The sequence below is a fragment of the Pipistrellus kuhlii genome, unplaced genomic scaffold (genome assembly GCF_014108245.1).
Source record: "Pipistrellus kuhlii isolate mPipKuh1 unplaced genomic scaffold, mPipKuh1.p scaffold_m20_p_12, whole genome shotgun sequence".
NCBI lineage: Eukaryota > Metazoa > Chordata > Mammalia > Chiroptera > Vespertilionidae > Pipistrellus > Pipistrellus kuhlii.
In genome coordinates, this window is record NW_023425427.1 from 28,678,569 (window position 1) to 28,822,747 (window position 144,179).

General features: G+C 40.2%; 1 protein-coding gene and 1 long non-coding RNA gene across 3 annotated transcripts; one reads left to right on the top strand and one right to left on the bottom strand.

Moving 5' to 3' along the window:
* Positions 1 to 28,681: 28,681 nt before the first annotated feature.
* On the top strand, positions 28,682 to 45,282 carry LOC118716491. Its single transcript, XR_004987169.2, has 2 exons — positions 28,682 to 28,950; positions 45,154 to 45,282. It is a non-coding gene; the product is annotated as an uncharacterized LOC118716491 (long non-coding RNA).
* On the bottom strand, positions 43,120 to 118,116 carry GDA (guanine deaminase). 2 transcript variants are annotated; one of them, XM_036433802.2, is made up of 14 exons: positions 117,928 to 118,116; positions 88,824 to 88,912; positions 76,414 to 76,585; positions 70,452 to 70,539; positions 67,959 to 68,064; positions 66,355 to 66,382; positions 65,081 to 65,188; positions 62,391 to 62,498; positions 60,575 to 60,672; positions 58,173 to 58,240; positions 51,887 to 52,033; positions 49,406 to 49,522; positions 48,228 to 48,257; positions 43,120 to 46,973 (listed from the first exon to the last, which is right to left on the bottom strand). In XM_036433802.2, exons 1-14 carry the CDS (start codon positions 118,051 to 118,053, stop codon positions 46,903 to 46,905), a joined length of 1,356 nt encoding a protein of 451 aa, XP_036289695.1. In that variant the 5' UTR covers positions 118,054 to 118,116; the 3' UTR covers positions 43,120 to 46,902. The 2 variants fall into 2 exon arrangements, with proteins under 2 accessions (XP_036289695.1, XP_036289694.1); XM_036433801.2 differs by having other exon boundaries at positions 48,228 to 48,255; positions 49,395 to 49,522.
* Positions 118,117 to 144,179: the final 26,063 nt, after the last annotated feature.

Consider the following 144,179-nt stretch of genomic DNA (forward strand, 5'->3'; position numbering starts at 1 on the left):
CTTCCCTCTGTCATAGCACATTTGTCATTGGATCTGAGGCCCGCTTGGGTAATCCAGGATTATCTCATCTCAAGATCCTTAATTACATTTGCAAAGATCCTTTTCCCATATAAGGCCACATTCACAGGCTCTGGGTATTAGAAGGTGGACACATCATTTTCGGGGCCACCATTCAATCCACTACAGGTGTTAAGCATGCCCTGTCACGTCTCTTTCAACTTTAACCTTATTCCACGTGAGTCTGCTACCTTGTGTTCCTATCCTGTTTCCTAAATACTGATGGTCCTGCCTTAACTCAAGAAACAGTCATGAGTGCTAACCCAGAGTCAGGCTCAGTGCCATGAGGTCCTACGAATAAACCATCCTGGACCTCAGAGTAATGCAAATCATTAATATTAATAGATCAAGGCCATCAGAGAGGATGGCGCTTAGAGGAGGTGCTTTGGGAGGGAGACAGTAGTTGAACCAGGGGAGGGCACAATATGGAAGTACAGGGGAGGGATGGAAATAACATTCTAAGTAGGTGAAATTAGAGCACATGTAGAGAGGTGGGGCAGCGGAGATATAGTATATTTAAAGTAACAAATGGATTTGGATTTAGAACAAGGATTTGTAAACTATGACCCACCTATCTTGCCATCTGTTTTTCGTCTAGTAATAATTAATGTCGTTTTCTAATACTTTTTTAAATCGAATTTATTTAAACAATACAACAAAATTTAATCAACAATATAGTTGCCGTTGTTTTCTACTACTTGTGCCCAACACTCAGGAAGCATTTTAATCCCTCTGTTGTAAAATTCTTGTGATTTTGATGCAAAAAATTCAGTCAATGCATTTTTGAGGCATTCTTCATTATTAAATTTTTTTCCAAGAAGAAAGTTGCAAAGAACGAAACAAATGGTAATCGGAAGGGGCAATATCAGGAGAATATGCAGGTTAAGGGAGAACTTCCCATTCCAACTGGCGCAGTTTTTCAGCAGTGATTCTTGCAGTATGCGGTCGGGCGTTATCGTGGTGAAGAATTACGCCCTTCTGATTAATCAGCGCGGGTTCTTTTTCTCTTAAAGCTTGGGCTAACCTTTCCAATTGGGCACTATACACTGCACTTGAAATGGTTTGGTTAGATGGTAAAAGTTCATAATGAAGAATTCCTTTAAAATTCCACCAAACACACAACATCACCTTTTTCGCATGCAAGTCAGGTTTTGGCGTGGGCTGCGGAGCCTCATTTTTGTCCAACCATTGAGGCCGCCTTTTCAAATTAACATACAGCACCCATTTTTCATCTCCGGTAACAATTTGCTCTAAAACGGCAAACGGTTTTGACGAGAGAGGAGCGAACGGCAAATTGTGACTCTTTGATTACGGTTGTTGTCAGTCAACTCATGAGGAACCCATTTTCCAAACTTTTGGACTTTGCCAAGTGCACGCAATTGATTGGAAATTGTTTTTGTGAACAATTTAAAGTTGTCGCAAGCTCTTGTTGGGTAATTTGAGGATTTTGCACCAAAAGAGCTTGAAGAGCTTCTTGATCAAAATTGGACACATGGCCTCGACCACTCTTGTCATCTAACGAAAAATTTCCCTCGCGAAATTTCTCAAACCAACACTGGCATTTTCTGGCGCTAACTGCATCTTGACCAAGAGCACTACAGATGTTTTTTGCAGCCTCACTTGCTTTTCTTCCTAATTGGAACTCGTAAAGCATGCAGTGCCGAATATGCTCTTCATCCGCCATCTTCTTAGCCCTAGTTTTGCAACAAAAACCAAACCAAACACAAACTTTTTCAAGCAAAACTTGTTAATTGCACTTCACACGTTCTGTAAATACCACGTGTTTGAAGGTTATGTCAATACAAGTCAACGCCAAGCAAGATTTTAAACGAATGTTTACAAACGACATTAATTATTACTAGACCCAATATATTTTTAAATAGTTGGGAGGAAATCCAAAAAGATGATGAATAATTTGTCACATGTAAAAATTATATAAAATTCAAATTTCTGAGTTATAACTACAGCTGTATTGAACACACAGCTACACTCATTCATTTACAGACTGTCTATGGCTGTTTTTACATTAAACTGGCAGTACCTCAGAGACCCTATAACTCAAGAGCCTCAAATATTTACTATCCGAGCCTTTACAGAAAAAGCATACTCACTCAGCTTTTTGCAATAGCCATGTTCTTGACTTTACCTAGTCTTTTACCACCCATCTAAACATCTGTTTTCATCATAATGTGTTAATGTATAACTTATTACTCCTTCTAGGTAACATGTTTGGAATTTGGGGAGAACCCAAACCACAGATTTGTCCCCTTAAGCAGACTGGTGGGACCACGATATTTCTAGAGATGAGCCTTTCTTCAGCTTTCATGGCGTACAACATAGATAGCCAATTCTTCTAACCCCAAACAAAGTTTGATTGGCTGTTATTTTTTATAAATTAGTTAATTGGAAAAAAAGTTAATAGTGAACCACTTGATGCTAAATTGCTTCCATGGGGAGGTGAAATGGCTGGCATCACCTTGCCAAACATTGAGAGTTGAGTCTCTATGCTCCTGTTGGTTAATAAAGCAGCCATGAGCAGCTATCATCGTGATGGTGATTATCCCATGAAGAGGGAAACAGCTCCCGCACGAATTGGAACCAAGATTAGAAGTATTAGAAGCAGTGTTCTCAGACATTAGCAAAGGAGGGGGGAAATTGCCAAGGGAACCTATTTAAAATGCAGATTCTCTTGCTTGGCTGGTGTAGGTCAGTGATTGAGCATTAACCTATGAACCAAGAGGTCACTGGTTCAATTCTCAGTCAGGTCACACGTCCAGGTTGCAGGCTCAATCCCCAGTAGGGAGTGTGTGGGAGGCAGCCAATCCATAGTTCTCTCTTATCACTGATGTTTCTTTCTCTCTCTCTCTCTCTCTCTCTCTCTCTCTCTCTCTCTCTCTCTCTCTCTCTCTCTCTCATCAATGAAAAAAATTTAAAAAGAGCCATTGCAGATAAGATTAAGGATTTTGAGACTAGGAGATTAACCTAGATTATCCAGATTGCCTCATATAATCACAAGAGTCCTTATTAAAGTGGAGGAGAAGGTGATGGGATAACAGAAGCAAGATGGAAATGATGTGCTTTAAAGTTGGAAGAAGAGGTCACTAATCAAGGAATACAGATAGCCACTAGAAATAAACACAAAAGGGCAAGACAATGAATTCTTCCCTCAAAGGCCCCAAAATATACCAGCCCTGTCAACACCGTGATTTTAGCCCCATAAAAACTCATTTTGGAGTTCTATTTTCCAGAACCTTGGAATAAATTTGGATCTTTTAAGACCCCAATTTTACTGTAATCTGTTACAGCAGCAGTAGAAGACTAATACAGTCTCCCAGGGGACATTTTTTTCTGTAGTAACTCAACTGGACAGTAGCTATTGGGTAAAGGCCAAGGATGCTGCTAGACGTCCTACAATGCACAGGGTAGCCCCACAACAAAGAATCCTCCAGCCCAAATGTCACTGGTGCCAAGGTTGAGAAACCCTGCTCCAGAGTGCCGCAACTGGCCAGTCTGCGTGGGATGCCAAACGCTTGTGATCTTCCTTTTGCCTCTGTGCTGTATCACTCAGGCTGATGTTTAGCATCTCACAAATGTGGACATGGTGTTTGTCTGGTTTATTGTTAACCCATTCAAGTCAATTACAGTATCATAGGACATATTTTATCTCTAGGTTATAATTCAGGTTCCTCCTTCGGGTTTTGAAGGCTCACCACAGTTGACCCCCCAACCTATTTTTTCTCAATATTATTGCTTATTAGTCCCCTTTCCAAATCAAGCAAGCTTGGGAAAAGGGAAACTTCATGTAGCTAAGTGGCTGAAACCAATAAACTATCTCCTTAGTGAAATAATTCCAGGCTCTTCCAGCCACAGAATTAGATTCAAATTCCACAGGAAGAATCTGCCTGTTCTTATTAGTGACATGCTCTCCCCTAAACCAATTGCTTTGACTGGGGACAGGATTCTATTCTCACTTTATTTGGAGAGAAACACTTCAGACTTACACGATGCTGTTTGTGTCTGTTTCATCCTGGAATTCTCCTCAGCACTGTCTGTCTCGTGCCTTGCACACAGCTTGCATGAAAACATTGGTGGAATAAATGACAAAATTGAACACCAGCTCTTTGGGCTTAAATCCCGACTCTTATCTCTGTCCCTTATTTTTGTAGTTACAGCATGTGATGGTCATTTTTGTGACAGATATAACCTAAGCATTATGTAGCAAAAACTTTTTTTAAAGGTAAAGTTTAGTTTCAGGAAAATGCTACTAGGACACTAATATTTAGAGCTTCATTTTTTTTATGCCTTTAAAACAATTATCTTTATTGTTGTAAGTATTACAGATGCCTACCCTTTGTCCTCCATTGACCCACTCCTCCCTATTCCAGCCCCTTCCCCTTCACAGCACCATTGTCTGTGTCCATAAGTTATGCATATATGAATATAAGTTATTTGGTTAATCTCATCCCCCAGCTTCATTTTTATAATAAAAATAGAGAGTACTGAGAGGGACCAGACTATGATTCACTTTCATAAATACATAATTTATTAAATAAATCAACAAAGAGATGACTACATTCCATAGTTGATCAGTCCTGGCTCACTACAGAAGCTCACCCTAGTATATACATTCACTTTTTTAACTATGGCAAATTACAGCCCATAAATTAAAACTGGTTCATCACCTATTTTTTTTCACCACTTATTTTGTAAATAAAATTTTATTGGGACACAATGATGCCCTTTTTACAAAACTGTTCTGTCTGTGGCTGCTTTAGAGCCAATAATGACAGAGTTGTGCAGTCACTACAGCAATTCCGTGGCCCAAATGCTCAAATATCTACTATCTAGCTTTTTTTGCCTTTTATATATATATATATTTTTTTATTTATTTTTTTACAGAGAGGAAGAGAGAGGGATAGAGAGTTAGAAATGTCGATAAGAGAGAATCATCGACCAGCTGCCTTTTGCACACCCCCTACTGGGGATGTGCCCGCAACCAAGGTACATGCCCTTGACCGGAATCGAAACCAGGACCTTTCAGTCCGCAGGCTGACGCTCTATCCACTGAACCAAACCAGTGCCGGCTACTATCTAGCTTTTGACAGAAAAGTTTGCTGGCTCCTGATTCAGACCTATAAATCTCTCCCCATTTTTTTTTTTTTTTTTTTTTTTACAGAGTGGAAGGGAGAGGGATAGTTAGAAACATCGATGAGAGAGAAACATCAATTCAGCTGCCTCCATCACACCTCCTACTGGGGATGTGCCTGCAACCAAGGTACATGCCCTTGACCGGAATCGAACCTGGGACCCTTCAGTCCGCAGGCCGACACTCTGTTCACTGAGCCAAACCGGTCAGGGCAGACCTATAAATCTCTTTATTGGTGATGTACTCTAACATTATGAAAAAGCTCACACCCTTTTTCCACTGTAAGAGTAAAAGATTTTGATCTGAATCAAGGACAGCTGAAGGATGCACAGAGGTTACTGTGGAATTTTTGTTGGGAGGGGGAAGAAGCCACACTCCTTCCTGTCCATGCTTTGTTTTCTTCCCGCTCCTGCTGCTGCCTTTGAAGGCAGCTTGCAGAAGCAACATGGGGCCTGGGTGGGTGCTGGAATAGAGCCAGGCAGTTGTTTAAAGCAGATTCACATTTAAGTTTCCAAAGAGAAAGGTCACAGCAGGGTCTATGCAGGTTGCATGTGACCCAGCCCAGCAGACCAGGCCAGGCATGAGGGCAGTGCTGGAAAGAGTGAGTCTATAACCAGCATAACCATTGTGTTCACTTTCTAGCTCTGTTCTGTTATGGGAAATGTTGAAATATTACCAAGTTTCCTTCTCATAATGAACATAAATGCTCCTCATTGGTTGGTATTGATTCAGAGCATGGGTGGGGAACCATTTTCTGCTAAGGGCCATTTGGATATATTTATAATATCATTCGTTTAATATAATTCACTTAACATAAATTTATGTTGCTATAAAAGCTCCTAGATTTATTGAATTTTGAGTCCCACCTGTGGTTGCTTTGGCAGGGTCAGGCCAAATGATTTCATGGGCCTTACACAGCCCTTGGGTAGACATTCCCCACCCCTGCTCTAGAACTTTCTTTTCCATGTGCTGTGGGCTGAGTTGGGTCTCCCCTAAATTTATATGTCCTAATCTGCAGCGTGTGGTAACTCCTTTAAAGAAAGGGTATTTAAAATGTAATTAAGTTAAAATGAGGTCATTATGGTGGGCCCTAATCCAAACTGTCTGATGTCCTTATAAGATGATGAAATTGGGAACACAGACATATACAGAGGAAAGGCCATGTGAAGACAGGAAGAAGACCATCTATAAATAAAGGAGAGCCCCCAGGAGGAGCCAACGCTGCACCATCTTTGTTGTGGGCAGTGGGAATGGCACCAGGTGTCCGACCAGTGAGGTCAGACCAAACCTGGGTTTATTTATTTGTTTATTTTTTTTAAATGACATACATGTTATTTTCAAAACGAATGTTAAGAGCAAAACTCTGGCTATTAAATAATAACAACAATGCCAATGCAAAACAACAAAATGAGAAATCAGAATTATGGACATATTAATATTTTTAGCTACTAAATGAGTCTCTTTTGTTGCTGGTGTAGATTTACTCAGAGTCCTTGGACTTGCTGCACAAGACTTTGCAGAAGACTGGAAGCTAACACATGCTAGCATGAACAGGAGCATGCTTAAAGAAGTAGCTTCCACTTCAGTCTTTAATTTCTTCAAATGACTCCATGTTGGCACCTCAGTCCCTTGCGTAGCCTTCAGTTTTCTTCTCCCACTTTGCTGTCGTCTGGGCAACTCTCTGTCCTTTTGGGTGAAGGGACACAGGAGCTTCTCTGAGTCCATTGTGATGACAGACATAACACTCTGGCACCCGAATTGGCTGCATTGCTCCTTCTTTCCTTTCATTTTGAACCCAGGGTTTGACCCCACAACACTCGGGGCCTGGCTGCTGCTGCTCCGGGTCTGGCTGCTGCTGTTTTGGGCCTGGCTGCTCCGGGCCTGGCTGCTGCTGCTCCAGGACTGCAAACCTGGGATTTGCAACCTCGGTACAAAGACCCTTTTGATGACATTGGACCCATCCAGAAAACACAAGGTAATCTTCATTTAATCTCATCAGTGAAATTCCTTTTCCATGTTAGGTAACATTCTATTTTACCATTTCACTTTACAGGTAATTTCATAGGTTCTAGAAATTAGAAGGCAGACATCCTCAAGGAGCTATTGTTCTATCTTCCACACCTGAAAACACCACCTTGTTAGCAAGATGTGCTTCAGTCTCGCCGGGACCGGTTTGGCTCAATGGATAGAGCGTCGGCTTGGGGACTGAAAGGTCCCGGGTTCGATTCCGGTCAAGGGCATGTACCTTGGTTGCGGGCATATCCCTGGTAGGGGGTGTGCAAGAGGCAGCTGATCGATGACTCTCTCTCATTGATGTTTCTAACTCTCTATCTCTCCCTTCCTCTCTGTACAAAATCAATAAAATATATTAAAAAAAAAAAAAAAAGATGTGCCTCAGTCTTGACATCTATTAAGAGAGGAGAGAGACGTCCTTACTTGTAAGATTGGTATGAGAATTTATCGAATTTTTTCATGGGAATGGTTCCTGGAACATAGTATATGCTCGGTAGTATCAGCTTTTATATAACTATATTGTTATCTATTGATATTTATCTTCTCTGCCGCACACTAGATTGCTAGTTCCTTGAAGAAAAGAACAGTATTACTAAGTTCCAGCATAGAATCTGAAACATATTACGTGCTTAATAAATGTGTGTTAAACTGAATTGCTCCACCTAAGAGATTAACTTATAGCCAATAAAAATGATAAAGAATTTGAAATATTATGAAAAATATCATCCTATTATGTTGTCATATTAAGTGACAAAAGCAAAATAAAATATGCATAGGCAATTACAGGTGTTTTAAATGTGCAGAACTAAAAAGTATGCATAAAAATAGACTGAAAAAATATGCTCAATAACAGTTGGTGGTCTTGGAAGGGTAAAATGATGGATGACTTTTTTCTCCCTATTTTTGCTTTCAGATATGCTCTATTGAGCATAATTATTTTTTTAAGATGTATAAATAATTTATATCTTATTTATACACACACATTTTTTAAGATGTATAAATAATTTATGTCTGATTTACACACACACACACCTCTTGCTCATTAAGCATTTGAGGTGACATTGTACACTGAGTCAGAATTCAGGCTTTGAGTTGCCTAGGTTACAGTTCTGGTCCCTCATTTACCAGCACGGGGCACACTGAGGCAAGCTGCTGTTGGGGATGTTGTTATTGCTGGGTTCACTGTCCCCACCTGGGAGCTAAGAATGACTGTCCATCCCAGAGCTGCAGGGGGTCCAGTGGGATAATGCACTTGAACACCCAGCACATCTCATGACACACCATAGGCCCTGAGTAAACAGAAGCTGCTCTTCTCGTGGTTATTATGACAGAGAGGAAAACCCTGATCCAAACATACATTTGTTCAGTGAAGAGAAGCAGAGGAAACTGAGAATAAAGCCAGCTTGCTGGATCTCAGGATCTGTGAGTTGTAGTCTCTTTCAGTCCCTCTCAGGTAAGAATGTGTTAAATCTGATATTACAAGAGTGCTTTTTCAAACATTCTGTTTTTAGCAACAGGACTCTCCTCCCCCACCTGAAAACACTTATGGCTGATCCCCCAGATAGAAACCAGCTGCTCTGGCAAAACGGGGGGTCAGGCACGTGTTCTGAGCTCTCCGTCACCCTCACGGACCTGAGCTGCCCGGAGAATCATTCAGAAAATGCTCTTCCAACAGCATCCCAACTGGTTCACAAACTGTAAACTTTGCAAACGTCTGTTCTCAGGGACACGGTGTTACCGACACTCTGCCGTGGTCTGAGAGGGTGCCGGGGGTCAAAGGGTGCGTTAGCAACAGCTGTGCCCAGGCTCCCGCACGAATTGTCACGGCCTCGGGACATGTCTCAGGCGCGTTCCTTAGGAGCTGTGCCCTTATTTCAGCCAGAAGGACACAAAGGCATTGTCCTCAGACACTGGCCCTGCATTCCTGACCGGCCCTTGTTTACCCGTTCGGGAGCAGGTGGCAGCTGAAACGCTCCCCTTTGATTTCGCGGCTCCGGAGCAGCAGACTAAGGCCCGAGCTGGATAAACATCGTATCAGTTGGCACTGGCAGGATTCCTGGGAGCCTGGGTCAGGCAAGGTTTAAGGAGGATTAAGTTTAGATTAGGAGAGGGGTTGAGTTATTTTTTGCCCCCTGTGGTCTTTCTTAAGTGCCTCGGGGTTTTGTAAGAGGAAAGTGGGCTGGCAGCCTGGGCTCAGTTGCTTCAGAAATAAAAGTGGTGAGTTGGTGTTCTTTTCTGGAGGATCAGAATGCGTGTTTCTCCTGAACGTGGCTACTCGCACGAAGCCCTTGAGCTCTTGGGAATTTGCTGAAAGACCTTTTCTCTAGAAAACTGTGGGCATGTGTATACAGATACAGTTTTACTTATTTACAGCAGATCCTGGAACATCCAGGCTGGAGGATTTAAAATATATATATATATATATTTTATATATATATATATATGTATATATATATATATATACACACACACACACACACACACACACACACACACACATACTATTTTAGAGAGGAAGAAGAAAGTGAGAAATAGAAACATCAATGATAAGAGAGAATCATTCATCGGCTGCCTCCTGCATGCCCCCACTGGGGAGTGAGCCCCCAGCCTGGGGATATGCTCTGAATGGGAATGAACTGTGATTTCCTGGTTCAGAATTTGACATTCACCCACTAAGCCACCCAGCCAAGCCAGGCTGGGGGATGTAAGAGCCTTACAACACCTCCCTAGTAGGAGGATGCACTGTTCTGCTAGGTGAGCCTTGGGGGAGCCCCACCTCGCAGTCCTCCCCAGAGTCGCTCCTCAGTGAGTACTGGCTGTGCTGAGTGGACCTTGCGGTCGCCACACCAGGTTTCCTTGGCAGTCTGGCCTCGGAGAGGCTGGCCAGGCGCTCTGGCACTCGCTCTTGTTTATGACAAGTCTTGCTCCACTCCCTGGAGACAGCGTGCCGACCGAAACTATCTCACTTCCCAGTGACAAAGGTTGGAAGGGAGGGGGAAGCACGAGGCTTGCACCTTCTGAAAGCACAGCTTCTCCTTACATTCCCTGGAAGGTTGTCTTTTCACCCCAGCAGCTGCCAGCTCTGGCTTTGCTTCTGGGCAGGGATGGTTGATTCTGCCTCTGAGGGAAAAATGTCCTGGCTGAACTTTTCCTCTTTGTCCTTCTCTCCCTCAGTGGGTCTATTTCCCCCCCACCATTTTTTAATAGGGTGAGGCTAACATGTTTTTACCCCCCCCCCCCAAAAAAAAAATAAATGGATGTTCCCACTTATGGTTAGACCCTGGAGTGCCCAGTTTACCGTTTACTCATTGTGTGAGGAAGGTGTTATTAACTTCTCTGAGCCTCAGTTGTCTCCAGAGATTAAAACAGTAGCTGCTGCCTAGGGTGGTGGTGAGAAATCAATGTGGGACAAGTTGTTAACAACTCTCTCCTCCTGACAAACATTTGGAAAATTCACCATTAATACACACAGATTCTCATCCTCCAATAGAACACAATTCTCCCTCTAGGTAGTCCTGCTAGCACCTTAAACACAAACACTGGCTCCCTCTAATTTTGTACAAGGAAATTGTACAAAACTTGTCACCTGTGGGATAAGCAATTCTTTCTTTATTTAAAATATATTTGTATTGATTTCAGAGAGGATGGGAGAGGGAGAGGAAGATAGGAACATCAATGATGAAAATCACTGATCAGCCTCCTACACACCCCTACTGGAGATCGAGCCCACAACCCAGGCAGGTGCATTGACTAGGAATTGAACCGTGACTCCTGATTGATAGCTTGATGCTCAACCACTATGCCGTGCAAGCCAGGCTAGGATAAGCAACTATTTAGATGGCATCATTTTAGGGCCCAGGTGGTTGAAGGCTGTAATACCAAATAAAACTCTAAGCTTGAAGGTAAGGGGACTTCGTGTGTCCAAACTAGTCTACAGTGTAACAAATATATCTCAAAACATTCAGACACTGCTCTGCATTTTAGAAGCACTGTCATACAAGTGGAGAAGACCACCCAGATTTCTATGAAAGTCAGCATTTATTTGAGCACTTTCCATGGGCTTGTAGATGTTCCATAAGCAGTTTGCCTTGTTTATTCTTTTCATTAACCCTCCGAATGGGTTCTATTATTATCATTGCCATTTCATAAATAGAAACAGATTCAGAGAGGTAAAGAAAATGGCTCAAGGTAACAGAGCTTGTACACTAAAGTTCGTGGTAAATCTAGAGCCTCCTGTATTAGGCTGCTTTGATCTCCCCAAATATTTATGAGGTTGTGTTGCTTCTCTTAACATTCCTGAAAATAATAATTTTCTGTTCCGACGTTCATCTTTGCTTCCTTTGATAAGCCTGACAGTCTCCCTGTAGCAAAAGTCTCTGCTGGTCTAACAATGTCCAGAGCAAACTCAGCTTCGGATTTATTTCAAATAGTCTTCACATTGTTTGCAAAGCTGCTAGATAATTTATTTTTTTAACCTCCATGCAGAAGAAAATTATGTAAGTGCACACATCCTACAGGAAGGGGGGAAGAAGTAATAGTGTCCTTTTACCACATTCAGAGTGTTTGTTACTTGAAATTCAATAATAAAAATAATAGTTATTTTTAAAAATTGTTTATCTTTATTGTTGAAAGCATTACAGATGTATCCTTTTATTCCCCCATTGACCCTCTTCACCTCGCTCCTGCTCCACCACCCAGGCCTTCACTGCACTATTGTCTGTGTCCATGGCTTATGCATATGTGCATTAATTTCTTTGTTCTTAAAGCCATAGACAGACTTGGTGCTTGTAGAGCTTAGGTAATGATCACTAGCCTCGCCTCTTATTTCTATTGGTCCTGAGCAAGTATTGGATCTGAACTAAACTTCTTTTTGTGATTTTTTAAATATACAATTTTATTGATTTCGGAGAGGGAGAGAGAGATAAAAACATCGATGAGAGAGAATCATTGATTGGTTGCCTCCTGCATGCCTCACACTGGGGATTGAGCCCACAACCCAGCCATGTGCCCTTGACCAGAATCAAACCCAGGATCCTTTAGTCTGCAGGCCAATGCTCTGTCTACTGAGCCAAATCAGTTAGGGCTTTATGTAATGTTTTTTATTATAAAAGCAGTATATATCCAATGTAGGAAATTCAGAAAATACAGAAGGGTATAAATATGCCTATAAAACAGAGCCAAATTTCTCAGTGCCTGATTTGGGCCAACATCCAACACTCATTTGGGTTTGAATAATATCATTGCAGTTATTTTTATGAAGAGCTACAAAGGAAACCCTTTTGTCTGTAGGGTAGTCAAATGAGAAAAAAAGAAAAGTCCCCCTGCTCGTAGAGAATTATTGAAAGGGGAAAGTAATTTTATGATAATCCCAAGTGGTTTGTAGTGTATGACAAACTGGATTCTTGCCTTAATCTTTTTTTTTTTTCTTTCCATGTGCTAACTGCATGGGAACATAGAGAAAGATCATACCTTTTAGTTGTTCTTAAATCAATTCTATTGAACTGACACTGTGCAGAAGGTCTACCGTGGTATATAAAAAAAATGAGGTCTATTAGAACCTTGATTTCTTCTTTCTGTTATACTTGGCCTCAAAGTCAAATCATAGAGGAGTTGATTTCATTATAAACAACATCACTTTCCATGTTGTCTGTGAGCCTAGGTTCTGTGAAGCAATTCGTGGGTTTTTTTTTCTTCACACTTATAGTCCACAATTTAAGAGGCATTAATTGCTTGTGTAATTACTTATTTATGTAATATTTATTTACTGGCTTATCACTTCTCTTCATCTGTGATTCATAAATATTAATGTATTATAATTATGCTTCATCACAAGAAAAATATGATGTACAGTCATTAGTGGTTTTAAACCATTATTAGATTTGTAGTTGACCAAGAAAGCTGGCATTTAGATTTGTGGTTGTGGCTAATCTCTATCTTAGAATAAATCATTCTTCTTTGTGTGTTAGTGATTGCTACCATATATTGAAAGAAATCTGGATTATATTTTAGCATGGCTAAATGATACCAGAAGAATGTGATATATATTTACTCTTGCTACTTAAAGATTTTCAGTATTCACCTCTAAGATATTAGGAGTATCTTTCATTGAGTACATGAGATTTTATTCTTAGGGTCCTCTAAATCACTGATATCACACTTCCTAGAGTGACCTTCAGGAACCAAGCAAACAAACAAACAAAAAGCTTAAGGATTATAATGATAGCATTTGCCAGGATGACAAACAACAAGCAAACAAACATTATTATGATACCTAGTTAGTCTGTCTAGGTTTGTGACCTTTTCCTCTGAACCCTCTGAACATTCTGGCCTTTTTCTTCTAAACCTCAGATCCCTGAACTATGCTGGCTGTTGTCATCATCTTTACTGTTGTTGCTTTATGGTTCTCTTAGGATGGTGGAGCTCCATGTTCTGAATTATGATTTATTATCTCTTGTCTTGTATTTATGACATTCTGCTTCTTTGCAACATGATTTATTGCTGACCTTGCTTTTAACATTTGAACACAATGTCTTTATATTTCAAAGCTGACCTCTGATCGTTGTGTGTTATATTTTGTTAATCTTGAGTGATGGATCTGGGGAGTCACAGGTGAAAGGGGATAAAAAAGGTCTCAGAAATGTGGTGGTAGCTGCTTTGATTCAATAGCAGCGATGTGAAAGCTGATGCTCACAGCCACTCAGAATAGGAACTTGTTTGGACTGTAAATCTGAGTCATTCCCTGACCTACTAATACTCTATTGGGGCCTCTGAGTCTAGGAAAAGGATCTTCTCTAACTTTATAGTGAATAATATTGTCTGCTTTTCCAAAAGAATAAACACAGAGGGGAGGCCCTCTTGCCTACTTTTAATTATACATTTTTCTTAGTGATATGCTAATTTAATAAATAAATACCAGTGTATATCTTAGCATGTCAATAATATTAGTCATGTTCACATTAGCATGTTTAAGTGTTTACAACTGTGTCATTATAGCTGTTTGGTTTTCTAAACTTGTAAAGTATATGTGTCCCCATGAGAATATACTTACTAGTAGATTGTCTTCTCAAAGTTTTTAATTTGACTGTACTTAAATTAATATTAAATAATTAATCACATTATAAAAGTATAGTTTTCCAAAAGGCTTTTGAATCCAGATCCCTAATGTCCTAAAAGTTGGCAATTATTCATCTTAAGTAGACACCATAATTAAGATAATTTTATTATTGGTTGGTGGTCCATACTTACGTTGAATAACCCACTTTCTGTGTATCATTTATTAAAAGTAATAGACATTCCTATTAAAGCAATGTAAGACTGATATTATAAATTTATTTGTTGGTTACAGGTGACAAATAATATTGTATTAATTTCATGGGTACAACATTATGATTAGACATTTATATAACCTACAAAGCGATCACTCCAATGAGTCTAGTAAGGACTGGTATTTTTTAAACTATCATTATTCTTGAGCAGTCCTCAGTAGAAGCAGGAAAAAAAGTGATCATTTTCTTCTTTTGTTCCTTCATTTCTGATTTACACTCTAGTTAAAAGGACATATATGAATCCTGGACATAAGCCATGTGGCTAGCAAATCAGTATTCTATTACCAAAGCTTATCTCTTATCTTTACCTGGTTGGAGATCCACCAAACTCTACCAGATGAGGACCACTGAAAAACATCTTTTGGGAAAAGCACTGGCTTTGGATTTAGTTGCATCTCTTACTCGAATATGTATCTTCCATGCGACATTGTCAAACTAACCCCAGTTTTAACATGTGTTAAAGGGAGAAAACAATGGCAAAATTGTAGAATGGTGATGAGGATTAAAGTAGATAAAAGATATAAAGTACCTTCTACTTACTAGAGTCCTGGTGCATGAATTAGTGCACAGATGTGGTCCGGCCAGCCCGCCCATGAATCAGGGCCAATTGAGCCAGGCCGGCTAGGGGGAGGGGATTTGGGAGGTTGGCCGCTGGCCCCACCCCCAATTGGGCTGGTTGGCTGGCCACAGTGTGCTTCATAGCAACTGGTCATTCCAGTCTTGCTGGTCTATTGGCTTATATGTATATAGACCTAAGATAATTAGCTAACCTCTCAAATTTACACATAGACCTAAGATAATTAGCTAATCTCTCAAATTTTCTTATAACTCTGATAAAAGCCTCCTCTCTCATCATTCCCTCGAGAAGCTTATGAAAAACAGTTAAGAAAAACACCACCTTTCAAAAGAAAATATTTCACTTTCTTGGTACCAGTTATTCCTTATTCATCTTACTTGTATAGCCAAAAAAGTATTCAATCACTGAAACATGAAGAGAAATCAAGAAACTCTGCCTTAGCTCAGGTTGGCCAGAGCTCATAATGAGATTTCAAAGAAGAGTAATACTGTAAGCAAAGTGAATTAGCATATTTAACTGCAAAAGATTCTGAAAGACAAGAAGAAGCTATATAGAGAGAGGATCTAAAAAAATGTAAGATAAAATTCTGATGCTCTGATGCATTGGCAAAATGGAAGGGGTTGCTGAACCAACTACTGAGAATCACTTAGTCTTAGAGGGAATTATGAAGAAAAAAGTCTATTCATTAGAGTGTTTAAAAAGATCCAAAAAGGCCGAAACTGGTTTGGCTCAGTGAATAGAGCATCGGCTTGCGGACTGAAAGATCCCGGGTTCGATTCCGGTCAGGGGCACGTACCTTGGTTGCGGGCACATCCCCAGTGGGAGGTGTGCAAGAGGCAGCTGGTCGATGTTTCTCTCTCATCGACGTTTCTAACTCTCTATCCCTCTCAATTCCTCTCTGTGTAAAATCAATAAAATATATTTTAAAATAAATAAATAAATAAATAAAAAGATAAAAAAAAAGACATTGAAAAAAATACCCCAAGCATAATAAATCTTATCAAAGGCAGTGGAAATGGTAACTAAATTGTACCATTTTAAAAAGACCTTTGTGTATGCCATCTCTATTACTCAGAGAATCCCTAAAAGAGAGGAACCTCACTCATTATCATTATTTTATTTCATAGAGGTGGAACTGAAGCTAAGGCACAGTTGAGTGACTTTCCCAAAGTCACACACTAGTAAAGCGTGAGGTAGGAATAGCACATGGATCTTTCAATTCTAAGTCCATTATACTCTGCACTAAAGGAACATCGGGTGTGATTGTTTCACTGAGGACTACTGACTTTGATTAGTTCTATTTATGATAGAAGGCAAACTATCATCCTGCCTTGAATACGTTCATCTGAATGATTTAGGGAGATGTTTAGAAGCCTACATTATAGACATCATCTTTCAGGCTGTCCTCAGTCTCTAAATGTTTATGTCAATATGCTAAATTTCTGAAGGATATATATGTCTCAGAAGAGATTTCAGGCAAATAAACCCATATTAATGCCAACTAGGACTTGGCCCCAAACACATATTGGGTTTCCTACCCTGGGGACCTCAGCGAGGCCGCCTTCACCTCTGGGTGAATAAGTCTTAGCATTCAGGCAGACCAAATTAGTAGGCTTGACTATTGCACTCAAGATCACACTGACATTTGTTGGTCATATTGCAGGAAGTTGAAATTAACTAAAGCATAATAACACTTCCATGTAAAGTAGAAACCCCCAAAGTATACAGATTGGTAGTATTTTACATGCGTATATGCCCATGTAGTCATTTGCATAAAGATATAGAACATTACTGGCACCTGCAGGCCACTGCTGAGTATCTATAAAAATAAACATTCCCACTCTAAACTGTCATTGGGTAGGAGGATGGCCTTTGTCAACAGACTTGATTGGGCAGGCGTGCATATGTAATCGTTTTAGAACTTTAGGGTGTCTTTAGATATTCAAAGTGAGGCCCTAAGCTGATTACAGGGTGTGGATCCAGCATGTACCAGATATTGTTGTTTTGGGCTGTTGCTCTGTGACGTGTCATCTTTCTGTGGTACTCACAGCTGCTTACAGCTTCTACATGGTTTGAGTGAAGCTAATCCCACCCCAGAGCTCCAGAGAGGGATGATGGGAACTAAACCTAAGCCAGTAGGCACGCTCACAATGATAGGCCAAGGGATAGGCATGTGACTCACTCACAGCCAATCAAATGAGACTGAGACTTTTGGGCAGAGGCAACTCTTCCAGTTGGTGCTGAATGCTAGCTGATGTAAAGAGTTAGCGCAGTCATGTTGCAGCAGAGAACAAAAGGCATCTGAGAGGGAGCCAGTATCAGGGAGAAGGAGCCAACAGACCGAGAGAAGGAAAGCTGATCTGCTGACATGGCAGAGCTCCCATATCCACCCATGCCCTAAATAAGATCTAGTCCCGGACTTTTCAGTTATAAGATGTAATTGCTTCTCTTGCGTGAACCAGTTTGAATTGGGATGTCTGTCACTTGTAGTCAAAGTGACCTAATAAGTTTCTGATAGGGCTAATTTATTACCTATAATAAAATGAGGAAATTTTTAAATTCTCTTAAAAGACAGTGGACACATAAGAGAGGGGTGAATGAAGAAAGGGAGACCGGTGTATGTATTGTTACAGAAAAAGACAAAATATTTGTTTTTTAAAGACAAGGATTGCCCTCAGGCGTCCTCAAACTTTTTAAAGTGGGGGCCAGATCACGGTCCCTCAGAGAGCTGGAGGGCCGGACTATATGAACTACTAATTCCTACTGCAACACCTCGGCTGCGCTCACTGCCCAAAAAACCTGGCGGGCCGGATCAGACTCAATGGACCGAGCATCAGCCTGTGGACTGAAGGGTCCCAGGTTCTATCAGGCCAAGGGCACATGCCTGGGTTGTGGCCATGGTCCCCAGTAGGGGGCATGAAGGAGACAGCCAATCAAGGATTCTCTCTCATCATTGATGTTTCTATCTCTATTTCTCTCTCCCTCTTCCTTCTTCTCTAAAATCAAAATATTTTTTAAAAAGAAATAAATACAAGGATGATGAGTATTGTATTCATATTTTTGCATTCTATGTAAAATAACTTGTACCTTCCCCAGCCTCTAGTAAAGTTAGCTACAAATAAGAATGCCTTAGCAGGGAGGGAGGAGGTGGGCAATGGGGGAATAAGGACACATATGTAATACCTTAATCAATAAAGAAAAAAAAAAAGAAGAATGCTTCTGTGAATGGTGTGTGTATATGTATGTGGGGAGTTCTAAAGGCTGAGCTTGACATTGTATTGACATAGTACAGAATAAGGAAAACAAGAGGTGATAGAGATATCATCCTTAAACTCAACAAATTCAGCAGAACAGGAGCTGGGAGTCAGCGCCGATCTGGACAGAATTGTTGAGGAGTCTCTTGGGCTTTCCACACATCATGGGAGGAAGGGCTGAGCTCATCTCCTCTGGATCTTAAGGGTCAGGGAGGCCCAGCGAACTGTGACACAGTATTCCTAAATCTACTTGTTTGACAATAACATTACTTTCTAGCAATCGTTTTCTCAACTGATTCTAACTTTGGATCTGTTGGACAGGAACCAAAAAGGTTCTACATCTCCATGCAGAATAGCAGACGATGGCAAGACCTTTTCCAAAAGATGTCTTGAAATAAGAAACTTGAAAATCAACAAACTATTCCATGTTTTGCTTTGCAAGAAATCAGTTTCTCCATCCTCTAATGCACTCTGTGGAGGCCAAAATGTATGCACTTTCCAGTGTTTCAAGTAACTGCCTGTGCATAATGCTAGGCCCAGATTAACTCAATCACTTGCAGTTTCCTAAAGTTACTGGTTAGCCCTAAATAAGCTATTTACTGCTTATTGTGAGCTATAATACTCCCACCCCATCCCACCTGAGAGCTTCTTCTGCTCAGTGAACATTTATTCAATTCTAACTAAACCACATGTTCAGTGGGTATAGACTATAAAGTAGTCAGGATCTACATCCCCAGAAATTCTGCTAGAAAAAAACATACATATCAATACATTCTTAATGGGCCAATTCCAGTGGCCAGAAAGCATGGATGTATATAAGCTAAGGAAAAGGGGAAGCCAGCTATTGCAAAATGGGTTCCCCAGGAAAGCAACTCTAAGATGGAAACTAGCCGAAACTGGTTTGGCTCAGTGGATTGAGTGTCGGCCTGCAGACTGAAAGTCCCAGATTCGATTCCAGTCAAGGGCATGTACTTTGGTTGTGGGCACATCCCCAGTGGGGGGTGTGCAGGAGGCAGCTGATTGTTGTTTCTCTCTCATCGATGTTTCTAATTCTCTATCCTTCTCCCTTCCTCTCTGTAAAAAATCAATAAAATATATATTTTTTAAAAAAATAAGATGGAAATTAGTAGTTTACTGGGGAGGGCCCTCAGGATCCCTGTGGAAGGGAGAGGAAGGACAGGACCAGAAGCAGGATTGGGAAGGGAAAGAAGACGTGCTGCGATGAGCCTAAGTCAGGGCCTGAGGTAACCCCACAGGGAATGGTGGAGCCGGCATGGCCTTTCAGAGTTGCTCTGAGTTGGGAGGAAGAAACTCTGTTGGATGCTGGATGTCCCGGGAAGGGATGTGATAGGGGTGGAGCAGCTGAGAGGGCTGTCAGCTGACATCCTTCTCAGAAACAGCTGGAGAAATAAATCCTGTAGTCCTGAGAGGAGGATGGATGGCACACAGCATCCACACCACCAGAAATGACGTAAGACTTTGGACTTTAATCCAGTGATGCTCTAAACCAGTGGTCGGCAAACCGCAGCTTGCGAGCCACATGCGGCTCGAGAGCCGCGGTTTGCTGCTCTGTTGACTAATGAGTTTGCTGACCACTGGACTAGACTAAATGTTACTGTGTAGTTGGAAGCTGTGAGGATTAGGCAATGGTGGCATACTGTGTGCAAAGAGGTAAAGGGTAGTATACGACAGTGGCCGGCAAACTCACTAGTCAACAGAGCGGCAAACTGTGGCTCGAGAGCCGCTTGTGGGTCGCAAGCCGCAGTTTGCCAACCACTGCTCTAAACAAATGAACGCCCAAGGCTTTCGGGAGTTTGGAGTGACTCTCCTGACAGATCGTCCTTGGGTGGGAAGCCACTTTATTCTTAGTGACCTACTAACCAATCTGATAAAAAATGTTTTCCCAGAGGGGGAATAACCACTGTCACCTTGCTTGGGATAATGAAGAATAACGAAGACATTATTGGCATTAGAGCAAATGGCTCGGAGTTGGTTCTGAAGTCAGGCAGAATTAGCCCTTTCCCCGGAGTGGCCTAAGTGCTTTGTATATTATTAACTCACCTAGACCTTAGGTGAGCACCAAATGATTGACAGTGTCTGTCATGGAAAGGCAGCTGAGATGCTGTTCCATTCCTACTATGTGCAACTTAAACATCTGCTGTCAGTGAAGAGAGCACGCAAGAAACTAAACTTGTGGAGATAACCTGTGTTTGGACCTCACAACATATTTTCAAATGCATCAATAATGTTTGGTTAGCTATGTGTGGACTCTCCAGAAACAGGGACATAACTGCTGCAATGACTGGTTGGGCAGACACGGCTGGAATGTGCCCCATTTCAGGATAATAGGAGTGGGCTCTCTGCATTACTGCTCAATTAACTCATTAATATGTTGGTCCCAACCACAGTATAAAGGCCAGCACTTCACAAAGGATAGGCTTTGTGTAGCAGATGCAAGTGAAAAAACCCAGGAGAGATCATTGTGGGTAGGCCCTGTGCTAATGTGATTCATGATTCCCTAAAGAATAAGAAACATCAGATGCTCTTAATTGGAAATTTTCTTTTCATTAGAGAAATATGTCTTTTGCCATATTTTGATCTGTGAACCAGTATGGAGTTTGAGGAAGCTTGGGGAGAGCTCTGTGCAAAGTTAATCATAGCCTGCTCGGTTGATTATAGTACGTATTCTGTTGGCTTGTCACGTGAGTAGAGAGAGCTTCAACTGCACGACATAAAAGGACTGGACGTGCCAGAGAGTTATATATTGTGTTATTTGTTAAAACTGAGAGATGAGACTGGTGCTTAATGCTGAAAGCCTCTAATCAGCATTGTGTTGTTCAGACTCAGAGCTGTGTTTATAATAATAGCCGATAGTAGGATGGAGGTATCGCCGCCCATTTGCAAGTTAAGTTGAAACATTGTAATTGAAAGCCCACTAAAATTTTCTCAGATAGAATTAGAAATTAATAACTTGATGCATTTATTTTTATTATTATTTTAAATATATTTTTATTTATTTCAGAGAGGAAGGGAGAGGGAGAGATAGAAACAACAATGATGAAAGAGAATCATTGATCAGCTGCCTCCTGCAGGCCCCCTACTGGGGATCAAGACTGCAACCCAGGCATGTGCCCTGACCAAGGAATCAAATCATGACCTCCTGATTCAGAGGTTGACACTCAACCACTAAGCCATCCTGGCTGGGCTTGATGCTTTTATTTTTTAAAGGAAAAGTATTTGTTAAAATTATCCTGTTATTAGAACTATCTTTGTCTCCAAGGAACACTGGGGAAATAGCAACACGAAGTAACTGTCTCTTGCTTCAACAATTTTTGGACTGAACAGAGCCAGGGACGCCCCTTCTCCCAGCCTCAGGCCACTCTCCTGCGTCTCATCCAGTCCCCGCTGAGAACCACCTCCGGGACCAGCCAGCACACCGTGTTTTTCTACCTTAACTCCTCATTGCCGAACAGCCATGAGCTACCAAATCCGTCAGAATTATTCCACCCGGTGGAGGCTGCGGTCTGGCCACCTGCATCTGCGGCCCCAGCACCTACCTCTCTGGGCTGCTGTGTCCGCCAGGAAGACGTCGCTCTGGGGGGCGAGTTGGTGGAGAAGAAGCGGGAGGGCGCTGAGCTTCTCTTACAGCTGCAAACCCAGTGTGGCAGCCACATCCTCTCTATGTGCTGAAGCCCCCTTTCGCCCCAGGAAGAGTGGGCAGAACTCAGGACACCATGAAGCCGCAGGCCCTGGTTCTACCCGCGGACCCTCAGCTCTGTGGCTCCTGGAGAACCACTTCCGGGGTGAGGAGGGGAAACTCATCAAGAAGATGGGCCACACCTGGCTCACCCCCGCAGGTGGTGGCCCCCAGGCTGGGCTGGGCGGTATCTCTTCGAAAGGCTCCCCCTCAAGCGGACTAGGAGCCTGTGGAGCCCAGAGGCCTTTGAGGGCCCCTCTGCACCCCCCTGTGTCTGGCTTTTACCTGCGCCTCTCCCCGAAACTACCAGCCATTCTTTTAGCCACCCTGGAGCCCTCTTCCATGCATGGGGCCAAATGAAACAATAAAGCTTTTGCAGCAAAAAACAACCCAACAACAAACAAAAACACACACACAAACAAAACAAAACAAAACAAACAAACAAACAAAAAACACACACACACAAGCAGAGTGGCTTAAACAATAGACATTTATTTTCTTAGAGTTTTGGGTGCTGGCTGTTTAAGATCCAGGTGCCAGCAGGTTTGTTTCCTCAGAGGCTTCGCTCCTTGGCTCGCAGACTAATGCGCACTTGACTCTCCCTGTGGCTGTCCTGTGCATGTGCTCCCCTGGTGTCTTCTTGTAAGGCCACCAGTCATGTGGGATTAGGGCCCAGCCTAACAGCCTTATTTTAAATTAATCACTCTTTACAGGTCTCATCTCCAAAGTCTGAGGTATACTGGGAGTTTGACACATGAGCTCAGAGGACACAATGCAGTCCAAGAGAGATAGCAACCCAGCTTTCACTGTCCGCATTCATTTGCAGGAGGCAGGACCGAGGCTCAATATGATCCTGGAAGGTGTCCATAGGCGCTCAGGACTTTCAAGTTCAACTCTTGCTCCTCCCAGAAAGCCACTCTGGGGTCCCTCTCCACCACTGCTCCTGCTTGCACCCAGCGTGCCCTGTCTAGCGCCCAGGATGCCCAGGTGGCACGGCTCCCGTTGCAGCATGCACCGTCACACAGCCAAGCCTGTGCGGTGGGGAGCACACCCCACTCTGTGTCACAACCTGTCACTGAGCCTCCAGCCGGCTGCTCATACTTTTGTGACTCATTGTCCCTCCAAGAAACAGCTGCTTCATTATCTGTCTGTGGCCTCTTGTCCTAGAGCAGTGGTTGGCAAACTCATTAGTCAACAGAGCCAACTATCACCAGTACAACAACTAAAATTTCTTTTGAGAGCCAAATTTTTTAAACTTAAACTTCTTCTAATGCAACTTCTTCAAAATAGTCTCCCTCAGGCCGTGGTATTTTGTGGAAGAGCCACACTCAAGAGGCCAAAAAGCCACATGTGGCTCGCGAGCTGCAGTTTGCCAACCACAGCTCTAGAGCAGTGTTTCCCAAACTTTTGACATATGTGTACCCCTTCTATAATTTTTGTAACGCTGAGTACCCCTTGTACTCATGAGAAAGTAGAATTAGGCGCAGCTAAGCACGGTGCAGTGCATATCCCCACAAAATTCCGGTGCAACGCGTACCCCCACCAAACTCTTCCCGTACCCCTGGGGGTACGCGTACCACACTTTGGGAAACACTGCCCTAGAGGGTTTGCATATTATGGAACCAAAAGCCACACCCTATTTCCTACCCTCATCTCTCCACATCAGGCACCAGGGCGCACCACCCCTCCCACTGCAGATTCAGCCGAAAATCTCATTGCCTTTGACTTCTGCCAACCTCTCCATCTGCCACATCTGACTCTCCATTCCAGTTTAGGAATCCTTTATGTATAAACTTCTGTCCTTTCCAACATGTTTCTTCAACAAGTGACCTGAAGGAACAATGCCACTAGATCCTGATACTCTTGTCTTTGCCACTGGTGTCCTGCAGTGAGTGAGAAGGTTGGCTGCAATCAGATTGCCTGGTTTGTGTCCTACTTAGCTTCTTTGAGCCTTGGGTTGCCTGTTTGTAAGACAAGTATAATACCTGTTCTTCCTCTCTCTGTAGGAGTTAGGTCGATAATACAGTATGTAAAGAATGTATCCCCAAGCCTGGACCATGGTGGTTATTATCATTCCTTCTACCATTCTCTGTATGCCAACTCTTCTCAGTATTTCTTTCAGGTGTTATCTCATTTAGTTCTCAAATAACCCCATGAGGCAGCAGCCATATATATATATTATTTTATTATTTTATTTTTTTAAGAGAGAATAGGAATGAAATGCACTGTGAGTACTGAAGAGGGAGAGGGAGAGCCCATGGCCAGCCAGATGGTTAAGGAAGGCTTCAGGACGATGGTGGGCATGACACGTGGAAATAGGAGCTTTGTATCTGTTTGATGATTGAATAACTCAGGCAGGTATTGAAGGATAAATAGAACCAGGGGACACTGAGATGAGGGGGAAGGAAAAGCATTTCAGAAAATTGAGGTGAGCAAATGAACTTCTAAACTAGAGGCAATGGCCTATCTCATTTAGATTAATAACTCAGAGTAAATTAATAAGTGCATCTATTCTCAGATGCATTCAGAGCGAAACTACTTTTGTAAAGCCCCTAACCTCTTTAACTTCAGAGCACATTTAGAAAATGGTAAAGTTTTACATTGGGGTAAAGAAGAGGCCTCTGGAAAATAGAAGCCACTGGCCTCAGAGCTCCAGCCAGCCAAGGCCTTGTCAGCCACGCAGGGGCCGATGGGAATGAGTATCTTGGCTCTAAGTGCTACTCCAGAAAGCTTTAAAGAATACTCAAGAACAAGAGAAATGTACTGCTGTTCCTCGATGTGTTTTTATGTAATTATAACCCGAACGCTTCTAAAACGATAAGCTACACGTTACCAAAGCAAATAGAGAAACTGTACAATTAATTTTACATTAACCCAAATGATGAAACTAGTCCAAAGGTTTTTAAGTGAGCCAGGAGGAAGCAAGCCAGTCATGATGGATAAAAACAAATTAGACTTAGTGGTTTCTTGAGTTTAAACACTCAATCAGCAAAAGTCAAACAATAATAAAGACAATAAGAAGCATAGTTTTATTAGGTCATGTCTTGCCACACAGTGTCTTCCAGAATGCTGGGAACTGGGTTTTATTTTAGAAATGTTCTATCCACACAGTCCACCTGAATAGCAGGCCAGCACATGCATGGGGTTGCACATTTTGGGAGGCGCACACCAGCTCCTGCCCGCACGGCTATTTGAAAGAGAACATGCCACGCATTTTGCATGATTGGTAAGTTGGACTGGATACTAGGACACAGGGGCATCATGTTTAGATCCACCCAAGAGGAGCCCTGTCCTGGGAAACATGAGTCAGAGGGTTCTGCTCTGGCTTTCCTCAAGCAACATCCCTCCTATGGGGCCAGGGATTCTTAGAGCCAAAGGGATGTGTCCACCTGGAATCCAGCTGTCCCCTACCCACCTTGACCAAATGTCTTCAGGCCACTTTGGAGACTTCTGCAGACCACATCCCAAGCTGATCTTTTGGGAAACAGACAGCACTGCTGGCCTGGAAATCCTTAGCTGAAGGGTAACCTAAACCTTCTGCCTATGCTGTGGGAGAAAGGGGCAGTCTGGGGTGTCTATTCCCACTAGATAAAGCCACTCATGGTTGAGGTCAGAGCTGGGGATGAGGGGGTGGGTTGAACAAGTGTTTGGGCCCAGCTCTCCCTCTGCCACCATGTTCCAACGTGGAACTTTGGGATGTCAGACAATTTTAAGTTCGAACTTGGCCCTCTAGGTCACTATAATGGTATATTTGTCAAGGTATGTCATTTATTGGGTTGCCCTCTTCATTTAGAACATTTAACTACTAGAGGCAGGTGCACGAATTCATGCACAGGCGGGGGTCCAGCCAGCCAGCCCCGATTGGGGCCAATTGGGCCGTGCCAGCCAGGGGGAGGGGCCGAGGGCAGTTGGCCAGCTGGCCCCACCTCCTGGTCAAACTTCAGGTTGAACTCCTCATTGAGGGGATAATTTGCATATTAGCCTTTTAATTATAGGGTTTGGACATAAGGTATGTGGCTTTCCTTTGTATTCTTACCCTGGGCCCCAGGATAGCAAGGATAAGAGCGTAGAAACTCTGACTCCCACCTCCTTTTCACCCAGGGCTAGGTAGTCCATGGTCTAAATGAGGACCTGTCGGTACTGTGTCTACCACCAACACCATGTCTTTCCGTTCTCTTTGTTCTTTTTGTTCTTTAACCTTTTCCCTCACGTTCTGATTGCTCCCTTGCACAGACTGGAAGACCAGCCAATGGCCACCGTGGGCATCGATTAGATGACCACCAATAGGTGCACAGAGATAAACCATAGTCACTCACTATTACAAAACTGGGAACAATTTAAACCAAGGGCACAGCTCCCATAGTCAGGGAATGCCCAGCTCTGCTCCACATCTAAACCTGCTCAGGAGTTCTCCTAGTTCTCTTTTCCTAAAACTGGGCATTCTTAGCCTTTTGGGTAGATTAGGCTCATTTTCCTATTTTATTTTAATCGGTGATCAGTGCTCTTCCTTGCATATCGACTTCAGTTAGTGTCAATACCTCCTACTCTAAATAGAGATTAAGCCAGAATCAGCTCCACTTAGCGTTAGTCGGAGAGTGTCTGGAAGCAATTCTCATTTGTATCCTTCCAACACTGACGTGTAGGTTAGAAAGGAAGACAAGTCAAAAAGTAGACTTTGGCTGTCATTAGTACCAGTGGTGTTAATTATTGATTTCATTTACCTTTAGACTCTAGGATTCAGCAAGAATTTATACAAACTAAAAGGAAAAAATATTCTAATGTTTTCCTGTATCTGCTGCATAACTCTAATAAATTTCTTGACAGGATGACTTTTGGTATGCTTAAGAAGGAGCTAAAAGTCAGGTGACAGCTTCATTGTCTAAGAGAAGGGAAAGAGGCGTTCTGGGGAAAGGTCTTAAGATCTGTAAGCAGAAAATGTGAGTTTGAATCCCAGCAGGGCCTCTCATTAGCTGTGCAACTTTGAGTATGTTACTAATTGTCTCTGGACCTCAGTTTCCTCAATTGCAAACCGGAAATAGCATTTATGGATGGGAATGCTGGTTGTCTCAAAAGAGTTAATGTCTGATAAAATGATTTATTAACTAAAAACCATTATAAAAGCATTTGTTACTAAATGCCCATTACAAATTCATCTCAAGTTTCTGTAATAAGGGGTAAGTAAGAACTTGCAGGAAAATTGAGAAAAATAAATGGGGGAAATTGTGAAGATATGGACAAGCCACAAACCCCCTTAAGTATTTAATAAACACCTGTTAGAGTCTCTGTTTACAATAGGTGCGAATAAATATTATCGACAATGAACAAAACTGAATTCTTAATGAAAATTTCTCCCAAAATGAGAAAAAAAATTATATTTTAATTTAATAACCCAGACATTTGCTCATCATTTGTATATAAATATGTTAGCAGAGAAAATGCAAACTTCCCTAAATTTTTTCTATATTTTATTAAAGGAGCAAATGGAAACAACAACAACAACAAAAAAACAACAACAACAACAACAAAAAAAAACCCCACACACCTCAGTAACTGTCCCCCTCCCTTCCGTCCCCCCCCCCCCCAAAAAAATGGAAGTCCCCATAGATTAGGGATTTTGTCTGTTTTATTCACTGATGTATCCCCTGTGTCTAAACCCAACGTCTGGCACAGAGCAAGTGCTCTATCCATCTATCTACACATATGCATTAAGTAATGTGAATTAATATGTATAACTATTGATAGATCACTGCTGTAAGCTGGGGGTTAGTTTCCACAGATAATTTACCTTTAAGAGACTCACTTCCAAGGTCCATGCTTATTGAGAAAAAAGTCTTTTATTTGTACGTCTAAGACCCTGTGCCTCAGTGGTTAAGGTTTCTACATAAAAGTTTTGAATGAAGCTGGTCTCCCTCCCAGGAGGGTAAGGCTATGCAACCCACACAGACTTTTGACCTTTAAGTATATGGTCCTCCATCAGCAGAAAGAGAACTGCAAGATCAAGTGTTTCTTGTTTTAAGCTAATTTATTTTAAAAGGCTCATTTGTATGAGTTATCTCAGGTGATTAGCTCAAAATCACAATGAAATAGGCAAATTTTGTGCAAAATGAGAACTAGAGGAGAAAAGTGATTAAAGAGTAGTAATGGGGGTGGGGCTAGGGGAATAAAATTATAGTTGGGTCCTTGTCATTAGACCTACTTATCCCACGACAATGTATGCATGCAGTCATTATAGTTTGCCCATTAGTTGTTTTTCTATGGAAATATGTTTACATATAAAAAACAAACAATTATTTGGACTAAGTCAAAGCACTTCAATCGAACATAGATACTACAAAAATGTATTCAAATGGCATAATTTCTCTCTTGGCTTTCTGGTTAGTAGCCTCATCTTCACCCCATCCCTTCCCCCCCCCCACCCCCCCCCCCCCCCCCCCCCCCGCCAGTCCCCGCCCCACAAGTGTGCTTGAACACAGCTTTGTCACTAGTGTCTGGTTTCTTAAAGCTAAGCTCTCATTACCACCTATTTTTATTCTTTGGGAAAACTATTTTCTGACTTCTTGTCATAAATTTAAGGATTAACTTTATTTCCTATTTCCTGCACTTATGGTAGTAATAAATGCACAGAAATTAAAGGCTATGAACCAAAAGTAAAAAGGCTGAGGAATCTTATTTTGAAAGGATTTCATTTCAAAAGCATGCCCTCTGCCGGAGCAGTGGTGGCATGAAATCTGGAGACAAAATTAGAAAGAACTCTGCAGTTCTTTAACTGGGCAGGCGAATGTCCAGTCTGACACCCAAGGATTTTATTTATGTAAAGACTAAAGAGCATAGGTTGTGCTGCCTGTTCCAATGAACTTCAGTCACATAGTCCAGAAAATTCAGTGCAGGAATAAGATAAGAGCACACTACTGAGTTCTCAGTGCATGGAAAGTTTCACCTTAGACCAAGGGATTTTGTTTCACAAATTATTTATGATAACACTTTAGAAGCAAATTTTAAAAATCACCTCTTTAAAATAAAAATTTAGAAACAGGGATTGCAGTAGTGAATATATAGAAAAATTTCCTTTCTCTATCCTGCCTGGCAAAATCCTATTTGTCTCTCAGGACCTAGCTCAAATATCATATTTTCTTTAAGCTTAGTCATATTTCCTTAAAGAGGATTAGCCATTTTCTTTTCTTGGCAATTATGCAAGAAAAAGAAAAAAAGGCATCCAGGTTAGAAAGAAAGAAGTAAAACTCTCGCATTTTGTAGAAGACATGATCTTTCCTATTTAAAAAAATTTTAATAAATAGATACATATAAAAATAAAAGCAAAAAAACAAACTAAAAAGAAATACATGCACACAAAAAACTATTAGAACTAATCAACAAGTTTAGCAAGTTGCAAGATACAAAATCAATATGCAAAATGCAGTTGTATTGTTACTTATTAGCAATGAATGATCTAAAAATAAAGAAAATTATTACATTTACAATAGCACTAAGACAATAAAATGCACAGAAATAAATTTAACATGTTTATAGATTAGAAGACTTAATATTATGATGGCAATACTTTCCAAATTAATCTATAGAGTCAATACAATCCTCATCAAAATCCTAATTGTTTTTTCTACAGTAATTGACAAACTAATCTGAAAATAGATATGGAAATTCAAGGGACTCAAAAGAGCCCCAAAATCTTGCAAAAAAAGAATAATGTTGGAGGACTCAGACTTTGTGGTTTCAAAACCTGCTACAAAACTACAATAATGAAGACAGTATGGTCCATAAATAAGGGCAGACAAAAAGATCAGTGAAATAGAATTGAGAATCCAGTAATAAATCCTCACATTTCTTGTTAACTGATTTTTGACAAGGGTGCTGAGACTTCAATGGAGAAAGGAGGAAGACAAATTCTAAACAGAATAAATAAATAAATAATCTTAAAAAAAAAATGGAGAAAGGATAGTTTCTTCAACAAATGGTACTGCGGCAATTGCATAACCCCATGCAAAAGAACAAAGTTAGACCTACCTTATACCATATACAAAAATTAACTCAAAATGGATCCTGGACTATAATAAAAGTGCTCAAACTATAAAACGTAGAAAACATAGAAGTAATTTTTTTTTTACCTTGGATTAAGCAATGGCTTCTTTGATATAACATCAAAAGTACATATGATAATAGAAAAAATAAATAGTACTTCATCAAGATTAATTTTTTTGTATTTTATTTTTTTAAATATATTTTATTGATTTTTTACAGAGAGGAAGGGTGAGGGATAGAGAGCTAGAAACATTGACCAGCTGCCTCCTGCACACCCCCTACTGGGGATGTGACCACAACCAATGTACATGCCCCTTGACCAGAATCGAACCTGGGATGCTCTATCCACTGAGCCAAACCGATTTTGGCTTTTTTTGTACTTTAAAGGACACCATTAAAAAACAGCGAGAAGAGACATAGAAGTATAGAACATACTGTCAAATTTCAGAGGGAAGGCAGGGGTAGGTGGGTGGGTGGGTAGAAAGAGATCAACCACAGAACTTGTATGCATACATGCGTTAACCCATGGACAACAGGAACCCAGAAATAATCAATCTTTCAATGGAAAATTTCTAAAGAAAGACTAGCCATTTCATTGTTCTCTTTTTGGGAAGGAGCACTAGAAAATATTCCTTGACTCAGCCAAGTCATGAAAATTCTTTTGATATCCTTCGTGTATAGGATATACTATGAAGGATTTCTGAACACTAAGACTTTCAGTGCAAGGTCTCAAAACATCATGTTAACATATCCACATCTGCCCTACTTACAAGCAAGATCACATTAAATAGATGGGTGAAGTACTTTCCCCCAGGCCCTGTGCAAAGGTAGTATTCACTGAGTTGACTTGAAAGCAGTTGTTTGAAGTGCAGAATGTATTTTCCCAGAGAAAATTCCTCAGGTGACCGCCTCATTGTGATTAGCAGGGGACTTTCCCAGTTTCAGCACTGATAGTCCTACATCCCAGAATACCCATAGTCCTGGAGAGCCAACAGTCCTGGCAAACGGAGACAGCTGGTCACCCTACATATTTCTGAGAGTTAGGCTTCCAGATTAATTGATGGAAGCCCTTGGTATAGCTGAAACTTAGTCTGATCATAGAGAAGTTCTGAATCATGGATAATAAAAGATAAATTGCTGTGCCCTAACCGGTTTGGCTCAGTGGATAGAGCGTCAGCTATCCTAGGTTCAATTCCAGTCAAGGACATGTACTTTGATTGTGGGCACATCCAAAGTAGGGGCTGTGCAGGAGGCAGCTGATTGATGTTTCTCTCCCATCGATGTTTTCTAACTCTCTATCCCTCTTCCTTTCTGGAAAAAAAAAATCAATAAAAATATATTATATAAAAAAAAAAAAAAGATAAAGTGCTGTGATGTTTCTGAGAATTTTGGGGCTGATGAACAAAAAGCCAGACCATGAGATGGCAATATCGTTTACTGGGCTGCAAGAGAGAGTGCGTCCCTCACAGCAAGAGACCTTCCAGAGGCAGCAGTATGGGGCTTTGCCTCAGAAGAGGAAGAGGGCCGGGGAGGCCTCAGGGGAAAGGAGAACTGGGGAAGGCGCTATGTGTCCAGGCCATGTCATGCAGCAGCAAGGGAGGGAGTCCATGGCTCAGAGAGCTCCAAAGAGCATCAGCAGTTTGGGGGCTTCTCTAGCTATGGAGTTTATCTTATGTATGGCTAGTAATTGTTGCATAGTTTCATGAGGTATGTAAAACAGGCAGGTTCTAGATTGCTAAAAAAAAAAAAAATCTGCTTATTTGGGCTATCTGTAAACCAATCAGATGTGTAAGAATTTAAGTTTGTGGTGCTGGTGGGCTTCAGGCTTTATAAAAGCCTAAATATAGGGAGCAATATGGCAGACCTATCTCGCCATTGACCCATTTGTATAGCATTTGCATCTGGCTTTCCAAGCGTGGTATCCGAACATATACCTGGGAGAACAAGGATGTTCTCTGCAGCTGGCCTTCTGCCTCGCCCTTTCCCCGTCTGGTCCTGGTTCTTCCTTCTTCAAACATCAGTGAGGAGTGTCTCCTGTGACCTGGGGAGAAAGATCCAACATGAAGTGGAAGGAGAGGAGAGGGTGGTGGTGAGGGAAACAGTTACTGGTGGATTGGGAGTGCTGAAGTAAAATACTAAGACGGGCTGAGGCAGGAAGAAGGGGCCAGGGCAAAACGTTTAATGTGAGGTACAGAAATGCCGTCCTGGGCATGAGAGGAACTGTAATGAGGCCTGTAAGTCGGACCCCGCCTGCACCGTAGAGATGAGCATTGCTGACTGTTTTTCTCTTTATCCAGACTGTCTCCACATCCAACCCCCACCTTTTTAAAAAAATCCTCACCGGAGGATATTTTTCCCATTGATTTTCAGATGGAGTGGAAGGGAGGGAGGGAGGGGGGAGAGAGACAGAGAGAAACATCCATGTGAGAGAGACACATTGATTGGTTGCCTCCTACACACGCCCTGGCCAGGGCCAGGGACTGAACCCACACCTCTTCTGTCAGAGGGCCAACACTTTAACCACTGAGCAACACCAGTCAGGGCTAGCTCCCTTATGTATGTGCAGGTATACTCCACTCTGTGGTGCTGGTGGGATGTGGTTCCCCAACGCTCACTAAGGAAACTCAGGATGAACTCTTTCTACTTCATGCCCCTTGAAGAAGTAGGGGACATGACGAAGGGTGGCCCGTCAGATGCACAGGAACCGACACCGAAGGGCACTTACAGTCACTCATGTTGATGGTGTTCCCCAATGGCAATGGTGCCCATCGTGGTCAGCATTCGGTGAGCTACTAGAAGCGTCAGCAGGGCCTGGAAGGGACTGTTTCTACAGCTCACGTTGGTTGGGGCTGATTTCTGAGCCTGATCCTCCAGCCCCTATGATGAGTGCTTAAACTAGTCCGGCTCATTTCCTGTTCTTTACAGCAAAGAGTTCTGATCCATACAAATGTCACGACTTCTTCTTGACTCAGAAGTTGTGAATTTCTACGTCACCAGGCCAACCCAGATCTCTCCTCAAAGTCTTAGGCAAATCAGGTAATTTTCCCCCCCATAAAGACAAATTCTTTCCAGGATTATCAATCCACTAAATGTAATGAACAGTTTTCATCACAATAAGTAAATAAGTTTAGGTACCTAACTCTTCCTCTGATGGACAGAAATAAAAACACGAATGAGCAAATATAAAAACATTTTTGCTGACCTGCAGATACAGTAATTTTAGAAATGCAAAATAGTTGACGTTCTTTTCAATTATTGTCAGAACAAGATGCCTGCAAAATCCCTCCAATAAGATAGAGTGACATTGTTAATGACTCTTCAGATAGGTATACATTTAGTCACACACTTTCAAAGTTGCAGAGACAAATCAATTTATTTTGTTTTATTCATTTTCTGGGTTTAGCATTAAGCCATACCCCCAATTGGATAAAACCACCGGATGTGCTGTAATTTACATTTTCACACACAGTGAACTTTCTGAGCCTGCCTCACTCACATCATTATTTAGTATGGTGATCGTGTCCATTGTTTCTTATACAGGAGGGCATTAGTCACATTTATTATCAGCTGAATGGTTTGACTCAAAGGGCAAAAATAAATCACACTCAACCTGAACAATTAAATATCATACCTTTAAATGGTGGCCTAGTTAGGTTGCAAATCACCCTAACTGTCCCTCCATTCCAGGGGAACACGATGCCAGAAACATTTGGAGGTGTTGCTCTACATTCTCTCTACTGTTAAATTAGTACGTCTTGAGGATTATGTTCACATCTGTTAGCAGTGGGACATGGATAATTTGTGTGTGATCTCTAATGAATAGCTTATATTTGATCATAAAAACAAAACTCTGCAGAAATGTGTCAGTTGCAAACCAAAGAGAAGCCCCCACATTTTGGGTCAGTTGGAGGTTCGAATCATAGGGTATTCATTGCTGCCAATGAGCAGTTCAAACAATAAAAAAACACATAAAGTAAATTCAGGAACCTCTCTGCCTGCTCTCCTTCCTCAAAGTAAGCCAACGCTCTATATCAGCGGTTCTCAGCCTGTGGGCCGTGACCCCTTTGGGGGTCGAACGACCCTTTCACAGGGATCGCCTATGACCATCAGAAAACACAGATATTTACATTATGATTCATAACAGCAGCAAAATTACAGTTATGAAGTAGCAACGAAAATAATTTTATGGTTGGGGTTCACCACAACATGAGGAACTGTATTAAAGGGTCACAGCATTAGAAAAGTTAAGAACCACTGCTCTATATATTCAGTATGTGCTAGATGTGCCGTGGGGCAGAGGAAAGCACACGGGGAGAAGTGAGCCAGGCTGGAGAGTGTGGGTCTGCAGTGTCTGGGACTCCCAGCCACATCATCAATGCCTGAGGAAGGAGCTAGAGAAAACACGTGGTGCCCAAATGTGGAGAAAGCTGTGTCCCACTGGCAACTAGCAATGGACCAAGGGTGGAAAATGCCTTTCCCAGAACCTGGTGGAGAGACCCTGGGACCCCCCTCTAGGCATGGTTCTCCAACGTCCTCTACTGGAGAGTTTAGCATTGATTCAGACAGAGGAAGAATCTGTAATTAAAGGACCAGGTTACATTTTCACAGATCAGACAACAAAGCGTGAATTTGAAGTTGACAGGCAATTACTTGATAACTGCCATACCACTGTACATATTTATCCATCTGTTCGAGTAATGTATTGGACTTGGAAAAACATCTCAAAGCAAAGTGGCTTAAAATAACCACTAGGTGGTGCACTGGATAAACATTCTCTCCCTCTTGCTGGATTGCTTGCAATCTTACCTGGTAGTCCAAAAATGGCAATTTTATATCTTGTAAGAAAGGCCAGGTTTATTCACTTTGAAATAATTGTATTTATTCACTTTGAAATAATTGTATTTATCCTAGAATTTTAATTGCATAGAACTATGTTATATTTTAATTTAATTAATCATTTTCTAATGCTCTGTGTTGTCCCAGAATGAAATGAGCTGCTTAAAATAAGTTCCTCATCCATGGAGGTATGCAAGCAGAGGCTGGAAAATCACTTGGCAGGGATAAGCTGGGGACAAGGATGAACACTTTATCTCTAAGTGCTTTTACATGTATTTTCTAATTTTATTACAGAAGCAGAGTACGTTTACTGGCATAAACATCTCACTCTCCTAGTATGTCCTGGGACTCTGCCAGCAACTCCTCCCTCGTACCTTTACTGAAGGGAAGTGAGAACCCTGAGCGGAGGGTCCGGGGGTCCGGGAGGATGCCAGATTCTAGTCACAGGTGCCCCTCAGAGAAGACTTGGGGTTGAGGAAGCGGCCAAATGCCTGGTGAAATGATAGTTGTTTCTTTGTTTTTCATTCATTCATTTAAGAACAAAACAACAATTTATATAACCTGTTTCTAAAGAATTCAGCCATCATAGAGGGAAAGGCTGGAGAAGATTTTTAGTTCTGGGCTCTTTGATTTGCAAGAGACAGAACAAGTTGGCAGTAGCTTAGGCCAATATAGGATATTGAGGTAGCCCACAGAGTGGCAGAGGGGCAGGAACGACAACTGCCTTGGGATCCCCCGTCAGAGCAGGGAGCTACCATGCCCAAAAGCTCTTCTGTTTCCAGTCACTGGGGAGAAGCTGTGCAGTGTTTGCTATTGAGCTGTCTGCCCCATGAACAGGTAAAGGGTCCATGTTGCACAAGAGGCTCAGAGTTTCTGGACTCAGCCAGTGCCACATCTCTTCTCTCCAGGAGTTCACACCTGTGATCACACCTGGTCCTTGTCATCACCAGGATGGGCCTCTTTACCACACACTACCTGTGCCTTTACCAAGGTATCTATTCACGACACAGATTCATGGGCCCACGTCGAGACTTTGAATCAACGTACTGGGGACCCTGATAGTCACTAGACTAGTCCTTCTCATCCTTATCTTACCTTTTTCAGAGGTCAAGTTCTCTATGCTGAATGCTGTCCAGAATACACTTTTGAGAGTGTTCATGTGAAAAGTAAATTCCTATTCTTCTTCTCAGCTTAGATGTCACTTCCTCTGACAAATATCCACTGTTACCTTTTGACCTCTGTTCTTTTCACTCACAATAAACCCAACACACCCCAGCTTTTCCCTCTGAGCCCCCTGAGGTCTCTGTACATCTGTCCTGAACTTAATGTATTGATTTGTCTGCATAGTCCCCCTCCACCTACCATCCCAGACTGAGTTTCTCAAAGGATGAATGTTGTTTTTAAACCTTAAAGCTGGCCTGTGTCTGGTATCTCATGTGCACTTAATAATCACATGAATGAATATGCTTTAAAATTTATCAACCTCATGATTAGTTAATGAAAATTACTTAATTGACTATGATTTATGCTTTCTGCATAAATCTTTTTTAAAAAGCAACTAATTTCAAGTATTCAATTTTACCAACACGTGAAAAGCATGATAACAGCTGAGTACATTTCAGGGTAGCCTGATTGATTGAGGCTTCTTTTAGAATCAATTATGCCATGTTAAATGGTCCACAGCACCACAAATGACATTCAATGAAGCTTTTATATGCATTTAGGTTAATCTCTTTCTTATTTTACTCAGGTGGTAATTTTATACAGAACATGATTTTGTGCATGTTCCTACATAATGGCATTTCTTCCTCCTGTAAGTTACCCTAAATAATCACCAGGATGTGCAAGAGATTGCACAATTGTCATGGACATAAAATATATAGGAGCTTAAAATAACAACTATCCCAAACAACTAAATTCCATAACTTCTCTTTTACAACCATACTACTTTCCTCATGAAGACGATCCCTGTTATCATAAATACAGTGGTGCCTCACACAACGAACTTAATTCGTTCCAGGAGCAAGTTTGTTATGCGAAAAGTTCGTTATGTGAAACGCGTTTTCCCATAACAATACATGTTAAAAAAAGTAATTCGTTCTGTAGCATAAAATATGCTAAGATGACATAAAAAAGATAATTTTTTGTTATTATTTTTATTTAGATACATCTAAAAACATAATTTTTTTAAAAAAAAACACACATTTTTTAAATTTTAAGACAGACTAAGTAGAGTCTACCGAATCTTGCACATCTTCATCCATTTTCTGCTTTTTGGCCGATGGTTTCATGAAAAACCTGTCCAAAGTCGTTTGTTTTTCTCTTTTCTCCAACATCTGCCGGAAATAACAGACAAGAGTATCGGAGTAAAGATCGTTGATCCTGTTTGCTCCAGCTGAATCCGGATAGTGGGCATTGGTAAACTCCTGAACTGCTTTCCATTTGACCAGGATGTTCTTGATGTCAGCAGTTGGGATTGGTTGATTGTTTGATTGTTGCTCCTCGTTATCAGATGACGCTTCCCTTTAAGCATTGTCCTGTTGCTGGACCAGAAGTGCTTGGAGCTCTTCAGTTGTCAGCTCTTCTTCGTGTTCCTCAATAAGCTCCTCTACATCCTCTTCCTCTACCTCTAATTCCAACCTTTGGGCCACTGTGATGATGTCCTTCACCACTTCCGTGTCATCAACTACTGCTTCTTCCTGGGTCCACGAAGGCACAAGCATCTTCCAAGCAGAAATGAGGGTCCTTTGTGACACTTCTTCCCAGGCCTTCTGTATAAGTCGTATTGCCATAAGGACATCAAATTTCTCCTTCCAAAACTTTCGGACAGTCATATTGTCTCCACCAAACTCGCATTCTTCAAACACCTTATTAAAGAGGGCTCTAGTGTAGAGTTTTTTAAAGTTCGCAATAACTTGCTGATCCATTGGCTGAAGAATGGATGTGGTGTTTGGTGGCAAATACTGCACCTTGATAAAAGGATAATTTTCCTGCAATATTTCCTCTAGGTCTTTTGGGTGAGAAGGGGCATTGTCAAGTATCAGAAGGGCTTTGAGCGGCAGTTCTTTTTCCAGCAAGAATTTCTTCACGGCAGGAGCAAAGGTTTCCAGAATCCATTCGTTGAAGATAACTTGGGTCACCCAGGCTTTTTGATTGGACTTCCAATGGACGGGCAGTTTGGACTTAATAACGTTATTTTTCTTGAAAATTCTTGGATTTTCAGAGTGATAAACCAATAGAGGTTTGATCTTGAGGTCTCCGCTGGCATTAGACGAAAACATAAGGGTAAGTCTGTCCTTCATGGCTTTGTGTCCTGGCAATTTCTTCTCCTCTTTTGTAATGAAGGTTCTGCTCGGCATTCTTTTCCAGAAAAGACCCGTTTCATCGGCATTGAACACTTGTTGTGGGCAGTATCCTTCATCCTTAATACATTTTTGAAAGTTAATAGAGAACTTTTCTGCTTCTTTCTTGTCAGCACTGCCAGCCTCACCATGCATAGTAACACTGTGGATTCCACACCTTTTCTTAAATCTAAAAAAACCACCCCCTGCTGGCTTTGAATTCTTCTTCATTATCTTGATTGCTGCTACTTCCAGGGACGTTTTTCTTTAGATCGTCATAAATTCTCTTGGCTTTGTGACAGATAATATCTTGGGTTGTTACGTCACCTTTCACCTGCCTGTCCTTAATCCAAATCGCTAATAGCCTCTCCATTTCCTCGTGGATTGAAGACCTATGTTTTTCATGAAATAGTTTTGATACTCCTTTGGCTACTTTGGCTGATTTGATTGCATCCTTATTTGTCAAAATGGTGAAAATGGTGGTCTTGCTGAGGCCAAACTCTTTGACGAGGTCACACTGTTTTACCCCACATTCACTCCTTCTAATTATTTCCTGTTTCATTTCAACAGAAATCACCTTCCTGCTTTTTTTAGAAGCCATGATATAAAAAAAAATATTGAGTTTAACTTAAAAGGACGACTGCCGTGATATGTGCGTGATTTAATTTGTAATGAAGAACGATTGCCGCGATACGTGCTTAAGTTAAGCGCAGTGACTAACGACTGCCTGCAGTGCCTGCGCGGAAGGATGCAATACATCAGCAGCGATCGTGGAAGCTCGGGCGAAGCAGTCGTGGAAGCTCGGGCAAAGCGGTCGTGGAAGCTCGGGCGACTTCGTTGTGTGAAACGAAGTTCGTTGTATGAATCATGAAATGAAGTTCGTTGTGTGCAGCGTTCGCTGTGCGAGGCGTTCTTTATGCGAGGCACCACTGTATAAGATTTCCTGGATGCATAACATGCTTTTGCATCAAGCCAGGACATGTTCATGATGCTGAAGGGTTTATTGTCGTTACATAAATTAATCCAGAATACATAATTTGCCAGGCCTGATTCCTCTTTCATTGTTCTGCTAGAAGGAAAGTTGTCATGAATTAAAGAAGTGCATCCACTGCTTTTTCTGAGCCTCTTAATTTATCCTTTGAAATAACAAAAGCCCATCATGACATTATCTATCTATGTGCTTCAGTCAAGGTTTTCAAAGTACTTTACAAACACAAAGACATCCCTACCTTTGTTCCAAAACTCAGGTATAGATGGAATCAATTTTTTTTCAGGAAGAAAAACAAAAACAAAAACACCAAAGCTGTTGGAAGTCTTTTAAGTGCTCCAGGAAGCACATTTAGAAAACAAAACAAAACAAAACAAAACAAAACACAAGAGTAAAACTCTTCCTTGGATTATTCAGCTGAGGGCTGTGGCTCCATTTGACAGCACTGGAAGGCAAGTCTGGCTTGGAGAGACCGCCCAGGATTAAAAGGGCAGAAATTAATTTCACAGGGAAGCTACAAGGGTCAGATTTCAAGCAAGCATATGAGAACTTCTTGCTATGCGACTAAAGAATAATCTGACTAAAGAGAAGCCTTTATTTCTCTTACATCAGGTTTTACTGCTATCAATGTAATTTCCTCTAGGGCTGAAGATGGGGAAATGGATGTTTGCTTCATTTTTTATAGGGATGGGCAGAATCTAGGCAATTGAGGGGGGGGGGGGGTCTAAGTGGCCTGAGAAAAACTCCATGCCATCTGTTTATATCTTATCACTTTTTACATTGAGGCCAAAATAATAATAATAATAATAATAATAATAATAATAATGTGTTTTTTTCTGAGTTACCACTGAAAATTTTCCCAACAAAGGTTTTGCTATAGAGCAGTGTTTCCCAAACTTCTCTCATGACAAGAATCACCTGGTGGAGTTGTTAAAATACAGATTCCTGAATCCCAACTAAGAGCACTATCTTAGAGCACTAGTTAAGTATACAATTTTACCTATATGTTCCCAAAAATTCTAGTTTAGGACTTCTTAGTTGGGATTCAGGAATCTGTATTTTAACAACTCCACCAGGTGATTCTCATCATGAAAGAAATTTGGGAAACACTGCTATAGAAAATGCTTTTATAGTGACCTTCCTTCCTACCCAAGATATAGACTCAACTAATATAGAAGCATGAAAAAATATGGAAGTATGACAAACTTAATGTAATTTTACCATGATGGTGTAGGCAGATTTGATGGTAAAAGCACATGAGTGTGATTTAGTGGAAAAAAAATTAATTACACATTAAAATAATGTTCTATCACTTTAAAGAATAGAGAATTCTTCATTTATCCCATTTTAAAATGTTTAAAAAAACAAACACAAAAAACCCTGCTCCTGTTGGTGACAACTACTTGTGAGTCCTGTGTCTTTAACTGAGTGGCTTCCCCAATGGAGCCTTAAAACACCCCACCACAGGCCTTGTTTTATGTCTAAGCTTTATTTAAATATTGGATTTAGTACCATGCAGTAATTTGCATGTATCTATTAATTACCTATTACAGAACTCACAGCGCCCACAAATGTGTAAATGAGGCACACATCTTGCAAGATTATGCACATAGATATTCTCTTCTGGGTATTTTAACTAAGTTATTCTTTAGAAGGAAGAAAAAAAAAGGGTGCTTAGTAAGTGCTTAGAACATTGAGGGTGAATTTATTATATAGACCAAATCTACTACTCTCTTATGCTTCATGTTAAAAATAAAAAATAATGAAGGTAACAGTGCCTCCCAGAATCAGACTTAATCCTTTTAGGATATTTTTATGTACAGAGAGATCTGTAGCATCACAAGATTACTGTTCTAAAAACCAGACTGATAAAAATACATTTAAAATTATTTTTGTTTCTATTCAGCGTGTATTTGTTTAAATAATAACTGCTGTCTGGTAAGCACTCACTTTGTCCTCAGTGCTATCTCGAGTTCTGGCTATGAATTTGTTTATTTGGTCCTCATGACTCTAAGGCAGGCAGGCATGTCATGCCCAAATCACAGGATGGAGGCTGAGCATGTAAGCTCAAGGACACTGGGAACTGCTTCTGCGCAGGTTCAAGAAACCAAACACAATTAAACAGAATAAAAATAATTAAACAAATAAAATATAAAAGAACTAAAGGCCCAGTGCATGAAATTTGTGCATGGGGACTGGAGGGTGTACCTCAGCCCAGCCTACACACTCTCCAATCTGGGACCCCTCAAGGGATGTCCAACTGCCTGTTTAGACCTGGTGGGATTGGGTCTAAACGGGCAATCGGACATCCCTCTCACAATCCAGGACTGCTGGCTCCCAACTGTTCACCTGCCTGCCTTCCTGATTGCCTCTCACTGCTTCTGCCTGCTAGCCTGATCACTCTCTAACCACTTCCCTGTCAGCCTGATTGATGTCTAACTGCTCCCCTGCCAGCCTGTTTGCCCCCAACTTCCCTCCTCTGCTGGCCTGGTCACCCCTAACTGCAGGGGTGATCACTCACAACTGCCCTCCCTTGCAGGCCTGGTCCCTCCCAACTGCCCTCCCCTGCTGGCCATCTTGTGGTGGCCATCTTGTGTCCAAATAGGGGCAGGATCTTTGACCACATGGGGGCAGCCATATTGTGTGTTGGAGTGATGGGCAATCTGCATATTACTCTTTTATTAGATAGGATAGAGGCCTGGTGCTTAGGTGGGGGCTGGCTGTTTTGCCCTAAAGGGTATCCTGGATCAGGGTGGGGGTTCCCTTGGTGTGGGGCGGCCTGAGGGGCCTGTGGTGGTTTTCAGGCCAGCCATGTCCCCTGGCAACCCAAGTGGAGGCCCTGGTATCTGGAATTTATTTACCTTCTACAATTGAAACTTTGTAGCCTGGAATGGAGCCAAGCCTCCTGCTTACTCCGGGGCTGGCAGCCATTTCTGTTTGGATTTGTTTATCTTTTATAATTGAAACTTTGTAGTCTTGAGTGGAGGCTTAGGCCACCTAGGGCAGGTGGAAAGCTTGGCTTCTTCTATTGCTGGGAAACCCAAGCCTCCCTCCTGCTCTCTGTGGCTGTAGCCATCTTGATTGTGTTTATTTGCATACTCGCTCTGATTGGCTGGTGGGCGTGGCTGGTGGGCATGGCTTGTGGGTGTAGCGGAGTGATGGGTTAATTTGCATATTACTCTTTTATTAGGTAGGATAGGATAGAAGAGAATAAAAGAGTTGAGAAAATAGCTCAGGCCGTCAGAGATAAGAAAATTATTATTTTTGATATTTTTGTTTTAAATACACATGTATATATGAACTAATTCTGTTTTTGTTGTTGTTAATCCTCACACAAGGATATTTTTCCATTGATTCTTAGAAGATAGAGTGGAAGGAAGGGAGGGATAGGAGAGAGAGAGAGAGAGAAATGTGAGAGACACATTAATTGGTCGCCTCCTGCACACATCTGGGCTAGGACCACGAATCAGATCTGCAATCCAGCTATGTACCCTTGACCAAGAATCAAACCCGGGACCCTTTGGTAGATGAGCTGATGCTCTAATCACTGAGCAACACTGGCCAGGGCATGTGAACTAATTCTTGATGTTAAAGCATTCTTGCTCTGGGTATGTAAAATATTAACTATCCTGAAGTCAAAAGCAGTAGCATTATGATTCTAAATGGCTGAACATCAGACCTTAATTTGTAAAAGCTATGTACTAATATAGTCATTATCGTAGGTTGAAAGACATATGTTAGCCCAAGGCTAAATATGCTGTTTGGTTTTTAAAATTCATGTTAAAAGAAGAAAAACATTGTAAGACTAATCCCCTTTTATCAGATTGATAAAACTCACAACAACAAGAAAATAATGTAAACACAAAATCGCATTTATTTTTTTCTAAAGCACGGAGCTCACTCTGCACATAAACAATAAGCAAACCACACAAATTTTGAGAAAAATGTCCCCAAGAATACATACATACATATATATATATTTATTTTTCAGAGCAGCGAGCAGGAGTTTGACAAAAACGTGAAGTGGTTTTCAACAAAGAATGCTTCCTGACAGGCTTTTGAGGAGGAAATGGACAGGTAAATTCTGCCACAGAACATCCGGTACTTCAGTTTTTTGATCCCCAAGGACAGTGAAAGCCACCTTGGGATTTATATTTAGCTTCATCATTACTCTGTTCAATGTTTGCATTTCACTAAATCTGGACCAGAACTAACCCCTCGATGCTTGCGCCCGCACACTCAGGGCTCTGGGAGGAAAAGGGAGGACAGCCTGGGCATGCAAACCCACTTGGGGACCAATGCCAGGGTTTCCCAATGGTAAATATTCATCTGTGCACTCTTCCCATGCTTTTCCTGTAGAGACATAAAGGCTTGTCAGGGTCCTAAGTCATACCTAACATGGCTAGGTCCATTGGAAACTCAAATGTCTCTTGTAAGATTTTAGAAAAAGAAAAAAATTCACAATAATGCACGCCATTTAAAACTTAGATAAAAACTTTGGACGTGACACATTTATTAGTCCCCCTTTTCACAATTCAGAACACGCTTATTAAACGTGAACGTTTCTGGCATCACCATCAGCTTTAAAACGTGGACAGCAATGAAACTATGTCCAAGAGGCTACAGAAGCATCTGATGTGTAAGACAGATCGGACCCAGCATGCCTTCCAGATTGCCCTTAAGGCTTTCCACATGTCTGCTTCTGAGACAAAAGTGATTCAAAATAGGAAGAATTTGGAAAGGAGTGAAGATTCAAAGTCCGTTCCTGGACCTCACACCCATTGTTTCCTCTCTTGACATCTCTGCTCCAGCTGCCATGTGGATGTGGAAGGCACACGTCACCATCGGCAAAGCACTCAGGAGTGTTTCCCTACCTCCTTCCCTTCTTAACTGTGCAGAACTCTCATGGAGGGGAAATGGAGAGTCAATGGGGTTGGATGCTAATGGTACCAATTTAGAAAGACCCCCTGCTGCCAGGAAGGGAGCTTGTCCCCAGGTACCCTCCCAGATTCTCAAACCTTAGACAAGTGAACCAGAGGAAAGGCGGGATAAGGGGGCTGAGCCTCCATGGCATCGGTACACGAAGACTAGGACAACCTCTCGTGCCCGCCCCCACGTTTCACGCTCTTTGGAAAAGTAAATTCATCTTAGCTGATTCACCTGCTTTTGTGTTCTAATTGAAAAAACACTCTTTTAAATGTATGGGAGCCAATCCTACTGGATATGTTTGGGCATTCCATTAAAGTGCGTTCCATTAAAAACACCACGAAACCGGAGGCAAAAAGAGTGTAGGGTGAAGTGAGGGGCCTGATGAGAAGTTTCAATTCTTTCCTGTCAGAGAGCAAAATATTCAAACAAAAAGGAACAAATAGAATTGGCTGGGGATACCGTCTCCCCACAGTTCAGGAAGTCAACCCACATCAGGCAAAGGCCGCATTTCAAAGTGCAGGACATCTGGGCCCGTGCATGGCTAAGGCCCGAACTGCTGCAGAAAGCATATGCACCATTCAGGAACACGGCATTTGGAGGATAAAGCACATAAGTTCTAAGTGATGTAGGAAGGTCAAAGCACGGGTAACATTTCATTATATTCTATATTTATTAGACAAGATATTCAGGTCTTCACATACTATCAGGGCTAAACTTAACGTTTGACAAAGTGGTTGTATGTGGCCGTTCTTCCAGCTTCTGACACTACACTTATTTATATTTACTGCGTATGAACCCTAAATCTAAATGAAAACTGATGTTCAGGCTCAAAATGTACACCCTGGAGGAAGGTACAAGTATAGGGTCTTGCAAAGGCTGCTGCCTGTTCGTGAATCTTGAACAGCTCATCCAAATTCTTAAGCCCACCCCTGTGGGTCAGACACCAGGTAATTGAGTTCCTGTGTGGGCACTTCAGAGAAATGGGGAGAAGTCTGGGGGGCCATCTTTGACATGACGAAGGAATGCTGGAAATGTTGCTACTGAGACTAGAAGTTAGATTTACTGAGTTATTTAATATCCTAAAACAAAATAAAAATCTGCCACTGAAAAAATAAGACTAAATATTTGTAGTTAAGCATAATCAAATCTTAAAGTGCTTCCACAAAGGGAAAAACACACACACAACAACAATAACTGGGAAAATTACTGCTGAATAAGCATAATTATATGAGAATAAAAATTATATGCAAGAGGGAGAATTTTGTCCTTAGTTCTCTATATATGGAGTTACCTCTATAGCATAAAGTTCTCTATTATAAGGTATTAATAAGTGCTATGAAATAGTAGGAAAATCTACTCCTTTCCCCTTTTAGTTTATATTATTTGGAATTAAAGGAGAAAAACATAGTATTTAAATAGCATTCACATCAATACTTGTAAAGGATTTATCATAGTCATAATTTGTTTTTAACTTTAGGTTATGGGAAAGTACACTAATTAGGAGGCATAAAAATACTCTTTGCTTTGCTTAATCTTCCTAGATGTCTGGTCCAGATTAAGTCCTATTAATATAAACATTATGTGGGATGTCTACATATTTTTCATTATACTAAATTCCTATGCCCTAAAATTGCTAGGAATTAAAAGTATAATAGGATGAAATTGGGAAAATAAGAGTTCTTGTGATATACAAGGTTTAAAGATTTTTAATAATATTTTTTAAAGAGGACTTTCCTTCATTTAAAAGTTCTAACAGATTGATCTGAGTATGGAGACTAGGCCATTGCAATGAAACCCTTCCTTTCAGAATTGACAGCTTGTGAGTGCCCTGCACTTGTCCCAATTTATGAAGACTTCAGTCTACAAAGCAGTGGAATTTGTTTCTTTTCTAACAAAACTGAAGTAGTAGCAGCATCACACAGTTATACATTAAGGTGACTTAAAGTACACAAAAATACAACTATTTATGCCACGCAGTGGTGTGAATACTATTCCTAAGAGACTTGAAATCTTTATTACCCAACTTCTGTCAAACACTGTGAAGCGCAGAACTATTGTAAGAAAGCATGTGGCATTCAATCTCTGACATTCGTCCCCAAAGAAGGCAAAGCACAACAATAACAAATCTCTGAAATGCAAATTCCATAAAATGCAAATTTCCAGAACACGAAGTCAACCTAGAAACACATTTTAAATCTCAGTGAGTTCTCTTTGTAAATTAGTAAGCTCAGTACATAGTATATCATTTTCAAGCAATTGAAACGATTTTGCAATGTTTGTCTGTAGTCTAACTTTTTCTCCCTCATAAAAATATATTCACTGGCTCATTTTCCATATCCAATTTTCATATTTACTAGCTCAGAATATCGAACCTCACAGGAATATCTCTCCTCTTCAGGTTTCCAAATATTAGATAGATTTTACTTAAATCTCATAATAAGAACACCATTAGTCATAACATTCTCTTATATTTAAGCTTAAAGTAAATCTGAACAGCTCAAAAGGGATACGTTTTGAATCCTCCCAACCAGAGATTTGAGAATTAGCGCAATTTCCTTCGATTTGTCAAGTGAGCACTGTAAGTAAGCACACAAAGAGATAGTCATCCCAAGAACAAGGTACTATTTTTTGACGTTCTAACTCCGCCTGCGCATAAGGAGGCGCAGAACCATGCTATCCAGGAGAACTTGGAGGTGCTGAGGGTCTTAGACTGAGCTTGAAAAGGGAACCACCTGCTTTCCACACACATAAACCTCCTCAATATTCCGGTCATCTCCTGAAAGAAAAAAAATCATGGAACCATTTTGTGTCAATTAGTATTTTTAAAAATGTATGCAGTGTACCCCCCCAAATGTACACTGAGTAGCCAGATTATTATGACTCTGAACACACAATAATCTGGCCACTCAGTGTGTGTGTGTGTGTGTGTGTGTGTGTGTGTGTGTGTGTGTGTTAGAGGCCTGGTGCATAAATTCGTGCATGGGGTCTGGCCAACCTGACCAAGGGAAGGGGATATGGTTGGTTGGCCGACCTGTCTGCTGGCTGAACTTTTGGTCGAGGGGGCAATTTGCATATTAGCCTTTTATAATATAGGATATACACTGAGTGGCCAGATTATTATGCATTCAGAGATCATAATAATCTGGCCACTCGGTGTACACAACATTGGAACAGCTGGGAGCTCAATTGATGTTTCTTTCTTTTCAGATTTAACCCATTGGAATATATAATTGTTCAAAGTGTATATACATTTTTTGGGGATACTCTGTATATATTTTTTGTTGTTTTGATGTCTCCCATTTCCCCCCTCTTTGCCTCCTCCACCCAGCACCTGCCCCATCCTAGGCCTTCACCACACTATTGTCTGTGTCCATGGTCTATGCATACACAGTATGTATATAAGTTACTTGGTTAATCTCTTCCTGTCCCACTCCCCTCTGAAATAAGTATTTTAATTGCCCCTAGGAGAGATTTAAAAGCAAAACACACTTCTAAAAACAAAAAAAAAAACGACCTTTGTTTCTCTCAGATTGCTTAAAATACAGACAGGGGGACATGACCAATAGAAGATGCTGCATCTAATTTGAGGCCTGGAGTCTGAAATCTGCCTTGAAAGCAGAAATCACATAAAGCTGAGTTGACCCCTATCGCTGTCCTTTCAGCTGAAGTGAGTGGTTTGCCTTTCTGGCCCCAAATGTAAAATAAGTGCTTAGCTTTACAGCCCAGAATACACGTAGGTGGTGAGATGAAGGGCCTGTAAGAACTGAGCTCCACAAGGAATACAATAGGTGTCTCTCCCACCCCAAGTTCACTCAGGGCTCAGAGCACTGATATTAAAGATGTCCCCCATTTCTTCCCTCTTTGCCCATTCACCACCTAAGTGTATTCTGGGGTATAAATTTTATTTTTTTTAAAAGCAAAGCAAATGATCACACATAGGGTTTTACATGTGGTATCACAAATGCAGAGAAATGCCCAAGAGAGAAACAAAGAAAGATTTTATTTAGCATAGAGACATATTTCTACTTACCTTGATAGAGAAACTTCTGGATAAAAGCCTAAAATGGAAAATAAAGGTAATAATAATAAATAATTATTTTGTGCATTTGAAAAAGTAAAATCACAGTCAGTAGAGGGTTGGCAAAACTCAGAAATATAAATTCATTTCTCAATGGTAAGATCTACTTTTATTAATAAAAAAGAAGTTGTCTTTTGCTTTAAAAAAGTACTGGCTATTAACAAATGTTTATCTATTGCCTAAAAGTTCTTGGTATATAAAACATTGGAAACGTTAGAACAAAAGTGTTACATAAATTAATCTAATGAAATAATGCAAATGTTTTAAGAAATGTATAATATAAGAAAAATTATTGAATGAATAGGGCTGAGCCCTATTCCAAGAAATCAGTTCTAATAAAGGAACAAAAGAATAAATAATATAAAAATAACAATTAACCTGAAATAAGCCAGCATCTTTCTTCTAAAACCCCCCAATATGTTATATTTACATATTCATTTTCATAAGTGGATCAATTTATAAATGGTAATTAAAGTTTTTAGAAAAACTCAATGTCTTAAAGTAAGTAGAACCAGTTTATTTTTCTATTCAGGGAAGCATTTTATAATAAAAGGAACAAAATAATAAAACTCATTTTCTTATAATTGAGTTTCTTATAATAGCCTTGTGGTCAGTCAACAGACTCTGGGAGCCATGAAGTCCTGGGCTTGAATCCCAACTGTCTACTAATTACTAATTACCAGCCATGAATCCTTAGGCAAATCACTTAACCTCCCGTAAGCCAAGCTGCCCCACAGACTACATGGCAATATAAATAGTATCTACCTTTCATAAGAGTTGTTTTGATCATTAAATAAAAGTTACGTATGCAAGTGCTTAATACTATACCATCTAGCACCTAGCAAGTGTATTCAATAAGTGGTAGCTATATTATGACTTCTTATAGCCCAGACCATTAAAATATACAAATATATTCAAAATACAAATATTCTATTAGTACCATCATTGCTAACATTATTGTCATGAAATTATGTTAACTTTTAAAAATCTAACTTCCCCTCTTAAGAGTCTCTTGTATTCCATTAAAATGTTTGTTTCTATTTTGTTTTCTACAAGGAAGCTTCTGTGATTACTTCAGGAAATAGATGCCTTTTAACTTTTTTTTTTTTTTTTACTTACATCAGAAGTATCACCAAAATCCCCACAAAACACGTCAATGGGAGAATCAGATGCTTTGGGGTTGATCAAGAGGGCATCAAATTCCTTGCCCACTTCAAAGTTTCCAATTTGTTTATCAAGCCCCAGGGCTACAGGGTGGAATAAATTAATAAACAGTTAGTATTTTGAGCCATCAGACAATGCCAATGTCCCAGTTTGTAAGGACAGAGTCAGCCAACATGTCATTAGAAAAAAAAAATTATATGTTAATAGTGAAGCATAAAAACTCTCTCATTCCAACCGATCACTAGACTTGGACTTATAAAATACCGAGTAAGCACAGGGAAAGCAAATCTGAGAATAAAAAGTTCCCTTCAGAGAAACCAAGATGGCAGCCTAGGTAAGCACCTAAGTTGCTGCCTTGCACAACAATTTCAAAACAACAACTACCTCAATAAAAGACAGAACGGACATCATCCAAAACCACAGGAAAGCTGGCTGAGTGAAAAAATCTACAACTAAAAAGAAGGAGAGATGCTAACAGATCAAAGGAACTGCAAAGCACTGAGGAAGGGAGACACTCGCATGCAGAGAGGAAGGGCAGCTGAGTGCCTGGCTAGCAGGAAGGGAAAGGAAGACGCTGACTGCACTAAACCCCAGTTCCAGCTGCACTAAACCCCAACCCCGTCTGAAACCCCATGGACCCAGGCTCATATGGGTGGAGTCTGGACTGTAGAGAAAAGCACCTGGAGTCTCAGAGACTGGGATACTCGGGGGAGCCGGGAGCCACAGAGGGCAGAGTCTACAGTCTCCCGTGAGTGAGTGCGCACAGAGTGGTCTGACCATGGATTGCCACAGCCACTCCATAGTAGAAGGAGTTGGAAGCTCCAGGCTACAAAGACTCAACCCAATTTCGGGTGAGCCCCTGGGGCACCCACGCTCTTGCAGGGGGAATCTGGACTGTCAGGCAGAAACTCAGGGGAACCGCGGAAGGCAGTGGTCTGAGGCATGCACATAAGGGAAAGACTGACTGGAAGCCAAGACTGTCGGCTCAACCCTGAGACTCCACCCCATCCAAGTTGAGCACAGAGGCTTTTGCAATTTTGCAAGTCTGATCCTATAAGACGTCTCCAATACAGAAGGTATTCTGGAGTAGACACAGCTGATACTCACATCCAATTGGCCTGGAGGTCAATTACTCCCAGTGATACCAACAACAATCAAGACTTAACTACAAAAAGGCTGTACATGCAGTCCACAAAGGGGAACATCAAGAGTGTCTACCTCAGATAACTGGGGAGGCTGACCCACAAGGCCACATAGGACACCAAACACACAAAGTCACTCTACACTCAGGGAAGCAGTGAAAATGCCGAGACAAGGAAACAAATCTCAAATGAAAGAAATGGAGGAGAGCAAAAGACTGGACATAGAGTTCAAAACCACGGTTATAAGGTTTTTTTTAAGAATTTCCTAGAAAAGGCCGATAAATTTAACGAGACCCTCGAGGATATGAAAAAGGACCAACTAGAAATTAAACATACACTGACTTAAATAAAAAATATTATACAGAGACCCAACAACAGACTAGTGGAACAGAAGAATCAAGTCAAAGATTTGGAATATGAAGAGGCAAAGGACACTCCTCTGGAGAAACAAGAAGAGAAGAAAATCCAGAAAGTTGAAGATAGTGCAAGGAGCCTCTGGAACAACTTCAAGCGTACCAACATCAGAATTATGGGGGTGCCAGAAGAAGAGAGAGTGCAAGATACTGAAAACCTATTTGAAGAAATAATGTCTGAAAACTTCCCCAACCTGGGGAAAGAAATAGACTTACAAGTACATGAAGTGCACAGAACCGCAAACAAAAGGAATCCAAAGAGGATCACACCAAGACACATCATAATTAAAATGCCAAGAGCAAAAGACAGAGAGAATCTTACAAGCAGCAAGAGAAAAACAATTAGTTACCTACAAGGGAGCACCCATATGATTATCAACTAATTTCTCAACAGAAACTATACACACCCCATACTGGGGATTGAGCCCGCAACCCATGTGCCCTGACAAGGGATTAAATCATGAGCTCCTGGTTCTTAGGTCAACACTCAACCACTGAGCCACACCATCCAGGCATATTTTTACTATTAGTATTATTATCATAATCTTCATCTTCACTTAGGGCAATAGAGTGTATTACTTGACTCAATGGAAAAACTGATTAAAAAACTTGTTTGCATGTGACCAATGCAAATAAATCCATTAAAATAATTAATATGGTAACTGTGTATTAAACATCTCTTCTGGAAAATAAAGGGAACGTCCTGAAAGAATTATGCCTCCACCACGTGCTTGAGCATGGACTTATTTGCTAAGTTTGGGTATGCTGTGTGAGATACAACCATCATGAATACTGGATGCCTGCTGATTCCACTATCATGTACCTTCATAATGCATCCAAGGACACAGATTGGCATGGTTGTACATTGTTAGAGGAAAATAATGGTTATTACCTTGGCTGCCTCCAAGAGTCGCTAGTCTGAATACCTCTTTGAGGGTGAGGCTTTTCTCATTTTCCTTAGTAATTACAAGGGTGTTGGAAACAGTCACTGCTCTTCTGATTGCATCAAGCATGGAATAGGAATAACCACCAGCCACATCTATGATAGATAAAATAAAGCCAGAACAGTAACCTTATGAGATAAAGGGAATATTAAATATACAAGGTTAAATTTTAAAATTTTATTTTTCAGTTACAGTTTATAGTCAATGTTACTTTGCATTGGTTTCAGGTGTCCATTATAGTGGTTAGACAATACTATACATTACAAAGTGCTACCCCTGATATTTCAAGTACCCACCCAGCACCACACATAGTTATTACAGTACTATTGACTACATTCCCTATGCTGGACTTTACAGCCCATCACTATTTGGTAACAACCAACTATTAATACTGTAGGTCAAGTGTTTTGTTTGTTTTAGTGACAGATATTTAGTCTCTAATACACTTCAAAGAAAATATCTATTACACCCAGACTAGACATAGATTAACATGTAAAGGAATTAAAAACCTGTAATTAGTATCCAATGTGCACCTGCATTAGTTTCCTAGGGTTTCTGCAACAAGTTACCACAAATGTGGTGGCACAGGATAGCAGGAATGTATCCTCTCACAGCTTTGGAGAGCCAATGTCATTCATCAAAGTGTCCACAGGGCCACGATCTCTATAAAGGCTTCGAGAAGAATCTGCCCTTGCTTCCCTCAGTTCCTGGTGGCTCCTGGCAGTCTTTGGCTTGTGGCAGTGCAACTCCAATACCTGGTTCCACCTTCATCTGTGTCTTCCATCTGTATCTTTAAGTGTCTCTCATTTTCTCTTATAAGACATCCATCATTGGAATTAGGGAACAATTTATTGAGAAAATTTTGAGAGCTGTCTTATTATGTTCCTGCCTTACAGGGTGACTTAATCATCCTCTGCTCATCTGGTTGTTATGTTAATAAAGTTCCAACAAAGGAACAATATTGTGCATATCAAAAAAGGAAACCCTGGACTACATAAACCATGGTGTTTTAGTCAAATTTTCTTCCAGGGATTTCCACTGTGATAGTAACTTCCTGATGTCTGCCCGGCTGGATGAGCTCAGTGGTTTCTCCTCCCTGCAGCACATTAGTGCAGGTAGCATCCCCACTTTATCATGTAACGAGAGGCCGTGTGATAGCGAGAAAAGAGAGATAATGAACATCACATTTTGCAGACCTGGTTTTAGACTGTGGATCTGGAACTTTTTTGTTTTGTTGACCTTTGGTCAGTTACTTAGTACCTATGAACCTCAATTTTTTCAGAAAATAGAAATAATATCATCAATTTTGACAGTTGCTGGAAAAATCCAATTGAGAAACATAAGTGCTAGGGAATGAGGATTTAAGGGTAGAAACTGCAATGGGAAATGATGGAGAAAAAATGGATGTATTTTCTCAGAAATATATTCCCAACCCATGCCTCTCTATGGTCATGATAAAGAATGGCATTGTCATTTGTTTACCAGAGTCAGCACAAGGATACAATATTTACAAGAAGACTCTAAACAAACCATACAACAGTAAAAATTTGAGCCAGAGGGCAATGAAAAGATAAAAGGAAATGATTTTATATGTGTGTGTTTACTGCTTAGGCATTCATTCATTTATTGAGAGTTACTTACTGAGCATCTTCTATGTGTATATGTACTCATAAATAAAACTGATGGGCTCCATATGAGCTGACCAGCTAGTGGAGGAGGAAGAAAAGAGACAAATAAACAAGTATTAACTATAAATTGTGTTCAGTTAGTGATAAAGAAGATGGAAGTAGAAAGCCCATTTAGACAGAATGGTCAGAGAAGACCTCTTCAGGGTACCGTATTTTCCAGCGTATAAGACGACTTTTGAAACGAAAAAAAGTCAGCCGGACTTTTTCAGTGGTCTGAATTCAGATCTCAGCAGAGGGAACAGAGAAAAGAGGACGGATAGAAGCACCTCACTTGGAAATCTAGGATGGCACTATACCACCGCCCTAGCAGGCTTTTTACTAGAACACAGTGTAGCTTCGGGTACAGAACATGTATAATTTGCATGCATAAAAAGCCTGCTTGGATTGGCCAAAGTCAGAGAGGCGGTCTATTAAAAAAAGAACTGGTGTTGCCTCGGAAATGGGGGGTAGTCTTATACAGCGAATATAGGCCTAAACCTATGTTTTAACTGTAAAATTAGGGGGTTGTCTTATATGCAGGAAAATATGGTAATAGCATTTTAACTAATACGGAAACGAGAACTAAGCCATGTAAAGAGAGGTATAAAGGGCATTCCAGGCAGAGGAACAGAATGCATGGAGATTGTTTTGGTAGAGGGAGTGAGATTCATAAAGGGAACTGAAAGATAGCCCATGTAGGGAGGTGAGAGTGTTGGGAGAAGAGGCTGGGAGATGGGTGGGTGTCAAATGTGCAGAGCTTTGTCGCCTTGAAATGAGGTTTGCACATTTCAAATCTCTCTGAAGGGTGGTAAGGAGGAGGTGAAATGGCCATAGTTTTCATTGAGATTCTTTTGAAAAGAGAAGACTGGATTAGCCCAGGATAAATGAGATGTATTAGGAAGCTAGGGCAAAAGTTCATGCCAGAAATGATGGTAGCTTGCATTAGGGATTGGTGGCTGATGTGGAAAAATAGTATAGATTCAGAGGCTGTAAAGGAGTCATGAGGTTAGACATGGTACTGGCTTAGACATGGGGGAGAGGAGAGGGAGAAGAAGGTCTCAAAGACAGTGCTCAAGTTTTCACTTTGAGAAACTGAATTCTCTGAAAAAGAAAAAAAAAGAGCTATTTAAAATAACCAGGCTTAAAAGTGTTTTGAGATACAATGAACTTTGGAGGATCTAGGAGGAGGGGGTCAAAGAGGAAGGAGAAACTAAGCAATTGAAAATACAGGTTTAAAATTCAAAGAGAAATCTGAGCTGGATATAAAAATCTGAGTGATTTGCTCACATGTAATCATGTAAAGCCGTAGTTGTGAACGAAGTCTCTTAAGAAGAAAGCATAAAGTCAAAAGAGGAGATAGCCTAAGACTGAGCCGTGAAGGGCCAGGGAGAGGAGAAAGGGCCTTCAGAGAAGATAAGGACTGGTGAGAGAGGAAGAAGGGAAATGTGCGGTTCCACTGAATCCGATATAGGACTGTTTGGACAAAGGAGAGAGTAGTCAACCATGGCAAATACTGATCAGAAATCCAGTATAATAAGTACAGAGTGGTGTCCTTTGGAGTTGACAGCAAGAGATCACAGGAGTAATAGCTCAAGGGAGAAAGGACAAGGATCATTACCATGGATGGTGGGGCAAAAAGCCAGCCTGGAAAAGCCAGCCTGAAGTAGGTGAAGGAATGGAAGAGTGTCTAGAAAATGGTAATAGTGTGGGTCCCCACTCTTTAAAGAAGTTTTGCTTTGAAGGGGAATAGAGAGGTGGGGTAGGAGCCAGAGGGGGGTGTCTGATTAAAAGAGAGGGTTTTTTTGTTGTTGTTGTTGTTGTTTTTTATTTGTTGTTGTTTTTGTTTTTGTGTGTGTTTTTTAGTGTGTGTGTGTGTGTGTGTGTGTTTTCATTTTATTGCTTAGAAGATACTAGGGAATATGTGTGTGCTGTTAGGGATGGTCCAGTAGTGAGGAGATAATGATGCAGGAGAGTTAGAGGTCAAAGGAATTAATTTATTGAGATACCAGGAGAGGGAGAGAATACAAAATACACTTCAGGGTATTTTAGGTTTTTAGGTTTTGCCTTAAATTGAAGGAGGGACTTTTGGGAGGATAGGCTATTATGAGTAAAGTGGTATAAACACTCGTGTACAACTCTTGTTGCAAACATATGTGTTCATGTTTCTAGTGTAAATTCCAAAATGGAATTACTAGGTCATATGTAGATTTATATTTATCTTTTTAAGAAACTGCCAATGAGTTCTCCAAAGTAATTGTGCATTCACCCTCCCTCCAGCTGTGTAAGAGAGTCTACATGTATCTTATTCTTTTTTTTCTTTCTTTTCAGTTTAAAAATTTTTTTTTTCCATCACAAATTGTGGTCTTTTCATAGTGCCATGTCTTCTTGTACTCCAAGGATGATGGTAATGTTCTGAAATTTTCTTCTGGATCCTGAAGTAAGTCATTGGCAGAAATATGCTCATCCTTTGATTTTTTTTTGGTACTGTTTTCTCTTGCTTTGCAATATCTTCTTTAAGCTTCCTATAGATTTCCTCTAATATGGAGCAAGTCAGGATCTGCCTACACTTGATACAGATACGGTGAATGACCTGCTTTTGGAGCTGCTCTCTGTCAATTATATCAGTTTAAATAATATTCTAAAGTCTACAGATGGAGTGCAAATTCATACACAAAGGTCACGTTTAGGAAATACAATAGTGGAGCATAGAGTGGCTACCACAGCAGAGATGATGTGAAATGCATTCTCCAACTTAATAAGCAAATACATTATATTTAAGCAAACATTTGGTCAATATACCAACATCACTCTTTCCTTTATAAGCCAATCTTTATTGACTAGTACGTGTCAGATGTTTTTCATTTAAGCCTCAAAATAAGCTTGTAAGATAGCTATCGTTATGATTATTGTTACAGAAATTAGGAATTTAAAACTTAGAACATTAATTTGTTCAATGTTTTACAGCTAATAAGTGAGAGTGAGAGCTTTACCTAATTGTTCTAAGCTATTACTACACAATCAAGAGCCAAGAATTAGAAGTTAGGTGATGAATTTAAGTCATAGAGACCAAACTCCCAGGAAATTAGAAAGCAAACCCCTACCTTGTTTTGCATATCTGCTAAATTTTTAATTAATTGACTATATGTAACAAAAACTCTTGGCTGTTTTTTTCCTTATCCATTAAAGCTTTCTGTTAAGGTAAAAAAACCAGTTTCCTACCTTAGCACCTGTGACTATATCCAGGTATTACATAATCTCAGCGATTCAAGGCTTAAATTAGAATTTAAAAAATATATACCTAATTCTTTTTAATTCATGTAAAATTAAGAAAAACTTCTACATTAGCATACCTATTTAAAATATGAATAAATCTCTTTGTGTTATTGTGTGTCTTACCAAGAAATTGCTTGGTATAAATTTAACTGAGACTTGAGTTATTCCTGATCATTATTGTCAACAAGCAAACATTCCCATGCTCTTGAATATCAGGAGGACAAGTACATCAAGAATAGAAAATAAGTCCTTGTGCCCTACACCCACTTAAAAAGAAATGTATGTCTTATCTGGTTTGGCTCAGCAAATAAAGCATTGACCTGCGATTTGAAGGGTCCCAGGTTCAATTCCAGTCAAGGGCACATGCCCTGGTTGTGGGCTCAATGCCCAGTAGAGAGTGTGCAGGAGGGAGCCAATCAATGATTCTATCTTATCACTGATGTTTCTATCTTTCCCTCTCCTTTCCTCTCTGAAATCAATACAAATATATATATTTTTTAAAAAATTTAGTTCATTTACAATAGTAAAAGGTTTACAGTTGCTACACCTAGACATTTGGCTCTGATGCATGCTTTCAAAGTTAGTAGCACTGCACAAATTCGGGGAAAAAATCATTAAAAAAGAGTCACCCTTAACTTATCAGTCATTGAGAATGTCCTTCAGCTTAGCAAGCATCAGACTGCTCGTGGGAATGGAATCTTATTTTGCTATACACTGCTTACAAGGGAAGCAAGTTCTTAACATAACTCAGAGTTCTTGACGCTGGCATGAATTGAGTCTGCACTTGCTATGGGAAGGCCAAGTAATTATCTTTTGAGACAGTATTTGTGATGGCACATTTACTGAAAACTAAAAACATACAAATCCAAACTATTAAAGCCTTGCCAGAAGGACAAAACAAAAAGAGAAAAAAATCAAGGACTTCTTTAAATGAATCTCTAAAACTCTGGAAAAGGACCTATCCTTGAGAGCAAGCATGTCAAGTTCAAAGACTAACACGAGCCACATTAAAGAGGCATGTGAGCCATGGGCCACGAGTTTGACATGCTTGCTTTAGAGCCTCTGACAATAAATGCACAGAATAGCTTTCAGAAGCTTAGTGACATCAAAACATCTTCCTTTGCATATATCTTCTCACGGCTTCCACTCTCACTATTTTATTAGCTCAAGATATTGTTACCAGAAAAATGAAACTAATTTTTTAACATGGAAATGCAACCTGAAAATTAGTCACACTGGAAAGTTATGCACGTAAGCAACCACTTAGCCATGGCCCAAAAGGTGCACTACTAACCTGTGCCCAGCCCTATTTTCACATCATGTTCCAGCACTTCTAGCACATTGAGTAAGCCGCTGGTGAGCCTGCAGAGAGAGGAGACTGTCAGAACCAGGAGGCCATTGTGGGCCCAACCAGAGCTGCACCCCAACAATAGTGGTGGAGATGTCGCTGAAACTTGTGTTCTCCGTCACATCAGCTCTAATGCTGACACACACACACACACTCATCAGATCAGAACAGCTGATGAAAACAGACCACAGAGGAGCCTAACTCCTGGCACAGAGGTTACTAGTAATCTTAGGAGGGTACAAAGAGGCAAGAGTAAAAACAGGAAGCAGGGGATTGTTTACAAGGAAAAACAAGTGAAGAAATGAAATCTTGCAATTAGTCCAAAAGTCTTACCGGAGATACATATATATATATTTTTTTTTAATTTTTTTTTTAACCAACCCATCCTCCTATGTTAGGAAGTAGAAATGATAAAGCTTTGTCTTTCCTCTCCATCTCAGAGAATCTGTTACCCTGAATGAGTAGTGACTTTCAAAATCAAAGAAAGGGAGTATAACTGGAAAAGGGGGTACGGGCTGGTGAGTCCAGGCCTGCCAGTTCAAATGAGGCCCCTGAGGACAGCAGAAACTATAATAGGAGAGATGGTTCCTGTGCTGAATTCTGGACCTTGTGGCCCTGAGCTTAATAGATATGCACTTTTCTAGAGGAACGAAGAAACTAAAGTGGTCCTTAGAAGTCTGAGAAGTTGCAAAGGTCAAAGTGGTCCGCTCAAAGACACACATGGATTATAATTTTCAAAGCCGCAATGTACATGCAATAAAACTCTCAAAGTTGTTGGGGAAAGAATAACAGTGGTCATGTAAACAGAAATGTATCCATAAAGAAATTTAACTTCAGTCCTTAATTTGGATCACGTTTCAGTTTAGATGTTGTGTAACTAAAGGAAAGGGTGTTAAACCCTTCCCCTCTCTGGCCACTGGATCATAATTATGATCACTAAGCTGTATATGGGCAGAATTCTTTGTCATGCCTTACCACGCGATGACTCAAAACTGGAAGCCTCTGGAACCCCTCAGAACACTCTAGAAATAAATTGCTGTGTTTCTCGTGCCTTCCCATGCTGCCAGTGACATAAATATTTCATTCATGAGGTCTAACTGCCGACACCTAGACTTCTAACTGTCGACACCTCCAACTCTTTGCCGAGGTCTCTCTTCAGCCAGTAGAATCTGCTCTGCCCTGGTTTGGGGAAGGTCAGAAACTCCAGGAAGTCAATGCTTCTTCACCCCACACAGCGGTACCCCAACAATAGCTGATGGGTGTTTGGGTATAACCACCTAGGTGCCCCACCCCTTAGGCAGAATGACTTGGAGGTCTGCTTTGGACACTGACTTCTTGGAATTTCCAGAAGGGTTGGACTCTGGGAGCCCATGCTGGTAACTTGGTTAATTGTGTACTCTTTGCTGACTTCCTTCTCTGCTCTGTCCTGAGATCACCTCCCCACTAAGATGCTTGTACATGAATCTTTGTCTCATGGTCTACTTCTGCAAGAACTCAAAACAAGAGTAACCTGGAAAAGATGAAAATCCACCCCACCTGCCTCTAAGAGGAAGCAGCTCTGTTCTGGGTTGACTAATACCAGAAAGGAGAGCGCCTTCCTGTATCTAATCCTGGACCATGAATTCTTAACCTAGCATCCATTGGTCAGCATCATGGGGTCTATGAATTCCCTGAAATTAGGTGCAGCCTGTTTTTATCTCCGGACTTTTTTCCCCCCTAAAGATACATGCTATAACTCTCATCTGATTCACTTGTGAGTATATAACCTTTCAAAACGTTAAGAACCCGTTATAAATGAAGCTTTTGCATTCTGGTGAACCATGATAGGGCAAGATCACTCTCACGTGAACTGGCATCCTGCCCGGTCCAGCAGGTGACATATGCCATATGTAGGGTGTTAATTCCCAGCAGCACTGCATCATTTCTACCAGCATGAGTATTTCTAGCAGTTTACACAACACAGCGTCATGGGAAGTGAGCCCCTCTCCCTGGAACACCTGCTGGAGTTTGTGCCCCTCAGGCCCTGCTGTCAGTTCTGAATGCTATTGGTTCTGAACTCCTTCTGTGGTATTTCCACTTTCTTGTTTTGCACAAACTCAGAAATTTTAAGAGATGTGGTGTTCTTAAAAGACATACTCTGCAAAAAAAAAAAAAAAAAAAAAAAAAAAAAAAAAAGCCCTGTCAAGTGCTTTTTTCTCCTCAGACGCAAAGGTATGCACCTATCTAGTTCTCATTCCAATCAAACATAACTATAGAAGGGAGATACTGAAGGGATGACTCCAAAAACAAGGGCTGCTGCTTTGCAATTCAAACGTTCATCATCTATCAATCAGTCATTGCCTACTTACGATATGTTAGAATTGGGACAATGTGCAATCGCTGCTCCTCGTTCCCTGAAAACATCCAGTTCTTCTGCGGAAAGGTAGCAGCCATGTGCCATCACTGTCTGGAGAGAATAGTGTCCTGAGTGGGGTTTACCGCTTAAAAATGCTTCAGTTAGTCCTCACTCACAACAAAGAGAAGCTGTGACACCTAGACCTGCTCGCATGTGCGTGAAGATGTCCGTAAGCATCTTCACAAGAACGTTTATGATTACCTGTCTGTATAAAATCACTCAGTACAAGTCACATCTCAAAAAGGCCTGGAAAGACATTGGATTACAAAAGTTTCAGCACATGTGGAGATCTTATCATTTTCTTATTCTTTTTTTTTTTAATCTATAAAATAAGGAAGGTTGATCCAGGTCATCTACAGCATAGAACACCCATCCATTTTGAAGATATTGTGATTCCTTCATCTCCCCTTTAGAAAATAACCAAGTTACTTTCCTTTCTAAATCTAGTGGGTGTCTGGTGGGGCTGTGCTTATTCCTATTCTAATCAGAGCTTTCCAGAAGTGAGCTTTCCTTTCTCGGCACATGGAAGCTGTGGGAGGGATCCTGGAAGGATTTGTTCTTTCATTCTGCCCCATGTTAGATGGAGGAACCATGGACCTGACACATAACCTAACACACTTCCGTTATTTCATTGCCTATATTTACATTTTCATAAAAAATAAGAAATGTAATATCTTATATGCATGAATTCAGAAGGTAAAATTGATCTAAGAAAGCAGGAACTGCACACATAAGAGACGTCTCTTCATTTTCAGTCTTGGTAATATTTGTGAGTTTTCCTGAATAAGGCTTTTCTCTTCCAAATTTCTTTGTCCTCAGCACTGATTAGCTTTGTTCTTTAGGATTTGGTGGTCACGTAATTATTATTAAAATATAATTTTCAAAACCTCTATGCAGAGCAAAGGAACATGCAGATTGAAGGTTAATGTATTAATCATATGGAAATATATGTTATGGAGGATGAAGATTAAGGTGCAGCATGGATAAGATTTATGCTGAACATTAGCCCTCCAAATTAGTCATAGTCACATTTCCATTCACCAAGTCCCTAAGAATTTATTTTCTGCCATAGCTAAGGCCAAGGCCAAAGGGTATCTTGTTCTAATGAGCTCTCTGCTCACTCACATTAATTTTAATTAACTTAAAATGGTTTAATTATAAAAACAATACACACTCATAAAAGCAATCTCAAAGTGTTTAAAAATACAAAGTAAAGAGTCCTTCTGCTTTCTCCCTCTGGGAGAATAACCTTTAACATCCAATGTTTGTCTTCCACGCAGTTTTTCTAGGTAAGCACACACCCACACATATACACACAGACATCAATTTTGTAAGCATGTGTGCCTCATTCTCTGTGAATGTTGGATAAAATTATAATTATGTAAATTCTATCATCCCAACTATCCCCTGTGAGAACCATTTTTTAATTTTCATATGTAATTAACATTCCTATTCATATTTCTTGCAGAATGGATCCTCAGATATGGTCTGCTAACTCAAAGAAATGTACAGTTACATTCTAATAAATATTGACACAATGTCCTTGGACCAAATGACCAAATTCCCACCCTCAAGGAAGCTTTTATATTTATTCACCAGGATGAGAGTTCAGGCCCATTTTTAACTATGTACACCCACACATATGCATGCTCTGAGCTTTAGTCTGGGAATTGCACACGTCATAGAAGACTGAAGAGCACTACTGAAATCTTAGGATTTAGATGAATATGCCCCATTTGACAGAGACCATGTCATGAAATGCAACTTACCTTATTTGTTAGAAGATTGTTTTTATCATACACATCTGTATAGTTTTTATAACTGGGGTATAAGTTTTCCACAGCTTTAATTTCATCAGGATTTTCACTTATATGGCTCTACGAGAAAAGAAATAATATTTTCAATTTTTGAGGTAAAATACCACTAGAAATTATACTTCCTATCCTAAAATGTTATGGATGGTTTCTAACTTGTCGATGTGAGGGGCCATATGGAAAGGCAATAAAGACTGTACATGTGTTTTATTTAAAGCAGTCATGTGACAAAGAAACTATGAATATGTAATTACACCAGCCTGTAATGTTCTAACCCATGTAATGTTACAACAAGTCTTTTCAAATTCTAAACTATAGTAAGAACAAACAAAAATAAAAAGTATTCCTTAAAGAGAGTTAACAGCCTAGCAATTTGTGATCACCTATTTCTTCTGCTGTTGTCCTTTAAGAAAAGAGGCCATCAATAGGACAGATGGCATCTTTCACTCATAAGAAAACTGGGTTTGGATAAATAGAGCTGAATTTTAGGACAAGTTCTGACCCTAGTCATGGGTCTTAGGGTGAGTTAGTTCTTTTATTTAGGACTCCATTTCCTTATTTCTCAAATAAAAGGGTTTGGCTGGATAAGCAATTTTTCAACTTTTTTAAAGCTTTAGCCATGTTATTCTGATAAAAATTCATGGAAATCCAGTATGTAAAAGGCATAAACAAGTTGCCTCTCAGAATGCAGCAGGGTTGGGGCTCTGTTTCCATTCTGTCCCCTTTTTTGGCTTCCGGAATGAGTTCTTCTGCAGAAAACAATTGGAAAATAACAGAGCTAGACACTTCTGCAGCCATCAAGAAAGAGCCCGTGAGGACTCACATGCAAGCAAAACAAGAGAGTCCCAGCTCCCACACTGACCTCTCTCCAGGCACCACAAAACAGGTGAGCATGTGAAGTGTTTCAGAGACAAACCTACCCTGAGCCTAACACAAAAGTCATTTCAGGCCAACTGGTGGTGAATATATATTATGGGAAACTCATGAGCAAGCTATCACTTCTAAGAATAGCAATGCCATTTCCCTCTCTCCACAAGCATAGCCAAATAAATAATGGGGGGGGGGGGGGGTGGAAACAGCAATATTCTAAAAAACAGTCTCCCACCTATGGGATGAACTCCATCCTTGTCCTCTAGGAAAGCCCAGACCAAGAATGCATGGGCACCAGAAGAAAGAACAACCAGATGATGTGTGTCATTTTGATAAATGTGAGTAAATACACATACATATAGACATACACCCCAAGCAAGGATATACTTGCTTTTGCTGTGTGTTGATGGGGTTCAGTATATACTGCCCCAAAATATGGCATCTCGGTATATTGAAAAATGCTATCTTAAGGTAAAAGAATTTGCAGAAGCAGGAAGGTCACTCTGGTGTTTCGCTCACCCTTCCTTCCCCAAAACAGGTCATAAAACCCACATGTGAGAGGTGCCTGCCCTACACCTGGAGGAAAAAGAGCATCCTTGTCTCTAATGGCAAAGGGAGCCAAGAAGAAGCAGAACAAGAAGGGCTTGCTAAGTTTCCTACACTTAGCTCATACCCCTTACCCTATCATATTCCTCCACCTCCGTGCATTCTTCATCAAACCTGTAATGTTCAAAAATACTCAGGTCTGACCAATTCTCTGGGTTTTCCTTCCCAATGAAGGGTCCTGTGTCATGTAAAACTTACATTAAATACATTTGCATGCTTTCCTCCTGTGAATCTATCTTTGCATTTAGTTTTCAAAGCCAAACAGGAACTCCAAGAAGGCTGAAGAAAAATATTTCCCTCCCCTACAACCGTGAAATTAAATTTTAAAAAAATCCAAATATCCCAGGCTGCAACACTCCCCCCACCCCTCTACCTACACACAAACAAACAGAAAGAGAATGGGGAAAGATGAGAATGGTGAATGAGACCTATTAAGATAAATCTTAAAAAAAAAAAAAAAAAAAAAAAAAAAATACACCACCCTCTACCCTAAAACTGATAAAGAATCAATGTGTTACCTTTGCCCTGGCTTGCCCTTTGTTGTAAGATAGTCAGCTCTTGCCAAGGGAAATTTTACTGCAGTATGTAATGAAGTGTGGATGGAGGAAGGCCAGTTCCCAACTTCCAATTTTAACCCAGCTGGAAGCTTTAAAACGTGTTTTATTCCTAAGTTGCACCTGCTTAATGACAAAATAATATATACTTTTTTTCTTCCTGGTTTTAAATGAAGAAACTTGGAACAAAGGGGATTTTAAATGCATTTTGTAAGGTGGAAATGAGGTTCTTATTCCTTTTTAAATAATAGGTGTTTCCTTAAAAAAAATGAAGGGCTTGAATGCTGAGAAAGCATCAAAGGAAAGAGAAGCAGAAAAGAAATGCATTAAATGTATCCTGCAGACAACAGGAAGCCAGTCTGCCTTTGACCTTGCTGGATTACTTATGATTGCCTCATCTCTGCAAGCCTGATCAGAGATGATTGAGAGGAAATGGTGCTTCCGGTTTCTTAGCCGAAAAATTAAAGAACTGGACTTAGGTGATATCTGTAAGGACCTTCCCTGTCCCATAATGCTACACCTCTATATCTGAGTAGAATTAGAGATTGCCAGAATGCAGAATAATGAGAAGCCTCGCAGGTCTGGCAGAAGCAAAAACAAGAGAAAAATACCCACCTGAATGTGCAAATCGCGGGTCTTTGCGATGTTTCCAAGTTCGGCCAGCATCGTCTCAGAGCAGGAAAGGGCAAAACGTGGTGTCACTATGGGCTTCACTCTAGAATACTGGAAATAGTAAAACCAGTGGATAAGGGAACTGTTGATACCCTGAATGTGTAGCATGCCCTGAATGCATATCTTACGTCTGGGTAATTTTATGTCTTGATATGTGGGGACAGTCCTCCTTTCTAGGAGTGGGTGGAAGAGCTGGGTTTCATGGAAATGGCTCATGGCTGAGGACAAAGCAGAGTAGATTCTGTAGCACCACGTTCAATGGAAGGAGAGGTTGTCTCAAATATTAGCCACCCCTGCTCCACCCGACTCCGCCAAGACCTGCCCTGGTGGCCTCCATTAAGAGAAATGAGAGGCAGCAGGAGGACTTCTAAAGGAGAGATCTGGGAGACTAGAAGGGACGTAGTGGCCTATTCCCCTTTCTATGTGCTGGCCATGGCACCCCCAAGGACTGTTCCTTAGCAGAACTGTCTTTGATGTCACCTGAAGTGAGGGTTTGAGCAGGAAAGAACTTATGGAGGGATGGAGAGAATAAGGGCCCACAAGACACCTAAATTTCCCAAGATTAGATGGGAAGAAATTCCGAGCTTCCCTGTCGTTTCCAATCAGACCTCAAAAGATGGGAAGGGAAGGGTCTGGCAATTAAAGCGATGGCACCAGGGAACTACAGACTGCTAGAGATGGAGGCAGAAAGCAGCACTGCCTCCCTAGGCTCACCAACACCTGCAAAGGGGAGTGCCTGGCTGAGTGCCCGCAGGCCATGTGACATGCCACACATACATATGTGGACCAAGGCAGCCTGTGGCAGGGGCATCTGGGCTGGACACCACCTGTGTTTCAGATCAGATCCAGTAGGCCACCACCATTATCAGCACAGCCAGCACACATCAGGCTTCAATTTCCAGTTGCTACCAATCTGTCCACAGCCATGGAGCCTACCCCCACCTTCCCACAGATTAACCCCATGAAATTAGACTGTCCCAAAGTAGAGGAAGAGAAAACCACCAAGAGAGCAAAAAGAAAAATGCTTGACCTCACTGGGCCGAGTTGACAGGTCCTCTGTGAAAACAACTCGAGGCTCTAGGAAAATACTTCTGCATGCATGGGGAGAAGCCAAATGCACCCAGACCATTCTCTGCCAAGCAACTTAATAACCAATCCTACGACTAAGACAAAGGCAAAGGCAATCAAAAAAACAAGCTGGAAACAAGTTGACTTACGTTCTTTCGGAGCATTTCTGACACGAATCTGAAATAAGTCAACAAATGGGAAGTTAGGAGATTTAGGCATTTAAAAAAAATTCTTTTTAAAGATGTGAACATGAAATTCCCATGACCTATTTCCCATGCAAACACTCTAACACTGCACGTTTCACCACACTAATTAATGATGAATAAGCAATAATTAATCTGCTTTCTCGTTTGCAGAGATGGAGTGCAAAATCACAGAGAAATGCAATGCTGTCATGTAACGTCATCTGGGCTGCTCCTGAGTATTCCCACAGCACTCAAGCCATTCTACCAGCGTAAGTTCTGGTTTGGGGAATATTGCAAAATGTGATGTTCCAGGGATGTTAGAGTCCCCAAATGGGACTGGAGATATTTAGAAACTATGGGGCTCTCCACTTCCAATTTCTCTACAGTAGAAACTACTTATTCACACAATGTCACCCTTTATTTCCACTGGGATTCTGGAGTAAGGTAGAAGGCAAAGGGTGTGAAATGGTGGTATGTGCAGGGATGGTGGTATCTGCATGACCCATAAAATGATTAATTCTGCCCTGGCTGGGAGTATTTATTAGCTAGGCTTCCTGTCTTCTGGAAGTCCTTTTCCCTTTGTTTCAGAATAAAATGTGAATTCAGGTTTACTGTGACCACAAACACACAGTCACAGAAAAGTTGAGCTGACGGCCAATGCTAAGGCGAAGGTGCACGCTTCCTTTTCTCTGGGGCAGGTGGCGGCTCCTAAGCCTCCCTCTTCAGAGGTAAAGGAGGTCTGGGGAAATCAAGAAAAGTGGGACTTCTAAAATTTGCATTGGGACATGTTTGGTCTTGGGAAAGATTTAAATCTAAAGAAATTTCTTCTATGTTGGGTGTTGAGTGTCATACAGCACAATTCCTTGTCAAATCCTCAAGGCACCATGAAAAAGCCATTAAAGAAATGCAGAAAAAGTACTTATAGGATCAGTAGGATATGCCAATGTAAGATAAAGAGTTCAAACCCGTGTTGCTCAAGAGTCAACTGTAGCTTAAAGAGCAGGCCACACACACACTTAAAGCAAGTCCAACCTATAGGAGAAGACCAGATCTATAATAAAGGAGAGGGATAGTGTAAATCATTCACTTCAAAAAAGAACCCCTCATTTTACAAAGGGGCTTATCCTAGCACTCCTATAACAAGTTCCCACCCAGCTAGCGTGGCTCAGTGGTTGAGCGTTGACCTATGAACCAGGAGGTCATGGTTCAATTCCCAGTCCGGGCACATTCCTAGGTTGCACATTCAGATTCTGCAGGAGGCAGACAACCGATGATTCTCTCTCATCACCGCTGTTCCTATCCCTCCTTTCCTCTCTGAAATCAATAAAAATATATTTTTTAAAAAATACACACACAAGTCCCAAGAAGCTTTAAAATATAATTTGGTATACAAAAATAGTATGGAATGCAATTTATTTTTTTAGGACCAGATCAATTTCATAAAGTTGGGCAAACCCACGCTGGAACGTGTGCACATCCTGCCTGGTTCAGAGAGGTTTGCTCTCTCCATCTCCAACTTCATCATGCAGCAGAAGGACCGCTCACAAGACAAATCGAGATGAACATACCTCTCTGTTTCCTCAATTGATTCCTCAGTGGTTTCCTTGTATTCTGGGACAGTGTCATTCATATCCATGCAGACTTTGCCCACAAATGCCCGCTGCCCAAATTTATCTGTGAGGCACACACACAAAAAAGAACCTCAGGTCATGTGTCTTTCCCACATAGCACCTTCTCTGAGACTTTTAAAAACATGTTCACATTAAAATCATTATGAAAACATAGGTGAGAATATGAAAGATTATTGATTAAGAACAATAACAATAACAAAACCCCATTAAGTTCTGTAAGTAGTAAATATTCTTCCACCCATTACATCAACCACCCCCTCCCCAACTCCTACTTCTAGGCTGGCCAGGAAATAATTGGGTGTTTTTACTTATTATTCAGTTTTTTTTTCTTTGCTTATACAGTTTGTCTATATTTTTACTCAAATCCTAACTATCCTTGTACCCATTTTATTGCCTGGAAAAGAGAGGGCAGCCTCAGACCTGGTGTAACACTATTCGACCTTGCCACCTAGCTTCTTCTCTCTCCCTTCTCTTTTTTCCAGGCTCCCAATCTCCCTTCTGTCTTCTACTCTACCACTGTCCTGGGGACTGAGTCCTTCTTATGCTCTCCGTCTGTTTTACAGAAAAAGCAGCAGTGCCTAGTGATAAGGAAAGGGCACTGGAGTTAGACAGAATTGGTTGGATTTGACTCCTTATTCCAAGATAGTGGATATTATTTGCTTAAGGTCTAAACCTATATGTGTCCAGTGTCCCACACTATGTGTCCAGTGTCCCACACACTATATATATAGTGCCTGGCACATGCTTAGAAAAGATATTGCCACTATTCTTAACTGTAGCTTTGCCAATATTATTATCTGTAAAATCTTATTTAGTCCTACCAGCAGCTCTCAACACTAAAGAACCTAGTCTAGTTAGAGGTTCTAGGAAGTCTATTTCAGCTAGGAAGTTGACATTGGGAAATGTTAATTTTTCTTACAATGTCTCCACCTGTCATAAGAATCTTACAGAAATCTTTCTGCCTTTCTGTTTCCCTATAATTCACTTTAATAACTGGCCATTAGATTGTTCTTTCTTAAAACAGTGCCTTGATCACATACCTCACCTGGCATCAAAATCTTTTTTGATTTTTTGATGCATATTCAAATCCTTCCACAGTCTGAGTCATCCCATTCGCCCGACCCCCTCTCCCACGGACCTCCCAGCCCTCGTGTAATGAATTCTGTCCTCCAGTTCAGCTACTCTGTTCCATGCTTCCAGTGTCACTATACACATTCCTGCCTTTGTTCATGTCATTTTCCCTGTATGAAGGACATTTTCTCTTTCTCTATCTTATTTTCCTTTAAAGCCAAGACTTCCATGAAGTCTTCCTGGATGTTCCAGTTCTGGATTCTCTCTGTCTTCTCCAAAAATGGCAATAGTTGTTTTCAGCATCATCTTTTAGACCATTGACATCAATGACCTAGTCTGCAAGCAGTAGCATCAGCATATCAGCCGACACCATTTACTAGCACCTGTTATGAGCTGGTCACTGTGATGGATACAAGTTTCAGAATCATCGACCTAAATCAAGTTTCCTCTCTCCTTACTAGCTATGTGAGTTGGGCATTTTTATAGCCTCTCTGAGCATCAGTTTATCCATCTGCAACATGGGGACATAATAACTACTTTGGAAGGCTGTCTGCAACTGAGCTGACATAATCCATGTAGAGTATTTTTGCACAATTCAGGCAGCTTAATAAGAGCACTACAGCTCAGCTAACATGGCTTAGTGGTTGAGCATCAACCTATGAACCAGGAGGTCATGGTTCAATTCCTAGTCAGGGAACATGCCTGGGTTGCAAGCTTGATCCCCAGTGTGAAGTGTGGAGGAGGCAGCCAATCAATGGTGTGCTCTCATCATTGATATTTCTCTTTCTTCCTCTCTCTCTCTCTCTTCCTTTCTCTCTCTCTCTTCCTCTCTTCCTCTCTCTCTCTCTCTCTCTCTCTCTCTCTCTCTCTCTCTCTCCCTTCCTCTCTGAAATCAATAAAAAAATATTTTTTAAAGGACACTACATCTTCTCCTAAAGTTACTAATCAATGTGTGTAGTTATTCATCAATTAGTCCTATCTGGCTCTTTTGTTCCCAGCGATTTGCACAGTGCCCTAAGTCTAACCAATTGCCAAGATATATGTCTGTTGATTATAATAAACTGTTGCCATTACTAGAATTAATAAACCTGTTCCAAAAAGCCCTAACATAATACACAAAATTCAGACCTATACACATCATTCTGGAACCAAAAACCATAAGTGAATAATCAAATTACCTAAACAATAAAAAACATCCAGGGGCCCCAGTAATACAAAGACACCTAATTGTTTGCAGGGAATGCAATGTCAAATTTCAGTAATTAAAAGGCAAGATTGCACACAAGTTTAACTCCCTGCCAGACATGGTCTGGCTGGCTTTGCAGGATGTGCCCACAAAGTGTGCCTTCATCTTCTCACCTGTAATTTCCGCAAGGAGCAGTGATGAGTCAGTGTAAATTGTTGTAAAGTAACAAGCTGTGGTTGTTCCATTCTTCAGTGTTCTTCTCTAAAAATACACCACAAAAACCATAATTCGCATGTGCCAAGAAAGTCACGTGGCATATACAGATGAAAATAAAATTCTAGGTCCCAATTTTAAAATGTTTTTATTTAAAGATATGCCACCTTGATATGAAATACAGTTCAGATAAATGGCAAATGTACTAATTTTCCAAAAGTGTGAGCTGGATGAGAACTTGATATTTTTGATTTTCTTGATTCATATAGTTCTGTGTTGCAGAATTCATTAAATAAGATGCTAATTAATTCCTTATCTTTAAGTTTTGGCTGAGCATATGCAAACATATTGCATCTGGGAGTGAATAAAGGATATTTTTTTTTTTGTCTATTACAGGATAAAATAATTTAGCCAGACTTCTTGTTCAAGCTGGCAGATTGGTCACATACATATCTCTCTTCCTTAGCGAGAGAGAGAAGAGAGAGTTGTTAACAGGGAGTTGGCTCCAAGTTCGTCTACAGAAAACCAAGCCCTGACAAAACGCTTCTTCTTCCTGTTGAAATCAGCCAATCACCCCTAACCTGCTCCTTGCAGGAGAGATTTACTCTTTGTAGAAATTGAGTAGTATTTGGAGTATGTAAGCCCCAAAGGACAAGGCAAGGCACAGTCTGAAAAGAAGAGATTGAAGAGAAAATCTGGCTGATCTCCAGGGGCCTTCAGTCAGCTTGCTAAAATGCCACACGTATTACTACCACCAGTCCTGGCAAGACTGAAGGACTCCTCCCCAGTGAAGATGAGTGGCTCTACAAGAAAGATGTCCTCACAATGACAATTGAAAAGGCTATTTACTTCTCTCACTGTTCATCTTAACATGAAGTTCACTAGTCAGCAAGAGCTATCTCCACCCAGAAAGTATGGCCCAGATGGCATGGCTCAGTGGTTGAGTGGCAACTTATGAACCAGGAGGTCATGGTTCAATTCCCATTCAGGGCACATGCCCAAGTTGTGGGCTCCATCCTCAGTAGCAGCTTGCAGGAGGCAGACAATAATGATTCTCTCCCACCATGATGTTTCTATCTCCCTCTCCCTCTCTGAAATCAATTTTTTAAAAAAAGTATATATGTATATATATATATATATATATATATATATATATATATATATATATATGTGACCATTGCACTGGAAACAACCGAACGTATGACCAAACAGGCTGTGTGGGTTAGTGAGGGGAGACCAAATGACCAAACAGTAGGCTGCATGGGGCAACCAGGCCAGCAGAGGGGGCAGTTGGGAGTAACCAGACTGGTGGGGGTGGGGGAGAGTGAGGGATGGCCAGGCTGGCGGGGGTGGGGAGATAGTTGGGGGTGACCATGCTGGCAGGGGGTACAGTAATGGGTGACCAGGCCAGCAGGGAGGGCACTAAGGAGTGACCAGGCCAGTGGGGGGGCACTAAGGGGCGACTAGGCCGGTGTGTGTGTGGGGGGGGGGGGGGGGGCAGTTGGGACTGACTACGCCTGCAGGGGGAGAAATTGGGATGCCCAGGACAGCATGGGGCAGTTAGGTGTGATCAGGAAGCCAGGCAGGTGAGCAGTGGTCCTGATTATGAGGAGGTCCCGGATTGGAAAGGGTGCAAGGTGGGCTGAGGAGACCATCCCCTCCCCCCCCCCATGCATGAATTTCATGCACTGGGCCTCTAGTTTAAAAATAAATAAAAAGATAAATAAATGTGAATGTATGTTCAAAGTTTAACAGACTCTGGAGGAGAGCTGCTATGAAAAGGAGAAAGGGGAGAGAAAATCTGGAAAAAATCTGGAGGAAACAGCATCAGAAGGAAGCTTGACTAAAAACAAAAACAAAACAAAACTATGATTGCTATCTGAAAGAATTAAAGAAGATAATTACATCTACATGACAAGAACAGAATGCTATGAAAATCAAAGAATAAGTACTCTCCAAAAGTAAACATTTTATAAGTGAAATTTGGAAGTCAATAGAAGGTTGTAGGGTAAATTAAAAGAAAACCCCTCATGGGGGAAAAATACTTTGAACTTAAATAATAAGCAAGAACATACCCTATATTTTAAACAGAAGTCTCTATTCTGAGCCAGCCAAATGTTGAGGAAAGCAAATGAAAGCCCAGTGACATCATTGGTTAGTCCCATCGGTGAAGAGAATTTGAAAAGCTGGATTTTTTTTATGTCAATCTTTTCAAATCTTAAGACACTTTGCATATGAATAAAATACATCTGGCTGCTAATAGAGGATGATTAGAGCCCATCAGCTAAAGATGAGGATGAGCCCTCTATCAGAATCACAAGTCCAGGGGAAGAGCTAGTACCAGACAGAGACATTGAATCCAACCTTCAGCAACTCTGAAAGTGTCTGGATTCAGTGCACTCAGTAAATATTAACTGAATGAACACCCAAGGAAGCTGATTACTAAGCAATAAGAGACATAAAATCAGTTTCCTATATAATAAAAGGCTAATATGCAAATCGTCCCCTCGACTGGGAGTTTGACCAGGGGGCAGTTTCTACCAGCCAACCTCCCATGTTCCTTCTCCCTGTCTGTGCATAAATTTGTGCACCACGCCTCCAGCTCTTAGATAAATAGAACAGGGCATGGTGTCCTTGCAAGAGGACAGGCTATAATAACAGCAGAATGAATGAATGACTTGCAAAATTAGACCTCGTGTTCTTTAAGAATGTAATACAAAAGCATATATAGAAGCTTTAACGTTTTTTTCTAATAGGGGTTACCAAAAACAAAGAGTGGATTGCAGGGAAGAATATATTCAGAGAGAAAGAGAGAGAAATAAATTTTCCAAATTAAAAGAAAGACAGTAGTTCTCACATTGAATAAACTATATATGAAAGAGAATGAACTGGGGAAAAAAATCTATAAGTGAAATTTCAGAACATCCTGAAGGCCAGCAAATTAGCCAGAATAGAAAGATAATCAGATTGGCATCAGCATATTAGATGTTGATGGAAAAATCATTTCAAGTAGAATTCTCTCTACAGCAAAAGTGCATCATCATTCAGAAGAAAGTAAAACCATTTTTGGTAATTCAAGGAGTTAGAATGTTTATCACCCACTTTATTGAAAAGGGATTCCAAGAAAATAAAAAAATGAATCCAAAAGAAAGACAGGGGATCCAAATAGAAAAAAAAAAAGAAGAAGAAGAAGAAGAAGTAAAGTTCATTTTTAAATTAAGTGCTGATGTTGAAAAATAATAAACTGGAATTAAATTAAGATAAAATTTTAAATAGCAAATCTGAAAGTTAAAACTTATTTTAAATTAAGTGCACATGGTAAAAAATAAACTGGAACAAAAATCTCAGGTGATATATCACAGAACATGGTGAGGAGGGTATAACATGAAGAAGGGAAGGGTATGTAAGATTCTTGCCTTGAATGGAGGAAAATACTAGATGTCTTGTTTAACACTTTAACAACTTAGTCCAATAAAGATGTAAAAACTGTCATGCCAACAGAGAAAACACAATCTTTAAAAAAAAATATACAGATAACTATAAAAATTAACCTTTTGTTGGGTCATAAACAAAATAAATCACTTTTCAAGAAAAATAATCATACAAATTATATTATATTCGCTTGTCAGAGTAACGTGAAACTCAAAATTAAAACAGAAGTATTAGCAAACATTTTCTAAATTCTCAAAATTTTAATCACTTTTCTAAAATCTGGACTTGAAGATGGAATCACAGTGGAAAATTTCAGTTATTTAGCAATGAGGACAATGTAAATATTACCTATGGATATAAAAAAAGAACACAAGAAAAAAACAAAAAACAACTCTATGGTGCAAAACTCTGTGGTCTTGATTGCCAATTTATTGAAGTATAGATCTAGAACTGTTTTCTGAAGGAGAAAATAAAAAAACAAAAATGTCTCGATTCTATTCATGGTACTGCCTTAGCACCCTTATACATTGCCATGGGCAGTCTTCAGCCTAAGGACAGGCTCTAATTAACAAATCTGAACTTTCTTAGCCATAACCTTGGCTCATGCAATTCTCAAAATGTGTGGGCCTGCTCATAATAAAAAATATTGGATGTGTGAACTACAAATACCTGTTGAGAATAATACCTATCTTGTACTCACTGGCATCAAATTCTTACTCAAATCTCTGATTTAAGAAATAAGTCTATGGCCATACCACCCTGAACATGCCCAATTTTGTCTGATTTAAGAAATAAAATTTATGGACTATGGCCTAAAAATACATTTTCTAGATACTCCCTCCAAACATAAAAAAATGTACATATCTGGATTTTTTTTTATACTATAGTATCTTGACAGTATATATTTTGACATCAGAGCATGTAACTATATTGGAATATTTCTCTTAAATTTTAGTATGATAAATAGATATGTTTTTTTTAATCATACAGTGTAAAATTCAAAACTGATTTTCTCTCTCTGGGTTACCTAGACATTTAAAGCCAAATTTGTGACAAACTATAACAAATGCTTGGATCCCCATGGCATACATTTACCTCTTGGTTTTATTTTATTTTTCCTCTTCTCTTTTTTTCTTTGCCAAGCTTTGGTGACTCATTTTCTTCTGTTGGATACTATGCAATTTTAAGATATCTCAAACCCTTTTTAGAACAATGCAAGGCAAAAATAAATTTTGAAAATAAAAAGCTTTGGTGTGGTTAACACAATTCATTGGCACAATACAGCTCCATAGACAACTTTAGTCCTCAGTTTTTCCTGGTGTCAGGAGGATGCATGCTAAATATGAAAACCCACAATTACACTGAATTTATAATGAAGTGAGGCAGGTGTATAAATGATAGCAGTTGCTTTATTCTTCAAAGCTTGAGTGACACAAAACCAGGAAACTGGCAGGATAACTGGGTAATATATAAGGCTTACAATTTTGCCACCAACTCATAGCCATCAATTTAGGAGAAAATCCAGCAAAAATGCAGGATTATTCAGACTATGTGTACTGAATGATAAGAGGCAGTGGTCAGATAAGGAGGTATTTGCAGCTTTATTTCTCAACTGCAGAAGCTGTTTCTGGCTGCTAAGTGGCTTGGGCATAAGGTTGGGAAAGAAAGATGGGAAACGATTTTCTTGGGAGAGTGAAAGGAAGGGTATTTTTGGAGTCTGCAGTGGGCACACACTACAGCCACTGTTCAATGACTGAACTAGCCCCATAGTTCCCTCTAGTGGTGCTAATGCTCATCACAATCCCATATGCCCAGGAAAGAGACCATCCTATTTTTCCTCTTTGCAAAGTTACTAAAATAGCATGACGCCTTCTAACTGCAGTTTAAATTTTTAATTTTTAATTGCCTTGGATATTTTTTAAAGCAAACACATAGAACGCTTTCCATCTGTCAGGTACTATTTTAAGAACCTTACAAATATTAACTGGTTTAATTATCATAACAATCCAGTGAAATAGATTCATTCTCTCTCTCTCTCTCTCTCTCTCTCTCTCTCTCTCTCTCTCTCTCACACACACACACACACACACACACAGGGAAGACGAGCTGCAGAACTTTCCAAAGGTTACTCAGCTATTCTATAGGGTCCCCAGAACAGTATTGTGAATTAGCAGGAGTAAGGGAACACACAAATGCATTCAACCCAACTTTAGTGAAGTAACACACAAAAAGTAAAAGATGGAGAGTGATGACAGCCCATCCAATTGGGGAATCTGGGAATCTGAACTCAAGTCCGCTCTTTGCCAGTAACAAGCTATGTAGATGAGGTAGCCACAAACTCACTGGGCTGTGAGAGAACTAAAATAAACTTCTGTAGCCCATTCTAGCCTTACCTGCCTGTGTTTTATACTTAAGACATGCTCCCAAGAAATGGATGTTTCTACAGGCGACCAAGCATCATACCCCGGCACTCACAAGCGGGACACTTACGACAACTTTGGTATATACTTCCTCAGCAAAGTCCAAGTTCTTGAACTTGAGTTCTGTGGGAAACGTGTACTTGGTCAGCCACTGCAGAAGCGGCAGGTCTACGTTACTCCCACTAAAGGGGTACTGAGAGGCATGGATGTGTGTATCCACCAGCCCGGGCATGAAGAACTCACTGGAAAATAAAGGCGAGAGAAAAAAGAATTTAATAGCATCTTTTGTCATTTTCCATACGTTTAAATCATGTTTTCTCTTGGCCATCACTGAACTGTTCATCACACATCCATTTAGAGCTGATGCAAACGGATGACTAAATTCATCGAGTATTTAGAGATCAGGACAGAAAAGCGAAGCTCTGCTAGGAGAGAGCTAGCTCCTACATTGGAATGACTGGTGTGAGGTTCATCACGGATGATGAAGGGAAGAAGCAGAGGGGAGGGCCATGAACCCAGAGAACTGGTGCCAGAGAGACTGCTGGGCAGATGGCGAGGTTGCTTTGAAAATATTGGTAGTGAATGTTGGAATGGTAAGGTGGGGGAGGAAAGAGAGGGCCGCATTTTGTTTTCCATTAAGAGAAGCCCAAGCATGCTCTCATGGTAGCAGAGATAAAAGAAGTAAAGGAGATAATTCAGGGTGGAAAGTCTTCTGAGGAGACAGAAGACCCGTGATTTATTGCATCAGAAATGTGATTTTCAGCTGAAACCAGTTTGGCTCAGGGGATAGAGCGTCGGTCTGCGGACTAAAAGGTCCCAAGTTCGATTCCAGTCAAGGGCATGCATGCACATTGGTTGCGAGCACATCCCATCTAGGGGCTGTGCAGGAGGTAGCTGATCGATGTTTCTCTCTCATCGATGTTTCTAATTCTCTATCTTTCTCCCTTCCTCTCTGTAAAAAATCAATAAAATATATATTTTTTTAAAAAGAAAGAAATGTGATTTTCATCCAGAAAAGCTAACAATCCTTTTTAGGAAACAGGAAGCATTGTGGAAGGCTTAGTAATAGAAGCATTCACATAATCAGGGTCTAGTCCGGGACTTATATTCCAGATATTGGTACATGCTGGGGTGTGGTATGTTGAGATTAGAGGTCACAGAGCTCCAAAGGAAGCTCAGAGATGTCAAGATGACTTTTTTTTAATTTTTTAAAAATTAATTATTATCTTTGTACATATACCATTGCCCCCCGCTCCCATACATGCCCTCCCTCCCCAGAGTTTTGTGTCCATTGGTTGTATTTATATGAGTGTATACAAGTCCTTCTGTTGATCTCTTATCTCCCCCAAATCTCCCTAATCTCCCCACTGTAATTTGACAGTCTGCTTGTTGCTTTACTGTCTCTATGTCTATCTTTTGATTCTTCAGTTTATAATGTTCTTTATCATCCATAAATAAGTGAGGTCATGTGGTATTTCTCTTTCATTGACTGGCTTATTTCACTCAGCATGATGTTCTCCAGTTCCATCCAGGTTACTGCAAATGATGAGAATTTCTTCTTTTTTTATGGTAGCATAATAATCTATTGTGTAGATGTACCATAGTTTTTTGATCCAATCATCTGCTGATGGGCACCTAGGCTGTTTCCAAATCCTAGCTATTGTAAATTGTACTGCTATGAACATAGGGGTGCATATACCCTTTCTGATTGGGATATATTACTAGGAGTGGGATTACTGGGTCAAATGGGAGTTCCATTTTCAGTTTTTTGAGGAAGCTCCATACTGTTCTCCATAGTGGTTGCAACAATCTACATTACCACCAGCAGTGCACGAGGGTTCCTTTTTCTCTGCAACCTTGTCAACACTTGTCGTTTGTTGATTTGTTAATGTTGGCCGTTCTGAAAGGTGTGAGATGTTACGGCATTGTTGTTTTGATTTGCATCTCTCAGATAATTAGTGACTTTGAGCATGTTTTCATGTGCCTCTTGGCCTTTCTTCTGTCTTTTTTTGAGAAGATTCTATTTAGATCCATTGCCCATTTTTTAATTGGGTCATTTATCTTCCTTTTATTAAGTTGTGTAAACTGTCTGTAGATGTTGGAGATTAAACCTTTATCAGTGATAACATTTGCAAATATGTTCTCCAATACAGTGGGCTTTCTTGTTGTTTTGTTGATGGTTTCTTTTGCTGTAAAAAAGCTTTTTATTTTGATGTAGTTTCATTTGTTTATTTTCTCTTTAGCTTTCATTGCCCTAGGGGCAATATCAGTGAAGAAGTTCTTTTGGCATATGTCTGAGATTTTGCTGCCTGTGGATGCCTCTAGTATTTTTATGGTTTCCCGTCTTATGTTTAAGTCCTGTATCCATTTTGAATTTATTTTTGTGTATGGTGTAAGTTGATGATCTGGTTTCATTCTTTTGCATGTATCTGTCCAATTTTCCCAACACCATTTATTGAAGAGACTGTCTTGACTCCATTGTATGTTCGTGCCTCCTTTGTCAATGATTAACTGAGTATAATGATTTGGGTTGATATCTGGATTCTCAATTCTATTCCATTGATCTATATGTCTGTTCTTGTGCAAGTACCAGGCTGTTTTGAGAACAGTGGCTTTGTAATACAGCCTGAAATCTGGTATTGAGGTCCCTCCTCCTTTACTCTTTTTTTCTCAGGATTGCTGTGGCTATTCGGGGTCGTTTGTTGTTTCAAATGAACTTTTGGAGAGTTTTTTCTAGGTCATTGAAATATGTCATTGGTATTTTAATGGGGAGTGCATTGAACCTATAGATTGCTTTAGGAAGTATGGACATTTTGATGATGTTGATTCTACCAATCCATGAACATGGTATGTTCTTCCATCTGTTTACATCTTCCTCTATCTCTTTTTTCAGTGTCATGTAGTTTTCCACATATAGGTCTTTTACCTCCTTAGTTAAGTTTATTCCTAAGTATCTTAATTTTTTGGTGCAATGGTAAATGGGATTGCCTTTTTAGTCTCTTTTTCCATAAGTTCACTATTGGTGTGTAGAAATGCCATAGATTTCTTGGCATTAATTATGTATCCTGCTACATTGCCAAATTCATTTAAGTCTATTAGTTTTATTATGGAGTCTTTTGGATTTTTTATGTACAATATCATGTCATCTGCAAATAAGGATAACTTTACTCCTTCTTTTCCAATTTGGATGCCTTTTATTTTCTCTTCTTGTCTAATTGCAATGGCTAGTACTTCCAGTACTATGTCAAACAGGAGTGGTGAGAGTGGGCATCCCTGTCTTGTTCCTGTTCTTAGAGGGAATGGTTTTAGTTTTTGCCCATTGAGTATGATGTTAGCTGTGTGTTTATCATATATAGCTTTTATTATGTTGAGGTATGATCCTTGTATTCCCACCTTGTTGAAAGTTTTTATCAGGAAAGGGTGTTGGATTTTATCAAATGCTTTTTCTGCATCAATTGATATGACTATATGATTTTTATCTTTCAATTTGTTTATATGATGTATCACGTTTATTGATTTGTGGATATTGTACCAACCTTGCATTCCTGGAATAAATCCTACTTGGTCATGGTGTATGATCTTTCTGATGTTCTACTGGAGCCAATTTGCTAGAATTTTGTTGAGGATTTTGGCATCTAAGTTCATGAGGGATATTGATCTGTAATTCTCTTTCATTGAGTTATCTTTATCTGGTTTTGGTATTAGGGTGATGCTGGCTTCATAGAAGGAGTTTGGAAGTGTTCCTTCCTCTTGAATTTTTTGGAATAGTCTGAGGAGGATAGGTTTTAGTTCTTCCTTGAATGTTTGGTAAAATTCTCCTGTGAAGCCATCTGGCCCTGGGCTTTTGTTTGCTGGAAGTTTTTTGATGACTGTTTTAATTTCTTCCCAAGTCACTGGTCTATTGAGGTTTTTAGATTCTTCCTGGTTGAGTATTTTTCTAGAAATCTGTCCATTTCCTGCAGCTTGTCCAGTTTGTTGGAATAGAGCTGTTCGTAGTATTTTGTTACAACCCTTTGTATTTTGGCGAGGTCTGTTGTTATTTCACCTCTTTCATTTCTAATTTTGTTTATTTGGGTCCTCTTTCTTTGTTTTTTGGTTAGCCTGGCTAGAGGTTCATCAAGCTTGTTTATCCTTTCAAAGAACCAGCTCTTGGTTTTGTTGATCTTATGTATTATTTCTTTGGTCTCTATGTCATTTATCTCTGTTCTAATTTTTATTATTTCCTTCCTTCTGCTTACACTGGGCTTTTCTTGTTGCTCTTTTTTTTTTTTTTTAAACTCTTTCAGTTGTAGAGTTAGGTAATTTGTTACCATTTTTTCTTGTTTTTTGCAATAGGCTTGTAGAGATATGAACTTCCCTCTCAAAACTGCTTTTGCTGTGTCTCATAGATTTTGGATAGTTGTGTTTTCATTGTCATTTGTTGCCAGGATGTTTTTAATTTCTTCCTTGATTTCTCTGGTAACCCAGTCCTTGTTTAATAGCATGCTCTTTAATCTCCACGTGTTTGATTTCTTTGGATTATTTTTATTGTAGTTAATTTCCAGTTTTATGCCGCTATGATCTGAGAAGATGCTTGATATGATTTCTATCTTCTTGAATTTGAAGAGACTTTGCCTATGTCCCAATATGTGGTCTATCTTTGAGAATGTCCCATGTGCACTTGAGAAGAATGTATATTCTGTGGCTTTGGGGTGAAATGTTCTGAAGATGTCGATTAATTCCATCTGGTCTAGTGAGTCATTTAGGATTGATATTTCTTTGCTGATTTTTCATTTAGATGATTTGTCCAAAGGTGAAAATGGGGTATTAAAATCTCATACTATGATTGTATTGCTATTAATCTCTCCCTTAATGTCCTCCAGCAGTTTTTGTTTTTTATTAATGTATTTGGGTGCTCCTATATTGGGTGCATATATGTTTACCAGGGTTATTTCTTCTTGTTGGATTGCTCCCTTTAGTATTATGAAGTGGCCTTCATTATCTCTTATTATGTCCTTCACTTTGAGGTCTAATTTGTCAGATATAAGTATTGCTACCCCAGCTTTTTTTTCATTTCCATTTTCCTGGAAAACCTTTTTCCATCCCATCACCCTCAGTCTGTGTGCGTCTTTTTTTCTGAAGTGGGTTTCTTGTAGACAACAGATATATGGGTCTTGTTTTCTTATCCAATCTATGTCTTTTGACTGGAGCATTTAATTCACTTACATTTACAGTTATTATTGATAGGTATTTATTTGACACCATTTTTATTCTATACCCCTGTGTTCCTTCTTTGCTTCCTATTTCTTTCTTTTTACAGTAGACCCTTTAGCATTTCTTGCATTGCTGGTTTGGTGGAGATAAATTCCTTCAGTCTTTTTTTGTCTATGAAGCTCCTGATTTCCCCTTCAATTTTGATTGATAGCCTTGCTGGGTACAGCATTCTTGGATTCAGACCCTTCCTTTGCATGACTTTGTATATTTCATCCCATTCCCTTCTGGCCTGATGAGTTTCTGTGGAGAAATCAGTTGCTAGTCTGATGGGGATTCCTTTATATGTAACTTTCTGTCTCTCTTTGGATGCTTTTAATATTTTGGTGTTTGCCAGTGCCTTGGCGTCGGTCTTCTGGGATTCATTTTGCTTAGGACTCTGCAAGCCTCTTGGATTTGTGTGGGTTTTTCTTCTCTATCTCAGGAAAGTTTTCTGTCATTATTTCTTGAAATACATTTTCCATGTCTTCCTCAATTTCCTTTCCTTCTGGAACCCCTATTATTCTAATATTGTTTTGTATTGTCTAAAAGTTCCCTTAGGCTCTCCTCCTGCTTTTTAATGTTTTTTTTTTTTTTTTTTTTTTTTCTAGAAGCTGCTCTAATTGGGTCTTTTTTTCCATCTTGTCTTCTATTGGGTCGGCAGCTAAGTAATTGCGGGTTTCACATATATATGGCTTCAGTTGAATTTTTAGGTTTGCAGACGTAGTACAAATGTAAAACACATTTTGTTATTTGATAGTTGGCTATTCAGCTGTTAATCAGTAAAAAAAGTTTTTTGATCTGTTTTGTAGTTTTTGTTTGGCGTTCGTTGAAAAATGGAAAATCAAAAGGAACATTTTTGTCATATTTTGCTTTTTTATTTCCACAAAGGGAAAAACGTATCCCAAGCTCATAAAAAGTTATGTGTTGTTTATGGTGACGAAGCCTTAAAAGAACAGCAGTGTCAAAATTGGTTTGCCAAATTTCGTTCTGGTGATTTTTCACTCAAAGATGAAAAACGCTCTGGTCGTCCAGTTGAAGTTGATGACGCCCTAATCAAAGCAATAATCAATTCGGACTGTCACAGTACAACACATGAGATTGCAGAGAAGCTTCATGTATCACATACATGCATTGAAAATCACTTAAAACAACTTGGCTATGTTCAAAAACTCGATACATGGGTTCCTCACGAACTGAAAGAATCACAGTTAACGCAACGCATTAGCAGCTGCGATTTGCTAAAGAAACATAATGAAAATGATTCATTTTTAAAACGACTGATAACTGGCGATGAAAAATGGGTTGTTTACAACAATATCAAGCGGAAAAGATCGTGGAGCAGGCCAGATGAACCAACTCAAACAACATCAAAAGCTGATATTCATCAAAAGAAGGTTTTGTTATCAGTTTGGTGGGATTACAAAGGAATTGTCTACTTTGAACTCTTACCACCCAACCAAACGATCAATTCTGATGTCTACATTGAACAACTAATGAAATTACAACAATGCAGTTAAAGAAAAGTGGCCCGAATTGACAAATCGAAAAGGTGTTGTATTCCATCATGACAATGCAAGGCCACACACATCTTTGGTCACTCGGCAAAAATTAATGGAGCTTGGTTGGGATGTTTTGCCACATCCACCATATAGTCCTGACCTTGCACCATCTGATTACTTTTTGTTTCGATCTTTACAAAACTCCTTGAATGGTAAAAATTTCAATAATGATGATGATGTCAAATCGTACCTGATTCAGTTTTTTGCTAATAAAAACCAGAAGTTTTTTGAACGTGGGATTATGATGCTGCCTGAAAGATGGCAAAAGGTCATTGATCAAAATGGGCAATACATTACAGAATAAAGTTATTTAGTTCCATAAAAAAAAATTTTTTAAATCCGCAATTACTTAGTTGCCGACCCAATAGCTCACTGATGTGGTCCTCTGCTTCTTCTAGTCTGCTCTTGATGCTTTTATTGAGTTCTTCATAGTAGCAATGTCATTTTTCATTTCTTCTTGGGTCATCTTCATTTCCTTTTGGTCTTCTTCATTTCCTCTTGGGTCTTACTCATATTGTCAAATTTTTCTTCCATTCTTTTTAGTCATCTTATGATCACTACTCTGAATTCCTGCTCTGGTAGGTTGCTTGCCTTTAACTCGTTCACTTCCTTTTCTGGTGATTCCTGCTTTTCTTTCATTGTGGGCTGTTTCTTTGTCTCCCCATGGTCTCTCTTTTCAGGATGTCTGGTTATGTATTATACAATAGATCTCTCTTTCCTGCGTTGATTTAAAGGCACAAAATACAACACAACCAGGTACAACACACAAGGCATTGAACAGAAATGTATTTGCGATATTAATAACCTCCAATAAAGGTGACCACTAGCGAAAGGCAAATTAGGGGATAGGAGAGAAAGAGGAAGAATAAAAAGAGAAGAGGGAGGGAGCAAAAGAAAAAGATAGGAAAAAGATATATATATGAAGTGTCAAAATGAAATTGGGAAACAGAGAGAAGAAAAGAGAGAGAGAGAAAGAGAGAGAGAGAGAGAGAGAGAGAGAGAGAGAGAGAGAGAGAGAGAGAGAGAATAAGAGATAAAAGGGGAATAAACTATATATATGGGGAGAGAATTTCAATTGAACAACCACTAACCCCAGAAAATGCTGGCAGCAGTACCTGGAGAATACTACAATCTACAACACCCTCTAATTTCCAGCAAAGAAAGGGAAAACAAAAGTAAAAAAAAAAAAAAAAAAGCAATCAAATAAGAAAATACCAAGCAACAGCAACAACAAAAGAATAAGCAAAATACTCTCACTAAAAAGCATAAAAATACAATATAACCAACATTCCCCAAACAGCATCAAAAGGACAGTGAGTAAAACAATTATTTATTTATTTATTTATTTATTTGGCTAGTTAATATAGCTCAGAGAGGGATGTGTATGCACTTGGCACAGGGGATTGGAAATTAGATATATAAGTAGGTTTGAAATTTTAGCAGGGGGGAAATGGAAATAGTAGGGAAAATTTAAAGTAGGAAAGGGTTAAGATAAACCGGATAGCAAAAGGGGGAAGGTTAGAAAGAGAGTGATGTTGTAAAGGTTGTGTTGAGATAGGATTAAACAATGTTAAAGGAGAAATGAAAATAAAATGAAGAACAGTAATTCCAATGTAAAATAAAGAGAAAATAAAATGGCACTTAAAAAAATAGCAGTAGTAATAATGCTGACTGAACCTAAAAATGTAATAATTAAAAAGTTAAAATCAAGTGAGGAAAAAAGGAAAAAATTTGTTTCTTAAGTAAAAGATGCAAAAAATGAAAATAAAAATTTTAGCAAAAAAAGTGTGCAGTTGTTAATGCACTTCTTCTGTTATTCTGTTTGGCACGCCTGTTTCTCAGTCCAGACAGTATTGCAATTCCCTGCGTTCTGCTGCACTTCAGTGGCGATTCCTTAGTTTCTTGGTTTTTGATCAAATAAAACTAGTAATAAACACAGTTTGTACTCCAGCCCCTGGGTGGATTGATGTTCCTGTCTTTTTGGCTGCTCTAGCCTTCTTTTTCTATGGCACTCAATACTGTGTTTTTGTTTTTTGTGGGTTTTTTTTGTTTGTTTGTTTGTTTTTGCCTCGAAGCTGAATCCTGGGTGATTTCTCCCCGCTCTGCTTCTCAGCTTCCAGAAAAGCAGTTTCCCCCTGCTGTCTCTCAGGGCCAGCCAATGTGGGTGATCTCTCCTTTGTAATCAGAAGCAAAGGGTTGCAGGGGAACCAGCCTAGGTGCGCAATGGGCGAGTCTGCACGCACTTACAAACAGACTGCTTTCCAACTCCTATGTTCTCCCTCCGTGTCGGATCAGAATGGGTTGCTCCCTAGAGAACCCCACTATTAGCAACCTTGGGGACCCCCATCCACTCTCTCGAATCATGCCAGACCCAACAGTGGGGGGCTTTTGTGGACACATATTTCCGCGGTCCCACGCACGCGCACTTTTGCCTCTGCTGCCTCAGCGGCCACAGCTTCTGCAGCTGCAGCTTTCACTGTTGGGACACAGACACCCCACATTATCCCCGGCAAAATCCAACCTTCCTGTGGAATTTGCATGTCAGCACCGGTCGAGGCTCCCACAGTTGTGGTTTTTTTCAGGTCTCAGGTAAGATCCCCAGTTGCAGCACTGATGTGGTTGTGAGAGGCAGCACATACAAGTGTTTACCTTGCCGCCAACTTCCAGGAAGTGCCAAGGTCATTTTTGGACGTGCAGTTTGTTAGTTGTCCAACTGGGATTAGAACTCAGTTCTCCACCCCAGACCTCCACCCCAGACCTTACTTACAGCTGAATCATAGCCATCAAAAGTTAAGCTGCAGGCAAAGCAGAGATGAGGCTTTGAAAGTGAAGCAGAAAAGGTGAAAAGTTCTCCTTTCTTCTTTCCTCTTTTCACTTGACTTAATCTCTATCATAATTCCCTTAGAAGATCACCACTTCCATCAGAAAAGAACATCAATTTCCTACTTCAAACCTGTAGTGCCAGCCAGGCTGTCTCAGAACCGAAGGCAACAGAACAATGTGTGCCCTACATATGCTTATTGAAACATCCACCTGTCTTCTAACCAAGTGGAAGACCTTAATAAAAGCTTTAGAATTAAAACATACGACTGACTGTCTATAAAGGCCTGAGTTACTCAGTCTCTTTGAACAACATTGTTAACCGGCTGTGGGAGCACAGGGCTTTTTGAAAACCACTCTTTTCTTGCACACAAAAAAATACAAGGATAGGAAACCAACAACATCCCTGTCTTTATTTAAAATTTTGGCATTTTGTTCATCACTGATTTCTTTGCATTAATTTTGATTTTTAAAAATATTGCTTGAAACTGTTATTTATTTTGATTACTGAGTTTTTGCCTAGCCCACCCCCCATAAATTCTGTGCCCCGGGTAAGTGCCTCACTCGTCTCACCCTAATCCTGGCCCTGCCAACTGCTCTATGGTCCGTGGTCACAATCTGAACCACTCCTACCAACGCACTGCTCAGAGTTGCAGTTTAAAAAACTGCAGTTTCATTTAAAAAAACGAAAGTTGCAGTTTTCGTTTAAAAAAACACACATGCGCCTGGCTGGCGTGGCTCAGCGGTTGAGCAACAACCTAAGAACCTGGAGATCACAGTTCGATTCCCAGTCAGGGCACATGCCTGGGTTGTAGGCTTGATCCCCAATGTGGGGTGTGCAGATGGCAGCCAATCAATGATTCTCTCTCCCTCCCTCTTTATTCCTCTCTGAAATGAATAAAAATATATTTCAAAAATAAAAAATCAAACACATTGTGCTTAGATAGACCTGTTGATCCACAGAATCTATGAAACAGAAGATCAGAGAAAGCATCTTCTGTGGTATTTTAATATTGACTTAAATAAATTCAAAGGCATATATCTTATGTATTTAATATGTAAATCACTTTTCATTTTACATATGATTTTTCTTCAAAGACTTCAGACTTCCAACAAAGTTTTAACTTTTTTTCTTACCTTACCTCTCTTTGGTGTTTTGTGCTTAGAGGTTCCTTTGCACCTTCATTTTTTTAATGAATTTAATTCCAAAAGCAGCCTCATAAGGAGGGACAAAAAATGTGATGACCCACAAGTGTGTTTGCCCCCTCCCCATCCTCCAATCACTTCACCATCCTCTCACTTCCTCTCATCCTCCATCTTACCCACTTCCAAGCTTTCTTCTAACCTCTCATTCCCAAGGCACAAAAGCCTTGTTCCTCAGCATCTATTCTCATGAAAATCTAGCAACAGGAAGCAGACGGTAACAGTACAAGTCACTGGAATTATCTCCATGCTCACTGGATTCATCTCTATGCCCTTTGCCTGCAAGCATGCGGGTCAACAGAAAGGCAGCAGAGAGAGGGGAGGAGGAGCTGTGAGTATGAATGCAAATGTAACAAAACTTTATGGCCAGGTATGTCCGTCTCTAGTCAGCCCCTCTGCTTTAAAGCCTTAGGGATAGCACAATTCATAGATCTGCTGCAGGGGACACTGTGACCCAGGACAGCCTTTGGCTAACAGCCTAGGAATCAAGCTCAGAGAAAGGAAGTGGCTTACATTACAGTGAACAGCCACAAGCTGTAGCATGAGGATTCACGCCACGTATTCTAATTCCTACTTCAGTGTTCTTCTCATTACATTACTCCAAAGTCACTTCCCAAGTTAAGATGTCTTTAGAATGAAAATGATTTTGATTGACATGGGAACTTTCACTGACTTTGGAAATATATGTGGCCTGACACAAGACTAAATCATTGCATTAAAAAAGAAAAAGTATCTCCATTTCCATAAAACAAATCAAGTTGGCTATGTAGAATGTGGGCAATCACAAGAAACACGTTTTGAACAAATTACTTAAAAGTACTGAAAGTAGCTGATACCGCTTTGGCTCAGTGAATAGAGCATCGGCCTGCAGACTGAAAGGTCCCAGGTTCGATTCTGGTCAAGGGTATGTACCTTGATTGCGGACACATCCCCAGTAGGGGGTGTGCAAGAGGCAGCTGATGGATGATTCTCTCTCATCGATGTTTCTAACTCTCTATCCCTCTCTCTTCCTCTCTGTGAAAAACCAATAAAATATATATATTTAAAAAACTACTAAAAATAATTGGAATATGAAATCGTAGCTCAAATGCATTTTTAGAGCTAGCCTTACCTAACTATGCTATCAGAATTATTGCTCTCCAAACCTCCCTTCTATCCACCCAACAATGATCTCTATCATGCTCTTTCTTTGTTTCCTTTATAGAAGATTCACAAGCCAGCACCACCATGCTTCCATATCTGTGCACTTGTTTATGTTCTGTGTTCTCCTGGGGCTGTAAATGGCTGTAAACCCTGTGAGGAAAGACTTTATAGACCATTTTCACCTTCGAATCCCAGTTCTTGCACATACTACTCTCAACAAATATGTGCCAAAGAAGTAAAGGAAAGATGGCAGCCTCTACCCTGTTTCCCCGAAAATAAGACAGTGTCTTATATTAATTTTTTCTCCCAAAGTTGCGCTAGGTCTTATTTTCAGGGGCTGTCTTATTTTCGGGGAAACACAGTAGTCAGAGCTTCTGTCGCTGTTCTCCATTTACCTCCCCTTCCCACCTCAACCTTAAACAAATAAAAAAGCCTCTCTGTCGATCAAGATCAAGGCAGTTTTCTTAACATTTGAGACGAGTTAATGGCATCCACAAAAGGGAAGAAGTTGTCTATGACTTACTGTGGGCTCAGTTCTCTTATCTCACCCGGCTTGAAGCCCCATTCTTTGGCCAGCTTTTCTTGCTGAGATGCTTCTTCTAAAAACACTATCTTTAAAAGAAAGAAAGGAAAGAATTACAAATTAATGAAACATCATTTGTCACTACTAAATATCTAAATCTTTTTTAAGAGACTACACTATAGCTGTTATTTTATTTTATTTTATTTTTCATTGATTTTTAGAGAGGAAGAGGGATAGAGAGTTAGAAACATCGATGAGAGAGAATTATCGATCAGCTGCCTCTTGCACACCCCCTACTGGGGATGTGTCCGCAACCAAGAACCAAGGTACATGCCCTTTACCGGAATCCAACCTGGGACCTTTCAGTACGCAGGCTGATGCTCTATCCACTGAGCCAAACCGGTTTCAGCAATAGCTGAGTTAATTTTAAAAGGTAGTTGATACCAAATAGGCTTTAGTTTACAGGCAAAATGGCAGGTGTTTGCCTTTGCTTGCCCAAAGAAGTAAATTGCATGATATTTCTTCTTCTCTACCATTCTACAGATATGAGTTTGGTTTCAAAATTCTAATTTGGAGATACAGGGTATGAAAAATGGCTAATTGGGCCCTGGCTGGTGTGGTTCCACTGGTTGAGTGCCCCCAATGCACCAAAAGTGGCTGATTCAATTCCTGGTCAGGACACATTGTCAGGTTGTGAGTTTGATTCTATTATTCTAGTTTGATAGTTGTAGGCAATAGATCAATGTCTCTCCCTCACATTGACCCCCCTTTCTCTCTCTTTCTCTCTCTCTCTCTTCCTCTCTCTCTCTCTCTCTCTCTCTCTCTCTCTCTCTCTCTCTCTCTCTCTCTCTCCCCCCCCCCCCGTCCCTTCCTCTCTAAAATCAATAAAAACATTTTTTAAATAGCAAATGATATTTTTTTCTTTCCCATCCCTGAAAATTATTACAGAAAACAATTGTTTATAGAAGGTATACCTCATTACAGATGACTGAAAGATTTTTGTTAGGATATTGTGGGAAACTAAAGTCCAGAGTACCTTAGTAGCATATCATTGGGCAATTTATTAACACTGAATATAACTGCTCATGATTGCCTAACAATTGAGTCTTAGCAGGAACTATGTTATTCTGATACTAGACATCTGCTGTGTTCTTCTTGTACTGTGTTTGAGACACAGAAAGAGTGATCTTTCCTGTTACACTTATGAGGTCTGAAGCCCATGGGCCACAGCTGGGAAACCTCAATGGATCTCTTAGTTTCGCAAACAGGAGATAACACCAGCACACATTTCACAAGGCTATTGTGAGGCCTAAATATGAACATTTGAGCAAACAGGTTAGCACATCCTTGGAACATGTTAAATTTTAGAAACATTATACCTACTGTTGGTCATTTTTCAAGTATAGTGTGATTGCTTTCTCTGTAAAAATAGATTGCAAAGCAAGAAAGAACAAAGGACAATGAAACATATATGCAGACAATACCCTGTTTCATTTTTAAATGTAATGTTGTGGGGGAAAATAACATTTCATGGAGCATGAAATACTAAAAAAACAAAAAAGCAAAAAAAAGCATCTAGTTAATTAGAAGCAAGGCAATATACTTCAAAAATAATTGTTTATGGAACTGAAAATAGACTTTCATATTCATTGAAGATATTCTTTTTTTTAAAAAAAATTAGAATATTTTTAAAAGTGAAATGAAGATGTAATGCCTACATATAAGGAAAAGTAATTTGATGATTCAAAAAATATACTAGAATAAATAAATATCAAAGAAGATAGATAATTAATGAAAAAAGCTAACAAAGAACAGATAATATCTGTGCTAGGTAAAGAGTTCCAGAGCATGGAAAAGAATGGGCCATAAAAACAGAACTTGTTAATATGTCTTAGAACTGATTTAGCATTAAAGCAATCAATCAATAATAAAATATTTGTAAAACACTATATTCCCACATTTAAAAATATATTTGAGGTAAATATTTTTGAGAAAAATATAAATTATCAAAATTTTTTTCTGGAGAGATAGGAAAACTGAATGTACCACTAGCTTTAGAAAAATCTGAGAAAGTTTTACTAACTCTTTAGGAAATCATATGGTTCAGAACAAAATGCATATATAACTTTAAATTTTCTAGCAGCCACACTAAATATGTGAGACAGAACAGGTAAAATTAGTTTTAATGATATGTTTTATTAAACAACATAGATGGCCATCATAAAAGATTATCATATCAAATTGAAATCAATATAAAAATTATTCATTTTATTTGGGAGAGGGCATTCTGCCTTTAAATTCCCAGATGTTTTTTGCATTTAAAGTATATTTCAACTGAGTTGCTAAATTTTCATGAGAAATATTTTATATATTTAGATTTTATATATTGTAATTTACAAAAAGTAGACTCACATAAATAGGTTGTTTCAAAAACACTTAAAAGTTTTTCAAAACTGAGATGAGTATCATTTTTTAAATGTAAAATTAAACTAAAAATTAAAATAAATAGAAAAGTTAGTTCATTGGTCTCACTAGCCACATTTCAAGTGCTTAATACACTGCATTGGACAGCACTCAGTCAGAGAATTTCTTAGCCAAGTTCTTTCCAGCCAACAGAGAACAGATAATGTCTGTGCCAGGTAAAGAGCCCTAGAGTGTGGACCTCTAATTTTACAAAGCTAGCATAATCCTCATAACAAAATATGACAAAGCACATGCAACGTATACATATACACATACATACAAAGAGAGTGAAAATTACAAGCCAATGCCATTTGTTATTTAATAATATGTGAAATATGGTGGAAATTATACTTGGGTAAAAACTGCTGTTTGAATTTTAACCTTGCTGACTTCGAGGGTAGTTACAGGAGATTGACTCCCACTGACTCAGTAGCTTTAGGGGTAGAAACTATAGATAACCTTTAGTTCTGCTTCAATGTCAAGCAGGGTGTGACTGGGAACCAACCCTGCAGGCTGTCCCCAGTCTTTAGAATTTAGTCCTGAGGGGCCAATCAGGGTTAGCCGAGGCAGTGACATCACCGACCTGAGTAAAACCCCTGGACTGGGCGAAATTCGCTCTCTTCCGCCATGCTGCCGGCATGAGTGGGATAGCCCATGCTATTATAGCATGGAGATGGCTCTTTTGTTTATTGCATCGGACTCGGCTCCCTGGTGGTCCTTGGGGATCATGACTGGAATCCCCAGCCAGGACCATGAGGGACCCCCATTCCGGAAAGCCTGACTGGCCGTGGTAGGTGTGTGTTTGTCTGTGTTTTTGTGTGAGCGCTCTGGAGGGACTGCCCCTCCATCGGGGCTCTTACCTGGGTGTTTACTGGCTGCTGCGTCAGCCATGGTTTGAGTCCAGATTCAAATCTGTAATAAATTCTAGCATGCTTAATCAAATTGGCTCCGGTGGTCTATCTCTTGGGGACTCACTTCGTAACAATATGGGTGCAAAAATAATCTCAATGATATATTGACAATAAAAAGCAAAAGTATATTAAAATAATAATTCATCATGTCTGTGACATATAAGCCTCAATTATTCTGACCAAGCAAGACACATCTTCTATCAAGGTATAACATATTTTTTAGTAGTTAGGCAAGAACCCAACTCCTAATGACTGCTGCTGGAATAGCCCTATCTGGTTTGGTTCTGTGGATAGAGCTTTGGCCTGTGGACTGAAGGTTCCTGGGTTTGATTCCAGCCAAGGGCACATGCTTGTGGGCTCGATCCCCAGTAGGAGGCCTGCAGGAGGCAGCCAATCAATGTTTCTCTCTCATCATTGATATTTTTCTCTTTCTAAAAAAAAAAAAAAAAAAAAAGACAGCTGGAATAAACCCACCCACCCTCTTTACTGTTATCTTCAGTTGACACTCAAGCTGGAATTCACTTGCTCCTAGCTTATACACCAGGGATCTTGATCTGTATCATCATTTTCATTAAGGTTCTGTGTTCCTTGTCTCTGACTGAGCTCCCTCCCACCCCTCCCCACTTACCAAAACCCTTCACTGCAACCTCTAGTTACTACCCCTCCATAAACACCAAACTCCTTTATCCGTTCAGTATGTGCTGAGTTCCTCCCTCCTGGTAGCTGGGGCTCTACCCCAAGGACATGGCTTCCCCTGTGCTTCTCAAATGGCAGGTATTCAGACATCAGGCTCAGGCAATGAGTCTGATGCCTTTGGTACCCCCCCTATGGCCATTTCCAAACCATTTTTCCTTCAGCTTCTTGTAAACTGTAAAGGGCCCCCTGGAAATGCACATGGATGACCTTTAAATTAATGTCAGCTGAACTCAAGGCATAGGCAGAGCCATGCCCTGGGAATGTGTTTCCCCAAAATGTTGGAGACTGTTATCAGTACCAATTTCTTATCTTTATCCACGTGCTTGGAATGAGGAACAAATAGGACCTTGATTTATCCAGGTCTTGATATGCTAAATCCCAGGAATGGGGAAATGAATAGGACCTGGGCACACCCACAACTCCTTCCATTCTAAGCTTTTCAGGAAACCTCCCTTTATTCTTTTGGAAATAAATAAATGCGCTGTGTTGTCTGTGGTGGGTGGTTGTATGTCCCTCTATCAGAGTGACAGCCTCCCACCCAGCACCCAGCTTGATGAATCTATTTCTGCCTCTTGGTCTTTTTTTTCCTTTAATTTCTTAATCCCCAGCTCCTCCGTTCAGGAACCTGTGGTTTTCCATGCGGGTTGCGGGAAAACAGAGAAACAGCCCCCACAGAAAACAAAGAAGGCTCCTCTAAGACCTGCCCCTTTCAGCTTTCAAAAACATCTTTCCTCTCTTTTTGTTGTTCTCCTTTACCAACCTTTCTCTCAATGTTCAAATCTGTTGATGTCTGCCTCACACTCTTTCTCTCCATTCCAAACCCCGCTCTCTCCTCCTTATATCAACCTGGGCAAGCCTTTTGAAACCATGGCCAGCTACTCCCACGAATTCATCTTCAGTCATTTGTTCCTGAACAAATGAAGTTCATGAACTTCACATGATAACTGCTCTACCTCTAAAACTCTCAAATCACAATTTCTTCTTTTACCTATTTGTTATTTCAACTACTCCAACCAATCTTCCATCGTAAAAAGCTCTCCCTTTACTGTCTCCCCTCCACATTTCCTCACTTCATCAGTGGTCTTCTTTCACCATTTTCCTTGTCCAGCTTAGATTCTGCCACTTATTATCAATATTTCATACTGCTTATGAACTTTAGTTAACCTACACCTGGCACAAGTTCAGCCCTAAATGAACACAACTGCCCCCTCTTATGGGTTGCATGCACATGGCAGATGGAATATCCAGTTATCAAGCTCAAATGTGCTACTACCAATGCCTGTGCCTGGCACCCTAAGATATTTATTTAGCACTGTGGTCTTTACTTTCTTATTTTTAAAAAAATATATTTTATTGAGTATTTACAGAGTGGAAGGGAGAGGGACAGAACTAGAAACATTGATGAGAGAGAAACATCGACCAGCTGCCTCCTGCACACTCCCTCCTGGGGATGTGCCTGCAACCAATGTACATGCCCTTGACCAGAATCAAACCTGGGACCTTTCAATCTGCAGACCGACGCTCTATCCACTGAGCCAAACTGGTTTCAGCTGTGGTCTTTACTTTCAATAAAATTTACAGGTGACTTAATTGCTTATCTGCTGACAGATGGTTAAAAAATATTTGTTATGATAGATTAATATATTATTTTTTTATCAAATAACTCAGGAGTTCAAAGAATTGACAGCTATTGGTGCTATCATCACCATCTACTTGAATTATGTGCAAATAATTGTCAGTACTTTCTTCTGTAAAAATAAAAAAAAATAAGAAGAAAATGATGGTGCTCATATTTCATTCATTCTATATACAAAGTCACACTCATCTATAGGTATGTTTATGTGGTTGGAGTAAAAAACAGCCTTTTAATTTCACATTTAACAAATTGCCTTTCAACATGTGTAATATATATTTTAAAACTTCCTTCTGGTCCCAGGAAGTTTTTTGTTGTTGTTGTTTGTTTGTTTTGTTTTAAATATATTTTATTGATTTTGTACAGAGAGGAAGGGAGAGAGAGAGTTAGAAACATCGATGAGAGAGTCATTGATCAGCTGCCTCTTGCACACCCCCTACTGAGGATATGCCTGCAACCAAGGTACATGCCCTTGACTGGAATCAAACCCTGGACCCTTCAGTCCCCAAGCCGACGCTATCCATTGAGCCAAACCAGTCTCGGCTGAGCCAAACCGGTCTCGGCTAAATATATTTTATTGATTTTTTTACAGAGAGGAAGGGGAGGGATAGATAGCTAGAAACATCGATGAGAGAGAATCATCGACCAGCTGCCTCCAGCACTCTCCCCTCCACCCCCCCACCCCCCCCACTGTGTATGTGCCTGCAGCCAAGGTACACGTCCTTGACTGGAATCAAACCTGGGACCTTTCAGCCCACAGGCCAAAGCTCTATCCACTGAGCCAAACTGGTTTCCCAGGAAGTTTTAAACATTTAAATTTACAAGCACGAATTTTATTTTACTGGTTGGTCAATAAAAGACGTTCAAGTGTAAAACTAGATTTCATTAGCACAACCCTGTAAGAAAAGAATTAGTGATTCAAGAAGAAAAAGGGACTACATAGCATTTTAGATCTTAAAGAGCAGCTAGCTTATGATTCTTAGAAAATAGGTTAAAGTAGATATCAAATCACTATCTTTTCATTCCATCAGACACATTAGAAAATAATGTCACAGTGTTCATCAATAGACGAATAAGTAAAGAAGGAGGGGGCGGGGAAGAGAGAGAGAGAGAAACACCAATGTGAGAAAGACACATTGATTGGTTGCCTCCAGCATGCTCCCCGACTGGCAGAGCAAACCTGCCCTTGACTGGGACTCAAACCTATGACTGTTTGGTGCACTATCTGGTGCTCTAACCACTGAGAAACACTGGCCAGGGTTTGAGATTTATTTTTAAGAAACCTCTAAAAATGTTTTGGAAAACAAATGTGGCAAAACTACAGCATAGAATTGATGTTTTCTCTCTAGGGCAATGGGTCTTTCAACCTGAAGTTACCTGGGTTTATATGGCCCTTCATTCATTTACACAGGCATTCACCTTTAAGAGTGCCTATTATGGCATGGTCTTCCTCTTCACAGCCAGAGTCTAGGGGGGGCTGGCACGCACATACAGCAGTCATTAAAAAAACAAATTTCATAAAGTCATAGATGGTGCCAGCTGTCAGAAGCCTTTTCATCTGACCCCTTTGGTTTCCAGATGAGGAAATTAAATCCCTTCTGTTAAGCAATGCCTCCAAACGTTCTCTTACTTGAAACTGGGACTATTTAGGATGAGCAATAACGAGAATGTCAAGAATACTAAAGCCAAAAGCAGATGAGTAATGACTATCAGCTAAAGAAAAAAAAAAGTATCTGCAAGATAGAGGCTTCAAACACCAGATGGCCAATCTGGGCACGAGGCTTGTTGCTATGGAACAGAGTAAACTGCTCTTCAGGCCACTGTGCAGTAGCTCGGCCATCCAGCAAAATAAGGTAAGATATATTATAGCAACCCATCACACAAAATCCACTCTTAGGCACTGTAGTGGGAGATAAAATCAGATAAAAATATGTGGTCTCAAGATTGCTGAAGCTTTGGACACAGATGAAAATTGCCAAATTAGCACAATTCTCCTCAAACAGGTTAATGGAAAAAGAAAGGTGAAGTGAGATTGCCTTTAAAAAAAAAAAAAAAAGTCAGCCTATAAAGGTAGAATCAAGCAAATTCATATTACAAGGTCACCAAAAGGAAGCATGAGGTACTTAGATGTTCAGGCCCAAGATTCCCAATTCACAGGGAAGGAAAGGAACGGACCAGGAAATGTGAATTGGCCAGGGTCACAGAGCAGTCCAGGACTATCTGCTGGACTTGACCCATCTTCTCAGAGATTCTTCCACGCCTCTATGCCTGCTTCCCTAACAGTATAAACCAGCCTCTGATGCAGGCTCCTCATAAGATACATGCAAATGGAGACTGCAAAATTTGTGGCTTATGCTAGTGTTTCTAGGAAGCATTATTTTAATTTCTGATTGTTTGCAACTTGTAATAACTTTCAACAATGTTTTCCTTTAAATTCAGGGCGTGATAAAATGCTCTTAGAAAAGTACAAATTCTGGCAACCTTACAAGCCCCACTTTGCTGTAGAAAACATATATTTTTCATAGATAAAACAATAACTTTAGTATTTTTCTGACCTCTATTGAAGACATCACCAATGACTGATTGGTATTTAGTAATTTTTTTACTAGAAAAATAAGGCAACATGTTCCAAAATGGTAAGATGTCTGGTAATAAAAATGCTTAAATGTACTTACTCTCTTCGAGACACTGCCCTATACTCTTAACATGTATTCACTCATTTAAACCTCTCAAGAACCCTTAGTGGTACATACTATTACTAGCCCCATTTTTCAGATGAGAAAATGGAGGCACAGAAAGCTTAAGTACCTTGTCCAAGATTACACAGCTGGTAGGTCGTAAATCTAGAATTTAAACCACAGTTGGCCTTCAGGCAGGGGACAATTAATGCTACATTTTAAGAAACTGTCTTTCATACAAAAATAAATAAATAAAACAGCCCTCCCCTTCATTTTATTTTATAAAATATTTCTTGGTGCTTTTCCTTTTCCTCTCCTTCCCTTAATATAGCTCTGATGAGGCCAGGAATGCAAGGTAGTTAGGTCTAAGGGGGTGGTCAAGGCTGAGAAGGCTGATAGGTGCAGGGGAACTAGGCTGGGGAAGTGGAGAGTCAAAGACAGACTAAGTGGGCAAGGATGTAGCTGAGGAGATAGCCACCGAGTCAGGAGACTGATTACATGTGGGGTACTAAGCCAATATTTTAATATATTGTGGATAATGAGAGTCAGGCTTCTCAGAAGGGGGGTGCAAATATGGAGTGCTAAAAAAAGAAATCTATGTTATTGAATTTAAATTAGAAGTATTGGTGTCAACTCGTGGCTTTTAATTTATGTAGAACAATTATACATACATATATCAACCAGTTTGATTTTCCATCAGAGCACTTGCCAGGGTTACAGGCTCGATCCCTAGTAGGGGCTTGCAGGAGGTAGCTGATTGATGATCTCATGTTTCTAGCCCTTTCCCCCTCTCCCTTCCTCTCTCTAAAATCAATAAAAACTTATTTTTTAAATGAGCATTTGGCATCATTTAATAAAATTTTCATGTGAAAATAATCAATGATTATTAAAACTAGTGGGTGAAAATTCATTGAATAACAGGATATTTATGTAATTTCAAATTCTCTCCCCATTATAGAATAAAATAGGAACTTTATGGTAGAGAAAGCTGGTAAATACTACTCCAATCAAGTGATCAGAGTTAACATCAAGAGTAATGGAATAAATTGTGTGCCTGCTAACAGAATGCCCTGAGAAGAACACAGAATCACTTCTGTGATATTCAGGCAAAATAAATAAATAAATAAAATAAACTGCATCTAATCATGAGAAAACACAAGGCAAACCCAAACTGAGAGACATTATTCTTTAAAATTAATCTTTATTGTTGAGATTATTACAGATGTTCCTCTTTTTTTTCCTCCCATAGCTCCCCTCCACCTGGTTCCCACCGCACTCCAGGTCTTCGACACCCTATTGTCTGTGTCCATAGGTAATGCATACATGCATATAAGATCTTTGTCTAATGTATTCCTGCACACACACACACACACACACACACACACACACATACACACACACCCCACACACACACTCTCTTCCCTCTGAGAATCATCAGTCTGTTCCATTTCCATGCCCTGATTCCACTGCTGTGCAGAGAGGATTGCTTTGTCATGTCCTTTCAGGCTTAGATTGGGATAAAGAACTAGTTACCGATTTTCAGTTATAGAGGGATGTATTTGAATTGAAATGTTTTACAGGAAGGTGACTAAGATGTCAGAAAATCCTGAAATCAAAACTTCAGAAGAGTTTCTGAGTAGAAGTGACATTATTTTGTCTAAAGAAGAAAGAAGTCAAGATTACCACAGCTGCAAATAATGGAAAAGCCATCACCTAAAAGTGCCATTCTAGAGCAGTGGAACTAGCTTCAACAATGGAATGCTCAGCAATAGGATTTTCATTTTCATGAATAAAAGAAGCTTCTAACAATTGATATAAATGGAATTCAGTGACTCACAACATAGTGAGCGCCTCACAGTTGGAAGTGCCAGGCAGAGGCTGACTGGCCATCTGTCAGGGGTGTAGTAAAATTAATTCCTATTCAGGGTGAAGAGGAGGCTCCATCCACAACTCACATCCCAAGCATCAGTGTGGTGGCTTTAACATATGTCCACAAATTCTCTGACATTCCTCTCTCCAAAAGGTGGGCTCTAGTTCCCTCTCCCAACCTTGAGGTGGGCCAAACTTAGGGATGTGCTTGGAGCGAAGGGTCCACATGCTGTGACTTCTAAGGCTGGCTTAGGAGAATGCTTTCCACCGACAGGCACATCATGCGGGCACTCAAGCAGCAGCCCTGGGAGAAGTTCTCATGGGGAGAAACCAAAGATTGCTGCCAACAACTGTGAGCACCAGCTTACAGTCATGTGAACTTGAATGTTGTAGGTGGATCCCTCAGCCCCACGCAAGCCTTCAGATGGCTGCAATGGCTGCTGTAACAAATCAGCACAAAATGAATAATTGGAAGGGTGAGAAAATGAGGCAAATCTTTATGTACTGATATGAAACCATGTTCTGGATGAATATATATATGAATATATATATATATGAATATATATGAATATATATATTCCAGTTATTGAGCTCTAAAAAAAATCTGTGATAGATGAAGACAGCAATGAGCTTTTTTCCTTTCTCAGTTTTCATGTCTATTCTTTGATTTTTGCTGTATCCTTTACATAATACAAGGAGAGCCATTCTTGCCAACCTAGGTTCTATAATCTTTAAAATTGATCTATACAAATGCACCCCCCCCCCCCCCACACACACACACACAAGCTACTGCACTTGATTCATTTCAAGACCTCAGGGAAAATTATGTGTTTTCGTGAGCACAGCATTCATTAGTCAAACCTGAGGGTCTAGTCCAACTTTTTTTGTCCTGCTTTTCAGGCAACCAGAGATTGGTGTTTGATGTCATATTTTCTAATGTTAAAGAGGAAAAAAAATCTTTATGCTTCATTCTGTGTGTCTGATTTACAATTCATCTCTTCATCCCTTTGGCCACCGGGACACAGCTGTGAGAAAAAGCTCCTTTGATAGCAGCCCATCTTCATTTGCTCTACAATTTTCCAAGAACTATTACAACTTTTTATAAAAATGCTGTTTGAGTTTTTTCTCAACTACTTCGTGGGAGTTACCAGGGATACAACAAGGATAAGAAATTTGCTGAGCTGCTGATGCTGCCTGGCCAGCTGAGCTTGCTGGCTGGTTAAGTGACACTGACCATCATACCCACGGGCGGGTTTGATTCCGGTCAGGGGCATGTACATTGGTTGCGGGCATATCCCCGGTAGGGGGTGTGCAAGAGGCAGCTGGTCGATGTTTCTCTCTCATCAACGTTTCTAGCTCTCTCTCTCTCTCCCTTCCTCTCTGTAAAAAATCAATTAAAAAAAAAAAAGTCTAAAGAAGCCTGGCTGGTGTTGCCCAGTAGGTTGGGCGTGGTCCCATGCACTGAAAGGTTGCTGGTTTGACTCCCAGTCAGGGCACACACCCAGGTTTAAGCCTCAAGCCCTGGCAGGGAGGGTGCAAGAGATACTTGATTAATTCTTCATTCTTGAGTCCATGTTTGTCTCTCTCTCTTTTTCCCTTCCTCTCTCTAAAAATCAATAAAAATATTTTTAAAAGGACAAAAAAAGCATAACAACAAATTCATGAACCTTGATTGGATTCTGTTTTTTGTTTGAGCTACAGAGAACTGCTAGGAACAGTCGGGAAAATCTGACCATGGATTATGGATCGTGAAAGGATATTGGGAAATTATTGTTAATTTCTAAAGTGTGATAATGGTATTGTGGTTATGTAGGAAGGTGCCCTAGCAGATGCAAGCTAAAGAGATTCATAATATCTTCACTTAACCTCAATTGTTTCAATAAAAACAGAGAGAATTAGTACATGGCGGGGGGAGAAGAGGGGGGAAGAGGGTAAGCATGCTTCTTGGCTTACCTTTTGTTGAGTAATGTATTTCAACTGATAACAGCCCAAGACAGTACAGATTGTTTAAATGTGCATCATATGCTATCAAACTGCTAAGGATTCAGCTAAATGTGTAAGAAATAACCCTTATCTTTCAAGAGTTTATTTTCCAGCTGAGGGAATAAAATGAACGTGCATAGAGGAAATGGAAGACTATGCAAGGTGACATGTCTCTCTCATGGCCAAACTGGCACTACAGACAAAGCTGGAAAACTCCCGAGAAGGGAGAACATTTCTAGAGAAGACTGGAAAAATCAGTTGTCTTGTTTTGTTTTATTGTTTTGAGGAGGTGATGGGTAAGGAAAAATGGGGGTGGAAAGAGGGGAAGGGTGTTCAGGATGTGTAAAAAAGAGATGGAGAAGCCCAAAGACATGAAAAAATATAAACTGGTGTGTGATTCTGTTGCCATAATTGTCACATAATTTCCTTTCCACATCTTTTCTTCCTACTGTCCTCGCACTCTATCTACCCAATGATATGGCATGTTTGAAGCATCTAATACTATCTAGATTACACTTATAGTGTATGTTTTCTTAATTCTAATTCCAGTGGCATATCTAGAATTAGTCTTGTTTTTCTTCTTCCTCAGAAAAAGAAAAAAATGAATGATTGTGCAGGCCCCGATTCATACAGATGAGGGGTGTAATTTTCCTCCTTAATATAAATCATTTATATGTTGCTTGTTTAGCTGGATTAAAGTTTCTGGTACAGTCACCCGCCCAGCAAGGAGGAAGAGGGTGAGGTTTTCTCAAACCCTTGGAGAAGACAAGAGTCCAGAAACGATTCTCTAGAACCAAACTGCAATTTTTGAATTCAGATAACATCTGGTTTACTGTCTTATCTGGCTATGTTTGTTTTAATTTCAAAATAATCTCAAATTTATTGAAGAATTGTGCCTTCCCTGTTTAAACTTAATGAAATGAAAAGAGCTTCACTCTGACTAAATAACAAGACTTCCAGTGCAGTGAGATGCTAAATTATACTTCTGAGATAAGATAGTAATTTTTAATAAGGCTGAAACTTATTTTAATTCAGGCACATGTAGGTTGCCAGTACTCGGCTTCCACTCAGATATTTGCAAATGGGCAATACCAGCATGCTTACATAACTTTGACCAGTGCAAACGTTTGTAGAAAAGTCCTTACCTGGGGAAATAAAACATAAGTAATGTATTTGTATTTTATTACTGTTGAAGGCACTTTATTATCCATATGAGGAATAAAAATATTAGGTGTTTGTTATCTCAAAAGAGTTGTCTATGGTCACTATCTGCATGTCCTTATCTTCCTCCCATCCCAAAACCAAGCCAATTGCCACCAGCTCTTTCCACCCATGTAAGTCTTCCTAACATCAACAATAACGACCATTGTTTATCTCTCTGGCTTCATTTGTTTCTTCAACCTTTTCCCATCTTCAGCAATATCCCACACCTGTTTCTAGTTCCTCTTCCTTGTGGGTCTTTGCACAAAGCCTTCCCCTCATCTTTTTCTGCCTAGTCAGCTCTCATGCAACCTTCAGACTCAGCTCAAATAGCATTTATCTTCTCAAGATAAGCCATGTCCTCTGCTCCCACACTTCATAGCACTCTCCACTTTTCCTGTTTTAGAATTATGTACAAACTGATGCTTATTTAATTATTAACTCTGAGTGAGAATAGGGCGGGACCTGCACCTATTTTGTTCACCATTTATCCCTAATTCGTGGAAGGTTTTGGTCCTTCTCAGCTATTATCAGTTCTTATGAACGCTAAGCACACTGTTACACAGAGCGAGGAAGTCCACACCTAGCTGGAGCTTAAGGAGGTCCACAAGCTCCCACCAGGCTAGGGACCTGGAGTGGCTTCTGTGCTTTGCATTTCAAAAAAAGGCGTCAGGGCATCCATGAGACCCCCCTACAAACAGCAGGAGGAACACGACTCCTAGGTTAAATAACACAGAGGAAAAATCTGCCCCACCCTGTGAAGACCTTAACAACGTAACTTGTTGTGTGCACCCTCACGCATACTGGCCACAACCAGTTGGGGATGTTGATTAACTCCCTCCTGTCTATTCTGACAGGACCACCTGTGCCCCACAGGGAATAGCGTAAGGAGCACAGCCGTCCATTCTACCATTCAGACGCATTTAGTGAATGCCAATTTTGTGCTAAAGCACTAAGTACTTCGAGGGACAGGAGATGGGTCATAAGAGCTATTTTGTTTTGTTTTTTCATTTTTTTATTAAGGTATTATATGTGTACATATCTTAGCATTGTCCCCGCCACTCCTATACATGCCCTCCCTCCCCAGAGTTTTGTGTCCATTGTTATGCTTACAAGTGTCCATTGTATGCATGCATACAAGTCCTTTGGTTGATCTCTTATCTCCTCCATATAATAGCTATTGTTCATGGAGGCTCTGCCATGTTCCAGACTGAAATCATAAGTGGCAATTCACAAACAACAGTTTCAGTAAATTGCCATTTTATGAAGATGTGAACACATAACAAACTATAGTATAAACACCAAAGGGTGTAAGCAGGCCTTTATAATCTATATTATTCCAGATCCTCAACATAGGCCACAATAAAGGCATTTGAGAACTTTCTGAGGTCTCAGAATTCCAATAAAATCTACTCTTCCAGGGTTCCTAATCATTCAGAAGGACATGAAACTATCAGCAGCACCCAGTAACCAAATATGTCGTATTCAGCTCCATATTAGAAAAATCCAGAGTTCTTATTCTAATAATTGGTTTTTTGGGAAATATTTTTAGCAAACTATACATTTTGCTGACTCCTAAAGTGTACCACCTGGTTACCTGTAGTGAAAAAAAAAAATATCCAAACACCATTTATGTAACATGTATTCATTTGAGTAACCACCATGTGCTGAGAGTTATGGATCAATCTGAAAGTGATAAAGTTGTACCCCCTGCCTTCAAAGTTAGGTTAAAGGGAAGATTCATGAGATAAAGTAAGACCCATAAAGAGGTGCCAAGCAGAAAGTGGGGCACAAAGGACCCAGGATGTAGCTCTGCCTGTCAACAGAGGGGTTAGCGTGATGTCAGTAACGACCTCATTGAGCAAGGGGCACTTAATTGGTCTTGCAAGGTATTAATCCAGCAGTTGAAAGGTGCAGGAGGAACAGAGACAAAGATGCAAAGGCATATGGATTTATCTCCTCTAGGTAAACAATGAAGAGCCATAAAAAGATTTTAAGGAATAAATTAGTTTTAAAAACTTGTACACAGATGTTCATGTCAGCACTGTTGACAACAGGAAAGGTGGAAATCATTCAAATGTTTATCAACTAAGGAATGGAGCTCTCACATACCACAATATGGATACACCTGGAAAACATTATCCTAAATGGGGGGAAAAAATAGGCACAAAAGATCACATATTGTATATGTCCATTTGCATGATTTACATTGAGAATAGGCAAAGTTATAGAGGCAGAAAGCAAATTAGTGGTTGCTGAGGGGTGGCAGTGGGGGGAAGAATAGGGAATGGCTGCTTCATGGTTAATGGGTTGTCCTTTGGGTTGATAAGAATATTCTGGAAGCAGATAGTGGTGATGGTTACACAACTTTATTAATGCAATAAATGACTCTAAATTGCACACTTTCCAGGGGTGAGTTGTATGTTAAGTTATAAAAGTAATACAAGAACAAAACTAACAATACAAAAAGCAATAAAGTGGAAGGTAAAAATTCTTTTCAACATCCCCAACCCTTAAGTATTACTTGGGTTTTGAATTTTAATATGGCTCTCCAGAAATGTGACATATGTGCATGAAGGTGGCTCAAATGGTCATAGCATATACACTTTTGCTGTCGGTTTAACTTGTTTGGGAATCTTGGCATTTTTAAATTCTTACATCATGTGTAAGCCTAGATGAACTCACTTGAAGTTAGAATCACCTTGTAACTGCTTTAGCTTTCAAAGATTTTATTTTTAAACTCGTGAATCAATAGCTTGCTAACAAGTTTGGATTTTCAGCATGTGGGTTTTCTGAGAAAGGTTTACTCTGTCAAAGCAGTTTTTAAAAACCAATAACACGGAGAAGAGAAAGAGCACTGAGACTATAGAGACAGGTCCCATGTGGTGCCAACTGAGCAGGATCCTGCCAAGAGGGTGTGACAGGTATTTATTGGGAAGTGGCTTCAGTTGTATTAGATCTCTAATTTATAGGGAAGATTAGTCTTTCATGTACAAGAGGCATCAACTTCAATAGTCAAAAGGCTTTGAGAATCAGGTCTCAATTAGAAGTTAAATTTAAAGTTAATGTAATTAATGTGACATTATCAACTAAATCTTTTCACAAAAGAAAGGGTATGGCTTTTAAAAAGTTGGAAACAATGTCACACATGAAGAAAGATCTTATGGGAGAAGATCAACATTAATTGCTCTAGAGAATGCATCAGAAGAGATGAGGCCGAAACCGGTTTGGCTCAATGGATAGAGCGTCGGCTTGAGGACTGAAGGGACCCGGGTTCAATTCCGGTCAAGGGCATGTACCTTGGTTGCGGGCATATCCTCAGTAGAGGGTGTGCAAGAGGCAGCTGATCGATGACTCTCTCATTGATGTTTCTAACTCTCTATCTCTCTCCTTTCCTCTCTGTACAAAAATCAATAAAAAATATATATATATTTTTTTTAAAAAAGAGATAAATTTGTCCTCTTTAATCTTAAGGATTGAACCATATTAACAATTGAAGTAAGGGAAGCTACTGCAACTTGGCTATTTGACTATCTGAAAACAAAGAGCTACACGATGGTTTCAGGAGAGAGAAAATTCATTCAATGTATACTCATCAGATATTATTTCCAGGGTTAATAGTAACTCTCTTGTCTATAAATAAGAACAGTTCCACTTCAAAAAGCAATCAGGAGAATTGGGCTTTGCAAAGCACTCTGCACAGGATCTAGCACATAGCAAGTGTCCAATACATATTCACTATCATCATCATTGGTGTGGCTCCTGCCTCCAAGCTTATAATCCAGTGTCTTAGGCAAGAAGCCAAATGCAATGCAAGAAGGTGACTTATACGCAAAATTTGTTTTCTTTTTATTCACATTATAGTATCCGAATGCACAACTGCTTAATATAAGAGATGTGCTACTAACATTATAACTAATCAAATTTTTATATTGTTATTTTTTTAATTTTAAAAGTTACTGTATTGAAAGAATTTTCAAAAGTAGGACATTTTAAAGACGCCATGGCAGAAATATTTTTGGGATGGATCTCGTTCCAGTGATTCTATCATTGAGTGATCAATTTCCACTTCATTTCCATTTAAACTTTTGCTGAGCTTTGAATTAAGTATCTCAAGGCAGACCACGGTTAGCCACATCACCTCCTTCACTTAAAAAGCTGAGGGTCTTCAGGTGCCTCGTTAGCGCAGTAGGTAGCGCGTCAGTCTCATAAAAAGCTGAGGGTCTGAAACATTCTCAGGGACTTTATTATAAAGGTAGATATTTTCTCATATTATTTTACTTTCATCCATCAGCCTGGCCTGCTCTTGCACCTTCTTTTGCCGACACACCTTACTTTTAAATCATTTTTTGCTCGACTTGAAAAATGTTCTTCATCAAACTTAATGGCTAATTAAACAAGGGAAATCCAAATTTAATTATACTCCAGATAGCAAAATACGATGAGTAAGTGTATAAACTTGAGCCATTGTCAGCAATTTGTTTCCCCCCATAAACAATCTACCTGGGTTTTAAGCCATGTCCTTTTCCCTCCTCTGGGGCATCACCCTGCTCTTCATCTCTCTTCATCTCTCTCTTAGTCCTTTCCATCCAGGCCTTTGTACCATCTGAGCTCAAAGCAAGCACTGGCTGGCTGACAGGTCTGCTTAGCGATCAGATAACACTTCTAATGGTTCTTCTCATATTTTTGTTCCGTCTTGCACCTCACAGCTCCACAACATGCTGTGTCCCTGAGTAACATTTGCACAGTGGGTGTGCCTCCTGGCTTTGGTATGGGAATTGGTAGCATGGCATGCTTGCCCTCCCCTATCTTTAGTGCTGTTTTCGAAAGTCTGAGTAGCTTAGAGAATGCTCTTTGCCACACCTTTCACCTTTTCATCACTTTCATTTCTTCCAGGTCTCCACTCCTCTCCTGCCTGTTATTTGCCTGCCTCTTTCCTCCCATTCCTTTCTCCACACTGAAACCACATGCAAAGCCTCAAAGGAAAAGTGGGCCAAGCAAATCATTGTAAAGGTCTTTCCCCCCATTGGAGTTCATTCTCAGAAACTCCTCACCATCTTCCTAAAGTATCTACTTAAATGACATTTTTTTCTCCCAGTTTAATTCCAAAAACAAAGATGGTTGTTGTTGTTTTTAATTAGCTGGTAGTTCAGAACGAGGCTCCAGGTTTTGAACACATGGCTTGTTTTTTCAGTTTCCTATTACACTATACACTAAGCAGCTCATTCTTATCCTTTGTCTGCAATGATAAACCAGTTCACACACAGCTCACAATGATGGAAAAGACTGTTTTAATGTAGGTTCTCTCAGGTATTATGCTAACCCTCATTATATATTTATATGAAAGGTTGTTTTTTGGTGAGTCTAAATTCCCTTGAAATCCCCTGCTGAAGATCTTTATTGTTATTATTGTTATTATTTTGTAATGTTATCATGTTGAATTCTGAGAAAGAAAACTTCAGGTTAGCTGGGGAACCATGTAGGAAGTCACCCAGAACAATACAGTAGACATACACAGTAAAAACTGGCACCAAGAACATGGTAAATGGAAGGTCTATATGATTTTGGAGCTTTTATGTTTCACATCTTGCCACTTATTTCTTTCCTGAACATTCACCTGTCATTTATTATTAGAAGATAATATAAGATATACTCATTCTGAGTCTTGGTCAGCCACATACAAAAAGTTATCTTGCCTCTTGTGCTATAACCTTAGCAGGGAGAGACCAATTGGTTATATATAGTATGGGGGATCCAGCCAAACAAGAAGTTTTTATGTCAAAAGTGACAGATCCAATTGGATCTACTCTCAATAAGAACTGTGTATCCATAGGCTTTGGTTTTGGTTTTAGAGACCAATGTCAGAAAGATAGTCCAAGGATTAATCAAACTTTTAAAATCATAATTTAAATGTACCATGGAACGCTTTCAAAGCTTAGCCTTGTAGTTGAGTGACCAATTGAGACTTTATCTTGTACTTTGTTCTTTTAGTACCTTGGAAACACCAGGCAGGAATGAAACATTTTTCTTCTCTACAGGGGAAGCCAAATATTAAGACCAGTGTGACCACACGGGTCTGTATGAGTTGTTCCAGAACAAGCTGAGCCTAAGGGTGCAGAGTTTCCACTGAGCCAGCCTTGGGGAAGGCCGTTGTAGCCTGGACAGGGCAGAGTAGTAATGGCAGACGGATAGCTGGGATCAGCACATGTGGTCACAAAGGACAAAGGCAGCCATGGCCACCATGGCCTTAGAACTGCACACGTGAAATTCCCCCTTAAAAACAGAAAGTTCCTCGAGGGCTGCAGCTTTGTCTTGTCCCCCAACAACAAGCTCTAGCCCAGAAGGAGAACAAGGACCTGGGACTTCATAAACATTGACTCACTATCTGGAAAGGAACAGCCACTTAGATCATAAAAGGCTCTGGGAATCCTGGTAGAGAAGAAAGAAAAGAGAAATGCCAAAGTGACTGATATTGGACTTTCCAATAATCTTGTGGGTATGGCTCAAACTGATGCTCTTAAAATTTTCAAAATAGAAAAAAAAAAAAGTGACATGGTTAGCACCCGAATGGGTAGATCAATACAGTTCTGGTATATTAATCACTGAAGCCATTTATACAAAAGATGGACAAGAATGCTATACAGGTGAGATAGTCCTATTTGAGGTACAAGAGTAAATGATCTGAGGTTTTGACAATTTGAGGTCATTTACTCATTTTTGAGATCTGATGAAAACTATGAGTACCTCATAGAAAAATCCATATGCAGACAATGCAACAATTAAAGGAGGTAGTGAGGAGATTAATAGATGACTGGTTAACAGAGTAAGAGGAACCTGAGGTCCCTTTTGAATCTATCTCTATTGGTCTACAATCAGTGTTTCCCAAACTTTTGACATATGTATACCCCTTCTATAATTTTCGTAATGCTGAGTACCCCTCATACTCATGAGAACATAGAATTAGGTGCAGCTAAGCACGGTGCAGTGCATAACCCCACCAAATTCTTTCCAAAGTGTACCACACTTTGGGAAACACTGGATATGAACAAAATAGGTCCAGAGGCGTGGGTGCATGGAACAGACTACACAGACAAACAAATCTCAGAGGGAATGATGGGGGGGGGGGGGGGAAGGGAGATTAACCAAAGAATTTATATTCATATATGCATAACCCACGGACACAGACAATAGTGCGGTGAAGGCCTGGGGTAGGGCAGGAGCTGGTTGGATGATAGTAAAGGGAGGGGAAAAATGGGAGACATCTGCAATATTGTCAACAATAAAAATAAATTTAAAAAAATCCTTCTTACCAACCGTTTTGTGAAGTGCGTGTATATCCTTTCTTAATCAATTTTGTAAATTCAGATATATGCATATCAATTAGATTAGTTTGAGAGCCACCATTTTTTGCATTGTTTGAGGAAGACTAGGATTGTGGGATGGCTGTAGGTTGGGAGTATTTCTAGACTTTGAGTTATATGAGCTCTGAGAACCCAGATGTAAAAATAGCTTTATTGACAAGAGCACATCAAACAGCGCTGAGGAAAAAGATCAAGGAAAAGGTGACACCACTTCAGTGGGGAAGAACCAGGAGGTGACTAATAGGACTAGCAGGAACCTGGGACTTGGCTGCAGGTGAAGATGCTTTGTCTAGGATTCAAAGGCACAGCAAGGAAGAAGGCAGGGTTGAGACAGTTAAGTGCTCAGGTGGCTGAAATGGTAACCAGAGACTTTAAATAAAATCAGGAGAGATAATAAATGCTGGAGAGGAAACATCTAGATTCAAATCCCAACTCCTTTCCTTCCTGGCTGAATAGCACTGGGCAAGCTATTAACAATTTCTCTGGAGACAATTGTTCCTTATAAATGTAACCACTGATGGAGTACAGCCCTTTTCCCAATGACACTGAGCATTTGGCTGTAAGTGGTAAGTCGTGATACACTGTGAATGGAATGTGTTATGATTTCATCATTGGCCACAGAATCCAGTTCTTTAACTTGTTAAACACACAGTGTAGAGTAGGTATTCAGTATTTGTAGGATGAATTCTTAAAGGAATTCCTAATGGAGTACAGAAAAAAAAAAGTAACTTCCAATTACTGTGTTTTGAGATAAAACAATACCTCTTAACAGTAACATAATTTTGCCCTAGCTGGTTTGGTTCAGTGGATAGAGCATTGGCCTGCAGACTGAAAGGTTCCAGGTTTGATTCTGGTCAAAGGCACATTCCCAGGTTCCAGGCTCAATCCTCATTAGGGGACCATGCAGGAGGCAACTAAACAATGATTCTTTCTCATCATTGATGTTTCTATCTCTTTCTCCCTCTCCCTTCTTCTCTGATATCAATAAAAAGGTATATTTTTTTAAAGTAAGATAATTTTACAACCAGAATAGATTTAATCAACCTAATTAACAACTTCTAAACATCTGCATTTTGTGTAATAGAAATCATTTTGAGACAAGATATAATTACATGCAATGTTTTACTTTCTAAAGTATGTGCAAATTTGTTTTAAAATATTCTCAACAAAGATTGAGACAAATTGTTCAACAGTTTCTATAATTTTGTGGAGCATTCATTCATTTAACATTTATTGAGTACCTACACTATTTACAAGGCCCATGACTACTAAGACATAAGTAAATATTTCCTACTTTTTTCTTATGTCATGTGAATAGGAACTTATAATCAATTTGGATGAAAATATATACAAATAAGATACACGGTCAGCAAATGTATATAAGTAGTCTATAAGAAGAATGAGAATAAGAGAGACATTTATAGGACAGAGAGGTCATTTTGGGGTAGGGAAGTAGTAAAAAGACTTTGGAGAGGGTACTTGAATTAAGCTTTAAAGAATGAACTTAAGCACAAGCAAAATGAAAGATAAGACGAGCTGACAAAACTGGCACAACTTCTAGGAGGAGAAGAGCATTTCTCACCAATGCAAATGGATTTAAAATTATTGAGTAATCTCTCATTAAGTTGCTCAACCTCCTCAAAGATGGATTATTAGTAAAGGCATGTGCTGCATTTTACACGCAACACAAAACAGTGGCACTCCAGGCTTTTGCCAAAGAGAAGTACTCAGGCTGCTGCCTCCTGGTGTTCATCAAAACTCCATTGACAGGACTATTCTTAGGAGGAGTGCTGAAGGATACATGGTTCAGCCCTGCCTGTGACATCCTAAAGTCTATCTCCAAAAAGGGAACCCTCTCTCCATTTGACCAGTGATGCCACTTCTAGGAATACAGCCCAAGAAATGAAAATACCAATCAGAAAGGAAATATGCACCCCTATGTTGATAGCAGTGAAATTTACAATAGCTAAGATTTGGAAACAGCCTAAGTACCCATCAGCAGATGAGTGGATTAAAACACTGTGCTACATCTACACAATGGAATACTACGCTGCTTTAAAAAGGAAGGAACTCCTACCATTTGCAACAGCATGGATGGACCTGGAAAGCATTATGCTAAGCAAAATAAGCCAGTCAGAGAGAGATAAATATCACATGATCTCACTCATTTGTAGAATATAATGAACAACATAAACTGATGAACAAAAATAGGTCCAAAGACATAGAAGCATCGAGCAAATTGTCAAACCTCAGAGGAAAGGCAGAGGAGGATGGGTGAGGGGTAGAGAGCAACCAATGAACTTGCATGTATAGATGCATAACCAATGGACACACACAATAGGAGGGTGAAGGCCTGGGTTGGAGGCACGGGAAGGCTGGGAGAGGTCAATGGGGGAGGCAGGGAAGGGGACATATGTAATACTTTCAACAATAAAAATTTAAAACATAATAATAATAAAGTCTATCTCCAGGTCTTTTCAGATCAGCCAAGAGGTACTTGGATCACCTCCCTTTGCCCCTCCCCATAGCCTGAGCACTACACAATAGATATACGGACTCCCTACTTTTTGTCACATCTTCAGTTCAAGTCATAGGTGCTCAACGAGGTCACCCTACAAAACTATACCTTGAATGGGAAAGCTATTAAACATAATTATAAGACACAGTGTCTAAGAGAAATTCCAGTCTAAATGCAGCATCAAGAATAGATGTGTTCTCCTTGAGCAGTTGCTTTTAGTACAGATATTGTTGACTAGGTAACACATATCCCTTTATCAGCTGGCACAATGAATTAAAAAATTTTAAATTGATTTTAGAGAGAAAAGGAGAGAGAGAGGAAGCGCAGGAGAGAGAGGTTGGGGGAGAGAGAGATTAATTTGGTATTCCACCCATCCATGCATTCAATGGTTGATTCTTGTATGTGTCCTGACCAGGGATATGAGGAAGACACTCTAACCAACTGGGCTACCTAGCCAGGGTCCACCATGTATTTTAAATATAATTCCTAGCTTTGATTCATGTCAACAGTTGAATTTTTCTTCTCCCTGAAAATGTACAAAAGCAACACTCTCTGCCTATGCTCTTTGGAACTGCTTCAAATCCTTTCTACAGAAACAGGTATCATAAATACATAACTGATTGATTTTATTTTCTTGCTCATGAAGGAAGTCCCCTAGTCTTTATCCCTAAGTCACGAGATCAATGCCTGTGAGTGGGCATGCCATAAGCCTGCAAGAGATACTGCCCATCTCTGCAGCTGTCAGAGCCTTCAGGCAGCAGCCATGTGTCAGGTACACCAGCACTTCGGCTGCCTGCAGCCACTGCACCAGATCAATCAGGGCTGCCAAGAAATCCCAGAAATCAACAGACAACTTTATACACGTGGAAGGGCAGCAAACTCCTGCCATGCCAGCAATGTTGCTTCAAAGCCTCCAAGAAGAAGGGTAATTGTGCTTTTTAACTACCTCTCTGGAATTAGAAATGTCTGTCTTGTTCCACATCTCTCATGAATGTCTTTGATTTATACATCACATTCCAGTCCTTCCCTGACCACCTATTTTGTGTCAAAACAATAAGACAATGTTGAGGGGCCCTAGCACAATAGAGTTTCAGCCCTTCTCATGACAGGAAGCAGCAGGGACTGCTGGAAAGAGCAGGGGTCTTGGACATAAGACAGGCATGGGTGCGAATCTTGGCTTTGCCACCTACTCCCTATGATTACAGCCAAGTCAGAGAACTCTCTAAGCCTCCATTTCCTCATTGATAAAGCAGGGATGATGATGATGAAGATGATGGTGATGATGATGATGATGATGATATCTAATCTAAGGTTATCAGTGTACAAAGAATCTGGCTAAGTATCTGACCCACAGTATGACAATGTCACCTTCTCTCGAGGTGTCCTCCCATTTTTTGAGAACTTTAAATCAACTCAGTGAGTGAGAATATTCTATTAAGCTAAGTATAATCAAATGCAAAAATGAAATCATTACTTCAGTGAAAGAAAAATAATAACAATGGCCAACATTTATTGAGCAACTACTATGCGCCAAGTGCTTTACACACATTATCTCATCTGCCTCACAACTCCTTCATGGTGCTATTATTGTCCACATTTTATAAATGAGGATGCTGAGGTTCAGACATGAAATAAACTAGTCAGAGAAAAAGACAAGTACCATATGATCTCACTAATAAGTGGAACCTAGTGAACAAAACAAACAGGCATGGATACTCGGAACAGACTGACAGCTGTCAGAGGGGAGGGAGACAGGGGATTGGATGGAAAAAGGTGAAGGGATTAACTGAAAAACATATACACAAGACAGATAAATGCAGACAACTGTGTGGTGATAGCCAGAGGGAAAGGATGTGGGGTTAGGTGGAGGTGAACGGAGGCAGTTGCAGCAGCTTCACTCCTCACCTGAGGGCATCAAAAAGAGAAAAGATCCCGCATCTGTATCTAGTGGTTAGGGAGAGAAATATTTCCCAGAAGCCTTGAGCCAACTTCCTGCATGTCAGAACGCCATCCTGGCCACCCTGAGCTACCAGGAAGCTGGGAAAAGAGGTACTAGTAAATGAGATTACAGTAACCAAGACTGGCTTACCCCGTGATGTATCTAAGAGCCAAATATATTACAAGCAGATCAAAGTCAGACGTGTTAATAAGGAAGCAGGGGTTATAGCTATTGAATGGCTAGCCAACAGTTCCTGCCATGAGCCTTTTGAACAAAACAATCTGCCCTCTGGAAAGTAGGAATTTACAAGATAATAACATGATATTTGGGCATGAACACATGTTTCTAATGACGGCAAAGCTCTGATTTGGCAGTTGCAGAAGGGAGGGCTTAGCCCAGATTCCCTCTTCAAGTTCACAGCATATTCATTGGGGTCCTGAGCTTGACAAGGAAGGTAGGTCTTCATTTGCCTAAGCAGAAGGAAGGGATGATTCAGAACCACTAAGATATGTAATTTCCACTGTGAGGACTGCAAGTTGATGATGCATTGTCAGGTGACACACAACGCTTGTTCCTCCCAACAGCTTCAGGAAATAAAGAACATTGCCTCGTTCGCTTCACCGGAGCCTTTTCTGCATGTTCACATCCTGTGTGTTCTTAATGTCCAGTTCAATTTTGGCTTCCTTCACCAAGCTTTTTCTATCACCAGCCAATCTGCATCCCACGATACAAAATTCATAAATATCTTTCCAACTCTATCGTCAAATCCAGGTGACTTGACACAAATAGCTACCAATTCTGTCCTCTTATCTCCATCTAAATTGTTGATAATAACTGCTAGTGTTTTTTGGGCATGTGCTATACGAAAGGCATTAATCTACACACTTTACAAACTAACTCATTTAATCTTTTCAACAACCCTCTGAGGTAGACTGTAGAAATACTTTATACATACGATTACTTGGAAATAAATTGTTAATAACTTGATCAAATTCACTTAGGTTGTAAGTGAGCAGGTAAACAGTAAAGACCGAACTTGAACCCAGGTCCCTGTTTCTCCACAGGACTTTCTTCTGCCACCCCAGGACATTACCCCCAAAATGATTCTTTTTCTTGCTCTTGCCTCCATGTAAGTGTTCATCAAAAGGCCAAAAGCTTCCCCGGCAGGTGTGGCTCAATGGCTGAGCATCAACATATGAACCAGGAGGTCACAGTTCAATTCCCCACTGGAGCACATGCCCGGGTTGCAGGCTTGAGCCCCAGTGTGGGGAGTGCAGGAGGCAGCCGATCAATGATGTTTCTATCTCTCTCTCTCTCTCTCCCTCTCCCTTCCTCTATGAAATCAATAAAAATATTTTAAAAGACCGCAGGCATCTTTATGTATCTTTAAAGTCCACCTGACCCTGTTGCATGTGGAATCGGGCAGTTTAGTAATATTTGAGCACTCCGTGTTTCACGATTAAGTATCCACAAATGAGTTCTACAGGCTGGGTCTTCCTTTTGAAAAGCTACACGTCCCTTGAGTAGAAAAACTAACTCTGAATTCAAAATGCCCAATACTAAAATATTGACTAGAGCATCCATTTTAATGAACCTAATTTTGAATGAGCTTTCATTAACTCACTAACAGTAGTGAGTCATTGCCATTCTCTGGGCCAAAATGAATTTATATGAAATAAAAGGGATGAGGTCTAGAAGGGAGAAAGGGAGGAGTAGAGGAAGTCACATCCCCTCTCTCTTGAGATGCTACCCCAGACCTGAGCTCGAAGTGGAGAACTAAGCTCCCAAGACCTGATACAACTGATTCTATCACACAGCCTACATACTGTGGTTACCCCACATGTAATCCACCCATGACCTGGGTTGGAACCTCCTCGGCCTTTGTTGGAATGCCACTTCCTGGGCCCCTCCATGTCGACAGATTCAGATTCTCAGAGGATGATGCCCTGGACCCAGCATCGTAACAAGCCACCCTCGGTGGCTCTGACTCTTCCCACGGTGTGAGAACAGCTTTCAGAGCTCAGGGAAAATGTGAAGACCATGGTGACTCCTCATTCTTATTTCATGGAGATGTAATTTTTAAGTAAATAAGATATTCATCCTAGCATCTCTAAAGGAGAGGCATTCGCCCTTTGAAAATGAGGGAAATCAAGTCTTGACACGTTATCTATGGCACACTATCCCTGTATGCTGTCAGGAATCTACTGCTTTGCACTTTGGAGCAGAGCTGCAAACAGTTACTAATTCAGTGATGGGGGCATTTTATACCACAAATTGAAGCCACTTGATGAACTCACCTTTACATTCAACTCCTAGTTAATGTTACCTTGTGGGGAAATGGCATTTTTCCAAATTTATTACTTCAGTATGTTCCGTAGTTAGGACAGACTTCCTGACACACCTACTACCGTAATTGCATGTTCGGGACTTTTATTCTTCTGTACAAAACCTAGCAAAGGTAACTTTTTTTAGATAAATTACTTCCTTTCCTTATTCCTCTCCACTGGTTAAACCCAGTTCTCAAACTCACTCTCTTGCCTGCTATCCTACCAATTAAAATTCAGAATATGGGAAATTAATTTTTTAAAAAAGAATCCTAAGAACTGAACAGCTCCTTGTGGTTAGGCAAACTCCTCTGGCCTTTCCCCAGCTTAGCAATCTCTTTTCATTGGCTTCCTGGGACTTTTCTTGAGCCTAAAGGTTCCCTGAAACTTTGGGGGTAAAGTACTCAAGGCAATCATTCATCAGTCTGAGGGTTTATAGGAATCTCCCCATTTGGAGAAGCTCCGAGAGTTCAACCACCTTGGAAATATAAGAGCAGGCTCCCTCAATAGGCACAGAGAATATTTTTTTTTTTAAGCGCCATAAGAAAGCAGGGTCTGGTTATCCCCAAATGCAAGAGTCATGATTTAAAACTCTCACTGACTCGGAAGAATCTTTAGACTGGAATAGCATCTTCAAGCTGACAAGTCACAATACCTGTACTTTTGCTAAACAATCTGGTGAGGGAAAGCTCAAAAATATCCCATCCCCAGCTTAGTTTTTTTTTTTTTTTTTAATTCTTCTTCTTCTTCTAAACAAATGGAATGCCTTTCACTCATCAAACTGGCCAGGCCACCACAGGGAGCACCGATGAATATGGAACAGTAAATATTAGACATCAAGTTACCCACGTTGTTTGTAGAAATCTGATTTTGGGAAAGGAAGTGTGGAAGATGCACTGGTAGGAGACATCTTGCACCTAGAGAGGGAACTGTTTGCTTCAATGCAAATGGCTCCGGGTGTGTGTTGCGGGGAGTGGGGTGGGTCATTTCTCGCAGACCACCCTTTTAGGATTCCAAGTTTAGTTGGAGCCGTTAGTAAGTAACCTGTCCGTTGAAGGATCACATGAATGACATGAGTACTTTGCTTATTCTCTGCACTGAGAGGACTAAGGAACACGGATCAGATTTCCCCTCTGTTATTCCTTCCACAAGACATTGACAATTATGTCCATGCCAGGCACCTGATAGACACGGTGCTGGTCCGGTAATTCTCTCTGAGGGTTTTTGCGAGGGCACAGCCCCGCTCCTCCTTCCTCGACAGCCTGCACGGCTGCCTGCCGTCCCGATGGCTCCCGGCTCTGGGACACCTGTTTAGCTTCTAGGAACACGCTAACTCCCTGGCAGCCAGGATTCTTTCGGCTTCCCTCTGCAGCCAAGCCCTCAAGTTCAACTCTGGAGCCGGCGCTCGCTCTGCACCCAGGGAGCTCGCTCTGCACCCAGGGAGCTCCGGGCCCGCAGGGCACCGCACACGGGCGCGCTTCCTTCCACCCGAACCTCCTGTCCCCGACCCCGACCCCCCGCCCGCTTACTTTGCCGCAGTCGCTCACTCCCAGGAGGTGATCCCGCAGCACCTCCATGGGGCAGGTCCAGGTGGAGTGGACGAACGTCCCTCGGAAGATGTGCGCCAGCGGCGGCGGCATCCGGGCGGCACACATGTCAGCGGAGCGCAGCGCGAGGCCAGGAGGAGCGCAGCGGGCAGAAGCTCCTGCAGCTGCTGCACCCGCAAGGGTTCTTGCTTCTGGTCCTGTCCCCTGGCTTTATCTGGAGATCACCTGCCCCCTGCAGGCCACGCCCAGGGGGCTGGCTCCCTATCTTTTCTATACCAATGGGATTTTCCTCCCTGGAGTTGGCTCCTGGCTCCCGTGGGTGTGGTCTTTCCCTCCTCCACCGCGATAGTTTTTGTTTGTTTGTTTTTTAATATATTAACTCTTTGAGTTTCCAAAATCGCAGGCCCCCCTCCGCTGCAGTTCTTTGGGTCCGTGGTGGCTGTCACCTCCCCAGGGGACAGGGATGAAGGAAGGAGCCGGAGGAATCAGGGTCCCAGCCCCGGACCTCGAACTGGTCACTAAAAGTGCTTTTTGTTCTTTGCCCCTCCCAGCCTCCTCCACCTAGCTTTGGTTGGCACCTTGCTTAGGTTGGCACACCTGGAGGCGCACCTGCCTGTGTTCTCTCTCCTTTAGACTCTTAGGGCTGTTGGTGGCCAAACCTTGGTCTCTTCCACCTGTGGCACCCACACGCTCTGACCTGGCACAAGTTCAGACACGGATGAAAGGTCAGTTAGAGCGGCCAACCTTACAGACAAGTTTCATTTTCAGCTTCTGCCAGCGGCGGAATTTGTCCTAACCCGATGGTCTGGAAGCATGTCCTACAGAACGGCTAGGAGTCCCCTTCTCCTCCCCCCCCCCCCCCCCCCTCACACCACTGGAGGTTAATCTGGACCCTGAAGTACCTCTCTTCACTTTGAGGCCAATATGTTGGTCCTTCTGTCCACCCACAATTACAATTCTAATTTTTCTCATACCTAAATGAATCTCGTTGATCTGTTTGCAGTTGTACAAAGGGGAAAAAAGAAATACTCAAGCCAACCAGCCAGGAATGGCAGTGTGGCATGGTGTGGTGTGGCGAGGAAAGTGCTGGGTTAGGACTCAGGAGACCGTGGTCCATGGGGTGGGCCTCAGCATCCTTACCACCGTCCTTTGTGAAAATGGAGCTTGGACTGGGTGGCTGCTAAGACTGCTTCCGCCCACCCAGTTCTTCACTAAGTTCCTCCATGAAAACCAGCTGGTTTCTGCTCAGGGCCTTTGCACATGCTGCTCCTTCTGCCCCTCATGCCTCCTGCGGATCTCACATGGCCAGCGCTTGTGTCTGGTTTACTTCAATTGTCAGCTCTTAAAGTAACCTCCCTCTACCACCAAGCTAGTAGCCAACCCCTGCCCTTGAAGTTCCTATTCCATAGTCCATCCTACATCTGCCATTGCATTGATTATATCCATCATCGTGTATTTTATGTTATTTATGTGTTTCTCTTCCCCCAATACACACACACACACACACACACACACACACACACAATAATGGAAATGCCACTAGAATAGGGGTCTTGTGCCTAGAACAGTACCCGGTGTTGCGTACATATTTACTGAATAAATGAAGAAATTGATTTTCTGGGAGCAGAACAATAACCTGAGATAAGTATCCGGTTTGGGTGCCTACATAGAGAATGAACATTCCATTGCAGTGTACAAGCAGGCTTTCTCTGAATGGCTACTTTTGTAATCTAGGGCTAGCTTATATGAATGATTTGTTATTTTCTCAGTGCCTTCATCCCCCCTAAAATCTAGAGTGACCAACTCATTCCAGTTATGGGAGACTTTCCTGGTTTTAGCACTGGAAGTCTTGAAACCCAGGACACTCCTCAGTCCCAGGTCCACCAAGGAGGTTGGTCTCCCTGCCAGAGCCTCAGATTAGAAAGCCCTGGATCTTGCCTCGTGGAGACATTGGCCCTCTCTCCCTGTCACTTCCTCTTGATCCTGGAGATCACACTCCCTGCTGGCAGTCCCAACAGCCAGAACACCAAAAACTCCTCTTGATCTAGGCCTGAATACACACAAACCTCAGAAAGAAAAGTGAAGATAGTGTCTGGCTGTTATTAAAAAAAAAAAAAGGAAATCAGGTAAATGCTCCTAATAGATGTATTGGTCTCCTAAAACAGATACAGCTAGTATATTTCTACTGAAAGCCACCTCAATATCCAACAGCTGAGACTAGTGAATTTGAATGTATTTGCTCAGTAGGATATTATGAAATCATTAAAAACAATTAGGGGAAATATGTAAGCATCTGGGAATTATATATAATAAAATGTTAAGGTGTTTTTTTTAAAGGTATTTATGCCTGGTTACAATCATGAAACACCTGTAGGCATAATGGCTAGACTTGAAGAATAGAGAACAGAGTTGGGGTCATGGAATTGCTAGGGAATTTTGTTTTGATGTTTACTGGTATTGCTGTCTGTGGCTCGCGGTGTGAGCAATTACAGTGTAGATTTAAATGAAGTTCGTCTTACACAGAAGGAATGGCCACAGGCCTCCCGGTGGCCTGGCATTGTGCTCCTCTGGTCAGTGCACAGTTCTGCTCCCGCTCACAGCCCAGTGGCAGAGCGTTTGCTCAGGGTCCATCCAGCACCTTCCGCTCAGCCACGCGTCAGGAAATCTGGACAACTCTCATCCCTCCTCCACCCGTAGAGTCAGAGACTCCTTTAAATTGTCAGTTCTCCTGCAATTGGTCTCCCCTGGGGCATGTTCTCAAGGTCACTGAGGTCTGGAGGAAAGGGAGTGGCAGAGCTTTCATAGTCACCTTTGGAACATGGCCCAAACACATGGCAAGCCAGCTTCTGGTTAATGTGGTTATCCTGACAGGGCAAAGTATGCAAAAAATGGGCATTTATTGTGCCTCCAAAGTCTCAAGGAATCACAGTTCCTATTCTCCAGCCTTCTACAGCCCGTGTTTAAATCCGTGCAATATTAGAGCTGAGAGCCTTAGAAATTACTATTTAATGTGCATTTCACTGCTTTTCTCTAGTATTACCATTCCCTGTCAGCAATGGCTCCTTTCAACCCCCACCTACTCAGTTTCTCAAAAGGAAAGCTACCAATGGTGTGCACTTTCAGGCTCCAACCTCCACATTTCACTTCCTTCCAAAGAAAAGAGAAGTGAAATGGCTGCTTCTTCCAGCTCTTCCTCCTCCTCTCCCACATACTACGATCTCTCCGCCTTCCATGGTGCTGGCCTCATTTTACTACCTACTTTCCCCTGATCAAATGCTTCAGCTTAATTGCTCACTCCCAACCCCCTCCAGGAAATCTTTATACTCCCTCTCTCTCTCTCTCTGATGTTAGGTGCTTCTCCTTTATTAGTCTGTCTCCCCAGAAGACTGTGGTCTCCTAAAGGCCCAAGCTCTCTCCTTCTCCCTCTCCCTCCCCCCTTTCTTTCTCTGTATCCCCCAACACAGGGCCTGACCAAGAGAAGCTGCTCAAGAGATTTATATAAATGCTGAATTTCAAGGGAAGGCTCTATTGACTATAGTTTAGTGCTTCAAAAATAATGGGCTATAGTAAGTATGTTAATGGTGAGATTTTTATTGGGACTAGAATTTAAGAAAGAGATTTAGCCCCGGGCCAGGGTGGCTTGATTGGTTGAGCAAAGTCCCATGCACCAGGAGGTCAGCAGTTCCATTTCCTATCAGGGCACATGCCCACGTTATGGGTTCCATCATCAGTAGGGGGCGTGCAGGAGGTAGTTGATGCATGTTTCTCTTTCTCTCAAAAATCAATAGAATAATATTTTTTAAATATATTTTATTGATTTTTTACAGAGAGGAAGAGAGAGGGATAGAGAGTTAAAAACATTGATGAGAGAGAATCATCGATCATCTACCTCTTGCACACTCCCTACTGGGGATGTGCCTGCATGCCCTACTGGGGATGTACATGCCCTTGACCGGAATTGAACCCGGGACCTTTCAGTCCTCAGGCTGATGCTCTATCCACTGAGCCAAACCAGTTTCGGCAATAGAATATTTTTTTTTTTTTTTTAAGAAAAAGCTGTATTTTCTTGATTTAGTCTTCTAACATTTTATTATGAAAATTTTCAAACATAAGAAAAGTTGAAAAGCTTCATTTCTTAAAGCCACATTCATCCCTACTTCAAATGGAAACAGTGGTCTCAAAACTCCCCAACTACTAGGTGGGGCAAACATATTCTGAAACTCTAAATGCTGAGGCAAAGGACAGGATGATAGTATGATCAGTTTTGACATTTTGGTCACCTTATTGGTGTAATTATACCAGCAGCTGATCAATCTCTCCTGCTAGATAGAATCTGATCTGTTTTAAAAGGCTTTCTCTTCTTCTATCTCATTTTGAGCCACACAACAACTCCATAAAGTAGGAAGAGGAGGTACTTTAATCATTACAGAGATGGGGAAACTGGGGTTCCCAGGCATTGGCTTGCCTATCCACTTGGTGCAGGATGAACCTGGGTCTTGACTGCAGTCATTCTCACATATGTTTCCCTATAATAGACAGCGAAGAATTTTACATTCAGTTTTTCCATGACTCACTTGGTCATTGTTGGTTGTCATCTACAACTTCCACATTGTACATGGTTTTCCAACTATTGCCAGTGACACACCGACCCACCCTGAGGTAAAACCAAAGCAGAAATAAAAGCAGGGCCGTGAGGAGATAAGCAATCCAATCAGCGTAGGTTAGTGAAACTATCCAGTGAAAATAACGCGTGTTTTCATGAGGCACAGGGAATAAAGGGCAGGCAGCTTAAATGAGAATCCACTTTCCTCTCCCATCCAGGAAAAAAGTTGTCGTTGCACAGTGAAGTAGATGACTGCCTATTTTATTTATTCTTTTTGTGTAGCTAAATCTATCAGTTTCCATGGTGCTCCATGTTCACCATGGAAACTGACAAGCTCGTTATGCTTTAAGGGGGAAAAAGGCACACCAAAAATCTGAGATGGAATAAATGCATTCCTTTTAAAATTGTTTTCTCCTGAGTGGGAAGCCCTGATGGAGAGCAAATTATAATGATCTCAATTTTCTGGTTCTTAAGTGAGAATGCAGGTTTGCATACCCGTCAAAGGGGTACTTTTGTCCCCCCTCCCCAAATTACTTTATCTTTATAGCAGTGGTTATGTCTGTGGGTGCCTCACTTCTGCATTAACTAACAATAGAGAGATGGCTCAATCCTCACTTAGCCGATTTGGCTGATCTGTAGTGCTAGTCCCTATATATCTTATTCTGTTTGCTCATGCAACCAATATCTTTTGGAAATCTACAATATGACAGGCATTATGCTAAGCACTGTGGATATGACAATGTATGAAACAGATGTTATCCTACCCATATGCAACTTATACTCATCTTTCTCGTCACCTCTAGGAGTAGAATTAGTAGTTTTCATAGTATTAGCATAACATGTCCCTAGCATGATTAGAGAATAGCATATTATCATATATACTGCATATCAAATTTGGATATGAATATAATAAAAGGCATTTAAGATTAGAGCTGAAGTGACACATATTGGTAACAATGCAGATGTGATTTCTTTATCATTGTTTTAAAGAGGGCTATATTTTTAAATAGATAATTTCTTTTGTAAAATTGTTATGTTCATTTTAAATTATTTGAATTTTTTTTTAAATACTTATATCTCACAACCCAGACCTATCATCGCCATTAACATCCTGGAGGTTTTCTTAGAAAAGTTCAAATATAGAAAAGACAAAAGATGAGAGACTAAAGGTTTGTAGAGGGAAAAGTAAGCTAGAAAAAAAGCTGCTTCTCCTTTGTAGAATAGCAACTAAATTTGGAGAAAATTGGGAAAAGAAATATATTTTACATGAATTTTAATGAATAAAGGAGAACTTCAAAACAAGAGAATTGAATTTCAACTTGAACTAGGTTTTATTCCTGGCTGATGCAGGAAGATTTTTTTTTTCTGGATAGAAAGCTTTCAGTACCATAAAAGTGCTTTCTCCTTCACTACTCTTACTGCTGATCCTTAGAATCAGGTAGCACCTTAGCTATGACAGCAAGCTCAAAGCAAATACTATTTACCTGGTGTTACTTTTCTACATTTCTACCCTAAAATGGGTTATAAAGACATCTCACATTTAACACTAAAGAATAAGCACTAGAAAGAATCAATATCTATGGGTTTCTATTCCAGCTCAGCCTCTAGCTAATGATACCTTGGAAGAGTCATCCCACCTCCTCAGACCTTCGTTTCTTCCTCTGTAAAATGAGAGATCACATGCTATCACTGGTTCCATACTTCTTTACTTCCCAAAACTCATTTTTTTAAAACATATTTATCTTTTACAGAGAGAAAGGGAGAGAGATAGAGAGTTAGAAACATTGATGAGAGAGGAACATTGATCAGCTGCCTCCTGCACACCCCGCACCAGGGATGTGCCCGCAAACAAGGTACATGCCCTTGACTGGAACCAAACCCAGGCCCCTTCAGTCTGCTGGCCGATGCTCTATCCAACTAAGCCAAACTAACTGGTTTTGGCCTCAAACCTCATTTTATTTCTCCTTGTCAGATCTTAAATTTTATTTTATTTTGTAACAGCATTTTTCAAGTGGCAGATTATGGAATATTTGCAGATTAAAAAAATATATATTTTTTAGAGAGGAAAGAAGAGGGAGAGAGAATCATTAAGTAGCTACCTTCTGCACAGACCCTATGGGGGACTGAGCCACAACCAGGGCATATGCCCTTGACCTGAATCAAACCTGGGACCTTTACGTCTGCAGGCTGACACTTTATCTACTGAGCCAGACTAGCTAGGGCTCAAACCTTTTAAAACATTTTATCTATAAAGAAGACAAGATAGGTGCCCAATATAAGTTGTTGTATAAATTATCCCATTTTCATTAATGAAAGACCAAATTAGCTACCTTTCACAGCTTCTGATCAACATGAACTGTCTAGTCTTATCATGTTGAATTAACATAATTCAAACCAAAAGCAGAGCTACCAGTTTACTTAGTTCATGCAATCTATCTCATGTTGGACAAGTGTTAGTAATAGCTTAAGAAATATAGTTTTGAATTTGTTGAAGTAAGGAATCATGAACATGACTTCACACATTTCTGGTAATTAGTCCATTTTTCTGTCTTGAACTAGACGAGTTTACTTTACATATATTCAACATGCTACATTGACAACTGAGACTTAGAGGATGAAATCCTATTTAAATGCTCATTCTTGAAACAACAAGGAAGAGTTGGTTTTTCTCACAGGTGTCGGTGCACAGCACAAGTGGCTTGAGCTGACAGTGGTTCCCAAGTTGGGAAGAGGCTCAGCTCAACTAATGATGTGATAGGCTGTATACTAAGAGCTGTTGCACACATGTGAGTCCATGCTCCTAGAAGCCATGCCCAATTTGGGCTTCTATCCCAGAGGAAAGCCAACTATTACAATTCTTAGAAAAGCTACACAATTAGTGTCCCTTTGGATAGGTGTATATTTCATATGGAAATTAAAAACTAACAACATAAAGTTGTGACAAAAAAAAAAAGATTCTTATAAAGAAAATAAAAGATTTTTGAGAAATTCTTATAGCCTTATTTGAATATATAAAATTAAACTTACTTGGGAAACTATAAATGAATGTCAAAAATTCCTTCCTCTCTGAATATTTCTAAAGGGATGATTTTTAATATTATATAGTTGCAGATTTTTAAAAATTTATTTTTATTAATTTCAGAGAGGAAGGCAGAGGGAATGAATATATATATATATATATATATATATATATATATATATTATGGAAAGCAAAAGACACTAATTATAAATATATTATAGCCCAAATGGGAGGGGAAAAGTATCATAAAGAAGCAATTTTTGTTGTTGCTTTTATAAATTTGGTTTGTTTTTTCAGAATTCTTTATGCAAGGGCACATACTAGAGGGTCAGTAAATAGTAGATGAATTAACATCAGATTATACACTCTAATATTCCAATTCAGACTTACTCATTTCCCTCCCCAAGCATTAAAATTGCCATAGTGTATGCCCAGCCAATGTGCTGAGCAGTTGAGTATCTGCCCATGAACCAGGAGGTCATGGTTCAATTTCCATTCAGGGCAAATGCCCAGGTTGTGGGCTTAATTCCCAGTAGGGGGCATACAGGAAGCAGCCAATAGATGATGTTCCTTTCTCATCAATATTTCTTTCTTTCTCTCCCTCTCCATTCCTCTCTCTAAAATAAGTAATATTAAAATTGCCATAGTGTACATATCCAATAATGAAAACCCAGTAAACCACTCAACAGGCAAATCTGGAAGTGCCTGGCTCAAGTAAAACCAAAAGCAAAACAGTGGGTATAATTGTGATAGGACTCAAAGTCCTCTCTGACAAATGGTTTACAGTCACACGTAGATAAGGAAAAGAACATGCAGACCAAGACTAAAAAGTAAACAGATACATAAAAACTTCTTTTGGAGGAAATGACTTCCAAGGTCATCAGTTGAGAGTGACAACACCTCATTTTTGCATAGAACATCAGGAGAGTTGAGGAGGCCTGTCTCCTGCACCATTCATTCGATCCTTACAATGATAGTATAGGCAGATAACCTGAAAGAATGTCCAAGGACTAGCCTGGAAGGAAAGAACAGCTAAACCTGCAGAAATGTTGTAGATTCTTTCAGGAAAGATTTACTTTCATACCGATTTTGTTTTTTGTTTTTTTGTTTATTTTCCATCATCCAATTTAAATGTTAAAAAATTGGTTTTGATTCAACCTGGTTCAAATGCTTAAAAAGAAAGATATGATTTCTACTCCACTCTAAGTATCCCATGGAATATAAAAAGTGTCATGCATTTTTTAAAAGATCAGGCTAAGTCAGACATAAATAAAGGGAAATGTAGAATACAATAAATTTCCCAATGATCTTGAACCATGCAGATGGCCATTTTATATTTTTAGGGTCACAGAGAATATTTTTATTCTAGGATGTTTCCTAGGAATGACTTTTTTAAAAAAAAATATTTTTGTTGATTTCAGAAAGGGAGGGAAAGGGAGGGAGAGATAGAAACATTAATGATGATAGAGAGTCATTGATTGGCTACCTCCTGCATGCCCCATACTGGGGATCAAGCCCACAACCCAAGCATGTGCTCTGACCGGGAATTGAACAGTGACCTTCTGGTTCACAAGCTGACACTCAACAACTGAGTTATACTAGCCGGACTCCTAGGAATCATTGTATGTTTTCCTTGAACTGATCTATGGCAAGCTGACAGTTTGCTCAGAAAGACACCCAAATAGTCTTAGAAAATATCAGGCAGTTACAGGACAAACTTGAAATAGGGAGCAAAAAACTAACCAGCTCCTCAATATCCCTTTATGCTTTTTTTAATAAACTTCATTTCTAACTTGTTCTAATTGGACAAGACTTAAGGCTAAGATGCCTCTTGTCTGATACAGGTCATAACCACTACTCAACAATGGCAAGTTTGTGAGTCACCAAATTTATTAGTCAGCACAGTGTCTAGAGTAGAGCAGCTACTCAAAAAATGTTTGTTGAATAGATGGATAGATGGATGAGTAATGTCGGTACTGAGAGCCCAATAAAAGAAATATTGCTTCTTTCAGGCATGTTAACAAAATCCAGGAAGCCAGGGTCATCATACTCCAAAAGGCCTCTGTCTTTATTAAAAAACAAAACAAACAAAACACACACACACACACACACACACACACACACACACACACACATTTTTTAACCCAACCTAATCACATGAGTTCTTAAAGGCAGAGAACATTTCCCTGAAGAGATTAAACTCAGGAGATGTAAATGTAGAAGAAAGGTTAGACAAATATGATTTGAGGAGTTAGTCCAATTCTGCTGGTGTTGAAGATGGAGGAAGAGATCCATGTCCAATGAATGAGAGCAGCCCTAGAAGCTGGAAACAGATTTTCTTCTAGAAAGAAATACAACCCTACCAATATCTTCATTTTAGCCTGGTTGAGACCTGTGCCAGACTTCTGATAGATAGAACCAGAGCATAAAACATTTGCCTTAAGACACACACACACACACACACACACACACACTATTTCTGAACCAACCTTATACTTTCCTAATTCTTTGAAAAGCTATATTCAGCAGAGCCAGAGTGGCTCAGTGGCAATGATTTTCATTATTGATGTCCCTCTCTCCCTCTCTCTCTCTCTCTCTCTCTCTCTCTCTCTCTCTCTCTCTCTCTCTCTCTCTCTCTCTCTTCCCCTCTTCCTTCTTCTCTGAAATCAAGAAAAATATTTTAAATAAAAGAAAGTACAGAAAAGCTATATCTGTTATATATAACTTTTTTTTCTCCTCTAACTTTTGTTGAGGATCAGACTTTGGGTAAGATGGGGACAAAGTTGGAAATTTTTAGGGACATAAAAATAGAGTTAATTCAATCCAAGAAGCCAGAGAGTTAATTCAATCCAAGAAGCCAGAGAAACCTAAATGTTCTCAATCTAAGATATTACCTACCTTGAAATATCTCTTCCGCCTTCACCCCAGCAGCCCTAATGTTCATAATTCTGCCATTAACCTGATGGTTAGTCTTGTTATTGAATGTGTTGATAAATATTTCTATCAGACAGCACTAAAATAGTTTTCATTTGTTCTAAAAAATATAATAACTATAAGAATAATAGGGCAATATGCTCATTAGACCGGACGTCTTCTGGACATCATTCTGGATGTCCTTACTGACAAAGCTGGGGCTAAAGAGAAGTCAGCCCAGGCACCTGGTGCCTGCCAGTGGCCGGAGGAGGGAAGCCCAGGTCCTGTGTTCCAGAGGGAAGCTGGTGCCGACAGCCATGGATAGGAAGGCCTACATTTGCACGAATTTTTGTGCATTGGGCCTCTAGTTTCATTATATAAGAGTTACGACCTTGCTCATCAGTGGTTTCCAAGTAAGAGTGATCACCAGAACCATATGAGAGTTTTAAAATGTACATATTCTTGGCTCCTGTCCACAGAGATCCTGGGGACATATTCCGCATCCATATATTTTAAGTTTTCTGCAGTGATTCTGATGATCACCAGATTTGAGAAACACTGCCCTTAATTATTGTTTACCGAGTACCAATCTGCCTAAGTGCAACAAGTGTGTTATTTATACTATTACCTTGAATGCTATCATTAATGAATACTTATTTGTGTAAAATTTTGTGAAAATTCTGGTTTCCTTCTTTAATAAAAATAATTTCAAGCATAGTATCTCTCTCTCTCTCTCTCTCTCTCTCTCTCTCTCTCTCTCTCTCTCTGTTGTTTATCCACAATAAATAGGATATCAAATGTTAAATAAAGAACATAACAACATCATTCACTTAACAGAGGAGTGGCCAGTGGCCTACATGAAAATTATGAAAAATAACCTGTGATAGTATGTTAGTGTGATAGCATGTCTGTATTTGCATAAGACATGTTTTTCTTAAAAAGAGAAAAAGTATATGTGTGTGTTTGTGTGAGCACTTAGAAAGTGCAGGTGAGGTGAGGAAACGTAGGTGCAGAGAAATGAATGCTCAGAGGTACAGGATTCAAGAGGGTGGTGTCAGGATTCAGACCCAAGTGTCTGAGTATAAACTGAATGCTCTTACTACTTCTCAGCTCCTAGCCTTATGCCTGTGGGACATGTAAAGTCAGGAGTGAAATAGGCAGCATTCAGGTGTGAAGATTAGGATAGCAATCTGGACTCCAAATAGAAATGTGGCATTTATCAGCAAATGGAAGTAAAACCATGAGATTTCCAGGACAGTATTTATAATGAAAGTATTTGTATTTGAAATAAAATGAAGACAGAACTGAGGAATTTCAACACATAAGGAAAAGATAGAGGGGAAAAAGAACAACTTGCAACCCCAAAGATTAAGTAGGAGAAAAATGAACAAAGTGAGTGTTTATGCAAATCCATGGAAGAGAATGTTCCAGGGGAGAACTGTCAAAAGAGTCAAGGCTGCTTGCTACAGATCAAGCCGTGAGGAGGACTCAATATTGTTTGGTTTTAGAAGTGAGAAGATAATTGATGATGTTGCCCAGAGTGGTTTCAGTGATGTCATGGGACACACACCATGCTGCAGTGGATTGAGGTATGGGAGGTGGAGACAGCAAGTGAACGCAAATCTTTCAGGAAGTTTGTCTGTGATGAACTAGAGACTGGGTCCAAGAGAGTGTTTTTCAAGAACGCACAAGGGCAGAATAACATGATGATTAAAAAACAATCTCCTAATCAGACAGAGTTTGGTTTGAATGCCTACTTCGCCACAACATCCTGCATAGTCTTAGCTGGTGCTTACCATTTCTGAGCTTCAGTTCCCTCATCTGCCTATTATGGAAAGCATCATCAACCTTTAAAAGAGGTTTAAAAAATAAGTTCGTAGATTTAAAAGCCTTTAGTTCCATATCCAGTATAGACTAAATGCTTAGTAAATGGGAATTGCCACTTTATTAATTCTATTCCTATATCCTTGAAAAGGATGTTGAAAGGCCCGTGATTGAAGAAAGAAGCTGAAGCTGTGGGGAAGGAGGCTCATTGTAGAGTGTAGTCCCTAAGGAGGCAGGGCAAGCTGAGGTCCAGAGCACAGGTGGAAGAATTGCTACGGAAAGGAGAGTGGCTTGGCGGTGCTAGAATAGGTAAGTTTGCAGATTCGGTGGAGCAAAGTAGAGTCATTTTTCTGGCTGGTGCCTTCGGTTTTCTGAATGATGCAAGAATGGGGTCATGTGTTAAGGGGTAGGAGGTAAAAGCATAGGCTTGAAAAAAGCAGAAAATTCTTCTTAAATATATATATATATATATATTATTGATTTTTTACAGAGAGGAAGGGAGAGAGATAGAGAGCTAGAAACGTCGATGAGAGAGAAACATCGACCAGCTGCCTCCTGCACAACCCCTACCGGGGATGTGCCCGCAACCAACATACATGCCCTTCACCGGAATCGAACCTGGGACCTTTCAGTTCACAGACCGACGCTCTACTGCTGAGCCAAACCGGTTTCAGCAAAAGCAGAAAATTATTTAAATATCCACCAGGAATCTAGGTGGAGGTTGCTAATAAACATGATGGGATTTTAATCATGTCTTAAGAACAAGTCCACACCCAATACTATGTGTGTCACATGGTTCATATTAAAAATGCCATGGTTTACGTTTACTGGATCACATTATTTGTTTCTCACCTACAAAGCGAATTGACCAAAACCAACAAAAGACCCCACTGCTTCAAAACAGCCTCTCATATCATTCACTTGCATAAAGATGCCATTTTGCTTAGAGTTTTTAAAAGATGGTGCACATTTTTGATAAAAGTATTGCTGTTACTCATAACTATTGATATGACTCATTGATAAGTGTGCTTACCCCACTCTAATAGCACTGGCAAAGAGAGAGAAGCAAGCAAGCAGCTTTTCAAAAACATTAAGTTACTGTTCCTGCACATGAGATGTATAAGGTTGAGGCTTTACTTCGAACACAATACACTTAATTGTGAGGGTCAAACTAAAGGCTGTGATTCTACAATCAACGCGGAAATTTATGACTCCTTTTGTTAAACTTTACAATATTATTTTCTGTATCTTTGCTACAGACAAGTGGGAAAATATCCAACTTTCACAGTGGGAAAACATCCCAAAATCTGTCACAAAAATACTACTGATTGGTTCTTTATGCTTATTTTGGTTGGTAAAGTTTATATCTTTTTTCAAAAATATTTTTTATTGATTTCAAAGAGGAAGGGAGATGAAGAAGAGAGAGAGAAACATCAATGATGAGAATCATTGATTGGCTGTCTCCTGCATGCCCATCACACCAGGGATTGAGCCTACAACCTGGCATGTGCCCTGACCAGGAATCAAACCACAACCTCCTGCTTCATAGGTTGATGCTCAACAACTGAGTGACACCAGCCTCAAGCCATCATTAGCAAAGTAAAATAATGAAATTTGATTAGAAGACAAATTATTTTTCAGATCAAGCACTTGAAGAAAAGGAAATTTATTCTTCTCTTCCTCGTTACAAAAACAATACATGTTAAGTATAAAAAGCATACAAAAGAATAAGCTAAATTTCCATCATAGTGAAATAATTGGTTCACATTTTGTTGTATATGTTTCTAAATTTTTTTCTAAGCATTTCCATATATCTATGTTTTTATCAAAAGAGATCATGCTATTTTGAAAACTTTTTTGATTTGATAATGTACATTTAAGAATACCTTCAATGTTATTAAGTAATCTGCAATTTTTGTATTAACTGTCATCTTAATTTCTAATATTTAGAATGTAAATTCTTTATTACTAAATATTATTTCCTCCACTAACTATTTTATTGTTAGTGGTATAAATTATAATAGGATAAATGTTTTATAGAGAATTCTTTTTATATAACTGTTATTTTACAATGGAATGCTACTTGGCTATAAAAAAGAAGGAAATCTTACCTTTTGTGACAGCATGGATGGATCTGGAGAATATCATGCTAAGTGAAATAAGTCAGTGTCAGATTTTATTTCACTTGTATGTTCCAATCTAATGAACAAAATATACTAACAAACAAAATAGAAACAGACTCATCGATATACATAAAAGACAGACTGAGACCCAGATGCTCCTCTTAAAAGGCAGGTACTATGAACTGAATTTAAAGCTCCCACTTCCTCTGAGCTCCAGTGCTAGGCAAAGCTCTGGGCAACTCAGACACATACTGGGAGAAACTGGTCTGTCTGGCATCAGGGCAGGAATGCTGGGGTGGCTTTCTTCCAGATGGAGGTGCTCCCAGCTGTCACTGTTCCTGTGCTGGGACCTCCCCAGTACAGGGCTGACGGGCAGCCATTTCTGTTTGCTCCACCCTGGTGATTCCCTGAGACCCCTCCCCACCCAATTTAAAACCCCACCCAAGTTGTGGGCAGCGGCTTTTGCATATGAATGGTTTGTCCTTTCTCAGGCTAAAACTGTCAAACAAGCTGCAGCTGGGTGAGGGATCCCCAAACTTGTCAATAAAAGGCCCAAAACAGGCATAGCCTGCCTTGCTTCATAGCTGGGCCTCATCTGGGCACTTCAAAACCCAGTACAAAGAGGAGGAACCTGCAGATCTCTCTGTAGCTCCTGCTGGATGGCACCAGGCAGTGACTGACTTTGCACCTCCCTGGAGACCCAAGAGTCAGTGTACCAGTGGTCAGTGTGAGACCATACCAGATTACAACTCTTCATATTCATAAGCAACACACTCAAGCAGCAGACTCAGTGAGCACCAAAGCCCCACTGAAGCAAGTCCTGCTTCATAAGGGTGTCTCCTGCACAGCAGCTCTCCCATGGTAGTCGCAGCTGGTCCCCCACAGCTAATTGGCCTGGAGATCAATTCCTCTCAGTGACACCAATAGCAATCAAGGCTCAACTACAACAAAACTCTGCACACAGCCCACAAAAGGGTGCACCTGTACACAAGGCCACTCTATCAACTCAAGGAGATTTAGCAGCTACCTAATATCAGGTCTAGTAATACTTAATGTCATTTTTAAACATTCGTTTAAAATCCTGCTTGGCGTTGACTTGTATTGACATAACCTTCAAACACGTGGTATCTACAGAACGTGTGAAGTGCAATTAACAAGTTTTGCTTGAAAAAGTTTGTGTTTGGTTTGGTTTTTGTTGCAAAACTAGGGCTAAGAAGATGGCGGATGAAGAGCATATTCGGCACTGCATGCTTTACGAGTTCCAATTAGGAAGAAAAGCAAGTGAGGCTGCAAAAAACATCTGTAGTGCTCTTGGTCAAGATGCAGTTAGCACCAGAAAATGCCAGTGTTGGTTTGAGAAATTTCGCGAGGGAAATTTTTCATTAGATGACAAGAGTGGTCGAGGCCATGTGTCCAATTTTGATCAAGAAGCTCTTCAAGCTCTTTTGGTGCAAAATCCTCAAATTACCCAACAAGAGCTTGCGACAACTTTAAATTGTTCACAAAAACAATTTCCAATCAATTGCGTGCACTTGGCAAAGTCCAAAAGTTTGGAAAATGGGTTCCTCATGAGTTGACCGACAACAACCGTAATCAAAGAGTCACAATTTGCAGTTTGCTCCTCTCTCGTCAAAACCATTTGCCGTTTTTAGAGCAAATTGTTACTGGAGATGAAAAATGGGTGCTGTATGTTAATTTGAAAAGGCGGCCTCAATGGTTGGACAAAAATGAGGCTCCGCAGCCCACGCCAAAACCTGACTTGCATGCGAAAAAAGTGATGTTGTGTGTTTGGTGGAATTTTAAAGGAATTCTTCATTATGAACTTTTACCATCTACCCAAACCATTACAAGTGCAGTGTATAGTGCCCAGTTGGAAAGGTTAGCTCAAGCTTTAAGAGAAAAAGAACCCGCGCTGATTAATCGGAAGGGCGTAATTCTTCACCACGATAACGCACGACCGCATACTGCAAGAATCACTGCTGAAAAACTGCGCCAGTTGGAATGGGAAGTTCTTCCTCAACCTGCATATTCTCCTGATATTGCCCCTTCCAATTACCATTTGTTTCGTTCTTTGCAAAACTTTCTTCTTGGAAAAAAATTTAATAATGAAGAATGCCTCAAAAATACATTGACCGAATTTTTTGCATCAAAATCACAAGAATTTTACAACAGAGGGATTAAAATGCTTCCTGAGCGTTGGGCACAAGTAGTAGAAAACAACGGCAACTATATTGTTGATTAAATTTTGTTGTATTGTTTAAATAAATTCGATTTAAAAAAGTATTAGAAAACGACATTAATTATTACTAGACCTAATACATAGAAACAAACACAGGGAAGCAGCCAAAATGTGGAGACAAAGAAACATGTTAAAAATGAAAGAAATGGGAGAAAGCAAACTACTAGATAAAGAGTTCAAAACCGTAGTTATAAGGTTACTCAAGAATCTCCTAGAAACCTCCAAGGAAGTTAATGAGACTTTTAAGGATTTTAGTGATAATGCCAGAAAAAAAGAAAAAAAAGATGGAAAAGGATCAATCAGAAATTAGGCATATACTGACTGAAATAAAAATAATGTACAGGGATTCAACAGATTAGAAGATCTCAAGAATCAAATCAATGATTTGAAATATGAGGAAACAAAAAACACCCAACCAGAAGAGGGAAAAAAAAAGGAATCCAAAAATATGAAGATAGTGTAAGGAGCCTCTGGGACAACTTCAGGCATACCAATAGCCAAATTATGGGGGTGCCAGAAGAAGAAAGAGATACTGAAAACTTATTTGAAGAAATAATGGCAGCAAACTTCACCTACCTGGTGAAAGAAATAGACTTACAAGTCTAGGAAGTACAGAGAACCCCAAACAAGAGAAATCCAAAGAGGACCACACTAAGACACATCATAATTAAAATGCCAAGAACAAAAGACAAAGAGAGAATATTAAAAGCAGCAAGAGAAAAACTATTACTGTATTTTTTGGACCATAAGACGCTCCGGACCATAAGACGCACCAGTTTTTAGAGAAGGGAAATGAAGAAAAAAAGATTCTGAAACAAATAGTGTCCTAAAATATTTTATGTGCATTAAAACCCAACATCACAGTCATAAACACATGTAATCAATCCTGTAAAGTAAACAGCAGCATTTAGAACCATTTTAGAGCCGGGCAAGCACACAGAGACCACACAGAGCCGGGCAAGTAAAAAAACTTTTTTTTTAAAGTATATGTGTAGGCTATATTTGGACCATAAGACTCAGGGACTTTTTCCCCCCACTTCTGGGGGGGAAAAAGTGCGTCTTATGGTCCGAAAAATACGGTAGTTACCTACAAGGGAGTGCCCATATGACTATCAGCTGATTGCTCAACAAAAACTATGCAGGCCAGACTGGAGTGGCAAGAAATATTCAAAGTGATGAATAGCAAGAACCTAAACCAAGATTACTCTATCCAGCAAAGCTATCATTCAGAATTGAAGGGCAGATAAAGAGCTTCACAGATAAGAAAAAGCTAAAGAAGTTCATCACCACCAAACCAGTATTATATGAAATGCTGAAGGGTATTCTTTAAGAAGGGAAAGAAGAAAAAGGTAAAGATTAAAAATATGAATAACAAAGTGACAATAAATACATATCTATCAACAAGTGAATCTAAAACTTAAATGAATAAAAAAATCTGATGAACAGAATAAACTTGTGAATGGTATAGAATCAGGGGCATGGAAATGGAATAGACTAATGATTCTCAGAGGGAAGGTAGTGTGGGTGTGGTGGGGGGAGGGAATTGATTAGACAAAGATCTTATATGCATGTATGCATTACCTATGGACACAGACAACAAGGTGGCGAGGGTCTGGGGTAGGGTGGGAACCAGGTGGAGGGTTACTATGGGAGGAAAAAAGAGGGCTATCTGTAATAATCTCAACAATAAAAATTAATTTTTAAAAATGGGCATTTAAGCATTTCTCAGTGGTTTGAAATTATTAACATGTATATGAACATCTCATTGCTATAGATTCTGATTATCTAAAGGGGGGATTAGTAGGTAACATTTTAGTATGAGCAATTTAGTTTCAGCAAAACAGCATCTTCAGTCATGCTAATGCAACCAATTTAAATTTTATTGATTTTGCAGTTTGCCTGGTATTTAACTTGTATGTTGTTTGACTTTATGGTTATATAAAAATATGGGCATAAAAGAACATATTTAGTACATATTTAAGCTTCGTATAATAAAAAAAATTTATGTCAACACCATGGATCCATATGAGTTATTTTTCTTAACAGGGATCATCACTAAAAGTTCATTACTCAAGAAACACTGAAGTATCAATAGATTAACTCTAAAATCTGTTAATCCTAAAATGATAGCATTGGAAAGTGGGGCTTAGGAAGAATGGGACTGCAATGAAGCCTATCTCAGTTAGAGTCTGGGCTCTTTCTGTTATTTGCTAACAATGTGGCTTTGGGCCAGTCATTTAAACCCCTCAGACACTGGGACTTAACTGAAAACTTAGGATAAAGTATTACCTCTTAAGGTTCTGCTGTGGGTATGGTACTAGCACACAATAAATAGTAGCTCTTACTGCCATCTCTGGAAGTCACCTCACTTCCCTTTTCCCCATTTTCTAGCAGTTCAGCCTGGTGGGACTATGATTTACATTGGTACAAGTTTCTGATTTTTTTAAATTCACATCATATTCAAGATTAATAACTTAAGATAACTGCCTATTATTTTAAGAACTTGTACTATTATTTTAAATATGATCTAATGAACAAAATAAAGCACCATTAGGTACATAGGTTCTACATATAAAAGGTGAATCTCAGATTGGAAATACTTTAGACTGAATTAATTCTATTTCTTAAATGCAAATAAAAGACAAATGTTCTTTCTAGTATATTAAACTATATTAGAGTTTTCCTTAATTCTGGCTAACCTCCCTCAGGACTAGCCCAAGTTTATAAATCAAGCAGACTGAGAAGTGTATGTTCACACCCTTTGTTCTGTGGGATGCTTGAGTAGATTCTGCTGACTTGACATTCTAGTCACACACCAGTCAAGGGCCAATTCATTTCCTCTTAATCTGGGTTCACATGACAACCTATGCACTGCAGAAGACAAATCCTCCCATCATTAGATTGAAACTAACTCAAGACTTTCAGACACAGGCATTTGTCTTAGCTGGAGTGGGCAATAACTGAAAGGAGTTTTGTAGACACAGAGACATCAAGGAGGCATTGAAAAGAAAGGTGCAAAGGAACACATTGTCCCTTAAGTCCCCCAAACTGTCCCCTAGAATCCCAGGAGCTTTTGTCAAACTGGAACATTTAGCTTTACATTCTGAGGACACAAGATACTCTTTCTAGACTAGAGAAATAAGCATGTATAATGTCTCATGGACAGCAATGAGCATCCCAATGCTTCGTCCTCGTAGGAGCTCATGATGGGAAACCACTGGCATTGGTGAAAGGCTCCCTTCAGAAAAAGGTAATTAGGGGGAAGCAGGGGAGCACTTTGCTGTAGAAAGGTGTATTTAGAGCCATTAGAACTGGTTAACTGAGGGCATGTGGACTTTCCCTGGCAGAGACAAAGCGGAAGGCATGCTGTGCCACAATCGCTTTTGGCCACCATCTCTCAGAGTTGGCTTCCAGCTTTCATGAGTCTCAGCCCCTATATATTTTTATATACTTTTAAATCCATCAAATGCAACCAGCTTCAACTAGAGTCTCAAGTACCACCAGATTAGTTTGGAATATTTGGTCTGACAGTGAGTGGTAAAGGTATGGTAATTAGCAGGACATTGGAGTGACAGTGCATCAGTCTAAATTCCAGCTCAGCTGCTAAGTAGCTCAGGGATCTTGGGTAAATGATTTAACCTTTCCCTCAGCCTCCATTCCCTCCCTCATAAAATGTGGGTCAAAATGCCTGTATAGTTATTTTTCTTGGAATTAAATATCATACCAACAAAGAGCTAAAACAGGGTTAATACACAATAATTATTCATTTCTCTCTTCCTGCCCTTCTGTCTCCTCCAATCTCTTTTCCACTCTCTTTCCCTCTCCCTATCATTCTCCACATCTCTCTTTCTCAGAATAAATCTGGTATATTTAGGCAGACAAAGTGAGAAAGATGCTCCAGAAAGAAGAAATGCCATTGTACAAGGCATAAATCCATTAGAATGTCTTTCATGACAAAGCAAAGGTGGAATGCGTAAGAAAAGGGAGTTGAGGATGATGAGGTAGGATGAGACAAGACTGTCTTAAAGGGCACGGTTTGTGATGCTGAGGAGTTTAGATATGAGAGGTGATAGAAACCATCTGACAATTTTAGGCAGAAGAGCGAAACTATTATGTCTGGGATTTAAAAAATCACTGTGCTGACTGTGGGGAACATGGATTAGAGCAGAATGTCTGAAGGCAAGGAGACCACCTTGGAGGTCTCTGCTATATTCTAGTTCCAAAGATGAGGAGGATTTGGATGGCTGGGCTTTTTCTTAATTTTAATCATAAACAGGCTAGGTCTTCTGCCCACTTCTTTCCAATGAAAGACTCCTTAAAATGAGAACATGATCGATTATTTTATTCCAATGACCAAAGTGTGCTGCAAGTGAGGAAATGGAGCAAATACAAAAACTGGGATGTTGGAAAGGATGTGGCTGACATTGTTGGTTAGCAACCCAACAGACATTCTTCCTCTGGGATGCCAGTGTCTCTGGGTCTGGGCCCTGGTCAGGGTCGTGCAGGAGGCAACCAATCCATGTGTCTCTCTCACATTGATATTTCTCTCTGTCTGTCCCTCTCTTTTCCACTCTCTCTAAAAAAATTTTTTTTCAAATAATAACACTAGTGTTTGAAAGACAATAATATGTACTAACATTGAAAAGAGACAAAAATGTCTTTTCACTTAATTGTTAAAATTCCCCACCTATATCCTGCCCACATGATTCTCAACTAATAATTTCACTCCATCTCGGCAAAGCATACAGAGTGCTGTAATCCACATGTGTGTTATTTTGTTGCACTTTCCCACAATCTATAATTAGCAGATATCTTTTTCTAAGATCAAGTCAAACATTTTTGAGTTTTTTTCTGGCTTACAGAAAACTCAGGAGCAAACAGCTTTGAAAAACTTTTAAAAAGGGGACATAAAAAAACAAACCGCATTCTATCTTATATCACGATTTGACTTTGAATTTATCACGTTTTCTAATTCTTTTTAAATCATGTCTGAAATGGGTGTGACTTGAAGCAAGAATCTATCCATCATAATACCAGCATCAAAGAAAACACATCAAAGAAATGACTGCAAGGGATGGCCTTATAAGAATAGAACGTTAAAAAAGGACTCATTGGATTTAAAGACATGAAGTTTGTTAGTGGCCTTAGCAAGAGTCATTTCATTATTGATGTCTGCAGAAGCACAACTACAGTGGTTTAAAAAACTGTGGCACCTCCATACACTGAATCGCTTGAAACATAGTTAGGTACATTTGTAAGTACTAAGTTAGAAATATGTCTGAGAAAAGCCACCAAACAACACGAATAGCATGATTTTATATTTGCAACAGTAAAAATATTAGCATATAGTAATGTATATAGGTAGATATATAGTCTTATTTGAATATTTATAAATCTATGACAGAACGGTCAATAAGATAACAATATAAGCATATTAGTTATAAACACCTAGAAGAACTGAATGTAGTTACTACTAAGAAACAAGAGACTGTTCTTCCTATATAATAAAAGGCTGATATGCAAATTGACCAAACAGCAGAACAACCAGTCGTTATGATGTGCACTGACTATCAGGGACAGACACTCACTCAGTGCAGGAGCTACCCTCTGGTGGTCAGTGCACTCCCACCGGGGAAGCACCACTCAGCCAGCTCACAGCTGGCAAGTGCAACAGCGATGGCGGGAGCCTCTCCCATCTCTGCTGCAGGCAGGCTGTAAGGAGCAAGGAGTCCCGGATTGCGAGGGCCCTGGACTGCAAGAGGGATGTCTGACTGCTGGCTTAGGCCCAATCCCCAGGCAGACATCCCCTAAGGAGTCCTGGAGTGTGAGAGGGTGCAAGCCGGACTGAGAGATTTCCCTACCCCAGTGCACAGATGTCGTGCACCAGGCCTCTAGTATTCTGATAAGCCTCTTGGTACCATTTGATTTTCTAACTATTCTTATATCTTACTTATTAAAATGTTTAAATTGTTTCCTACAGTTGAAGTCCAATTTTTATTTATTTTTTAATTTTACTTTTTTATTAAATTATTATCTGTGTACATATTTTACCATTGCCCCCCCCCTCTTAGACATACCCACCCTCCCCAGTTTTGTGTCCATTGGTTGTACTTATATGCATGTATACAAGTCCTTCGGTTGATCTCTTATCTCCCCCATGAAGTCCAATTTTTACATGTGCCCTATACTTCTTCTTACTTTCATGTCAAACTTTCAAAAAGAACAGCCTATGGCTGCTGTCTCTCTCCTCATTTCCCATTCATTCCTCAACCTGTAGCAAACAGGCTCTACTCTCCCTGCTACTCCACAGAAGCCTCTTTCATTAAGGCTAGTGCCCTCTTAATTTCTCAACCCAAAGCTCACTTTTCAGTCATCATTTCACCTGAAACTCTTTGGTATCTGATACTTATCTTCATTGTTTCTTTGCCTTTTTTGTATGATACCATGTTTCCCCGAAAATAAGACATCCTCCGAAAATAACACCTAGCACATGGAAAGATAAGTCATCCCCTGAAAATAAGACCTAGAGCAACTTTGGGAGAAAAAATTAATATAAGACACTGTCTTATTTTCGGGGAAACAGGATAATACTAATTTCTGGCTCACCTCTGATTGCTTCCATCAATCTCCATATTTTTCTCGTTGTCCCTTAAAAGTCACCATCCCCAGAGACTTGTGCTCCTTTTTTTTTTTTTTTAAATCGTCACCCAAGGATATCTTTATAGAGAGTGGAAGAGAGAGGGGAAGTCAGAGAGAAGTTGCCTCCTGCATGCGCTCTGACCAGGGCCCAGGTACATGCCCTTGACTGCAATCGAACCTGAGACCCTTCGGTCCATAGACCAGTGCTCTATCCACTGAGCCAAAATGGCTAGGGCTCTGCTCTGCCTTTTTCTCATTCTCCCTGGGCATGTATTTATGTATCACATGAATGCTGATTCTATCTCCAATCCACAGTCTGTACGCATGATCTATATATACAAGAGCCTACTGGATTTCTCCACCGAGATGTCCAATAGACACATTCAATGCAATAATTCTAAAGCTAAATTTATACCATATTCCCAAAAATCTACTCTTTCTCCTGATATCTATACATTGGTTAATAGCATCAATTATATTCCCAGTCACATAAACTAGAAACCCACCTCTTCATTTACCCACACTCCAAACTTACATCAATCAAATCCTACCTTTGCCATCTTATAAATACCTTGATTCTTTCCAACCCTTCCCTGTCACCTCCAAATGGATAACTAAGAGGGTCTTGGTAAATGTGCATCAACCCAACGGTCTACGAAAATGAACCATGTCTGATTCCTAGGAAAAAGCAAGGTTCCAGATACCAGGAAAGCAAGTACAAATGTCAAAATCAAAGAGGATCAAAGAAAGTCCTGCAACCCAAGTTCAGAGAGAGGAAAACAAAATCAGAGGGAAACCAAGTTGGGAATGAAGATTCCAGGTAGGCAGGAGGTGAGGCTAGACCTTAATTAAGCAGCAGAGAAGAAGCAGGAAAGGGCACCCTGAGCACCTGGTGAGATGCTCAGCTTCCCTTTGAGGACTGACAGGAACAAGGTACATATTTATAATGTTAGGATGAGCTCTGATGAGCTAACATCCACAGAACAGTCTTCTCGTTTCTCTGTTTTCTATCCCCTCTCTCACTGTTTTATTTCAACTTTTTGTAATCTTTCTTTTGGACTACTGAAATAACCCCTTCTTCTCCTCTCATGCCATCTCACATTCTGCCACCAAAGTCTCCTTTGATATATACAAATCTGATCATTTCCATGAACGTAATTCCCTAGTGCTGACATTTCAGTTATCTGTTTCCTTAGTGATGTAAAACCACAACCATTCATTTTATCACGGCTTTAAAATCAGGACTGGGCATGGAGAGGAAATGCTGTTTGTTCTTGTCTAGGGTCATTTTTGTGGTTACAGTCATTCAACAGTTTAACTGGAAATCCGAGATTACTGGAACTCTTAGCTCACAGGTCATATAAAAACAGGGAGCGGGCTAGATTTGGCCTTTGTGCCATAGTTTATGACTTCAGCCCTAGACTATAAGTCTTTTGTGTTGTCTTCTTAATATTTATGAAGTTCTAAATAAATATTTGTTAAGCGAATTGATGAATAAATAAAAATAATTATAAACTGAATTCATTGTTTCATATGATATAGTCATTTTATTTTAAAAATGGTGCCTTTTTTCCCTTTGGACAAATCTTATCAGCAAAATAAAGTGCTAGAATCTGTAAGCAGTTTTCAAATTATGCTCCATTAACCCTACAGGTTTTCATATGTGTATTAGGATGCAGAGTAAGGATCCAGGTAATTGTGAGGGAGATAGTTGGTGGGCATCAGGGACCCCCATGCTTACATAAATTAGAACAGCTTTACTGCCATTTCTTTTCTATATCTGGTTCCTAAAAAGGAGTTTATTATGGAACTGCTAGCTAGTATAATTGATGTAATTAGACAAGAGAATAAAATAAGAAAAATATAAATTAAAAGTAAGTGTCTAAGTTATCTTTTTTTGCATCAGAGAGAAAGGGAGAGAGAGAGAGAGAGAGAGAGAGAGAGAGAGAGAGAGAGAGAGAGAGAGCGAGCGCCAATGATGAGAGAGAATCATTGATTGGCTGCCTCCTGCACGACCTTTATTGGGGATCGAGCCTGAAACCAAGGCATGTGCCCTGACCTGAAATTGAACCTTGACCTACTACTGGCTCAAAGATCCACCATCAATCCCTGAGCCATACCAGCCAGGCCTCTCCCACTTCTTTAAACAGGCCAGGTTGTGGACCTGCTTCCTGAAACTCAAGACACCTACTTGGGCATGGGAGAAAAGCCTCATGTTGACATTAGCAAAGCTGCATAAAGGAATCAAGGACCCTAATAACAGCAGCTTCATCAAGCCAAACTTGGGACTGCTTTCTCAGGATACTATCTTCATGAGAGAGAAGTAAATCTCTACCTTTACTTGATTGTTGGCCTGTGGGAGTTTGTGTCATTCATAGCTGCAGCTAACCCGCCTGATCTAGGAAGCATGGCGAGGTGACTGGGGAGCAGGGCAGGGCCTAGACTCTTTATCACTGAGTCCATTTTGCAGTCTAAAAACATACCAGAGTAGAAACAGTACCATGTAAAGTCTTTATAAAGAATATTATCCCAGCCCTAACCAGTTTGGGTCAGTGGATAGAGCGTTGGCCTGAGGACTGAAGGGTCCCAGGTTCAATTCTGGTCAAGGGCACATGCCTGGATTGTGGGTTCAGTCCCTAGTAAGGGGGCATGCAGGAGGCAAATGATCAATGATTCTTTCTGATCACTGATATTTCTGTCTCTCTCTCTCTCCCTCTCCCTTCCTGATATTTATTTATTTATTTATTTGTTTGTTTGTTTTTAAGCATATTGCCATAAAAAGTTTGGTTCAGTGGAAAGAGTGTTTGCCTACAGACTCAAGGGTCCCAGGTTTGATTCCAGTCAAGGGCATGTGCCTTGGTTGTAGCCACATCC

What these genes read in the sequence shown, in the direction of transcription:
- GDA (XM_036433801.2), bottom strand. Translation starts at nt 118,053, where the DNA reads ATGTGTGCCGCCCGGATGCCGCCGCCGCTGGCGCACATCTTCCGAGGG. An exon ending in TCAATTGAGGAAACAGAGAG is followed by an intron (nt 66,383 to 67,958) that starts GTATGTTCATCT and finishes GACTTATTTCAG; the next exon opens with ATTCGTGTCAGAAATGCTCC. An exon ending in GACTCTTGGAGGCAGCCAAG is followed by an intron (nt 49,523 to 51,886) that starts GTAATAACCATT and finishes TCCACCCTGTAG; the next exon opens with CCCTGGGGCTTGATAAACAA.